This window comes from Oncorhynchus kisutch, linkage group LG29 (assembly GCF_002021735.2).
Source record: "Oncorhynchus kisutch isolate 150728-3 linkage group LG29, Okis_V2, whole genome shotgun sequence".
NCBI classification, from domain to species: domain Eukaryota; kingdom Metazoa; phylum Chordata; class Actinopteri; order Salmoniformes; family Salmonidae; genus Oncorhynchus; species Oncorhynchus kisutch.
Genome location: NC_034202.2, coordinates 40011501 through 40155679, shown reverse-complemented (window position 1 = coordinate 40155679; position 144179 = coordinate 40011501). Strand labels below are relative to the sequence as shown.

General features: G+C 43.2%; 2 protein-coding genes across 4 annotated transcripts; one reads left to right on the top strand and one right to left on the bottom strand.

The window, feature by feature from the left end:
- Nucleotides 1–50433: 50433 nt before the first annotated feature.
- LOC109882897 (uncharacterized) lies at nt 50434–85288 on the top strand. 3 transcript variants are annotated; one of them, XM_031809592.1, is made up of 11 exons: nt 50837–51010; nt 52822–52878; nt 60128–60180; nt 60933–60998; nt 63918–63983; nt 67042–67107; nt 69179–69232; nt 71731–71796; nt 77282–77354; nt 77551–77623; nt 84249–85288. In XM_031809592.1, exons 1-11 carry the CDS (start codon nt 50988–50990, stop codon nt 84333–84335), a joined length of 684 nt encoding a protein of 227 aa, XP_031665452.1. In that variant the 5' UTR covers nt 50837–50987; the 3' UTR covers nt 84336–85288. The 3 variants fall into 3 exon arrangements, with proteins under 3 accessions (XP_031665454.1, XP_031665453.1, XP_031665452.1); XM_031809594.1 differs by lacking the exon at nt 52822–52878 and having other exon boundaries at nt 50434–51010; XM_031809593.1 differs by lacking the exon at nt 69179–69232 and having other exon boundaries at nt 50831–51010.
- Nucleotides 85289–97430: 12142 nt separating this feature from the next.
- Nucleotides 97431–131564, bottom strand: ufm1 (ubiquitin-fold modifier 1). The gene is made up of 6 exons (XM_031809136.1): nt 131436–131564; nt 131277–131333; nt 130522–130579; nt 124622–124661; nt 122942–122974; nt 97431–98409 (listed from the first exon to the last, which is right to left on the bottom strand). Coding segments are annotated over exons 1-6 (306 nt in total). The 5' UTR covers nt 131438–131564; the 3' UTR covers nt 97431–98293.
- Nucleotides 131565–144179: the final 12615 nt, after the last annotated feature.

Below are 144179 nucleotides of genomic sequence, written 5' to 3'. Positions count from 1 at the left end.
ACCCCCACCTCTCTGTTATGGTTTAAACCAACACCCTCCACCTCTCTGTTATGGTTTACCAACACCCACTAACTCATTCAAGTGTATTTCTCGACACACACTACATTCAGAGAGTGCACTGTTATGAACTTGAAAAGCAATTTAAGAAACCAATCAGGCACATTTGGGCAGTCTTGATACAACATTTTGAACATAAATGTAATGGATCATTGGATCAGTCTAAAACTTTGCACATATACTGCTCCCATCTAGTGGCCAAAATCTAAATTGCAGCTGGGCTGGAATATTACATTATGGCCTTTCTCTTTGCATTTCAAAGATGATGGTAAGAAAAAAAAGAAAAAGAAAACTGCATGTTTTTTTCTTTGCGTTATCTTTTACCAGATCTAATGTGTTATATTCTCCACAAACTTCAAAGTGTTTCCTTTCAAATGGTATCAAGAATATGCATATCTTTGCTTCAGGTCCTGAGCTACAGTAAGTTAGATTTGGGTATGTAATGTTAGGGGAAAATTTAGAAAAAGACTCCGATCCTTTTAATGGAAGCATTAGTGAGTATTTGTGTTTGAATTGGTTTTGAATCGTGGACCTTGACCATACATATGAGAAATACCTTTAGTGGGATGTGTAGAGAAATATCCCATTCTGCCTTACTGATACTAGGCTGTGTGTGTGCATCTGTTCATTCAGGAATTCCTCATCAGGGACGTTGTTAATGTCTCAGTGAGAGCCAGGGTTGGTTTATGATGTCCTACAGATCTACCGGCGGCAGAATGGTGAGCCACCACCTGCACATGTACCAGGTGCACATGTACCAGGTGCACATGTACCAGGAGTGGCAGGTAGCCTAGTGGTTAGAGCGTTGGGCCAGTAACTGAAAGGTTGCTGGATCAAATCCCCAAACTGACAAAAAAATCTATAATAATCTGCCCCTGAACAAGGCAGTTAACCCACTGTTTGCCTGTAGGCTGTCATTGTAAATAAGAATTGGTTCTTAACTGACTTGCCAAGGTAAAAATAATTATAATAACTATGCATGTAGACAGAGAGAGGAAGTGTTGCAGAGAGAGGATCCCATTTTGCCCATTAATGACTAGGACAACGGATATTCACATTTGCACAGGTGGTATAGGGTTAACGTCTTGTCAGTGGCTGATGCAGCAGAGATGCCTGGGAGTATCAGCATTTTTATTTTATTTTTTATTTTACCTTTATTTAACCAGGTAGGCAAGTTGAGAACACCTTTATTTAACCAGGTAGGCTAGTTGAGAACACCTTTATTTAACCAGGTAGGCAAGTTGAGAACAAGTTCTCATTTACAATTGCGACCTGGCCAATATAAAGCAAAGCAGTTCGACAGATAAAACGACACAGAGTTACACATGGAGTAAAAACAAACATACAGTCAATAATACAGTATAAACAAGTCTATATACAATGTGAGCAAATGAGGTGAGAAGGGAGGTAAAGGCAAAAAAGGCCATGATGGCAAAGTAAATACAATATAGCAAGTAAAATACTGGAATGGTAGTTTTGCAATGGAAGAATGTGCAAAGTAGAAATAAAAATAATGGGGTGCAAAGGAGCAAAATAAATAAATAAATAAAAATGAAATACAGTTGGGAAAGAGGTAGTTGTTTGGGCTAAATTATAGGTGGGCTATGTACAGGTGCAGTAATCTGTGAGCTGCTCTGACAGTTGGTGCTTAAAGCTAGTGAGGGAGATAAGTGTTTCCAGTTTCAGAGATTTTTGTAGTTCGTTCCAGTCATTGGCAGCAGAGAACTGGAAGGAGAGGCGGCCAAAGAAAGAATTGGTTTTGGGGGTGACTAGAGAGATATACCTGCTGGAGCGTGTGCTACAGGTGGGAGATGCTATGGTGACCAGCGAGCTGAGATAAGGGGGGACTTTACCTAGCAGGGTCTTGTAGATGACATGGAGCCAGTGGGTTTGGCGACGAGTATGAAGCGAGGGCCAGCCAACGAGAGCGTACAGGTCGCAATGGTGGGTAGTATATGGGGCTTTGGTGATAAAACGGATTGCACTGTGATAGACTGCATCCAATTTGTTGAGTAGGGTATTGGAGGCTATTTTGTAAATGACATCGCCAAAGTCGAGGATTGGTAGGATGGTCAGTTTTACAAGGGTATGTTTGGCAGCATGAGTGAAGGATGCTTTGTTGCGAAATAGGAAGCCAATTCTAGATTTAACTTTGGATTGGAGATGTTTGATATGGGTCTGGAAGGAGAGTTTACAGTCTAACCAGACACCTAAGTATTTGTAGTTGTCCACGTATTCTAAGTCAGAGCCGTCCAGAGTAGTGATTTTGGACAGGCGGGTAGGTGCAGGTAGCGATCGGTTGAAGAGCATGCATTTAGTTTTACTTGTATTTAAGAGCAATTGGAGGCCACGGAAGAAGAGTTGTATGGCATTGAAGCTTGCCTGGAGGGTTGTTAACACAGTGTCCAAAGAAGGGCCGGAAGTATACAGAATGGTGTCGTCTGCGTAGAGGTGGATCAGGGACTCACCAGCAGCAAGAGCGACCTCATTGATGTATACAGAGAAGAGAGTCGGTCCAAGAATTGAACCCTGTGGCACCCCCATAGAGACTGCCAGAGGTCCGGACAGCAGACCCTCCGATTTGACACACTGAACTCTATCAGAGAAGTAGTTGGTGAACCAGGCGAGGCAATCATTTGAGAAACCAAGGCTGTCGAGTCTGCCGATGAGGATATGGTGATTGACAGAGTCGAAAGCCTTGGCCAGATCAATGAATACGGCTGCACAGTAATGTTTCTTATCGATGGCGGTTAAGATATCGTTTAGGACCTTGAGCGTGGCTGAGGTGCACCCATGACCAGCTCTGAAACCAGATTGCATAGCAGAGAAGGTATGGTGAGATTCGAAATGGTCGGTAATCTGTTTGTTGACTTGGCTTTCGAAGACCTTAGAAAGGCACGGTAGGATAGATATAGGTCTGTAGCAGTTTGGGTCAAGAGTGTCCCCCCCTTTGAAGAGGGGGATGACCGCAGCTGCTTTCCAATCTTTGGGAATCTCAGACGACACGAAAGAGAGGTTGAACAGGCTAGTAATAGGGGTGGCAACAATTTCGGCAGATAATTTTAGAAAGAAAGGGTCCAGATTGTCTAGCCCGGCTGATTTGTAGGGGTCCAGATTTTGCAGCTCTTTCAGAACATCAGCTGAATGGATTTGGGAGAAGGAGAAATGGGGAAGGCTTGGGCGAGTTGCTGTTGGGGGTGCAGTGCTGTTGTCCGGGGTAGGAGTAGCCAGGTGGAAAGCATGGCCAGCCGTAGAAAAATGCTTATTGAAATTCTCAATTATGGTGGATTTATCAGTGGTGACAGTGTTTCCTATCTTCAGTGCAGTGGGCAGCTGGGAGGAGGTGTTCTTATTCTCCATGGACTTTACAGTGTCCCAGAACTTTTTTGAGTTAGTGTTGCAGGAAGCAAATTTCTGCTTGAAAAATCTAGCCTTGGCTTTTCTAACTGCCTGTGTATAATGGTTTCTAGCTTCCCTGAACAGCTGCATATCACGGGGGCTGTTCGATGCTAATGCAGAACGCCACAGGATGTTTTTGTGTTGGTTAAGGGCAGTCAGGTCTGGGGAGAACCAAGGGCCATATCTGTTCCTGGTTCTAAATTTCTTGAATGGGGCATGTTTATTTAAGATGGTTAGGAAGGCATTTAAAAAAAATATCCAGGCATCCTCTACTGACGGGATGAGATCAATATCCTTCCAGGATACCCCGGCCAGGTCGATTAGAAAGGCCTGCTCGCAGAAGTGTTTCAGGGAGCGTTTTACAGTGATGAGTGGAGGTCGTTTGACCGCTGACCCATTACGGATGCAGGCAATGAGGCAGTGATCGCTGAGATCTTGGTTGAAGACAGCAGAGGTGTATTTAGAGGGGAAGTTGGTTAGGATGATATCTATGAGGGTGCCCGTGTTTAAGGCTTTGGGGAGGTACCTGGTAGGTTCATTGATAATTTGTGTGAGATTGAGGGCATCAAGTTTAGATTGTAGGATGGCTGGGGTGTTAAGCATGTTCCAGTTTAGGTCGCCTAGCAGCACGAACTCTGAAGATAGATGGGGGGCAATCAGTTCACATATGGTGTCCAGAGCACAGCTGGGGGCAGAGGGTGGTCTATAGCAGGCGGCAATGGTGAGAGACTTGTTTTTAGAGAGGTGGATTTTTAAAAGTAGAAGTTCAAATTGTTTGGGTACAGACCTGGATAGTAGGACAGAACTCTGCAGGCTATCTTTGCAGTAGATTGCAACACCGCCCCCTTTGGCAGTTCTATCTTGTCTGAAAATGTTGTAGTTTGGAATTAAAATGTCTGAGTTTTTGGTGGTCTTCCTAAGCCAGGATTCAGACACAGCTAGAACATCCGGGTTGGCAGAGTGTGCTAAAGCAGTGAATAGAACAAACTTAGGGAGGAGGCTTCTAATGTTAACATGCATGAAACCAAGGCTATTACGGTTACAGAAGTCGTCAAAAGAGAGCGCCTGGGGAATAGGAGTGGAGCTAGGCACTGCAGGGCCTGGATTCACCTCTACATCGCCAGAGGAACATAGGAGGAGTAGAATAAGGGTACGGCTAAAAGCTATGAGAATTGGTCATCTAGAACGTCTGGAACATAGAGTAAAAGGAGGTTTCTGGGGGCGATAAAATAGCATCAAGGTATAATGTACAGACAAATGTATGGTAGGATGTGAATACAGTGGAGGTAAACCTAGGTATTGAGTGATGAAGAGAGAGATATTGTCTCTAGAAACATCGTTGAAACCAGGAGATGTCATTGCATGTGTGGGTGGTGGAACTAATAGGTTGGATAAGGTATAGTGAGCAGGACTAGAGGCTCTACAGTGAAATAAGCCAATAAACACTAACCAGAACAGCAATGGACAAGACATATTGACATTAAGGAGAGGCATGCTTAGTCGAGTGATCAAAAGGGTCCGGTGAGTGGAGAGGTTGGTTGGTGATTTAGACAGCTAGCCAGGGCATCGGTAGCAAGCTAGCATAGGATGGAGGTCTGTTGTTAGCCACCTCTTGCGTTCCGTCAGTAGATTAGTGGGGTTCCGTGTGGTAGAGGGGATTAATCCAAATCACACAACAACAACAAAAATAAAAACAATAGATATAGTTATAGAGGCCCAAGAAGAAAACATAATAATAATAATAAAAATAATAATTTAAAAAAATTGTCCGATTGTCTATTCAGATAGCAGCCGGTAAGACAGCTAACGGTTAGCAGGCCGCAGATGGGCGTTCAGGTAACGTCGCGACGGAGGAGCCAGCCGAATAACTCCTTCGGGTAGATAACGTCGGCAGTCCAGTTGTGAAGGCCCGGTGGGGCTCCGCGAAGGCAGTAAAACGGGTCCGGATAGGTGACTGCAGCCCAGGTGTGATTGATGGAACTCAGGAGTGATTGATGGAGCTTGCTAGCTCCGGAATAATTGATGTTTGCTCCGGAATCGACGAAGGCCGATAGTCACACGGATAGCAGCTAGCTAGCTGTGAGATCCGGGTATGAATGTCCAGAGAGCAGTCGAAATCCAGGGACATGGAGAGAAAAATTGGTCCGGTATGTTCCGTTCCGAGCCGCGCCGTACAGAACTGGCGATAGATTTCGAGCTAAAGGATAGCTGATGACCACAAACCGTGGTTAGCTGAATACTAACGATTTGCCAGTAAAGGAGCTAACTAGCTTCTGAACTATCTTCTGGATTAGCTTCTGGCTAGTTTCAGGCTAGCTTCTTGGAGTTTCTGGCTAGCTTCTTGGAGGATTACAGATCTGAGGTAAATAATACTTTTTTATAAATATACATTGGTGAGGCGGGTTGCAGGAGAGTGTTTTCAAGATGAGTTGATGGAAAATAAAAATAAAATGTATGTGAAAAAGTTGTAAATATATATATATATACAGGACACGACAAGACGAGGACAAAAGACGTCTGAACTGCTATGCCACCTTGGAAGACAAGGACAAGACAAGCATGCTGTCTACACAGTTTGTGATGTGGCAGCATGGTGCCCTTGGTGCAGGAAACCGAGTTGTCATCCCAAGTTGCTTTGCTTGGAGAATCAGGGACACTGATCCCCGTTCACAGTACACTGGGTACCTCCTGGGCTCATTCTCACACCACGTGGCATGATGTTATACCCCAAAACGTTGTCCGTTTTCAGACACTTATGAGCATTACACTAGTACCGCGTCATGTCACTTCCTGTGAACAGAACACAACCTCTCCCTCAGTTTGTATTCTCCACAAACACCTGGCAGGTGCATCTTCAAAACATCAATATCCTATATACTGGGCACACCATGTCATATCAAAGATTCTAAAGGTTGTTAGTTTATTTCTCACTCAAAACATGTAATCATTGCACTTTCTCCTTTTTGCACAACAAAACTAAAATGGCGAAAATGTCAGATTTTATTTCTACATCCGAAAGTTAAACTTAAATAAATAATGGTACATTAGTTTGTTTTCATATTTGTTTTCTTTTTGGATATAAAGTTACAAAAAGGTACAATTTTACACATTTTAGACAACGTTTATCTATATTGAAAATGGGTTACCATAATCATACGATTAAAATGTCACCCTCAAAACAACAGTTAAAGAGGGAGCACTGCATGAGGGTGAGTGAGAGAGCTAGAATGTAAACAGCAGAGTAGTCAACTGATAGCTAGTTGGAGATAATCAGTTGTGGTAGCAGGGACAAAGTGTTTCACAAGTGTTCTACTGAACAACCATCATCATCATCTACATCATCATCATTGGTATTGGATCTATATCAACCCCAAAAGAGAAGTGAGAAAAAGAAGTAAGCGTTTGGTTGTATTGTATTTGTCACATGTGTAGACCTTGAAATGCTTACTTTACAAGCCCTTAACCAACAATGCATTTCAATTAAAAAAATATATATATAACAAATAATTAAGGAGCAACAATGAATAAACAGTAGCGAGGCTGTATACAAGGGGGTTCTGGCACAGAGTCAATGTGCAGTTAGTTGAGATAATTGAGGTAATATGTAGGTAGAGGTAAAGTGACAATGCATGGTTAGTGAACAAAGGGTAAGAGCCTCATAAAAATTGGGAGGGGGGGATGCAAATAGTTCAGGAGTCTTATGGCTTGGGGGTAGCAGCTGTTAAGAAGAATTTTGGACCTAGACTTGGTGTTCCAGTACCGCTTGCCGTGCAGTAGCAGAGAGAACAGTCTATGACTGGGGTGGCTGGAGTCTTTGACAATTTTTTGGGCCTTCCTCTGACACCGCCTGGTATAGAGGTCCTGGATGGCAGGAAGCTTGGCCCCGGTGATGTACTGGGCAGTACTCTGTAGCGCCTTGTGGTCAGAGGCTGAGCAGTTGCCATACCAGGCGTAGTCAGGATGCTCTCAATGGTGCAGCTGTATAACCTTTTGAGTCATGCCCTCTTCACGACTGTCTTGGTGTGTTTGGACCATGAGTTTGTTGGTGATGTGGACACCAAGTAACTTGAAGCTCTCACCCTGCTCCACTTCAGCCCTGTCGATGAGAATGAGACCAGCCTTTCAAAGCATGGCTACAGATGTGAGTGCTACGGGTCGGTAGTTATTTAGACAGGTTACCTTGGTGTTCTAGGGCACAGGGACTATGGTGGTCTGCTTGAAAGATGTTGGTATTACAGACTCGGTTAGGGACAGGTTGAAAATGGTAGTTGGTCAGCGCATGCTCGGAGTACATGTCCTGGTAATCAGTCTGGCCCTGTGTCCTTGTGAATGTTGTCCTGTTTAAAGGTCTTACTCACATCGGCTACAGAGAGCGTGATCACACAGTAGTCTGGAACAGCTGATGCTCTCATGCATGTTTTAGTGTTGCTTGCCTCAAAGCGAGCATGAGGAAGGATGAGGAATGTGGAGGTTTAGCGTACCGATACCCTGAAATTATAAAAAGACAACTATTCATTGACTGCATAGGAATCATCTCCTACAGGCTTTGTTATAACTCATTCTGAGATCTGATGCATGCCTTCAGCTTTCACTAAATGATTATGACTCTCAAAAACATACATGCTTACGTCAATATCCTGACTGGTTTTAGATCGTAAATACCATTGTACACACCGTAGTTATTTATCAAGACAGCCATATAATTTTGAAAGCATAAAGCCAACCCGGATTCTCCATTCACAAACATCACAGCTTTTATTAACTAGCTAGCTACTGTACCTTGGGCAACAACTTGATAACGTTACCTGTCAAGCAGAAAACAGGCCATCTCTGCATCTGACTTCCCTTTTAGGGTCATAACTTCTCTCCAGTAATTCAAATGGTTACCTATATTTCAATCTCTTTTTTCCTCTTCCAGAAAGCCTTATCATCCAGGGTGTATCACGTCCGACCGTGATTGGGAGTCCCATAGGGCGGCGCACAATTGGCCCAGCGTTGTCCGTCTATGGCCGGGAAACTGTACATAAAAATGTGTTCTTTAACTGACTTGCCTAGTTAAATAAAAAATAAATAAAAAAATGTCTTTTTTTTTGGGCACCTGTATCCGCAACCAGTGGGGAGGGGTGGTTGCTTAAGAAATCCATCAATGTTGATTGGGCTCGGAAGAAGATGACCACGGCTCAGAGTGACTCTGCTCACAGGAAACCGGCTTTTCTTGACCAATAGGAAAACAGAAATTCTGAAGGCTCTTTTGTAAGGGCCCAAAGCATTCAAATAAATAAATGGTGAAACACTATCATCATAATGGGGTGGGGGGAATCCCTAACAAATACAAATAACACTGTTACTACAGATATATTATGTACTTTTTATGACATTATAATGCAAAAATTCTACACAATTCTCCGTTAATGAGTGCTGAGGTCACAGAGAAAAACAACCAGTCCACCATCATCTCCAAACTGTCCAGGAGATGGAGACAAAAGCTCCCTATTTATTTATTTAACCAGGCAAGTCAGTTAAGAACAAATTCTTATTTTCAATGACAGCCTAGGAACAGTGGGTTAACTGCCTGTTCAGGGGCAGAACGACAGATTTGTACCTTGTCAACTCGTGAATTTGAACTTGCAACCTTCCGGTTACTAGTCCAACGCTCTAACCACTAGGCTACCCTGCCGCCCCTATGTGACCATGCCTTTCTCTAATACTTCTCATTCAGACCCATGGGATCAATTGTACTACATTTGTTAACCTAAAAATGCTCCTTGGTCACCTAGTGACCACCCTCGATTAGAACCCAACCCTGCTGGTTTTTTTTCTGCCTCTGTGCTAGTAAACACCCTCGTTTAGATTCCAACGCTTCTATGCTTAGTCTGTCTCTGTGCTAGTGTCTACCCTCAGTTAGATTCCCACCCTGCTATTCTTAGTCTGTCTCTGTGCTAGCAACCAGTCTAGGTTAGATACCAACCCTGCTATTCTTAGTCTGTGCTATTGTGTGAGTTCTAAAATGTGTGTAGTGTTCTAGACTCTTTCCCTATATGATGCAGGTTTTGGGTTGTTCTAGTCTCTTTCCCTATATGATACAGGTGTTGGGTTGTTCTAGACTCTTTCCCTATATGATGCAGGTTTTGGGTTGTTCTAGTCTCTTTCCCTATATGATACAGGTGTTGGGTTGTTCTAGACTCTTTCCCTACATGATACAGGTGTTGGGTTGTTCTAGTCTCTTTCCCTATATGATACAGGTGTTGGGTTGTTCTAGAGTCTTTCCCTATATGATGCAGGTGGTGGTATAGAGTTACACTTTATAGAACCAGGAAATGACCCGTCACTGTAGAGTTTGAAAATAGGAAATTACCTTTAACTACAGGGTTCAACGTTATAAATGACTGGGTAATGGTGACAAATAGGATGAAATGTACATAATTAGTGGTCCCCTCATGCACAGGTTCCGTTCCTAACATAGTGTCTCCCTCTGCTCTTATGGTGCGGAGGCCTCTGGGCCTAACAGCCTTACAAATCATTCCTGTAGTCTCCTTCATATGTTTTTTCCTGTGTACAAATCTTGTGGAATATGATCAACTGTGATTATCCTCTGCGTTTGTGTTTTGGATGAAAGCTAGATTTGAGAGGGCATGACGAGTGTTGGTAGTTTTATGGATTTTTAGGTAGTAAATAAAGTTGTCTAGGGCATGGGGTGTCTGGTACACATAAGTAAAACATTTGTTTCTCAGTATTGTAGTTGTTCTCATGACGTTTCGTGTGATCTGTCTTTGGGTTTCCTGCTGCAGTAAGTCAGTGTTCTACAATGTTTTGAATTACTCAATTGTCTTTGATGTTTGATCCTCGATCTCCTGGTTTTTAGAACTATGTTGAATTCTTACTTCATTACTTTAAAAGCTGTACGCTCCGTGTTTTCTTACATTATCTGTCCACATGAAACCTACATGCAGTAAAGGAAACAGAGTCCTTCGGAGTTTAGTTCTGCATCATATGAGACGCTGACTACAGCTTGGGTTCCCATTGGGATGGACTAATGCATGGTAGTCTTTGATTATCAGTATTGCAGTTCAAATTATGAAGTCGTTTTAAATTCTTGTGATTTGTATGCTGCAGACTATTGGACTTGAGCCCGTTTCAGTTGCATAATGAGTCAGTTTATAACTGCATATTCCCGCGTATTAGTAGTAATAACTTGTTATTGGTTAGGATGTTGGCACTGGAGAGATATTGCAACAACAAAAGGAAGCCCAGAAAGTGTCTACGTCCAGATATGTTATTGTTATCTATTAACATGTCTAAGGAAGTAGGTGAAGAGACACAGTCAAGTCTCAGTTCCTGGTAAGGCCAGGCTAGTTTCTGTGGAACTACACAAGGGGAGAGACATGGAGTTCAACATTGAGGCGAGGACACCAATGGAAGAGAGAAGAAACCTCAGGAAAAGGCGGTTAAAGGGTTGTATCCCAACAACAATCTAACTGTTGTCTTATCTCTCACACACACACACACACACACACACACACACACACACACACACACACACACACACACACACACATACACACACACACACACACACACACACACACACACACACACACACACACACACACACACACACACACACACACACACACACACACACGTCCCTGCCCAACAAGGTTCTGGACTCAGGCTGGGCCACGATAACACAAAGAGGAGGAAAAGACTCAGTTCCTGCATAGCAACAGAGACGGATTGTTTATCCTTGACACAGAAGGAGGTGACTTAGTCGGAAGACATAAATCTATTCTGTGTGACCTGTATGTGTGTTATGGAGCTGTAGCATCCAGTTTGGGTGTAATACATTTAGTCCCTGCTTCCTTTGGTGTCCAACTGGATTTGTACCAGAACATAGAACCTAAAAAGTAGGAAGATCCCTCCTGAGCTCCAGAACATAGAACCTTACAAGTAGGAAGAACCCTCCTGAGCTCCATGTGATCTATCTTAATGGGTGTATGGATGAACACAAGGCCATTCTCCAGAAGTTGCTATGCTGCAAGCCTAAAAGTAACTGATACTGATAGGTTAAAGGACATTGGAGTGTTGGGGAGCAAAACTAGTACACTCTTAATAGTTTAATTGGTCTAGCCAGCAGTTAAAAATCTTTACAGCTGTATCTGGTCTCCATTACACTGAACCGTAATGTGCTGTGTGAATCATCCTACGCTGTGTGAATCGTAATGTGCTGTGTGAATCATCCTACGCTGTGTGAATCGTAATGTGCTGTGTGGATCATCCTACTTGGTGTGAATCGTAATGTGCTGTGTGAATCATCCTACGCTGTGTGAATCGTAATGTGCTGTGTGGATCATCCTACGCTGTGTGAATCGTAACGTGCTGTGTGGATCATCCTACGCTGTGTGAATCGTAATGTGCTGTGTGGATCATCCTATACTGTGTGAATCGTAACGTGCTGTGTGGATCATCCTAGGCTGTGTGAATCGTAACGTGCTGTGTGGATCATCCTACGCTGTGTGAATCATAATGTGCTGTGTGGATCATCCTACGCTGTGTGAAACGTAATGTGCTGTGTGGATCATCCTACGCTGTGTGAATCGTAATGTGCTGTGTGAATCATCCTACGCTGTGTGAATCGTAATGTGCTGTGTGAATCATCCTACGCTGTGTGAATCGTAATGTGCTGTGTGGATCATCTTACGCTGTGTGAATCGTAATGTGCTGTATGGATCATCCTACTCTTTATTTAACCCTTATTTTACCAGGTCAGTTGACTGAGAACACATTCTCATTTATAGTAACAACCTGGCGAATAGCTACAGGGGAGTGGAGGGGGAACAATGAGTGAATTGGAAGATGGGGATGATTAGGTGACCATGAAGATCAGATTGGGAATTTAACCAGGACAATGGGATAAACACCCCTACTCTTACGATAAGTGCCATGGGATCTATAGTGACCACAGAGAGTCAGGACACCCATTTAACTTCCCATCTGAAAGACGGCAACCTACACAGCAATGTCCCCAATCACTGCCCTGGGGTATTGGTATATTTTCTTTTGACCAGAGGAAAGAGTGCCACCTACTGGCCCTCCAACACCACTTCCAGCAGCATCTGGTCTCTCGTCCAGGGACCAACCAGGACCAACCCTGCTTAGCTTCAGAAGCAAGCCAGCAGTGGGATGCAGGGTGGTTTGCTGCTGGCTAAAGTGCTTGCCAAATGACAAGATATCCCATACTGGGAGTTGAACATCTGGGTGAAAACCAGGAATCCTAAAATCCTGACCATATGGAAAGATCCAGGCTGTGTAGATGGTAATGCGCTGTGTAGATGGTAATGCGCTGTGTAGATCGTAATGTGCTGTGTGGATCGTCCTGCGTTGTGTGGATCGTCCTGCGCTGTGTGGATCGTAATGCGCTGTGTGGATCGTCCTGCGTTGTGTGGATCGTCCTGCGCTGTGTGGATCGTAATGCGCTGTGTGGATTGTAATGCGCTGTGTGGATCGTCCTGCGCTGTGTGGATCATAATGCTCTGTGTGGATCATCCTGCGCTGTGTGGATCGTCCTGCGCTGTGTGGATCATAATGCTCTGTGTGGATCGTAATGCGCTGTGTGGATCGTCCTGCGCTGTGTGGATCGTAATGCGCTGTGTGGATCGTCCTGCGCTGTGTGGATCGTAATGCGCTGTGTGGATCAGATTGTAGGATTTTTTATGAATTTATTTGCAAATTATGGTGGAAAATAAGTATTTGGTCAATAACAAAAGTTTATCTCAAAACTTTGCCTTTGTTGGCAATGACAGAGGTCAAACGTTTTCTGTAAGTCTTCACAAGGTTTTCACACACTGTTGCTGGTATTTTGGCCCATTCCTCCATGCAGGTCTCCTCTAGAGCAGTGATGTTTTGGGGCTGTTGCTGGGCAACACGGACTTTCAACTCCCTTCAAAATGTTCTATGGGGTTGAGATCTGGAGACTGGCTAGGCCACTCCAGGACCTTGAAATGCTTCTTACGAAGCCACTCCTTCGTTGCTCAGGCGGTGTGTTTGGGATCATTGTCATGCTGAAACACCCAGCCATGTTTCATCTTCAATGCCCTTGCTGATGGAAGGAGGTTTTCACTCAAAATCTCACGACATACAAGGCCCCATTCATTCTTTCCTTCACACGGATCAGTCGTCCTAGTCCCTTTGCAGAAAAACAGCCCCAAAGCATGATGTTTCCACCGCCATGCTTCACAGTAGGTATGGTGTTCTTTGGATGCAACTCAGCATTCTTTGTCCTCCAAACACAAGGAGTTGAGTTTTTAACCAAAAAGTTATATTTTGGTTTCATCTGACCATTTGACTTTCTCCCAATCTTCTTCTGGATCATCCAAATGCTCTCTAGCAAACTTCTGACGGGCCTGGACATGTACTATCTTAAGCAGGGGGACACGTCTGGCACTGCAGGATTTGAGTCCCTGGCCGCGCAGTGTGTTACTGATGGTAGGCTTTGTTACTTTGGTGTCAGCTCTTGCAGGTCATTCACTAGGTCCCCCGTGTGGTTCTGGGATTTTTGCTCACCATTCTTGTGATCATTTTGACCCCACGGGCTGAGATCTTGCGTGGAGCCCCAGATCGAGGGAGATTATCAGTGGTCTTGTATGTCTTCCATTTCCTAATAATTGCTCCCACAGTTGATTTCTTCAAACCAAGCTGCTTACCTATTGCAGATCCAGTCTTCCCAGCCTGGTGCAGGTCTACAATTTTGTTTCTGGTGTCCTTTGACAGCTCTTTGGTCTTGGCCATAGTGGAGTTTGGAGTGTGACTGTTTGAGGTTGTGGACAGGTGTCTTTTATACTGATAACAAGTTCAAACAGGTGCCATTAATACAGATAACGAGTGGAGGACAGAGGAGCCTCTTAAAGAAGAAGTTACAGGTCTGTAAGAGCCAGAAATCTTGCTTGTTTGTAGGTGACCAAATACTTATTTTCCACCATAATTTGCAAATAAATTCATTAAAAATCCTACAATGTGATTTTCTGGATTTTTTTCTTAATTTTGTCTGTCATAGTTGAAGTGTACCTATGATGAAAATTACAGGCCTCTCTCATCTTTTTAAGTCAGAGAACTTGCACAATTGGTGGCTGACTAAATACCTTTTTGCCCCGCTGTATGGTGGAAACTCCTCCTAGCCAACGCCTCTACCAATCCAACGCTTTTTAGGCTTGTGGGAAGTAGTGAACGAGTGCACACTTACTTTAGGAGAATGGAGATATTATTGGGATATTCCCATAGCTTACTGTAGCTGTGGTGCTCCTGAGTGGCGCAGCGGTCTAAGGCACTGTATCTCAGTGCTAGAGGTGTCACTACAGACCCTGGTTCGATACCAGGCTGTATCACAACCGGCAGTGATTGGTAGCACACAATTGGCCCAGCTTTGTTAGGGTTTGGGCGGGGTAGGCCGTCATTGTAAAATGAGAATTTGTTCTTCCCTAGTTAAAAAAATAACAAATACTGTGCTTGCGAAAGTATTCACCCCCCTCTGCATTTTTCCTATTTTGTTGCCTTAAAACCTGGAATTCTATTTTTATTTTTTTAGGTTTGTATCATTTGATTTACACTTTAAAGATTGTGAAACAAACAAGAAATAAGACACACAAAAAAACAGAAAACTTGAGCGTGCATAATTATTCACCCCCCCCCCCCTCCAAAGCCAATACTTTGTAGAGCCACCTTTTTCAGCAATTAGAGCTGCAAGTCTCTTGGGGTATGTCTCTATAAGCTTGGAACATCTAGCCACTGGGATGTTTGCCCATTCTTCAAAGCAAAACTGCTCCAGCTCCTTCAAGTTGGATGGGTTCCACTGGTTTAGAGCAATCTTTAAGTCATACCACAGATTCTCAATTGGATTGAGGTCTGGGCTTTAAATGTTTCCTGTTAAACCACTCAAGTGTTGCTTTAGCAGTATGCTTAGGGTCATTGTCCTCCTGGAAGGTGATCCTCCGTCCCAGTCTTAAATCTCCGGAATCCTGAAACAGGTTTCTCTCAATAATTTCACTGTATTTAGCGCCATCAGTTATTCCTTCAATTCTGACCAGTTTCCCAGTCCCTGCCAATGAAAAACATCCCCACAGCATGATGCTGCCACCACCATGCTTCACTGTGGGGATGGTATTATCAGGGTGATGAGAGGTGTTGGGTTTGCGCCTGATATAGTGTTTTCCTTGCTGGCCAAAAAGCTAAATTTTAGTCTCATTTGACCAGAGTACCTTCTTCCTTATGTTGGGGGCGTCTCCCACATGCCTTTTTCTTTAAACAATGGCTTTTTTTCTGGACACTCTTCCATAAAGACCAGCTCTGTGGAGTGTACGGCTTAAAGTGGTCCTATGGACAGATACTCCAATCTCCGCTGTGGAGCTTTGCAGCTGCTTCAGGGTTATCTTTGCTCTCTTTGTTGCCTCTCTGATTAATGCCCTCCTTGCCTGGTCTGTGAGTTTTGGTGGGCGGCCCTCTCTTCGCTGGTTTGTTGTGGTGCCATATTCTTTCCATTTTTTAGTAATGGATTTAATGGTGCTCTGTGGGATGTTCAAAGTTCTGTTTTTATAACCCAACCCTGATCTCCACAACTTTGTCCCTGACCTGATTGGAGCTCCTTGGTCTTCATGGTGCCCCTTGCTTGGTGGTGCCACTTGCTTGGTGGTGCCCCTTGCTTAGTGGTGTTGCAGAGTCTGGTGCATTACCAGAACTGTCCTATATGCACTGAGATCATGTAACAGATCATGTGACAGATTGCACACAGGTGGACTTCATTTAACTAATTATGTGACTTCTGAAGGTAATTGGTTGCACCAGATCTTATTGAGGGGCTTCATAGCAAAGGGGGTGAATACATATACACGCACCACTTTTCAGTTTTTTTTATGTATATTTGTTTTTAAACAAGTTCTTTTTTTCATTTCACTTCACCAATTTGGACTATTTTGTGTCTGTCCATTACATGAAATCCAAATTAAAATCCATTTAAATTACAGGTTGTAATGCAACAAAATAGGAAAAACACCAAGGGGGTGAATACTTTAGCAAGGCACTATATGAGATGAGTAATGCAAAATATGTAAGCATTATTAAAGTGGCATTATTGTTGTTGTCCTTCATTATCTTTTTGGCCTTATTTTGAGTGCTGTAGGTGTCCTGGAGTGCAGGTAGTTTGCCCCCGGTGATGCGTTAGGCAGACCACTCTGGAGAGCCCTTCGGTTGTGTACCATGCGGTGATACAGCCTGACAGGATGCTCTCTCTTGGGCCTCTATAAAAGTTTGCACTGTTGCGCCTTCTTCGCCATATTGTCTGTGTTGGTGGACCATTTCAGTTTGTCAGTGTACTCCAAGGAACTTGAAGCTTTCCACCTTCTCCAATGAGGTCCCATCGATGTGGATAAGGGGGGGGGGGTGTTCCCTTTGCTGTTTCCTGAAGTCCACGATTATGTCCTTTGTTTTCTTGACGTTGAGTGAGAGGTTATTTTCCTGGCACCACACTCCCAGAGCCCTCACCTCCTCCCTGTAGGCCGTCTCCTCTGCTCGTCATTGTTGGTAATCAAGCCTACGATTAACTCCTTTGTTTTGTTGACGTTGATTAGAGGTTAATTTCCTGGCACCACACTCCCAGAGCCCTCACCTCTTCTTGTCATTGTTGGTAATCAAGCATAATACTGTTGTGTCATCTGCAAATTTGATGATTGAGTTGGAGGCGTGCTTGGCCACGCAGTCATGGGTGAACAGGGAGTACAGGAGGGGGCTGAGCGTGCACCCTTGTGGGGCCCCAGTGTTGAGGATCAGCAAAGTGGAGGTGTTGTTTCCTACCTTCACCACCTGGGGGTGGCCCGTCCTCCCTCCTCTCTCCCTCTCGTCCAGGCAGGATCAGAGAAACCCCACCCACTGGGGAGTCAAACCCGTCCAGTCAGATTGAGACCAAAAATATATATATATTGTTTATTTTAATGCTTGTCAGTGTTCCAAACAGGACAAATGTTGTCTTTTTACACTGTAAAACATTTCCTGTAACATGTACAGTACCTTACTGGCAAAAATTGGCAAGTAATTACATGGAATTGCAATGCCAAGCGTTGGTTGGAGTGGTGTAAAGCTCGCAGCCAATGGACTCTGGAGCAGTGTAAACGCGTTCCTCAAGGCAGTTTGGCGGATGTCAGGAAAACGCTACCTGCCCGAATGCATAGTGCCAACTGTAAAGTTTGGTGGAAGAGGAATAATGGTCTGGGGCTGTTTTTCATGGTTCGGGCCAGGCTCCTTAGTTCCAGTGGAAATCTTAATGCTACAGCATACAATGCAATTCTAGACAATTCTGTGCTTCCAACTTTGTGGCTATAGTTTGTTTTAGCATGCCAATGGCACAGTGAACAAAGCTAGGTCCATAAAGATATGGTTTGTCAAGATCTGGGTGGAAGAACTTGACTGGCCTCCACAGAGCCCTGACTTCAACCCCTATCGAACACCTTTGGAATGAATTGGTACGCCGACTGCAAGCCAGGTCTCACTAATGCTGAATGGAAGCAAGTCCACACTGTAATATTTCAACATCTAGAAGAGTGGAGGCTGTTATAGCAGCAATGTTCCAACATCTAGTGGAAAGCCTTCCCAGAAGAGTGGAGGCTGTTATAGCAGCAATGTTCCAACATCTAGTGGAAAGCCTTCCCAGAAGAGTGGAGGCTGTTATAGCAGCAATGTTCCAACATCTAGTGGAAAGCCTTCCCAGAAGAGTGGAGGCTGTTGGAACAGCAATGTTCCATCATCTAGTGGAAAGCCTTCCCAGAAGAGTGGAGGCTGTTTTAACAGCAATGTTCCATCATCTAGTGGAAAGCCTTCCCAGAAGAGTGGAGGCTGTTATAGCAGCAATGTTCCATCATTTAGTGGAAAGCCTTCCCAGAAGAGTGGAGGCTGTTATAGCAGCAATGTTCCATCATCTAGTGCAAAGCCTTCCCAGAAGCGTGGAGGCTGTTATAGCAGCAATGTTCCATCATCTAGTGGAAAGCCTTCCCAGAAGAGTGGAGGCTGTTATAGCAGCAATGTTCCATCATCTAGTGGAAAGCCTTCCCAGAAGAGTGGAGGCTGTTATAACAGCAATGTTCCATCATCTAGTGGAAAGCCTTCCCAGAAGAGTGGAGGCTGTTATAACAGCAATGTTCCATCATCTAGTGGAAAGCCTTCCCAGAAGAGTGGAGGCTGTTATAGCAGCAATGTTCCAACATCTAGTGGAAAGCCTTCCCAGAAGAGTGGAGGCTGTTATAGCAGCAATGTTCCATCATCTAGTGCAAAGCCTTCCCAGAAGAGTGGAGGCTGTTATAGCAGCAATGTTCCATCATCTAGTGCAAAGCCTTCCCAGAAGAGTGGAGGCTGTTATAACAGCAATGTTCCATCATCTAGTGGAAAGCCTTCCCAGAAGAGTGGAGGCTGTTATAACAGCAATGTTCCAACATCTAGTGGAAAGCCTTCCCAGAAGAGTGGAGGCTGTTATAGCAGCAATGTTCCAACATCTAGTGGAAAGCCTTCCCAGAAGAGTGGAGGCTGTTATAGCAGCAATGTTCCATCATCTAGTGCAAAGCCTTCCCAGAAGAGTGGTGTCACGTTCTGACCTTAGTTCCTTTTTTATGTCTCTATTTTGGTTTGGTCAGGGCGTGAGTTGGGGTGGGCATTCTATGTTTTTGTTCCATGTTTTGTATTTCTATGTCTTGGCTTTGGTATGGAACCCAATCAGAGGCAGCTGTCTATCGTTGTCTCTGATGGAGAACCATACTTAGGTAGCCTGTTCCCACCTGTGTTTGTGGGTAGTTGTTTCCTGTTTTGTGTTGTTCACCTGATAGGACTGTTTCGTTTGTTATTTTGATTTCATTATTCAGTTTAATAAATTTAACGTGGACACGTACTACGCTGCATTTTGGTGCCTATTCCTCATCCGACAAAGAAAGAAGACAATCGTTACAAGTGGAGGCTGTTATAGCAGCAAAGTGGGACCAACTCCGTGTGTGTGTGTGTGTGTGGAGGCTGTTATAGCAGCAAAGAGTGGGACCAACTCCGTGTGTGTGTGTGTGTGTGTGTGTGTGTGTGTGTGTGTGTGTGTGTGTGTGTGTGTGTGTGTGTGTGTGTGTGTGTGTGTGTGTGTGTGTGTGTGTGTGTGTGTGTGTGTGTTATAGCAGGCTGTTATAGCAGCAAAGTGGGACCAACTCCGTGTGTGTGTGTGTGTGTGTGTGGAGGCTGTTATAGCAGCAAAGAGTGGGACCAACTCCGTGTGTGTGTGTGTGTGTGTGTGTGTGTGTGTGTGTGTGTGTGTGTGTGTGTGTGTGTGTGTGTGTGTGTGTATGTGTGTGTGTGTGTGTGTGTGTGTGTGTGTGTGTGGAGGCTGTTATAGCAGCAAAGTGGGACCAACTCCGTGTGTGTGTGTGTGTGTGTGTGTGTGTGTGTGTGTGTGTGTGTGTGTGTGTGTGTGTGTGTGTGTGCGTGTGTGTGTGTGGAGGCTGTTATAGCAGCAAAGTGGGACCAACTCCGTGTGTGTGTGTGTGTGTGTGTGTGTGTGTGGAGGCTGTTATAGCAGCAAAGTGGGACCAACTCCGTGTGTGTGTGTGTGTGTGTGTGTGTGTGTGTGTGTGTGTTATAGCAGGCTGTTATAGCAGCAAAGTGGGACCAACTCCGTGTGTGTGTGTGTGTGTGTGTGTGTGTGTGTGTGTGTGTGTGTGTGTGTGTGTGTGTGTGTGTGTGTGTGTGTGTGTGTGTGTGTGTGTGTGTGTGTGTGTGGAGGCTGTTATAGCAGCAAAGAGTGGGACCAACTCCGTGTGTGTGTGTGTGTGTGTGTGTGTGTGTGTGTGTGTGTGTGTGTGTGTGTGTGTGTGTGTGTGTGTGTGTGTGTGTGTGTGTTATAGCAGGCTGTTATAGCAGCAAAGTGGGACCAACTCCGTGTGTGTGTGTGTGTGTGTGTGGAGGCTGTTATAGCAGCAAAGAGTGGGACCAACTCCGTGTGTGTGTGTGTGTGTGTGTGTGTGTGTGTGTGTGTGTGTGTGTGTGTGTGTGTGTGTGTGTGTGTGTGTGTGTGTGTGTGTGTGTATGTGTGTGTGTGTGTGTGTGTGTGTGTGTGTGTGTGGAGGCTGTTATAGCAGCAAAGTGGGACCAACTCCGTGTGTGTGTGTGTGTGTGTGTGTGTGTGTGTGTGTGTGTGTGTGTGTGTGTGTGTGTGTGTGTGTGCGTGTGTGTGTGTGGAGGCTGTTATAGCAGCAAAGTGGGACCAACTCCGTGTGTGTGTGTGTGTGTGTGTGTGTGTGTGTGGAGGCTGTTATAGCAGCAAAGTGGGACCAACTCCGTGTGTGTGTGTGTGTGTGTGTGTGTGTGTGTGTGTGTGTGTGTGTGTGTGTGTGTGTTATAGCAGGCTGTTATAGCAGCAAAGTGGGACCAACTCCGTGTGTGTGTGTGTGTGTGTGTGTGTGTGTGTGTGTGTGTGTGTGTGTGTGTGTGTGTGTGTGTGTGTGTGTGTGTGTGTGTGTGTGTGGAGGCTGTTATAGCAGCAAAGTGGGACCAACTCCGTGTGTGTGTGTGTGTGTGTGTGTGTGTGTGTGTGTGTGTTATAGCAGGCTGTTATAGCAGCAAAGTGGGACCAACTCCGTGTGTGTGTGTGTGTGTGTGTGTGTGTGTGTGTGTGTGTGTGTGTGTGGAGGCTGTTATAGCAGCAAAGTGGGACCAACTCCGTGTGTGTGTGTGTGTGTGTGTGTGTGTGTGTGTGTGTGTGTGTGTGTGTGTGTGTGTGTGTGGAGGCTGTTATAGCAGCAAAGTGGGACCAACTCCGTGTGTGTGTGTGTGTGTGTGTGTGTGTGTGTGTGTGTGTGTGTGTGTGTGTGTGTGGAGGCTGTTATAGCAGCAAAGTGGGACCAACTCCGTGTGTGTGTGTGTGTGTGTGTGTGTGTGTGTGTTATAGCAGGCTGTTATAGCAGCAAAGTGGGACCAACTCCGTGTGTGTGTGTGTGTGTGTGTGGAGGCTGTTATAGCAGCAAAGTGGGACCAACTCCGTGTGTGTGTGTGTGTGTGTGTGTGTGTGTGTGTGTGTGTGTGTGTGTGTGTGTGTGTGTGTGTGTGTGTGTGTGTGTGTGTGTGTGGAGGCTGTTATAGCAGCAAAGTGGGACCAACTCCGTGTGTGTGTGTGTGTGTGTGTGTGTGTGTGTGTGTGTGTGTGTGTGTGTGTGTGTGTGTGTGGAGGCTGTTATAGCAGCAAAGTGGGACCAACTCCGTGTGTGTGTGTGTGTGTGTGTGTGTGGAGGCTGTTATAGCAGCAAAGTGGGACCAACTCCGTGTGTGTGTGTGTGTGTGTGTGTGTGTGTGTGTGTGTGTGTGTGTGTGTGTGTGTGTGTGTGTGTGTGTGTGTGTGTGTGTGTGTGGAGGCTGTTATAGCAGCAAAGTGGGACCAACTCCGTGTGTGTGTGTGTGTGTGTGTGTGTGTGTGTGTGTGTGTGTGTGTGTGTGTGTGTGTGTGTGTGTGTGTGTGTGTGTGTGTGTGTGTGTGTGTGTGTGTGGAGGCTGCCAGCAAAGTGGGACCAACTCCGTGTGTGTGTGTGTGTGTGTGTGTGTGTGTGTGTGTGTGTGTGTGTGTGGAGGCTGTTATAGCAGCAAAGTGGGACCAACTCCGTGTGTGTGTGTGTGTGTGTGTGTGTGTGTGTGTGTGTGTGTGTGTGTGTGTGTGTGTGTGTGTGTGTGTGTGTGTGTGTGTGTGTGTGTGTGTGTGTGGAGGCTGTTATAGCAGCAAAGTGGGACCAACTCCGTGTGTGTGTGTGTGTGTGTGTGTGTGTGTGTGTGTGTGTGTGTGTGTGTGTGTGTGTGTGTGTGTGTGTGTGTGTGTGTGTGTGTGTGTGGAGGCTGTTATAGCAGCAAAGTGGGACCAACTCCGTGTGTGTGTGTGTGTGTGTGTGTGTGTGTGTGTGTGTGTGGAGGCTGTTATAGCAGCAAAGTGGGACCAACTCCGTGTGTGTGTGTGTGTGTGTGTGTGTGTGTGTGTGTGTGGAGGCTGTTATAGCAGCAAAGTGGGACCAACTCCGTGTGTGTGTGTGTGTGTGTGTGTGTGTGTGTGTGTGTGTGTGTGTGTGTGGAGGTTGTTATAGCAGCAAAGTGGGACCAACTCCGTGTGTGTGTGTGTGTGTGTGTGTGTGTGTGTGTGTGTGTGTGTGTGTGTGGAGGTTGTTATAGCAGAAAAGAGAGGGACCAACTCCATATTAATGCCCATGATTTTGGAATGAGATGTTCGACGAGCAGATGCAAATTGGGAAAATATACGACGACATTCTTATTCAGAGCAATAAGACAGGTAATATTAAAACAATATTATAACAAGATGATTTCATTTATTTAGTGAGAAGAGTGAAAATATATTTATTTTCATCTTTGGATTGTAAAATAATTAGAAATAGGCATCAGCAGCAGCGTCGTCTGGGTTTAGATCATCATTGTAAAACAGAAATGTGACGTACCTAGTTAAATATATATATATATTTTTTTTTAACATCTCAAATAATTAGATGTAGTCATCTATTTCCTACTATTTATTTCATTTCCATGACAATTTTAAGAATGCATTCCTCACTTTTTCTGACTGATGATTTCATACTCGCGAAATCGCCTACGACAAGTTAGGATGGGCTACGTTCCATCTCATTTCATTGGACCTACTGTACTTCACAGTAGTAAGTGTATAAACTCAAGTATTTTCCTCTATGCTCTGAAGTAGAATGGTAGAACAGACCATTGAAGTTTGTAGGTTGACAGAAATGTCACATTTCTCAAGTAGACAATATTTCATTTATCAGCATAATACATATCACAACTAATTTAGAATACATTCCTTTTCTGGCCTTGATGAGTTTTATTCCCGAGGTAGCCATACAACAAATTAACATGCGCATCTCAATTAATTGGGCCTATTAGATAGGCTATTATATTTGATAGTTTTCGCTCTAGCCTAGCATAGCCTAGCCTACAGTATATGCATCCAACAGGGAGCGCAGTTTACAACACACAGTACAATTCTTTATGACCGTTGATCTTTTGCATTGAAATGTGTAGGTTACCACTGTAAGTAGACCTACTGTAGTTTTTGTTTCTTTCCTCAACAATTCAGAAATGGTCAGGTGTCAAAAGTCACCGGAAAAGAAAACGTTCTGCCAAAGACAATTGACCAAGTTCACCATTGCTATTTCCTGTAGATACTCTCTGTAGATACTGTCTGTAGATACTGTCTGTAGATACTGTCTGTAGATTCTGTCTGTAGATTCTGTCTGTAGATTCTGTCTGTAGATACTGTCTGTAGATACTGTCTATAGATACTGTCTGTAGATACTGTCTGTAGATTCTGTCTGTAGATACTGTCTGTAGATTCTGTCTGTATATTCTGTCTGTAGATACTGTCTGTAGATACTGTCTGTAGATACTGTCTATAGATACTGTCTGTAGATACTGTCTGTAGATTCTGTCTGTAGATACTCTCTGTAGATACTGTCTGTAGATACTGTCTGTAGATACTGCCTATAGATACTGTCTGTAGATACTGTCTGTAGATACTGTCTGTAGATTCTGTCTGTAGATTCTGTCTGTAGATTCTGTCTGTAGATACTGTCTGTAGATACTGTCTATAGATACTGTCTGTAGATACTGTCTGTAGATTCTGTCTGTAGATACTGTCTGTAGATTCTGTCTGTATATTCTGTCTGTAGATACTGTCTGTAGATACTGTCTGTAGATACTGTCTATAGATACTGTCTGTAGATACTGTCTGTAGATTCTGTCTGTAGATACTGTCTGTAGATTCTGTCTGTATATTCTGTCTGTAGATACTGTCTGTAGATACTGTCTGTAGATACTGTCTATAGATACTGTCTGTAGATACTGTCTGTAGATTCTGTCTGTAGATACTCTCTGTAGATACTCTCTGTAGATACTGTCTGTAGATACTGCCTATAGATACTGTCTGTAGATACTGTCTGTAGATACTGTCTGTAGATTCTGTCTGTAGATTCTGTCTGTAGATTCTGTCTGTAGATACTGTCTGTAGATACTGTCTATAGATACTGTCTGTAGATACTGTCTGTAGATTCTGTCTGTAGATACTGTCTGTAGATTCTGTCTGTATATTCTGTCTGTAGATACTGTCTGTAGATACTGTCTGTAGATACTGTCTATAGATACTGTCTGTAGATACTGTCTGTAGATTCTGTCTGTAGATACTGTCAGTAGATTCTGTCTGTAGATACTGTCTATAGATACTGTCTGTAGATACTGTCTGTAGATTCTGTCTGTAGATACTGTCTGTAGATACTGTCTGTAGATACTGTCTGTAGATACTGTCTGTAGATAATGTCTGTAGATTCTGTCTGTAGATACTGTCTGTAGATTCTGTCTGTAGATACTGTCTGTAGATACTGTCTATAGATACTGTCTGTAGATACTGTCTGTAGATTCTGTCTGTAGATACTGTCAGTAGATACTGTCAGTAGATTCTGTCTGTAGATACTGTCTATAGATACTGTCTGTAGATACTGTCTGTAGATACTGTCTATAGATACTGTCTGTAGATTCTGTCTGTAGATACTGTCTGTAGATACTGTCTGTAGATTCTGTCTGTAGATTCTGTCTGTAGATTCTGTCTGTAGATACTGTCTGTAGATTCTGTCTGTAGATACTGTCAGTAGATTCTGTCTGTAGATACTGTCTATAGATACTGTCTATAGATACTGTCTGTAGATTCTGTCTGTAGATACTGTCTGTAGATACTGTCTATAGATACTGTCTGTAGATTCTGTCTGTAGAAACTGTCTGTAGATACTGTCTGTAGATACTGTCTGTAGATACTGTCTGTAGATACTGTCTATAGATACTGTCTGTAGATACTGTCTGTAGATACTGTCTGTAGATTCTGTCTATAGATACTGTTAGTAGATTCTGTCTGTAGATTCTGTATGTAGATTCTGTCAGTAGATTCTGTCTGTAGATTCTGTCTGTAGATTCTGTCTGTAGATACTGTCTGTAGATTCTGTCTGTAGATACTGTCAGTAGATTCTGTCTGTAGATACTGTCTATAGATACTGTCTATAGATACTGTCTGTAGATTCTGTCTGTAGATACTGTCTGTAGATACTGTCTATAGATACTGTCTGTAGATTCTGTCTGTAGAAACTGTCTGTAGATACTGTCTATAGATACTGTCTGTAGATACTGTCTGTAGATACTGTCTGTAGATACTGTCTGTAGATACTGTCTATAGATACTGTCTGTAGATACTGTCTGTAGATACTGTCTGTAGATACTGTCTGTAGATTCTGTCTGTAGATTCTGTCTGTAGATACTGTCTGTAGATTCTGTCTGTAGATTCTGTCAGTAGATTCTGTCAGTAGATTCTGTCTGCAGATTCTGTCAGTAGATTCTGTCTGTCAATACTGTCAGTAGATACTGTCAGTAGATTCTGTCTGTAGATACTGTCAGTAGATTCTGTCTGTAGATACTGTCTGTAGATACTGTCTGTAGATACTGTCTATAGATACTGTCTGTAGATACTGTCTGTAGATACTGTCTGTAGATACTGTCTGTAGATTCTGTCTATAGATACTGTCTGTAGATACTGTCTATAGATACTGTCTGTAGATACTGTCTGTAGATTCTGTCTGTAGATAGTATCTACAGACAGTATCTATAGACAGTGTCTTTTTTCTCTATTTCCAGTAGATACTGTCTGTAGATTCTGTCTGTAGATTCTGTCTGTAGATACTGTCTGTAGATACTGTCTGTAGATACTGTCTATAGATACTGTCAGTAGATACTGTCTGTAGATTCTGTCTGTAGATTCTGTCAGTAGATACTGTCAGTAGATTCTGTCTGTAGATACTGTCAGTAGATTCTGTCTGTAGATACTGTCTGTAGATACTGTCTGTAGATTCTGTCTGTAGATACTGTCTGTAGATACTGTCTGTAGATACTGTCTGTAGATTCTGTCTATAGATTATGTCTGTAGATACTGTCTGTAGATTCTGTCTGTAGATACTGTCTGTAGATTCTGTCTGTAGATACTGTCTGTAGATACTGTCTGTAGATACTGTCTGTAGATACTGTCTATAGATACTGTCTATAGATACTGTCTATAGATACTGTCTGTAGATACTGTCTGTAGATTATGTCTGTAGATACTGTCTGTAGATACTGTCTGTAGATACTGTCTGTAGATACTGTCTGTAGATTATGTCTGTAGATTCTGTCAGTAGATTCTGTCTGTAGATACTGTCTGTAGATACTGTCTGTAGATACTGTCTATAGATACTGTCTTGGCCTAATTCCAATATTTCCAAAGTACAGTATACAGCAAATAAGGTGTCACCATAAAAGGTTGAATGATGTGTGTTTTTCAGGCGGATTAAAATGCTCGTTCAAGCGGCAACACTTTTTTTGACCTGATTTATAACGGGAAACGTGTGTGTATGACGTGCGCCAAGTTTATAAATCTCAATATTTTTTGGTATGCGCTTATAAACTCAGCAAAAAAAAAAACGTCCTCTCACTGTCAATTGTGTTAACTTTCAACAAACTTAACATGTGTAAATAAAGATTCAACAACTGAGACATAAACTGAATAAGTTCCACAGACATTTGGCTAACAGAAATTGAATAATGTGTCCCTGAACATAGGGGGGTCAAAATCTAAAGTAACAGTCAGTATCTGGTGTGGCCACCAGCTGCATTAAGTACTGTCCTAAGTTCTCATCTCCTCTTCATGGACTGCACCAGATTTGCCAGTTCTTGCTGTGGGATGTTACCTCACTCTTCCACCAAGGCACCTGCAAGTTCCCGGACATTTCTGGGGGTAATGGCCCTAGCCCTTACCCTCCGATCCAACAGGTCCTAGATGTGCTCAATGGGATTGAGATCCGGGCTCTTCACTGGCCATTTGCAGAACACTGACATTCCTGTCTTGCAGGAAATCACACACAGAACGAGCAGAATGGCTGGTGGCATCGTCATGCTGGAGGGTCATGTCAGGAAGGGCCTGCAGGAAGGGTACCACATGAGGGAGGAGGATGTCTTCCCTGTAACGCACAGCGTTGAGATTGCCTGCAATGACAACAACCTCAGTCCGATGATGCTGTGACACAATGCCCCAGACCATGACGGACCCTCCACCTCCAAATCGATTCAGAGTGTGTGTACCTAACAGAGTGTGTGTACCTAACAGAGTGTGTGTACCTAACAAAGTGTGTGTACCTAACAGAGTGTGCGTACCTGAGGGTGCGTACCTGAGGGTGCGTACCTGAGGGTGTATATCTGAGGGTGTCAGATATCCAAACTGCTGGATTTCGATGGGGATTCCTTTAGTGCGTGCGTCAATCGACTCTATAAGTATCGCCTTGTAATAAACATTGGAGAAGGCATGCTACCAGAGAGGCTTATATAGCTAGATAGCTCCTCTACTGGTGCCAAAATTGAGGGTGTCAGCAAATATACTTAAAAGTTTACCCTGTTCAGCTATGGCAATGATACTTATAGGTGTCCCCTTTCATCTGTGTCTGGTGTTCGCTAGTTACTGGCTAGCCAGGTCTTCACCTGTGTCTGGTGTTAGCTATTTACTGGCTAGCCAAGTCTTCACCTGTGTCTGGTGTTAGCTATTTACTGGCTAGCCAGGTCTTCACCTGTGTCTGGTGTTAGCTATTTACTGGCTAGCCAAGTCTTCATCTGTGTCTGGTGTTCGCTAGTTACTGGCTAGCCAGGTCTTCATCTGTGTCTGGTGTTCGCTAGTTACTGGCTAGCCAGGTCTTCACCTGTGTCTGGTGTTAGCTATTTACTGGCTAGCCAGGTCTTCACCTGTGTCTGGTGTTAGCTATTTACTGGCTAGCCAGGTCTTCACCTGTGTCTGGTGTTAGCTATTTACTGGCTAGCCAGGTCTTCAACTAGCATGGAACAAAACAAGGGGAAGGTTGTTCAAAACTGACGCAGTTGTCAAGTTTTCTACCAAACCAAACAGGTGGTTGATCGGCGAAATGAAACTTTGGACGTTATTGATCACGTGCTTCTGATAAAGTGATACAGGCATCGGCACACTGCTTAGTGATTTGGACGCTCCGGTATCAAACACAACATCACTACAACTCAATGCATCCAAATTGGCGTTTCAAAGAGCTGTTAGTCAAGTCGAGCTCATGAATATAAGCTCCCTCACACACTCAGCCTCTCTTTTCAAACTTCCTGGTAGTTAACCATGACAGAAAAAGTACTTTTCAGAATGACTGTTCAGGACCTTCCAATTGTTCAGTATTTAGCAATCATAACAAGAGTCTGGTAGCATCAGTTGTGATGTGTGTATAGTATGAATTTACACTATATATACAAAAGTATGTGGACAGCCCTTCAAATTAGTCGATTCGGTTATTTCAGCAACACCCGTTACTGACGGGGGTATAAAATTGATCATCTCCATAGACAGACTGGCATTAGAATGGCCTTACTGATGTTGAGAACATCAGGATAGGTCTGTAGGTGTTGTAGTTAGAGAGAACTGATGTTGACACCATCAGGATAGGTCTGTAGGTGTTGTAGTTAGAGAGAACTGATGTTGACACCATCAGGATAGGTCTGTAGGTGTTGTAGTTAGAAATAACTGATGTTTATCAGGATAGGTCTGTAGATGTTGTAGTTAGAGAGAACTGATGTTGACACCATCAGGATAGGTCTGTAGGTGTTGTAGTTAGAGAGAACTGATGTTGACACCATCAGGATATGTCTGTAGGTGTTGTAGTTAGAGAGAACCGACGTTGACACCATCAGGATAGGTCTGTAGGTGTTGTAGTTAGAGAGAACTGACGTTGACACCATCAGGATAGGTCTGTAGGTGTTGTAGTTAGAGAGAACTGATGTTGACACCATCAGGATAGGTATGTAGGTGTTGTAGTTAGAGAGAACCGACGTCGACACCATCAGGATAGGTCTGTAAGTGTTGTAGTTAGAGAGAACTGACGTTGACACCATCAGGATAGGTCTGTAGGTGTTGTATTTAGAGAGAACTGATGTTGACACCATCAGGATAGGTCTGTAGATGTTGTAGTTAGAGAGAACTGATGTTGACACCATCAGGATAAGTCTGTAGGTGTTGTAGTTAGAGAGAACCGACGTTGACACCATCAGGATAGGTCTGTAGGTGTTGTAGTTAGAGAGAACCGATGTTGACACCATCAGGATAGGTCTGTAGGTGTTGTAGTTAGAGACAACTGATGTTGACACCATCAGGATAGGTCTGTAGGTGTTGTAGTTAGAGAGAACTGACGTTGACACCATCAGGATAGGTCTGTAGGTGTTGTAGTTAGAGAGAACCGACGTTGACACCATCAGGATAGGTCTGTAGGTGTTGTAGTTAGAGAGAACCGACGTTGATACCATCAGGATAGGTCTGTAGGTGTTGTAGTTAGAGAGAACTGATGTTGACACCATCAGGATAGGTCTGTAGGTGTTGTAGTTAGAGAGAACTGATGTTGACACCATCAGGATAGGTCTGTAGGTGTTGTAGTTAGAGAGAACTGATGTTGACACCATCAGGATAGGTCTGTAGGTGTTGTAGTTAGAGAGAACCGATGTTGACACCATCAGGATAGGTCTGTAGGTGTTGTAGTTAGAGACAACTGATGCTGACACCATCAGGATAGGTCTGTAGGTGTTGTAGTTAGAGAGAACCGACGTTGACACCATCAGGATAGGTCTGTAGGTGTTGTAGTTAGAGACAACTGATGTTGACACCATCAGGATAGGTCTGTAGGTGTTGTAGTTAGAGAGAACTGATGTTGACACCATCAGGATAGGTCTGTAGGTGTTGTAGTTAGAGAGAACTGATGTTGACACCATCAGGATAGGTCTGTAGGTGTTGTAGTTAGAGAGAACTGATGTTGACACCATCAGGATAGGTCTGTAGGTGTTGTAGTTAGAGACAACTGATGTTGACACCATCAGGATAGGTCTGTAGGTGTTGTAGTTAGAGACAACTGATGTTGACACCATCAGGATAGGTCTGTGGGTGTTGTAGTTAGAGAGAACCGACGTTGACACCATCAGGATAGGTCTGTAGGTGTTGTAGTTAGAGAGAACTGATGTTGACACCATCAGGATATGTCTGTAGGTGTTGTAGTTAGAGAGAACCGACGTTGACACCATCAGGATAGGTCTGTAGGTGTTGTAGTTAGAGAGAACTGACGTTGACACCATCAGGATAGGTCTGTAGGTGTTGTAGTTAGAGAGAACTGATGTTGACACCATCAGGATAGGTATGTAGGTGTTGTAGTTAGAGAGAACCGACGTCGACACCATCAGGATAGGTCTGTAAGTGTTGTAGTTAGAGAGAACTGACGTTGACACCATCAGGATAGGTCTGTAGGTGTTGTATTTAGAGAGAACCGACGTTGACACCATCAGGATAGGTCTGTAGGTGTTGTAGTTAGAGAGAACCGACGTTGACACCATCAGGATAGGTCTGTAGGTGTTGTAGTTAGAGAGAACCGACGTTGACACCATCAGGATAGGTCTGTAGGTGTTTGTAGTTAGAGAGAACCGACGTTGACACCATCAGGATAGGTCTGTAGGAGTTGTAGTTAGAGAGAACTGATGTTGACACCATCAGGATAGGTCTGTAGGTGTTGTAGTTAGAGAGAACTGATGTTGACACCATCAGGATAGGTCTGTAGGTGTAGTAGTTAGAGAGAACCGGCGTTGACACCATCAGGATAGGTCTGTAGGTGTTGTAGTTAGAGAGAAATGATGTTGACACCATCAGGATAGGTCTGTAGATGTTGTAGTTAGAGAGAACTGATGTTGACACCATCAGGATAAGTCTGTAGGTGTTGTAGTTAGAGAGAACCGACGTTGACACCATCAGGATAGGTCTGTAGGTGTTGTAGTTAGAGAGAACCGATGTTGACACCATCAGGATAGGTCTGTAGGTGTTGTAGTTAGAGACAACTGATGTTGACACCATCAGGATAGGTCTGTAGGTGTTGTAGTTAGAGAGAACTGACGTTGACACCATCAGGATAGGTCTGTAGGTGTTGTAGTTAGAGAGAACCGACGTTGACACCATCAGGATAGGTCTGTAGGTGTTGTAGTTAGAGAGAACCGACGTTGACACCATCAGGATAGGTCTGTAGGTGTTGTAGTTAGAGAGAACTGATGTTGACACCATCAGGATAGGTCTGTAGGTGTTGTAGTTAGAGAGAACTGATGTTGACACCATCAGGATAGGTCTGTAGGTGTTGTAGTTAGAGAGAACTGATGTTGACACCATCAGGATAGGTCTGTAGGTGTTGTAGTTAGAGAGAACCGATGTTGACACCATCAGGATAGGTCTGTAGGTGTTGTAGTTAGAGACAACTGATGCTGACACCATCAGGATAGGTCTGTAGGTGTTGTAGTTAGAGAGAACCGACGTTGACACCATCAGGATAGGTCTGTAGGTGTTGTAGTTAGAGAGAACTGATGTTGACACCATCAGGATAGGTCTGTAGGTGTTGTAGTTAGAGAGAACTGATGTTGACACCATCAGGATAGGTCTGTAGGTGTTGTAGTTAGAGAGAACTGATGTTGACACCATCAGGATAGGTCTGTAGGTGTTGTAGTTAGAGAGAACTGATGTTGACACCATCAGGATAGGTCTGTAGGTGTTGTAGTTAGAGACAACTGATGTTGACACCATCAGGATAGGTCTGTAGGTGTTGTAGTTAGAGACAACTGATGTTGACACCATCAGGATAGGTCTGTGGGTGTTGTAGTTAGAGAGAACCGACGTTGACACCATCAGGATAGGTCTGTAGGTGTTGTAGTTAGAGAGAACTGATGTTGACACCATCAGGATATGTCTGTAGGTGTTGTAGTTAGAGAGAACCGACGTTGACACCATCAGGATAGGTCTGTAGGTGTTGTAGTTAGAGAGAACTGACGTTGACACCATCAGGATAGGTCTGTAGGTGTTGTAGTTAGAGAGAACTGATGTTGACACCATCAGGATAGGTATGTAGGTGTTGTAGTTAGAGAGAACCGACGTCGACACCATCAGGATAGGTCTGTAAGTGTTGTAGTTAGAGAGAACTGACGTTGACACCATCAGGATAGGTCTGTAGGTGTTGTATTTAGAGAGAACCGACGTTGACACCATCAGGATAGGTCTGTAGGTGTTGTAGTTAGAGAGAACCGACGTTGACACCATCAGGATAGGTCTGTAGGTGTTGTAGTTAGAGAGAACCGACGTTGACACCATCAGGATAGGTCTGTAGGTGTTGTAGTTAGAGAGAACCGACGTTGACACCATCAGGATAGGTCTGTAGGAGTTGTAGTTAGAGAGAACTGATGTTGACACCATCAGGATAGGTCTGTAGGTGTTGTAGTTAGAGAGAACTGATGTTGACACCATCAGGATAGGTCTGTAGGTGTAGTAGTTAGAGAGAACCGGCGTTGACACCATCAGGATAGGTCTGTAGGTGTTGTAGTTAGAGAGAACTGATGTTGACACCATCAGGATAGGTCTGTAGGTGTTGTAGTTAGAGAGAACTGACGTTGACACCATCAGGATAGGTCTGTAGGTGTTGTAGTTAGAGAGAACTGATGTTTATCAGGATAGGTCTGTAGGTGTAGTAGTTAGAGAGAACCGGCGTTGACACCATCAGGATAGGTCTGTAGGTGTTGTAGTTAGAGAGAACTGATGTTGACACCATCAGGATAGGTCTGTAGGTGTTGTAGTTAGAGAGAACTGACGTTGACACCATCAGGATAGGTCTGTAGGTGTTGTAGTTAGAGAGAACTGATGTTTATCAGGATAGGTCTGTAGGTGTTGTAGTTAGAGAGAACTGATGTTGACACCAACAGGATAGGTCTGTAGGTGTTGTAGTTAGAGAGACCTGATGTTGACACCATCAGGATAGGTCTGTAGGTGTTGTAGTTAGAGAGAACTGACATTGACACCATCAGGATAGGTCTGTAGGTGTTGTAGTTAGAGAGAACCGACGTTGACACCATCAGGATAGGTCTGTAGGTGTTGTAGTTAGAGAGAACCGACGTTGACACCATCAGGATAGGTCTGTAGGTGTTGTAGTTAGAGAGAACCGACGTTGACACCATCAGGATAGGTCTGTAGGTGTTGTAGTTAGAGACAACTGATGTTGACACCATCAGGATAGGTCTGTAGATGTTGTAGTTAGAGAGAACTGATGTTGACACCATCAGGATAGGTCTGTAGGTGGTGTAGTTAGAGAGAACTGATGTTGACACCATCAGGATAGGTCTGTAGGTGTTGTAGTTAGAGAGAACTGATGTTGACACCATGAGGATAGGTCTGTAGGTGTTGTATTTAGAGAGAACCGACGTTGACACCATCAGGATAGGTCTGTAGGTGTTGTAGATAGAGAGAACCGACGTTGACACCATCAGGATAGGTCTGTAGGTGTTGTAGTTAGAGAGAACCGACGTTGACACCATCAGGATAGGTCTGTAGGTGTTGTAGTTAGAGAGAACCGACATTGACACCATCAGGATAGGTCTGTAGGTGTTGTAGTTAGAGAGAACCGACGTTGACACCATCAGGATAGGTCTGTAGGTGTTGTAGTTAGAGAGAACTGATGTTGACACCATCAGGATAGGTCTGTAGGTGTTGTAGTTAGAGAGAACTGATGTTGACACCATCAGGATAGGTCTGTAGGTGTTGTAGTTAGAGAGAACTGATGTTGACACCATCAGGATAGGTCTGTAGGTGTTGTAGTTAGAGAGAACTGATGTTGACACCATCAGGATAGGTATGTAGGTGTTGTAGTTAGAGAGAACTGATGTTGACACCATCAGGATAGGTCTGTAGGTGTTGTAGTTAGAGAGAACTGATGTTGACACCATCAGGATAGGTCTGTAGGTGTTGTAGTTAGAGACAACTGATGTTGACACCATCAGGATAGGTCTGTAGGTGTTGTAGTTAGAGAGAACTGATGATGACACCATCAGGATAGGTCTGTAGGTGTTGTAGTTAGAGAGAACCGACGTTGCCACCATCAGGATAGGTCTGTAGGTGTTGTAGTTAGAGAGAACTGATGTTGACACCATCAGGATAGGTCTGTAGGTGTTGTAGTTAGAGAGAACCGACGTTGCCACCATCAGGATAGGTCTGTAGGTGTTGTAGTTAGAGACAACTGATGTTGACACCATCAGGATAGGTCTGTAGGTGTTGTAGTTAGAGAGAACCGACGTTGACACCATCAGGATAGGTCTGTAGGTGTTGTAGTTAGAGAGAACTGATGTTGACACCATCAGGATAGGTCTGTAGGTGTTGTAGTTAGAGAGAACCGACGTTGACACCACCAGGATAGGTCTGTAGGTGTTGTAGTTAGAGAGAACTGACGTTGACACCATCAGGATAGGTATGTAGGTGTTGTAGTTAGAGAGAACCGACGTCGACACCATCAGGATAGGTCTGTAAGTGTTGTAGTTAGAGAGAACTGACGTTGACACCATCAGGATAGGTCTGTAGGTGTTGTAGTTAGAGAGAACCGACGTTGACACCATCAGGATAGGTCTGTAAGTGTTGTAGTTAGAGAGAACTGACGTTGACACCATCAGGATAGGTCTGTAGGTGTTGTAGTTAGAGAGAACTGATGTTGACACCATCATGATAGGTCTGTAGGTGTTGTAGTTAGAGAGAACTGACGTTGACACCATCAGGATAGGTCTGTAGGTGTTGTCGTTAGAGAGAACCGACGTTGACACCATCAGGATAGGTATGTAGGTGTTGTAGTTAGAGAGAACCGACGTCGACACCATCAGGATAGGTCTGTATGTGTTGTAGTTAGAGAGAACTGAAGTTGACACCATCAGGATAGGTCTGTAGGTTTTGTAGTTAGAGAGAACCAACGTTGACACCATCAGGATAGGTCTGTAGGTGTTGTAGTTAGAGAGAACCGACGTTGACACCATCAGGATAGGTCTGTAGGTGTTGTAGTTAGAGAGAACCGACGTTGACACCATCAGGATAGGTCTGTAGGTGTTGTAGTTAGAGAGAACCGACGTTGACACCATCAGGATAGGTCTGTAGGTGTTGTAGTTAGAGAGAACTGATGTTGACACCATCAGGATAGGTCTGTAGGTGTTGTAGTTAGAGAGAACTGATGTTGACACCATCAGGATAGGTCTGTAGGTGTTGTAGTTAGAGAGAACCGACGTTGACACCATCAGGATAGGTCTGTAGGTGTTGTAGTTAGAGAGAACTGATGTTGACACCATCAGGATAGGTCTGTAGGTGTTGTAGTTAGAGAGAACCGACGTTGACACCATCAGGATAGGTCTGTAGGTGTTGTAGTTAGAGAGAACCGACGTTGACACCATCAGGATAGGTCTGTAGGTGTTGTAGTTAGAGAGAACTGATGTTGACACCATCAGGATAGGTATGTAGGTGTTGTAGTTAGAGAGAACTGATGTTGACACCATCAGGATAGGTCTGTAGGTGTTGTAGTTAGAGAGAACTGATGTTGACACCATCAGGATAGGTATGTAGGTGTTGTAGTTAGAGAGAACCGACGTCGACACCATCAGGATAGGTCTGTAAGTGTTGTAGTTAGAGACAACTGATGTTGACACCATCAGGATAGGTCTGTAGGTGTTGTAGTTAGAGAGAACTGATGTTGACACCATCAGGATAGGTCTGTAGGTGTTGTAGTTAGAGAGAACTGATGTTGACACCATGAGGATAGGTCTGTAGGTGTTGTATTTAGAGAGAACCGACGTTGACACCATCAGGATAGGTCTGTAGGTGTTGTAGTTAGAGAGAACCGACGTTGACACAGTCAGGATAGGTCTGTAGGTGTTGTAGTTAGAGAGAACCGACGTTGACACCATCAGGATAGGTCTGTAGGTGTTGTAGTTAGAGAGAACCGACGTTGACACCATCAGGATAGGTCTGTAGGTGTTGTAGTTAGAGAGAACTGATGTTGACACCATCAGGATAGGTCTGTAGGTGTTGTAGTTAGAGAGAACTGATGTTGACACCATCAGGATAGGTCTGTAGGTGTTGTAGTTAGAGAGAACTGATGTTGACACCATGAGGATAGGTCTGTAGGTGTTGTATTTAGAGAGAACCGACGTTGACACCATCAGGATAGGTCTGTAGGTGTTGTAGTTAGAGAGAACCGACGTTGACACAGTCAGGATAGGTCTGTAGGTGTTGTAGTTAGAGAGAACCGACGTTGACACCATCAGGATAGGTCTGTAGGTGTTGTAGTTAGAGAGAACCGACGTTGACACCATCAGGATAGGTCTGTAGGTGTTGTAGTTAGAGAGAACTGATGTTGACACCATCAGGATAGGTCTGTAGGTGTTGTAGTTAGAGAGAACTGATGTTGACACCATCAGGATAGGTCTGTAGGTGTTGTAGTTAGAGAGAACCGACGTTGACACCATCAGGAGAGGTCTGTAGGTGTTGTAGTTAGAGAGAACTGATGTTGACACCATCAGGATAGGTCTGTAGGTGTTGTAGTTAGAGAGAACTGATGTTGACACCATCAGGATAGGTATGTAGGTGTTGTAGTTAGAGAGAACCGACGTCGACACCATCAGGATAGGTCTGTAAGTGTTGTAGTTAGAGACAACTGATGTTGACACCATCAGGATAGGTCTGTAGGTGTTGTAGTTAGAGAGAACCGATGTTGACACCATCAGGATAGGTCTGTAGGTGTTGTAGTTAGAGACAACTGATGTTGACACCATCAGGATAGGTCTGTAGGTGTTGTAGTTAGAGAGAACTGATGTTGACACCATCAGGATAGGTCTGTAGGTGTTGTAGTTAGAGAGAACTGATGTTGACACCATCAGGATAGGTCTGTAGGTGTTGTAGTTAGAGAGAACTGATGTTGACACCATCAGGATAGGTATGTAGGTGTTGTAGTTAGAGAGAACCGACGTCGACACCATCAGGATAGGTCTGTAAGTGTTGTAGTTAGAGACAACTGATGTTGACACCATCAGGATAGGTCTGTAGGTGTTGTAGTTAGAGAGAACCGATGTTGACACCATCAGGATAGGTCTGTAGGTGTTGTAGTTAGAGACAACTGATGTTGACACCATCAGGATAGGTCTGTAGGTGTTGTAGTTAGAGAGAACTGATGTTGACACCATCAGGATAGGTCTGTAGGTGTTGTAGTTAGAGAGAACTGATGTTGACACCATCAGGATAGGTCTGTAGGTGTTGTAGTTAGAGACAACTGATGTTCACACCATCAGGATAGGTCTGTAGGTGTTGTAGTTAGAGAGAACCGATGTTGACACCATCAGGATAGGTTTGTAGGTGTTGTAGTTAGAGAGAACTGATGTTGACACCATCAGGATAGGTCTGTAGGTGTTGTAGTTAGAGAGAACTGATGTTGACACCATCAGGATAGGTCTGTAGGTGTTGTAGTTAGAGAGAACTGATGTTGACACCATCAGGATAGGTCTGTAGGTGTTGTAGTTAGAGAGAACTGATGTTGACACCATGAGGATAGGTCTGTAGGTGTTGTATTTAGAGAGAACCGACGTTGACGCCATCAGGATAGGTCTGTAGGTGTTGTAGTTAGAGAGAACCGACGTTGACACAGTCAGGATAGGTCTGTAGGTGTTGTAGTTAGAGAGAACCGACGTTGACACCATCAGGATAGGTCTGTAGGTGTTGTAGTTAGAGAGAACCGACGTTGACACCATCAGGATAGGTCTGTAGGTGTTGTAGTTAGAGAGGACCGACGTTGACACCATCAGGATAGGTCTGTAGGTGTTGTAGTTAGAGAGAACTGATGTTGACACCATCAGGATAGGTCTGTAGGTGTTGTAGTTAGAGAGAACTGATGTTGACACCATCAGGATAGGTCTGTAGGTGTTGTAGTTAGAGAGAACCGACGTTGACACCATCAGGAGAGGTCTGTAGGTGTTGTAGTTAGAGAGAACTGATGTTGACACCATCAGGATAGGTCTGTAGGTGTTGTAGTTAGAGAGAACTGACGTTGACACCATCAGGATAGGTCTGTAGGTGTTGTAGTTAGAGAGAACTGATGTTGACACCATCAGGATAGGTCTGTAGGTGTTGTAGTTAGAGAGAACTGATGTTGACACCATCAGGATAGGTCTGTAGGTGTTGTAGTTAGAGAGAACTGATGTTGACACCATCAGGATAGGTCTGTAGGTGTTGTAGTTAGAGAGAACCGATGTTGACACCATCAGGATAGGTCTGTAGGTGTTGTAGTTAGAGACAACTGATGTTGACACCATCAGGATAGGTCTGTAGGTGTTGTAGTTAGAGAGAACCGATGTTGACACCATCAGGATAGGTCTGTAGGTGTTGTAGTTAGAGACAACTGATGTTGACACCATCAGGATAGGTCTGTAGGTGTTGTAGTTAGAGAGAACTGATGTTGACACCATCAGGATAGGTCTGTAGGTGTTGTAGTTAGAGAGAACTGATGTTGACACCATCAGGATAGGTCTGTAGGTGTTGTAGTTAGAGAGAACTGATGTTGACACCATCAGGATAGGTCTGTAGGTGTTGTAGTTAGAGACAACTGATGTTGACACCATCAGGATAGGGCTGTAGGTGTTGTAGTTAGAGACAACTGATGTTGACACCATCAGGATAGGTCTGTAGGTGTTGTAGTTAGAGAGAACCGACATTGACACCATCAGGATAGGTCTGTAGGTGTTGTAGTTAGAGAGAACTGATGTTGACACCATCAGGATAGGTCTGTAGATGTTGTAATTAGAGAGAACTGATGTTGACACCATCAGGATACGTCTGTAGGTGTTGTAGTTAGAGAGAACTGATGTTGACACCATCAGGATAGGTCTGTAGGTGTTGTAGTTAGAGAGAACTGATGTTGACACCATCAGGATAGGTCTGTAGGTGTTGTAGTTAGAGAGAACTGATGTTGACACCATCAGGATAGGTCTGTAGGTGTTGTAGTTAGAGAGAACTGATGTTGACACCATCAGGATAGGTCTGTAGGTGTTGTAGTTAGAGAGAACTGATGTTGACACCATCAGGATAGGTATGTAGGTGTTGTAGTTAGAGAGAACTGACGTCGACACCATCAGGATAGGTCTGTAAGTGTTGTAGTTAGAGAGAACTGACGTTGACACCATCAGGATAGGTCTGTAGGTGTTGTAGTTAGAGAGAACCGACGTTGACACCATCAGGATAGGTCTGTAGGTGTTGTAGTTAGAGAGCAACCGACGTTGACACCATCAGGATAGGTCTGTAGGTGTTGTAGTTAGAGAGAACCGACGTTGACACCATCAGGATAGGTCTGTAGGTGTTGTAGTTAGAGAGAACCGACGTTGACACCATCAGGATAGGTCTGTAAGGTGTTGTAGTTAGAGAGAACTGATGTTGACACCATCAGGATAGGTCTGTAGGTGTTGTAGTTAGAGAGAACTGATGTTGACACCATCAGGATAGGTCTGTAGGTGTTGTAAGTTAGAGAGAACCGACGTTGACACCATCAGGATAGGTCTGTAGGTGTTGTAGTTAGAAGGAACTGATGTTGACACCATCAGGAAGGTCTGTAGGTGTTGTAGTTAGAGAGACACCGACGTTGAACACCATCAGGATAGGTCTGTAGGTGTTGTAGTTAGAGAGAACCGACGTTGACACCATCAGGATAGGTCTGTAGGTGTTGTAGTTAGAGAGAACCGATGTTGACACCATCAGGATAGGTATGTAGGTGTTGTAGTTAGAGAGAACTGATGTTGACACCATCAGGATAGGTCTGTAGGTGTTGTAGTTAGAGAGAACTGATGTTGACACCATCAGGATAGGTCTGTAGGTGTTGTAGTTAGAGAGAACTGATGTTGACACCATCAGGATAGGTCTGTAGGTGTTGTAGTTAGAGAGAACCGACGTTGACACAGTCAGGATAGGTCTGTAGGTGTTGTAGTTAGAGAGAACCGATGTTGACACCATCAGGATAGGTCTGTAGGTGTTGTAGTTAGAGAGAACCGATGTTGACACCATCAGGATAGGTCTGTAGGTGTTGTAGTTAGAGAGAACCTGATGTGGACAACCATCAGGATAGGTCTGTAGGTGTTGTAGTTAGAGAGAACTGATGTTGACACCATCAGGATAGGTCTGTAGGTGTTGTAGTTAGAGAGAACCGACGTTGACACAGTCAGGATAGGTCTGTAGGTGTTGTAGTTAGAGAGAACCGACGTTGACACCATCAGGATAGGTCTGTAGGTGTTGTAGTTAGAGAGAACCGACGTTGACACCATCAGGATAGGTCTGTAGGTGTTGTAGTTAGAGAGAACCGACGTTGACACCATCAGGATAGGTCTGTAGGTGTTGTAGTTAGAGAGAACTGATGTTGACACCATCAGGATAGGTCTGTAGGTGTTGTAGTTAGAGAGAACTGATGTTGACACCATCAGGATAGGTCTGTAGTGTTGTAGTTAGAGAGAACCGACGTTGACACCATCAGGAGAGGTCTGTAGGTGTTGTAGTTAGAGAGAACTGATGTTGACACCATCAGGATAGGTCTGTAGGTGTTGTAGTTAGAGAGAACTGACATTTACACCATCAGGATAGGTCTGTAGGTGTTGTAGTTAGAGAGAACTGATGTTGACACCATCAGGATAGGTCTGTAGGTGTTGTAGTTAGAGAGAACTGATGTTGACACCATCAGGATAGGTCTGTAGGTGTTGTAGTTAGAGAGAACTGATGTTGACACCATCAGGATAGGTCTGTAGGTGTTGTAGTTAGAGAGAACTGATGTTGACACCATCAGGATAGGTCTGTAGGTGTTGTAGTTAGAGACAACTGATGTTGACACCATCAGGATAGGTCTGTAGGTGTTGTAGTTAGAGACAACTGATGTTGACACCATCAGGATAGGTCTGTAGGTGTTGTAGTTAGAGAGAACCGACTGTTGACACCATCAGGATAGGTCTGTAGGTGTTGTAGTTAGAGAGAACTGATGTTGACACCATCAGGATAGGTCTGTAGGTGTTGTAATTAGAGAGAACTGATGTTGACACCATCAGGATAGGTCTGTAGGTGTTGTAGTTAGAGAGAACTGATGTTGACACCATCAGGATAGGTCTGTAGGTGTTGTAGTTAGAGAGAACTGATGTTGACACCATCAGGATAGGTCTGTAGGTGTTGTAGTTAGAGAGAACTGATGTTGACACCATCAGGATAGGTCTGTAGGTGTTGTAGTTAGAGAGAACCGACGTTGACACCATCAGGATAGGTCTGTAGGTGTTGTAGTTAGAGAGAACTGACGTTGACACCATCAGGATAGGTCTGTAGGTGTTGTAGTTAGAGAGAACTGATGTTGACACCATCAGGATAGGTATGTAGGTGTTGTAGTTAGAGAGAACTGACGTTGACACCATCAGGATAGGTCTGTAGGTGTTGTAGTTAGAGAGAAACTGACGTTGACACCATCAGGATAGGTCTGTAGGTGTTGTAGTTAGAGAGAACCGACGTTGACACCATCAGGATAGGTCTGTAGGTGTTGTAGTTAGAGAGAACCGACGTTGACACCATCAGGATAGGTCTGTAGGTGTTGTAGTTAGAGAGAACCGACGTTGACACCATCAGGATAGGTCTGTAGGTGTTGTAGTTAGAGAGAACCGACGTTGACACCATCAGGATAGGTCTGTAGGTGTTGTAGTTAGAGAGAACTGATGTTGACACCATCAGGATAGGTCTGTAGGGTGTTGTAGTTAGAGAGAACTGATGTTGACACCATCAGGATAGGTCTGTAGGTGTTGTAGTTAGAGAGAACCGACGTTGACACCATCAGGATAGGTCTGTAGGTGTTTGTAGTTAGAGAGAACCTGATGTTGACACCATCAGGATAGGTCTGTAGGTGTTGTAGTTAGAGAGAACTGACGTTGACACCATCAGGATAGGTCTGTAGGTGTTGTAGTTAGAGAGAACTGATGTTGACACCATCAGGATAGGTCTGTAGGTGTTGTAGTTAGAGAGAACTGATGTTGACACCATCAGGATAGGTCTGTAGGTGTTGTAGTTAGAGAGAACTGATGTTGACACCATCAGGATAGGTCTGTAGGTGTTGTAGTTAGAGAGAACTGATGTTGACACCATCAGGATAGGTCTGTAGGTGTTGTAGTTAGAGAGAACTGACGTTGACACCATCAGGATAGGTCTGTAGGTGTTGTAGTTAGAGAGAACCGACATTGACACCATCAGGATAGGTCTGTAGGTGTTGTAGTTAGAGAGAACCGACGTTGACACCATCAGGATAGGTCTGTAGGTGTTGTAGTTAGAGAGAACCGACGTTGACACCATCAGGATAGGTCTGTAGGTGTTGTAGTTAGAGACAACTGATGTTGACACCATCAGGATAGGTCTGTAGGTGTTGTAGTTAGAGAGAACTGATGTTGACACCATCAGGATAGGTCTGTAGGTGTTGTAGTTAGAGAGAACTGATGTTGACACCATCAGGATAGGTCTGTAGGTGTTGTAGTTAGAGAGAACCGACGTTGACACCATCAGGATAGGTCTGTAGGTGTTGTAGTTAGAGAGAACTGATGTTGACACCATCAGGATAGGTCTGTAGGTGTTGTAGTTAGAGAGAACCGACGTTGACACCATCAAGATAGGTCTGTAGGTGTTGTAGTTAGAGAGAACCGACGTTGACACCATCAGGATAGGTCTGTAGGTGTTGTAGTTAGAGAGAACTGATGTTGACACCATCAGGATAGGTCTGTAGGTGTTGTAGTTAGAGAGAACTGATGTTGACACCATCAGGATAGGTCTGTAGATGTTGTAATTAGAGAGAACTGATGTTGACACCATCAGGATAGGTCTGTAGGTGTTGTAGTTAGAGAGAACTGATGTTGACACCATCAGGATAGGTCTGTAGGTGTTGTAGTTAGAGAGAACTGATGTTGACACCATCAGGATAGGTCTGTAGGTGTTGTAGTTAGAGAGAACTGATGTTGACACCATCAGGATAGGTCTGTAGGTGTTGTAGTTAGAGAGAACTGATGTTGACACCATCAGGATAGGTCTGTAGGTGTTGTAGTTAGAGAGAACTGATGTTGACACCATCAGGATAGGTCTGTAGGTGTTGTAGTTAGAGAGAACTGACGTTGACACCATCAGGATAGGTCTGTAGGTGTTGTAGTTAGAGAGAACTGATGTTGACACCATCAGGATAGGTCTGTAGGTGTTGTAGTTAGAGAGAACCGACGTTGACACCATCAGGATAGGTCTGTAGGTGTTGTAGTTAGAGAGAACTGACGTTGACACCATCAGGATAGGTCTGTAGGTGTTGTAGTTAGAGAGAACTGATGTTGACACCATCAGGATAGGTATGTAGGTGTTGTAGTTAGAGAGAACCGACGTCGACACCATCAGGATAGGTCTGTAGGTGTTGTAGTTAGAGAGAACTGATGTTGACACCATCAGGATAGGTCTGTAGGTGTTGTAGTTAGAGAGAACTGATGTTGACACCATCAGGATAGGTCTGTAGGTGTTGTAGTTAGAGAGAACCGATGTTGACACCATCAGGATAGGTCTGTAGGTGTTGTAGTTAGAGACAACTGATGTTGACACCATCAGGATAGGTCTGTAGGTGTTGTAGTTAGAGAGAACCGATGTTGACACCATCAGGATAGGTCTGTAGGTGTTGTAGTTAGAGACAACCGATGTTGACACCATCAGGATAGGTCTGTAGGTGTTGTAGTTAGAGAGAACTGATGTTGACACCATCAGGATAGGTCTGTAGGTGTTGTAGTTAGAGAGAACTGATGTTGACACCATCAGGATAGGTCTGTAGGTGTTGTAGTTAGAGAGAACTGATGTTGACACCATCAGGATAGGTCTGTAGGTGTTGTAGTTAGAGACAACTGATGTTGACACCATCAGGATAGGTCTGTAGGTGTTGTAGTTAGAGACAACTGATGTTGACACCATCAGGATAGGTCTGTAGGTGTTGTAGTTAGAGAGAACCGACGTTGACACCATCAGGATAGGTCTGTAGGTGTTGTAGTTAGAGAGAACTGATGTTGACACCATCAGGATAGGTCTGTAGATGTTGTAATTAGAGAGAACTGATGTTGACACCATCAGGATAGGTCTGTAGGTGTTGTAGTTAGAGAGAACTGATGTTGACACCATCAGGATAGGTCTGTAGGTGTTGTAGTTAGAGAGAACTGACGTTGACACCATCAGGATAGGTCTGCAGGTGTTGTAGTTAGAGAGAACTGATGTTGACACCATCAGGATAGGTCTGTAGGTGTTGTAGTTAGAGAGAACCGACGTTGACACCATCAGGATAGGTCTGTAGGTGTTGTAGTTAGAGAGAACTGACGTTGACACCATCAGGATAGGTCTGTAGGTGTTGTAGTTAGAGAGAACTGATGTTGACACCATCAGGATAGGTATGTAGGTGTTGTAGTTAGAGAGAACCGACGTCGACACCATCAGGATAGGTCTGTAAGTGTTGTAGTTAGAGAGAACTGACGTTGACACCATCAGGATAGGTCTGTAGGTGTTGTAGTTAGAGAGAACCGACGTTGACACCATCAGGATAGGTCTGTAGGTGTTGTAGTTAGAGAGAACCGACGTTGACACCATCAGGATAGGTCTGTAGGTGTTGTAGTTAGAGAGAACCGACGTTGACACCATCAGGATAGGTCTGTAGGTGTTGTAGTTAGAGAGAACCGACGTTGACACCATCAGGATAGGTCTGTAGGAGTTGTAGTTAGAGAGAACTGATGTTGACACCATCAGGATAGGTCTGTAGGTGTTGTAGTTAGAGAGAACTGATGTTGACACCATCAGGATAGGTCTGTAGGTGTTGTAGTTAGAGAGAACCGACGTTGACACCATCAGGATAGGTCTGTAGGTGTTGTAGTTAGAGAGAACTGATGTTGACACCATCAGGATAGGTCTGTAGGTGTTGTAGTTAGAGCGAACTGACGTTGACACCATCAGGATAGGTCTGTAGGTGTTGTAGTTAGAGAGAACTGATGTTTATCAGGATAGGTCTGTAGGTGTTGTAGTTAGAGAGAACTGATGTTGACACCAACAGGATAGGTCTGTAGGTGTTGTAGTTAGAGAGAACTGATGTTGACACCATCAGGATAGGTCTGTAGGTGTTGTAGTTAGAGAGAACTGACGTTGACACCATCAGGATAGGTCTGTAGGTGTTGTAGTTAGAGAGAACCGACATTGACACCATCAGGATAGGTCTGTAGGTGTTGTAGTTAGAGAGAACCGACGTTGACACCATCAGGATAGGTCTGTAGGTGTTGTAGTTAGAGAGAACCGACGTTGACACCATCAGGATAGGTCTGTAGGTGTTGTAGTTAGAGACAACTGATGTTGACACCATCAGGATAGGTCTGTAGGTGTTGTAGTTAGAGAGAACCGATGTTGACACCATCGGGATAGGTTTGTAGGTGTTGTAGTTAGAGAGAACTGATGTTGACACCATCAGGATAGGTCTGTAGGTGTTGTAGTTAGAGAGAACTGATGTTGACACCATCAGGATAGGTCTGTAGGTGTTGTAGTTAGAGAGAACTGATGTTGACACCATGAGGGTAGGTCTGTAGGTGTTGTATTTAGAGAGAACCGACGTTGACACCATCAGGATAGGTCTGTAGGTGTTGTAGTTAGAGAGAACCGACGTTGACACCATCAGGATAGGTCTGTAGGTGTTGTAGTTAGAGAGAACCGACGTTGACACCATCAGGATAGGTCTGTAGGTGTTGTAGTTAGAGAGAACCGACGTTGACACCATCAGGATAGGTCTGTAGGTGTTGTAGTTAGAGAGAACCGACGTTGACACCATCAGGATAGGTCTGTAGGTGTTGTAGTTAGAGAGAACTGATGTTGACACCATCAGGATAGGTCTGTAGGTGTTGTAGTTAGAGAGAACTGATGTTGACACCATCAGGATAGGTCTGTAGGTGTTGTAGTTAGAGAGAACCGACGTTGACACCATCAGGATAGGTCTGTAGGTGTTGTAGTTAGAGAGAACTGATGTTGACACCATCAGGATAGGTCTGTAGGTGTTGTAGTTAGAGAGAACCGACGTTGACACCATCAAGATAGGTCTGTAGGTGTTGTAGTTAGAGAGAACCGACGTTGACACCATCAGGATAGGTCTGTAGGTGTTGTAGTTAGAGAGAACTGATGTTGACACCATCAGGATAGGTCTGTAGGTGTTGTAGTTAGAGAGAACTGATGTTGACACCATCAGGATAGGTCTGTAGATGTTGTAATTAGAGAGAACTGATGTTGACACCATCAGGATAGGTCTGTAGGTGTTGTAGTTAGAGAGAACTGATGTTGACACCATCAGGATAGGTCTGTAGGTGTTGTAGTTAGAGAGAACTGATGTTGACACCATCAGGATAGGTCTGTAGGTGTTGTAGTTAGAGAGAACTGATGTTGACACCATCAGGATAGGTCTGTAGGTGTTGTAGTTAGAGAGAACTGATGTTGACACCATCAGGATAGGTCTGTAGGTGTTGTAGTTAGAGAGAACTGATGTTGACACCATCAGGATAGGTCTGTAGGTGTTGTAGTTAGAGAGAACTGACGTTGACACCATCAGGATAGGTCTGTAGGTGTTGTAGTTAGAGAGAACTGATGTTGACACCATCAGGATAGGTCTGTAGGTGTTGTAGTTAGAGAGAACCGACGTTGACACCATCAGGATAGGTCTGTAGGTGTTGTAGTTAGAGAGAACTGACGTTGACACCATCAGGATAGGTCTGTAGGTGTTGTAGTTAGAGAGAACTGATGTTGACACCATCAGGATAGGTATGTAGGTGTTGTAGTTAGAGAGAACCGACGTCGACACCATCAGGATAGGTCTGTAAGTGTTGTAGTTAGAGAGAACTGACGTTGACACCATCAGGATAGGTCTGTAGGTGTTGTAGTTAGAGAGAACCGACGTTGACACCATCAGGATAGGTCTGTAGGTGTTGTAGTTAGAGAGAACCGACGTTGACACCATCAGGATAGGTCTGTAGGTGTTGTAGTTAGAGAGAACCGACGTTGACACCATCAGGATAGGTCTGTAGGTGTTGTAGTTAGAGAGAACCGACGTTGACACCATCAGGATAGGTCTGTAGGAGTTGTAGTTAGAGAGAACTGATGTTGACACCATCAGGATAGGTCTGTAGGTGTTGTAGTTAGAGAGAACTGATGTTGACACCATCAGGATAGGTCTGTAGGTGTTGTAGTTAGAGAGAACCGACGTTGACACCATCAGGATAGGTCTGTAGGTGTTGTAGTTAGAGAGAACTGATGTTGACACCATCAGGATAGGTCTGTAGGTGTTGTAGTTAGAGCGAACTGACGTTGACACCATCAGGATAGGTCTGTAGGTGTTGTAGTTAGAGAGAACTGATGTTTATCAGGATAGGTCTGTAGGTGTTGTAGTTAGAGAGAACTGATGTTGACACCAACAGGATAGGTCTGTAGGTGTTGTAGTTCGAGAGAACTGATGTTGACACCATCAGGATAGGTCTGTAGGTGTTGTAGTTAGAGAGAACTGACGTTGACACCATCAGGATAGGTCTGTAGGTGTTGTAGTTAGAGAGAACCGACATTGACACCATCAGGATAGGTCTGTAGGTGTTGTAGTTAGAGAGAACCGACGTTGACACCATCAGGATAGGTCTGTAGGTGTTGTAGTTAGAGAGAACCGACGTTGACACCATCAGGATAGGTCTGTAGGTGTTGTAGTTAGAGACAACTGATGTTGACACCATCAGGATAGGTCTGTAGGTGTTGTAGTTAGAGAGAACCGATGTTGACACCATCGGGATAGGTTTGTAGGTGTTGTAGTTAGAGAGAACTGATGTTGACACCATCAGGATAGGTCTGTAGGTGTTGTAGTTAGAGAGAACTGATGTTGACACCATCAGGATAGGTCTGTAGGTGTTGTAGTTAGAGAGAACTGATGTTGACACCATGAGGGTAGGTCTGTAGGTGTTGTATTTAGAGAGAACCGACGTTGACACCATCAGGATAGGTCTGTAGGTGTTGTAGTTAGAGAGAACCGACGTTGACACCATCAGGATAGGTCTGTAGGTGTTGTAGTTAGAGAGAACCGACTTTGACACCATCAGGATAGGTCTGTAGGTGTTGTAGTTAGAGAGAACCGACGTTGACACCATCAGGATAGGTCTGTAGGTGTTGTAGTTAGAGAGAACCGACGTTGACACCATCAGGATAGGTCTGTAGGTGTTGTAGTTAGAGAGAACTGATGTTGACACCATCAGGATAGGTCTGTAGGTGTTGTAGTTAGAGAGAACTGATGTTGACACCATCAGGATAGGTCTGTAGGTGTTGTAGTTAGAGAGAACCGACGTTGACACCATCAGGATAGGTCTGTAGGTGTTGTAGTTAGAGAGAACCGATGTTGACACCATCAGGATAGGTCTGTAGGTGTTGTAGTTAGAGAGAACCGACGTTGACACCATCAGGATAGGTCTGTAGGTGTTGTAGTTAGAGAGAACTGATGTTGACACCATCAGGATAGGTCTGTAGGTGTTGTAGTTAGAGAGAACTGATGTTGACACCATCAGGATAGGTCTGTAGATGTTGTAATTAGAGAGAACTGATGTTGACACCATCAGGATAGGTCTGTAGGTGTTGTAGTTAGAGAGAACTGATGTTGACACCATCAGGATAGGTCTGTAGGTGTTGTAGTTAGAGAGAACTGATGTTGACACCATCAGGATAGGTCTGTAGGTGTTGTAGTTAGAGAGAACTGATGTTGACACCATCAGGATAGGTCTGTAGGTGTTGTAGTTAGAGAGAACTGATGTTGACACCATCAGGATAGGTCTGTAGGTGTTGTAGTTAGAGACAACTGATGTTGACACCATCAGGATAGGTCTGTAGGTGTTGTAGTTAGAGAGAACTGATGTTGACACCATCAGGATAGGTCTGTAGGTGTTGTAGTTAGAGAGAACTGATATTGACACCATCAGGATAGGTCTGTAGGTGTTGTAGTTAGAGAGAACTGATGTTGACACCATCAGGATAGGTCTGTAGGTGTTGTAGTTAGAGAGAACTGATGTTGACACCATCAGGATAGGTCTGTAGGTGTTGTAGTTAGAGAGAACTGATGTTGACACCATCAGGATAGGTCTGTAGGTGTTGTAGTTAGAGAGAACTGATGTTGACACCATCAGGATAGGTCTGTAGGTGTTGTAGTTAGAGAGAACTGATGTTGACACCATCGGGATAGGTCTGTAGGTGTTGTAGTTAGAGAGAACTGATGTTGACACCATCAGGATAGGTCTGTAGGTGTTGTAGTTAGAGAGAACGGATTAAAGATGTTTGTTATACATGTCTTTTATCCTGAAAACAACATGATTAACTGTGTTTGTAGTGCCTGTTCCTGCATGTGCTCTGGTATTACATCCTCTTGCTAGGACCCTCTCCCAAAAGAGATTTCTGACCTCAAGGGTGTTTTCCTGCTTTTTACAACATCCATTATTTATATCTCATTGAAGATAGGTCTATTTATTTAGAGGTTATCTTTTGGGGCGTTCAGATTCTGTCAGAGTTATCGGCAGTTTGGCATTTCCGACTGTGAAGCTTCACTTTAACGTCCCTCCAAGTTATAATTACGAAACTTTTTTACTGAGTTGCAGAATTGTCACATTTCAATCTTTCACCTTCTCAACCCAAAAAATACAACCAATCTTAAATTCGAGTATCCCATCAGTTCTCATGTTTGGTTGTGCCGGTTACCTCCTTCCACTTACCAGACATACTGTGAAGTATCAACATTTTTTTTTTTTTTTTTTTTTTTAACCTTTATTTAACTAGGCAAGTCAGTTAAGAACAAATTCTTATTTACAACGACAGCCTACCGGGGAACAGTGGGTTAACTGCCTTGTTCAGGGGTAGAAAGACAGATTTTTACCTTGTCAGCTCAGGGATTCGATCTAACCACTAGGCTACCTGCCGCCTCTACGCTCTAACCACTAGGCTACCTGCCGCCTCTACAGTCTAACCACTAGGCTACCTGCCGCCTCTACGCTCTAACCACTAGGCTACCTGCCGCCTCTACGCTCTAACCACTAGGCTACCTGCCGCCTCTACGCTCTAACCACTAGGCTACCTGCCGCCTCTACGCTCTAACCACTAGGCTACCTGCCGCCTCTACGCTCTAACCACTAGGCTATTTGCCGCCTCTACGCTCTAACCACTAGGCGACCTGCCGCCTCTACGCTCTAACCACTAGGCTACCTGCCGCCTCTACGCTCTAACCACTAGGCTACCTGCCGCCTCTACGCTCTAACCACTAGGCTATTTGCCGCCTCCACGATCTAACCACTAGGCTACCTGCCGCCTCTACGCTCTAACCACTAGGCTACCTGCCGCCCCATTTACTTTATAAATGGCCCTGGATACCAGAACCAAAACCAGCCCAGGGTACCAGAATCGACAGCTTCTCCATTATAATTGAGGGTGAAATATTTTGGACTGAAACATTCCTTTCGTGGGGATGTTGAGGTATTGGACACCGCGGTAGGTTCTACCATTAACTTGGACTTTAATTGCTTATAAATATTGTGTATCTTATGTATGCATTGTTTCATATATTCAGATAGTTAAGCATCCTTATATTGTATAATTGTAAACATAATACTTTAATACTGAATTAGTATAATTGTATGGTAAAGTATTCATACTGAATTAGTATAATTTCTTTGTAAACTCTTTAATACTGAATTAGCATAACTGTATGGTAAAGTATTTCATACTGAATTAGTATAATTTCTTTGTAAACTCTTTAATACTGAATTAGCATAACTGTATGGCAAAGTATTTCATACTGAATTAGTATAATCGTATGGTAAAGTATTCATACTGAATTAGTATAATTTCTTTGTAAACTCTTTAATACTGAATTAGCATAACTGTATGGTAAAGTATTTCATACTGAATTAGTATAATTTCTTTGTAAACTCTTTAATACTGAATTAGCATAACTGTATGGTAAAGTATTTCATACTGAATTAGTATAATTGTATGGTAAAGTATTCATACTGAATTAGTCTAATTTCTTTGTAAACTCTTTAATACTGAATTAGCATAACTGTATGGTAAAGTATTTCATACTGAATTAGTCTAATTTCTTTGTAAACTCTTTAATACTGAATTAGCATAACTGTATGGTAAAGTATTTCATACTGAATTAGTCTAATTTCTTTGTAAACTCTTTAATACTGAATTAGTTGCACTCTACTGTCTACTTAGTGATTTTTATCGCTTTGGTGCAATTTTCACAAGTATGAGGAACATTTTTACAACTCTTATAGCAGACAATCTAAAAGGCAGTTGTTTTAAAACTCCAAAGCACATTTTTACAACTCTTATAGCAGACAATCTAAAAGGCCGTTGTTTTAAAACTCCAAAGCACATTTTTACAACTCTTATAGCAGACAATCTAAAAGGCCGTTGTTTTAAAACTCCAAAGCACATTTTTACAACTCTTATAGCAGACAATCTAAAAGGCCGTTGTTTTAAAACTCCAAAGCACATTTTCAATTGACTAAAGTACAACACACATAATAATTTGTCACTTTATCACCAAACTTAATCAGGGTTTCATCTAGAAATATACGTTTCACATTGTAAGACATGTAATGCTCACATTACTTTTAATATGATTCTCTTCTCTTTTCTTGGCTCTGACTGCTTTTAAACAGTTGGTAAACTTATAGATTTTACATGTCGACTCGTTTGTCTTATACATATTTTGACAACTACATAATGAAAATGTAAAGTCTGCAATGTAGAAACATTACAATTATGATATACGGTGCATTCGGAAAGTATTCAGACCCCACATTTTGTTACGTTACATTACAGCCGTATTCTAAAATGTATAAAAATAAATCCCTCATCAATCTACACACAATACCCCATAATGACATCACAATACCCCATAATGACATCACAATACCCCATAATGACATCACAATACCCCATAATGATGAAGCAAAAACAGGTTTTTATACATTTTTTGCAAATGTGTTCGTGAGTATTCAGACCCTTTACTCGGTACTTTGTTGAAGCACCTTTGGTAGCGATTACAGCCTAGAGTCTTGTACTGTATTGCATATGTATTGTATATGTACTGTATGTAACAAATCAAAGTGTGGTTGTGTAGAAAGATTAGCAGAAGTTACAGCAGGTGCAGTGCAGGGGTGCAACTTTGGTTTTAGAAGTGGGGGGGGACATAACTTAGTGGTGGGTCTGGAGGGGGTCTCCCATATTTTGGACACATTTCCTGCATTTCTACACAGTCTAATATGACCCATGGCACCTTCTAGCCGTCTCTATGTAGAACAACATGAAGTAAGCGAAAATGCCCACAGTCATCGAGCTAGGTAAGAGATCATTATTACATATGTTTAAGTGATTGATAAGACTGAACTAGATCCATGATTAATTCAATAATCAATACTGCTTTGCAACTTAAACCAATAGCCTAACAAATGAACAACAAATAAAATAACATTTGTCTTTATTTAGACATCCTCAAATGTCAGCCTGCGCCGCCTGCACGCCCAACCCGCACTAGTCTAGTCAATAACTCAACTCCCCAACACAACAACCCGCACTAGTCTAGTCAATAACTCAACTCCCCAACACAACAACCCGCACTAGTCTAGTCAATAACTCAACTCCCCAACACAACAACCCGCACTAGTCTAGTCAATAACTCAACTCCCCAACACAACAACCCGCACTAGTCTAGTCAATAACTCAACTCCCCAACACAACAACCCGCACTAGTCTAGTCAATAACTCAACTCCCCAACACAACAACCCGCACTAGTCTAGTCAATAACTCAACTCCCCAACACAACAACCCGCACTAGTCTAGTCAATAACTCAACTCCCCAACACAACAACCCGCACTAGTCTAGTCAATAACTCAACTCCCCAACACAACAACCCGCACTAGTCTAGTCAATAACTCAACTCCCCAACACAACAACCCGCACTAGTCTAGTCAATAACTCAACTCCCCAACACAACAACCCGCACTAGTCTAGTCAATAACTCAACTCCCCAACACAACAACCCGCACTAGTCTAGTCAATAACTCAACTCCCCAACACAACAACCCGCACTAGTCTAGTCAATAACTCAACTCCCCAACACAACAACCCGCACTAGTCTAGTCAATAACTCAACTCCCCAACACAACAACCCGCACTAGTCTAGTCAATAACTCAACTCCCCAACACAACAACCCGCACTAGTCTAGTCAATAACTCAACTCCCCAACACAACAACCCGCACTAGTCTAGTCAATAACTCAACTCCCCAACACGCCCAACCCGCACTAGTCTAGTCAATAACTCAACTCCCCAACACAACAACCCGCACTAGTCTAGTCAATAACTCAACTCCCCAACACAACAACCCGCACTAGTCTAGTCAATAACTCAACTCCCCAACACAACAACCCGCACTAGTCTAGTCAATAACTCAACTCCCCAACACGCCCAACCCGCACTAGTCTAGTCAATAACTCAACTCCCCAACACAACAACCCGCACTAGTCTAGTCAATAACTCAACTCCCCAACACAACAACCCGCACTAGTCTAGTCAATAACTCAACTCCCCAACACAACAACCCGCACTAGTCTAGTCAATAACTCAACTCCCCAACACAACAACCCGCACTAGTCTAGTCAATAACTCCCCAACACAACAACCCGCACTAGTCTAGTCAATAACTCAACTCCCCAACACAACAACCCGCACTAGTCTAGTCAATAACTCCCCAACACAACAACCCGCACTAGTCTAGTCAATAACTCAACTCCCCAACACAACAACCCGCACTAGTCTAGTCAATAACTCAACTCCCCAACACAACAACCCGCACTAGTCTAGTCAATAACTCAACTCCCCAACACAACAACCCGCACTAGTCTAGTCAATAACTCAACTCCCCAACACAACAACCCGCACTAGTCTAGTCAATAACTCAACTCCCCAACACAACAACCCGCACTAGTCTAGTCAATAACTCAACTCCCCAACACAACAACCCGCACTAGTCTAGTCAATAACTCAACTCCCCAACACAACAACCCGCACTAGTCTAGTCAATAACTCAACTCCCCAACACAACAACCCGCACTAGTCTAGTCAATAACTCAACTCCCCAACACAACAACCCGCACTAGTCTAGTCAATAACTCAACTCCCCAACACAACAACCCGCACTAGTCTAGTCAATAACTCAACTCCCCAACACAACAACCCGCACTAGTCTAGTCAATAACTCAACTCCCCAACACAACAACCCGCACTAGTCTAGTCAATAACTCAACTCCCCAACACAACAACCCGCACTAGTCTAGTCAATAACTCAACTCCCCAACACAACAACCCGCACTAGTCTAGTCAATAACTCAACTCCCCAACACAACAACCCGCACTAGTCTAGTCAATAACTCAACTCCCCAACACAACAACCCGCACTAGTCTAGTCAATAACTCAACTCCCCAACACAACAACCCGCACTAGTCTAGTCAATAACTCAACTCCCCAACACGCCCAACCCGCACTAGTCTAGTCAATAACTCAACTCCCCAACACAACAACCCGCACTAGTCTAGTCAATAACTCAACTCCCCAACACAACAACCCGCACTAGTCTAGTCAATAACTCAACTCCCCAACACAACAACCCGCACTAGTCTAGTCAATAACTCAACTCCCCAACACGCCCAACCCGCACTAGTCTAGTCAATAACTCAACTCCCCAACACAACAACCCGCACTAGTCTAGTCAATAACTCAACTCCCCAACACAACAACCCGCACTAGTCTAGTCAATAACTCAACTCCCCAACACAACAACCCGCACTAGTCTAGTCAATAACTCAACTCCCCAACACAACAACCCGCACTAGTCTAGTCAATAACTCCCCAACACAACAACCCGCACTAGTCTAGTCAATAACTCAACTCCCCAACACAACAACCCGCACTAGTCTAGTCAATAACTCAACTCCCCAACACAACAACCCGCACTAGTCTAGTCAATAACTAATACAACAGGTGTAGTAGACCTTACAGTGAAATGCTGAATACAACAGGTGTAGTAGACCTTACAGTGAAATGCCGAATACAACAGGTGTAGTAGACCTCACAGTGAAATGCTGAATACAACAGGTGTAGATAGACCTTACAGTGAAATGCTGAATACAACAGGTGTAGGTAGACAGAGTGAAATGCTGAACACAACAGGTCTAGATAGACCTTACAGTGAAATGCTGAATACAACAGGTGTAGGTAGACAGAGTGAAATGCTGAACACAACAGGTCTAGATAGACCTTACAGTGAAATGCTGAATACAACAGGTGTAGGTAGACAGAGTGAAATGCTGAACACAACAGGTCTAGATAGACCTTACAGTGAAATGCTGAATACAACAGGTGTAGTAGACCTTACAGTGAAATGCTGAATACAACAGGTGTAGTAGACCTTACAGTGAAATGCTTAAAACAACAGGTGTAGGTAGACGTTACAGTGAAATGCTGAATACAACAGGTGTAGGTAGACCTTTACAGTGAAATGCTGACTTCCAAGCACTTATCCAACAATGCAGTTTTAAGAAAAATAAGTGTTAAGTAAAAAATGGATAAAGTAAAGAATGTAAAAGAAAAGTAAAAGTAATTAAAGAGCAGCAGTGAAATAACAGTAGCAAGGCTATATACAGGGTATTACGGTACAGAGTCAATGTGGAGGCTATATACAGGGTATTACGGTACAGAGTCAATGTGGAGGCTATATACAGGGTGTTACGGTACAGAGTCAATGTGGAGGCTATATACAGGATGTTACGGTACAGAGTCAATGTGGAGGCTATATACAGGGTGTTACGGTACAGAGTCAATGTGGAGGCTATATACAGGGTGTTACGGTACAGAGTCAATGTGGAGGCTATATACAGGGTGTTACGGTACAGAGCCAATGTGGAGGCTATATACAGGGTATTACGGTACAGAGTCAATGTGGAGGCTATATACAGGGTGTTACGGTACAGAGTCAATGTGGAGGCTATATACAGGGTGTTACGGTACAGAGTCAATGTGGAGGCTATATACAGGGTGTTACGGTACAGAGTCAATGTGGAGGCTATATACAGGGTGTTACGGTACAGAGTCAATGTGGAGGCTATATACAGGGTGTTACGGTACAGAGTCAATGTGGAGGCTATATACAGGGTGTTACGGTACAGAGTCAATGTGGAGGCTATATACAGGGTGTTACGGTACAGAGTCAATGTGGAGGCTATATACAGGGTGTTACGGTACAGAGTCAATGTGGAGGCTATATACAGGATGTTACGGTACAGAGCCAATGTGGAGGCTATATACAGGGTGTTACGGTACAGAGTCAATGTGGAGGCTATATACAGGGTGTTACGGTACAGAGTCAATGTGGAGGCTATATACAGGGTGTTACGGTACAGAGTCAATGTGGAGGCTATATACAGGGTGTTACGGTACAGAGTCAATGTGGAGGCTATATACAGGATGTTACGGTACAGAGTCAATGTGGAGGCTATATACAGGATGTTACGGTACAGAGCCAATGTGGAGGCTATATACAGGATGTTACGGTACAGAGTCAATGTGGAGGCTATATACAGGATGTTACAGTACAGAGCCAATGTGGAGGCTATATACAGGATGTTACGGTACAGAGCCAATGTGGAGGCTATATACAGGATGTTACGGTACAGAGCCAATGTGGAGGCTATATACAGGGTGTTACGGTACAGAGTCAATGTGGAGGCTATATACAGGATGTTACAGTACAGAGCCAATGTGGAGGCTATATACAGGATGTTACGGTACAGAGTCAATGTGGAGGCTATATACAGGGTGTTACGGTACAGAGTCAATGTGGAGGCTATATACAGGGGGTACCGGTACAGAGTCAATGTGGAGGCTATATACAGGGTATTACGGTACTGAGTCAATGTGGAGGCTATATACAGGGGGTATCGGTACAGAGTCAATGTGGAGGCTATATACAGGGTATTACGGTACTGAGTCAATGTGGAGGCTATATACAGGGTATTACGGTACTGAGTCAATGTGGAGGCTATATACAGGGTATTACGGTACAGAGTCAATGTGGAGGCTATATACAGGGTATTACGGTACTGAGTCAATGTGGAGGCTATATACAGGGTATTACGGTACAGAGTCAATGTGGAGGCTATATACAGGGTGTTACGGTACAGAGTCAATGTGGAGGCTATATACAGGGTATTACGGTACTGAGTCAATGTGGAGGCTATATACAGGGGGTATCGGTACAGAGTCAATGTGGAGGCTATATACAGGGTATTACGGTACTGAGTCAATGTGGAGGCTATATACAGGGTATTACGGTACTGAGTCAATGTGGAGGCTATATACAGGGTATTACGGTACAGAGTCAATGTGGAGGCTATATACAGGGTATTACGGTACTGAGTCAATGTGGAGGCTATATACAGGGTATTACGGTACAGAGTCAATGTGGAGGCTATATACAGGGTGTTACGGTACAGAGTCAATGTGGAGGCTATATACAGGGGGTACCGGTACAGAGTCAATGTGGAGGCTATATACAGGGTATTACGGTACAGAGTCAATGTGGAGGCTATATACAGGGGTACCGGTACAGAGTCAATGTGGAGGCTATATACAGGGGTACCGGTACAGAGTCAATGTTCGTGGGAGGGTTTGATTAGCAGTCCAGGAGTCTTATGACTTGGAGGTAGCAGCTGTTAAGAAGCCTTTTGGACCCAGACTTGGAGCTCCGGTATCGCTTGCCGTGCGGTAGCAGAGAGAGAACAGTCTATGACTCGGGTGGCTGGAGTCTTTGACAATTTTTAGCTATTACTTTTTTGCCTCAATCACACTAGACCTGAATGAAACAATGAAACCATTGTGGACCAATATTCTGACATTTTTAAGAGCCATCTGAGATTTTAATAGTCACCTTATCAATGTAACGTTATTGATCTGTCAGTTTCCTTGGCCATTCCCTACTTTTCACACTGAGATGGTATAAACGGCTCTACAAGCTTCATTGTCGTGGTGCACAGTCAGTACATCGCACTATGCTTCTGGTGGCCGTTCACATGCCGTTTTCCTCACACAGCCCACCAGCCCTTCTCCCGACTGGCGACACTAAAGCTGCCAGTCGAAAGCAAGACGCTTTTCATAACTATTCATTAGTAAATTCCCAAAATGCCCAATTAAAACGGTCATTAAGCTGGAAGTGTGTAGTAATGTAAATATAAATTATCTGTTCACCATTAGGCATGTCCCCAAACTCTGTTCATCACTAGTCAAATTACAGCATCACTAACTAACTTAAGTTACTTTTCATGTGTCATCAGAACTAACTTAAGTTATTGTTCATGTGTCATCAGTAGTGACTTAAGTTACTATTCATGTGTCATCAGTAGTGACTTAAGTTACTGTTCATGTGTCATCAGTAGTGACTTAAGTTACTATTCATGTGTCATCAGTAGTGACTTAAGTTACTATTCATGTGTCATCAGTAGTGACTTAAGTTACTATTCATGTGTCATCAGTAGTGACTTAAGTTACTATTCATGTGTCATCAGTAGTGACTTAAGTTACTGTTCATGTGTCATCAGTAGTGACTTAAGTTACTTTTCATGTGTCATCAGTACTAACTTAAGTTACTATTCATGTGTCATCAGTAGTGACTTAAGCTACTGTTCATGTGTCATCAGTACTAACTTAAGTTACTATTCATGTGTCATCAGTAGTGACTTAAGCTACTGTTCATGTGTCATCAGTAGTGACTTCAGTTACTATTCATGTGTCATCAGTAGTGACTTAAGTTACTGTTCATGTGTCATCAGTGCTAACTTAAGTTACTATTCATGTGTCATCAGTAGTGACTTAAGTTACTGTTCATATGTCATCAGTAGTGACTTAAGTTACTATTCATGTGTCATCAGTAGTGACTTAAGTTACTGTTCATGTAAATGTAGTAAATATCTAGGGAAACAAGTTATTATTGAGAAGAACTTGTAAGGTAGTGATGAATACTGTTGTTTTTCTTCATGAGGTTGTGGCGATATACTGCCATCTGGTGGCAATTAGAAATAATTGCATAACTACTAACTACTACAAATTGATGGTCCTTGAAAATACATATCAGTGCTTGAAAAAGTACTTGAAAGTCCTTGAATTTGACTTGCCACTGTCTGTACGAGCCCGGTTTATTTACTCTGTGGAGCAAACACTGGATAAGCAAGAAGCTTCAAAGATGTAAACTATTTTAAGGCAGTCTGACAAACTTCTAAAGTTGATTTCCAAATTGTATCAAGGGTTGATAGAGGCTTTTCCCGATGGCACAAAACATGTCAAACTAAAATGTGAGGACAAACAATGAAAAATGAAAGGTGTTGAATGTCAGACTGCCTGCATTAGAAGTGATACCAGTTTGGAGTTTTGTGCTGAGAGTTTTGAAAATTCACCACATAGTACCAAAGAAATGAAAAGAAACAGTAAAATTGTGAGATTTTGTATTCATGTGTGTGTTTGTGTGTTTTTCTCCCCTAGTACACAGATGAGAGGAATAGAGAGACTCATCTTCCTGTTTTGGCTGCTGCAAGGTATAGCCTGTGCTTGGTCCTCTCTTTAATATACTGTGCTTCTTGTTTTCACACTTAAACATGCAAGGCAAACATACTTTTTGAGTGACTACCTCATCTCTGTACCCCAATTATCTTTAAGGTCCCTCAGTCGAGCAGTGCATTTCAAACATAGATTCAACCACAAACACCAGGGAGGTTTTCCAATGCCTCACATAGAAGGGCACCTTTTGGCAGACGGGTGAAAATAAATAATATATTATATTTTTTTGTCCTCAATGCAAAGTGTTATGTTTGGGGCAAATGTAAATACAAAAAATGACAATGGTGACATCATTTAGAACCTTTAAGGTTGCAGTGACACATCCATAACCTGACTGCATACCAGAGAGAATACTATAGGCATCAAGAAAGCCAGTCAATTGATTATTGACAAGATTTTCCAACACTTTTGATAAACAGGGCAAAATAGAAATGGGCCTTTTAATAGTTAAGATCAGCTTGATCGATTCATGATTCCTTTAAATAAAGGACTAACCGAACAGAAGTAGCAATGGAGAAAATACTAGCCTTGTATACCACCGAGATGAACAAGTTTTCATTCAATGTAAAAGCAGGTAAAACATTCCTGACCATATAATTGTACACACAGGGATGCAATTCTGTTGATTGATTTGACACCAGTTAAGTTACCTCATTTCAGATACGATGGTGGTTTTCTTCACTACAACTAACCCTCTCCCCAGTCCTAATAGTGATTATCTTTGTTCTAGGTGTCCTCTTCATTGATGGGGTGGAAGAGGTAGACAATGAGATAGACCATAGTGCAGACTCGGATGGTGAGTACAAAGCAGAGATGTCCAAGAGTACCAGAGCAAAATTACAAATGAATGACAGTAGCAAATTATATGAGACATACAGTACCCACAGTCAATGTTAAATTGGGTTAACTGTTATACAACCGTGTTTGATACCTTAACGATTCAGTTGTTTTAGCCACGTTTGATACCTTAACATGGTTAAGTTGTCTTAGCCACATTTGATACCTTAACATGGTATACTTGTCTTAGCCTCGTTCGATCCCTTGACATTATTTTTTTTATTTCAAGTTCTCATTTACAACTGCGACCTGGTCAAGAAAAGCAGTGTGACAAAAACAACAACACAGAGACACACATGTTATAAACAAACATGCAGTCAATAATACAATAGAAAAAGTCTATATACAGTGTGTGCAAATGAGGTAGGATAAGGGAGGTAAAGGCAATAAATAGGCCATGGTGGCGAAATATTTACAATATAGCAATTAAACACTGGAGAGGAAGATGTGCAAGTAGAGATACTGGGGTGCAAAGGAGCAAAATAAAAAAATATAAATTAAGTATGGGGGGTGAGTTAGTTGGATGGAGTATTTGCAGATGGGCTATGTACAGGTGCAGTGATCTGTGAGCTGCTCTAACAGCTGGTGCTTAAAGTTAGTGAGGGAGATACGAGTCTCCAGCTTCAGTGATTTTTGCAGTTCGTTCCAGTGATTGGCAGCAGAGAACTGGAAGGAAAGGCGGCCAAAGTAGGAACTGAGTTTTGTTGTGACCAGTGAGATATACCTCTGGAGCGCGTGCTACGGGTGGGTGCTGCTATGGTGACCAGTGAGCTGAGATAAGGTGGGGATTTACCTAGCAAAGACTTATAGATGACCTGGAGCCAGTGGGTTTGGCGACATATGAAGCGAGGGCCAGCCAACGAGAGCATACAGGTCGCAGCGGTGGGTAGTATATGGGGCTTTGGTGACAAAACGGATGGCACTGTGATAGACTGCATCCAATTTGTTGAGTAGAGTATTGGAGGCAATTTTGTAAATGACATCACCGAAGTCAAGGATCGGTAGGATAGTCAGTTTTATGAGGGTATGTTTGGCAGCATAAGTGAAGGAGGCTTTGTTGCGAAATAGGAAGCCGATAGTTTAGTTGACTTTGCCTCGTTTGATCCCTTAACAAGGTTACAGTTGTCTTAACCCTATTATCTAATTTATTTATATAACCCCATTCTATATTTCTTCTTTATTTTATCAACTTTTATTTATTATATTGTTGCTTTACTCTCTCATGTCCGCTGTTATTGTACCATTGTTTTGCTATTTACATTTTATTCTTGTCTATCTTCATTTTGTATTTGTGTAGAAACATAATGTGCTGTGTAAATACAGTTTGATTCATACAAAGGGGAAGTGTGGCTAGCTCAGTGTAGGGATTGGAATGGATCGTCCTGACCTAAACAAATAGAGAATAAACAAGGCTCCCTAAGGTCAGGGCATGACATCACAGGAATGGATCGTCCTGACCTAACCAATAGAGAATAAACAAGGCTCTCTAAGGTCAGGGCGTGACATCACAGGAATGGATCGTCCTGACCTAACCAATAGAGAATAAACAAGGCTCTCTAAGGTCAGGGCCTGACATCACAGGAATGGATCGTCCTGACCTAACCAAATAGAGAATAAACAAGGCTCTCTAAGGTCAGGGCGTGACATCACAGGAATGGATCGTCCTGACCTAAACAAATAGAGAATAAACAAGGCTCACTAAGGTCAGGGCATGACATCACAGGAATGGATCGTCCTGACCTAACCAATAGAGAATAAACAAGGCTCTCTAAGGTCAGGGCATGACATCACGGGAAAGGATCGTCTGAGATAGAAGTTACTGTTTGTCAGACAGCACTGACCGGTGAAATGGTGTAACTTTGAATGACATTTTTTTATGGTGTCGGATCAATGAGATCCAGGGTCAACACCCTTCCAGCGGGGGTCAATGGGCACGCCCACCCTATGGAGACTAAAACATGATTTTGCTGTGAAATACAATTATCTGAGGTCCCTTAGTCAAACACAGATTCAACAACATACACCAGGAGGTTTTCCCAATTCCTTGCAAAGAAGGATACCTATTGAATATCCTATGAAGAATGGTGAAGTTTCTATTACACATGGTGTATCAAAACACAGAGGCACTACAATGATACCGGTGTCCTTCCTAACTAAGTTGCCGGAGAGAAAGGAAACCGCTCAAGGATTTCACCATGACACCAACAGTTTAAAACATGACACTAAACTATTATTGCAAAACATGTGGCCAAGCACTTAACTTCAGAATAAAAATAAGAAACAGAATGGAACTAAGCAAAGGCAAAATCCTAGAGAAACACCTGTTTCAGTCTGCTTTCCACCAGACACTGGTAAATGAATACACCTTTCAGCAGGGCGATAACCAAAAACAGAAGACCAAATCTACACTTGAGTGGGCATACCAAGACGACTGTGAATGTTCCTGAGTGGCAGAGTTACTTGAAAGTCTATGGCAAGACCTGAAGAAGGATGTCTGGCAAGGATCAACAACCAATTTGACAGAGCTTAAAGAGTTAAAGAGTTTTGAAAAGAGTAATAAGTAAATGCTCTACAATCAAGGTGTGGAAAGAGACTTCCTCAGTAAGACTCACAGCTGTAATCACTGCCGAAGGTGCTTCTACAGGGGGTAGGAATACTTATGTAAAACTTCCTGTCAATTGAATTGTGAGTTTCTACATAGAGTTGCAATTGCGTTGATGATTTCACACCATTTAAATTAAGTTACATATTTTCAGAAATGATGGTGGTTTTCTTAATTTCACATAGATTTCTACTAACCCTCTCCCACGTCTCAAAATAATTAACTATCTCTGACTAACCCTTTTCCCAGTCCTAATAGTGAGGATCTTTGTTCTAGGTGTCCTCTTCATTGATGGGTTGGAAGAGGCAGACAATGAGATAGACCAAAGTGCAGACTCGGATGGTGAGTACAAAGCACAGAGATGTCCAAGAATACCAGAGCAAAATTACAAATGAATGATAGTAGCAAATTATATGAGACATACAGTACCCACAGTCAATGCTAGATTGGGTTAACTATCATACAAACGTGTTTAATTCCTTAACGATTCAGTTGTCTTAGCCACGTTTGATACCTTAACATTATTTTTTTATTTTTTTTATTTGAAGTTCTCATTTACAACTGCGACCTGGTCAAGGAAAGCAGTGTGACAAAAACAACAACACAGAGATACACATGTTATAAACAAACATGCAGTCAATAATACAATAGAAAAAGTCTATATACAGTGTGTGCAAATGAGGTAGGATAAGGGAGGTAAAGGCAATAAATAGGCCATAGTGGCAAAATATTTACAATATAGCCATTAAACACTGGAGAGGTAGATGTGCAAGTAGAGATACTGGGGTGCAAAGGATCAAAATAAATAAAATAATTAAAAGTATGGGGGGTGAGGCAGTTGGATGGACTATTTGCAGATGGGCTATATACAGGTGCAGTGATCTGTGAGCTGCTCTGACAGCTGGTGCTTAAAGTTAGTGAGGGAGATACGAGTCTCCAGCTTCAGTGATTTTTGCAGTTCGTTCCAGTGATTGGCAGCAGAGAACTGGAAGGAGAGGCGGCCAAAGGGAGAACTGAGTTGTGTTGTGACCAGTGAGTTATACCTCTGGAGCACGTCCTACGGGTGGGTGCTGCTATGGTGACCAGTGAGCTGAGATAAGGTGGAGATTTACCTAGCAAAGACTTATAGATGACCTGGAGCCAGTGGGTTTGGCGACATATGAAGCGAGGGCCAGCCAACGAGAGCATACAGGTCGCAGCGGTGGGTAGTATATAGGGCTTTGGTGACAAAACGGATGGCACTGTAATAGACTGCATCCAATTTGTTGAGTAGAGCATTGGAGGAAATGTTGTAAATGACATCGCCGAAGTCAAGGATCGGTAGGATAGTCAGTTTTACGAGGGTGTATGTTTGGCAGCATAAGTGAAGGAGGCTTTGTTGCGAAATAGGAAGCCGATAGTTTAGTTGACTTTGCCTCGTTTGATCCCTTAACAAGTTTACAGTTGTCTTAACCCTATTATCTAATTTATTTATATAACCCCATTCTATATTTCTTCTTTATTTTATCAACTTTTATTTATTATATTGTTGCTTTACTCTCTCATGTCCGCTGTTATTGTACATTGTTTTGCTATTTACATTTTATTCTTGTCTATCTTCATTTTGTATTTGTGTAGAAACATAATGTGCTGTGTAAATACAGTTTGATTCATACAAAGGGGAAGTGTGGCTAGCTCAGTGTAGGGATTGGAATGGATCGTCCTGACCTAACCAAATAGAGAATAAACAAGGCTCTCTAAGGTCAGGGCATGACATCACGGGAATGGATCGTCTACATTTTTTTATGGTGTCGGATCAATGAGTTCCAGGGTCAACACCCTTCTAGCGGGGGTCAATGGGCACGCCCACCCTATGGAGACTAAAACATGATTTTGCTGTGAAATACAATTATCTGAGGTCCCTTAGTCAAACACAGATTCAACAACATACACCAGGAGGTTTTCCCAATTCCTTGCAAAGAAGGATACCTATTGAATATCCTATGAAGAATGGTGAAGTTTCTATTACACATGGTGTATCAAAACACAGAGGCACTACAATGATACCGGTGTCCTTCCTAACTAAGTTGCCGGAGAGAAAGGAAACCGCCCAAGGATTTCACCATGAGACCAACAGTTTAAAACATGACACTAAACTATTATTGCAAAACATGTGGCCAAGCACTTAACTTCAGAATAAAACATAAGAAACAGAATGGAACTAAGCAAAATCCTAGAGAAACACCTGTTTCAGTCTGCTTTCCACCAGACACTGGGATATTAATTCACCTTTCAGCAGGGCGATAACCAAAAACAGAAGACCAAATCTACACTTGAGTAGGCTTACCAAGACGACCGAGAATGTTCCTGAGTGGCAGAGTTACTTGAAAGTCTATGGCAAGACCTGAAGAAGGATGTCTGGCAAGGATCCACGACCAATTTGACAGAGCTGAAAGAGTTTGGAAAATAATAATAAGTAAATGTTGCTCAATTGAGGTGTGGAAAGCGACTTCCCCAGTAAGACTCACAGCTGTAATCACTACCAAAGGTACTTCTACAGGGGGTAGGAATACTTATGTAAATGACATATTTCTGTATTTAATTTAATGTTCTAACATTCATAAAAACATGTTGTTACTTTGCAATCATGCGGTATTGTGTGTAGACCGGTGAGGGTTGTATTTTTTTACAATTTTGAATTTAGGCCGTAACACAACAACATGTGGAGTAAGTTAAAGGCTATGAATACGTTTTGATGTTTTGTATGTAGGAAAAGAGCTGTAAGTTTCTAAACGGCTCACCTGGTATGGATAAAAATACCATCAAATCATAGCTGACAGTCTTGCACTTTAACCTCATAGTCATTGTATCATTTCAAATTCAAAGTGCTGAAGTACAGAGACAAAACAACATATGTCACTGTCCCAAAACTTTTGGAGCTCACTGTACTTGAAATGTGCTATTTTTATCAAATCATTCAGCCTTCGCTGTAATGCTTCCAAATACGTGTGGAAAAATATTGAATTCAAAATGTTCTACTATTTAGTTTCATATTCCATTTTTACACAAAATTCTGCAAGCAAGGTTTGGTCCCTTTGCCTATTGTTTTCAGAAATAAAAAAGCAAGACAAATACATTGATGAAGTTACAGTGTACCCTTGTACAGTTTACTACTTAGATTGACCAGTTTTAGTTCAATGTAAAAGCAGGTAAAAATTCCTGTCAATTTAAAGATGAGTTTCTACATGGGGATGCAATTCTGTTGATGATTTGACACCTGTTAAGTTACATAATTTCAGATATGGTGGTTTTCTTTATTTCACATACATTTTAACTAACCCTCTTCCCCCATCTCAAAATAACTAACCCTATATCTGACTAACCCTCTCCCCAGTCCTAATAGTGATGATCTTTGTTCCAGGTGTCCTCTTCATTGATGGGGTGGAAGTGGCAGACAATGAGATAGACCAAAGTGCAGACTCGGATGGTGAGTACAAAGCTTAGAGATGTCCAAGAGAACCAGAGCAAAATTACAAATGAACGATAGTAGCAAATTATATGAGATATACAGTACCCACAGTCAATGTTAGATTGGGTAGCCTAGTGGTTAGAGTGTTGGACTAGTAACCGGAAGGTTGCAAGTTCAAATCCCCGAGCTGACAAGGTACACATCTGTCGTTCTGCCCCTGAACAGGCAGTTAACCCACTGTTCCTAGGCCGTCATTGAAAATAAGAATTTGTTCTTAACTGACTTGCCTAGTTAAATAAAGGTAAAATAAATAAAACACAACCGTGTTTGATACCTTAACGATTCAGTTGTCTTAGCCACGTTTGATAGGTTAACAAGTTGTCTTAGCCACATTTGATACATTAACATGGTATACTTGTCTTAACCTCGTTTGATACCTTAACATGGTTCAAATATGAGTCTCCAGCTTCAGTGATTTTTGCAGTTCGTTCCAGTCATTGGCAGCAGAGAACTGGAAGGAGAGGCGGGCAAAGGAGGAACTGAGTTTTGTTGTGACCAGTGAGAAATACCTCGCGTATTGGAGGCAATTTTGTAAATGACATCACCGAAGTCAAGGATCGGTAGGATAGTCAGTTTTACGAGGGTATGTTTGGCAGCATAAGTGAAGGAGGCTTTGTTGCGAAATAGGAAGCCGATGGTTTAGTTGTCTTTGCCTCGTTTGATCCCTTAACAAGTTTACAGTTGTCTTAACCCTATTATCTACTTTTTTTATATAACCCCTTTCTATATTTCTTCTTTATTTTATCAACTTTTATTTATTATATTGTTGCTTTACTCTCTCATGTCCGCTGTTATTGTACCATTGTATTGCTATTTACATTTTATTCTTGTCTATCTTCATTTTATATTTGTGTAGAAACATAATGTGCTGTGTAAATACAGTTTGATTCATACAAAGGGGAAGTGTGGCTAGCTCAGTGTAGGGATTGGAATGGATCGTCCGAGATAGAAGTTACTGTTTGTCAGACAACACTGACAGATGAATGGGTGTAACTTTCAATTACATTTTTTATGGTGTCGGATCAATGAGTTCCAGGGTCAACACCCTTCTAGGGGGGGTTCAATGGGCACGCCCACCCTATGGAGACTAAAACATGATTTTGCTGTGAAATACAATGATCTGAGGTCCCTTAGTCAAGCAGTGAATTTCAAAGACAGATTCAACAACATACACCAGGAAGTTTTCCTTGCAAAGAAGGGCACGTATTGGTAGATGGTTTTAAAAAAACGGAATATGCTATGAAGAATGGTGAAGTTATTAATTACACTTTGGATGGTGTATCAATTCAAACGACAATGATACCGGTGTCCTTTCTAACTCAGTTGCCGGAGAGGAAGGAAACCGCTCAAGGATTTCACCATGAGACAAACAGTTTAAAACAAGACACTAAACTATTATTGCAAAACATGTGGCCAAGCACTTAACTTCAGGTTAAAAATAAGAAACAGAATGGAACTAAGCACAGGAAAAATCCTAGAGAAACACCTGTTTCAGTCTGCTTTCCACCAGACACTGGGATATTAATTCACCTTTTAGCAGGACAATAACCTTAAACACAAGACCAATTCTACACTTGAGTGGGTTTACCAAGACGACCGTGAATGTTCTTGAGTGGCAGAGTTACTTGAAAGTCTATGGCAAGCCCTGAAGAAGGTTGTCTGGCAAGGATCAACAACCAATTTGACAGAGCTTAAAGAGTTAAATAGTTTTGAAAACAATCCACAATCAAGGTGTGGAAAGAGACTTCCTCAGTAAGACTCACAGCTGTAATCACTGCCGAAGGTGCTTCTACAGGGGGTAGGAATACTTATGTAAAACTTCCTGTCAATTGAATTGTGAGTTTCTACATAGAGTTGCAATTGCGTTGATGATTTCACACCATTTAAATTAAGTTACATATTTTCAGAAATGATGGTGGTTTTCTTAATTTCACGTACATTTCTACTAACCCTCTCCCACATCTCAAAATAATTAACTATCTCTGACTAACCCTCATCCCAGTCCTAATAGTGATGATCTTTGTTCTAGGTATCCTCTTCATTGATGGGGTGGATGAGATAGACCAAAGTGCAGACTCGGATGGTGAGTACAAAGCACAGAGATGTCCAAGAGTACCAGAGCAAAATTACAAATGAATGATAGTAGTAAATTATATGAGACATACGGTAACCACAGTCAATGTTAGATTGAGTTAACTATTAGACAAACGTGTTTAATTCCTTAACGATTCAGTTGTCTTAGCCTCGTTAGATCCCTTGACATTATTATTTTTTAAATTTATTTCAAGTTCTCATTTACAACTGCGACCTGGTCAAGAAAAGCAGTGTGACAAAAACAACAACACAGAGACACACATGTTATAAACAAACATGCAGTCAATAATACAATAGAAAAAGTCTATATACAGTGTGTGCAAATGAGGTAGGATAAGGGAGGTAAAGGCAATAAATAGGCCATGGTGGCGAAATATTTACAATATAGCAATTAAACACTGGAGAGGTAGATGTGCAAGTAGAGATACTGGGGTGCAAAGGATCAAAATAAATAAAATAATTAAAAGTATGGGGGGTGAGGCAGTTGGATGGACTATTTGCAGATGGGCTATATACAGGTGCAGTGATCTGTGAGCTGCTCTGACAGCTGGTGCTTAAAGTTAGTGAGGGAGATACGAGTCTCCAGCTTCAGTGATTTTTGCAGTTCGTTCCAGTGATTGGCAGCAGAGAACTGGAAGGAGAGGCGGCCAAAGGAGGAACTGAGTTTTGTTGTGACCAGTGAGTTATACCTCTGGAGCACGTGCTATGGGTGGGTGCTGCTATGGTGACCAGTGAGCTGAGATAAGGTGGGGATTTACCTAGCAAAGACTTATAGATGACCTGGAGCCAGTGGGTTTGGCGACATATGAAGCGAGGGCCAGCCAACGAGAGCATACAGGTCGCAGTGGTGGGTAGGATATGGGGCTTTGGTGACAAAACGGATGGCACTGTAATAGACTGTATCCAATTTGTTGAGTAGAGTATTGGAGGCAATTTTGTAAATGACATCGCCGAAGTCAAGGATTGGTAGGATAGTCAGTTTTACGAGGGTATGTTTGGCAGCATAAGTGAAGGAGGCTTTGTTGCGAAATAGGAAGCCGATAGTTTAGTTGTCTTTGCCTCATTTGATCCCTTAACAAGTTTACAGTTGTCTTAACCCTATTATCTAATTTATTTATATAACCCCTTTCTATATTTCTTCTTTATTTTATCAACTTTTATTTATTATATTGTTGCTTTACTCTCTCATGTCCGCTGTTATTGTACCATTGTTTTGCTATTTACATTTTATTCTTGTCTATCTTAATTTTATATTTGTGTAGAAACATCATGTGTCTTTATTTTTCTACCTGCTATTAGATTAGATTTTTTTTAAATGCAAGAAATGTGCTGTGTAAATACAGTTTGATTCATACAAAGGGGAAGTGTGGCTAGCTCAGTGTAGGGATTGGAATGGATGGTCCTGACCTAACCAAATAGAGAATAAACAAGGCTCTCTAAGGTCAGGGCATGACATCACGGGAATGGATCGTCTACATTTTTTTATGGTGTCGGATCAATGAGTTCCAGGGTCAACACCCTTCTAGCGGGGGTCAATGGGCACGCCCACCCTATGGAGACTAAAACATGATTTTGCTGTGAAATACAATTATCTGAGGTCCCTTATTCAAACACAGATTCAACAACATACACCAGGAGGTTTTCCCAATTCCTTGCAAAGAAGGATACCTATTGAATATCCTACGAAGAATGGTGAAGTTTCTATTACACATGGTGTATCAAAACACAGAGGCACTACAATGATACCGGTGTCCTTCCTAACTAAGTTGCCGGAGAGGAAGGAAACCGCTCAAGGATTTCACCATGAGACCAACAGTTTAAAACATGACACTAAACTATTATTGCAAAACATGTGGCCAAGCACTTAACTTTAGAATAAAACATAAGAAACAGAATGGAACTAAGCACTGGCAAAATCCTAGAGAAACACCTGTTTCAGTCTGCTATCCACCAGACACTGGTAAATGAATACACCTTTCAGCAGGGCGATAACCAAAAACAGAAGACCAAATCTACACTTGAGTAGGCTTACCAAGACGACCGTGAATGTTCCTGAGTGGCAGAGTTACTTGAAAGTCTATGGCAAGACCTGAAGAAGGATGTCTGGCAAGGATCAACAACCAATTTGACAGAGCTTAAAGAGTTAAAGAGTTTTGAAAAGAGTAATAAGTAAATGTTCTACAATCGAGGTGTAGAAAGAGACTTCCTCAGTAAGACTCACAGCTGTAATCACTGCCGAAGGTGCTTCTACAGGGGGTAGGAATACTTATGTAAAACTTCCTGTCAATTGAATTGTGAGTTTCTACATAGAGTTGCAATTCCGTTGATGATTTCACACCATTTAAAATAAGTTACATATTTTCAGAAATGATGGTGGTTTTCTTAATTTCACATACATTTCTACTAACCCTCTCCCACATCTCAAAATGATTAACTATCTCTGACTAACCCTCTTCCCAGTCCTAATAGTGAGGATCTTTGTTCTAGGTGTCCTCTTCATTGATGGGTTGGAAGAGGCAGACAATGAGATAGACCAAAGTGCAGACTCGGATGGTGAGTACAAAGCATAGAGATGTCCAAGAATACCAGAGCAAAATTACAAATGAATGACAATAGCAAATTATATGAGACATACAGTAGCCACAGTCAATGCTAGATTGGGTTATCTATTATACAAACGTGTTTGATACCTTAACATTGTTTAGGTTTCTTAGCCTCGTTTGATACCTTAACATGGTACACTTGTCTTAGCCACATTTGATACCTTAACATTGTTTACTTGTCTTAGCCACATTTGATACCTTAACATGGTATAATTGTCTTAGCCTCGTTTGATACCTTAACATGGTATAATTGTCTTAGCCTCGTTTGATACCTTAACATGGTATAATTGTCTTAGCCTCGTTTGATACCTTAACATGGTATAATTGTCTTAGCCTCGTTTGATACCTTAACATGGTTAAGTTGTCTTAGCCTCGTTAGATCCCTTAACATGGTATACTTGTCTTAGCCTCGTTTGATACCTTAACATTGTTTAGGTTTCTTAGCCACATTTGATACCTGAACATGGTATAATTGTCTTAGCCTCATTTGATACCTTAACATTGTTTAGGTTTCTTAGCCACATTTGATACCTTAACATTGTTTAGGTTTCTTAGCCGTGTTAGATCCTTTAACACAGTTCAGTTGTCGTAGTCGTGTTTGATCCTGTTAGTACAAACTCAACGGACACTATGAACGCTTTAAACCAAGTTTATTCTGCCCATAAAACATGGCTTCACCCGTGGTAGTATACATACATACATACATACATACATACGTACGTACGTACGCACGCACGCACGCACGCACGCACGCACGCAAGCACACACACACACACACACACACACACACACACACATACATACATACATACATACATACATACATACATACATACATACATACATACATCTCCTCCTTATCACTGAGCAGGGAGCTGAGTGATATGAGCCTTCAACAGTTCCTCCCTTTATCAGTACTGCTAAATGTGATCGTTTCCCCTGCACTCAGCCCCTCCCGAGCTTCATTATGGCACCCCTCATGTTTCTATTATAACTAATGATTACTAATAGTTCAAGTTCAGAAAATAAATATTAAGTGTATGTAAACTAAATTATAATAAATATAAATATTCAATTATTATTATGAAGTAAATTATAAATAATTATAAGAGAATCACCGAAATGTAGTCTTCCTTTATCAAAGGCCTTTTCAAAATCTGCTTTAAATACCAACAAGTATCCACAACAACAGCCAGGCCTGGCTTCTTATATGTTTCATGGTGTTCTATTATTTCTAGTAGTTGTCATATATTATCTCCAATGTATCGTCCATGTAAAAAACCTGTCTGATCAGGATGAACAATACCTGGAAAAGTGCTATGCATTTCGCTAGTATTTTTGCATCAGAACATTGAAGTGTAAGGGGCATCTAGTTTTTTAGATAGACTGGGTCTTTAAATTTGCCATCTGGATCTTGTTTGAATAATAGTGAAATCAGACCTTCCTGCTGAGTACCTGACAGACTACCATTTCTATATACCTCTACCGGTATTCCATCAAGCCCTGGGTTTTTTCCAGACTGAAAGGATTTAATAGCCTCAAAAGGTTATTCCGCTGTAATTTGGCCTTCACACTTATCTTCTGTACATTTGTTAATTTTCATTTATTTTTTATTTTTTATTAGAATTCCTTATGGTAATCTTCATTCAGTGGGAGAGGATGAGATGGAAAAGAGAACATCTGCCTAAATAACTAGCGTCCTCTTTTAAAATATAATTCGGAGAATCATAGATGACTCCATCTTCAGTAACGAGTTTCTGCAAATTATTTTTGTTAGCGTTCCTATATTGGACATTCAGGAAGAAGTTTGTGCATTTTTCTCCATATTTCATACAGTTTACTTTATAGTTTTGTATTAGATGACATTATGTTGTATCTCTGTAGTATCGTTTTATTGTCTACCTGTACTATTAGGTCATGTATTTCCCTTGTTAGTCTTGTCTCTTTAGACAGAAACTGCTTTTTCATTATTGATGAATAATGAATTGAATGTCCTCTGAAGGTACATTTAAAGGTCTCCCAAACAATAAGGGGATTTGCTGAACCTATATTATACTATATTATTATTATTTATTATTATAGGTTCAGTTATAAATGATTTTGTCTTAGTCAAAAATAGGTTGTCCTCCAGTAAAACTTAAAAGACACCTCTAGAAACGGCTTCACTACAGTACAAATGTATTCCATACAATATGTTATTATTCCCCCAATGCCCCTATTCTGATATCTTCCCCTTGCTTGTTGTAAACATATATAACCTTGTAGACAAATACATCAACAAGATAAACAAACAAGATACTCATTAAATGATAAAAAAAGTTCTCAACAATAGAGAGAGTGAGAGAAGGTGTGTGTGTGTGTGTGTGTGTGTGTGTGTGTGTGTGTGTGTGTGTGTGTGTGTGTGTGTGTGTATGTGTAAGTGAGCATGTATTTGAGTACTTGTGTTCATATCCACTTCATAGTGTTCAGATATTTTTACAGTTGCCATACTTTCTTTTTTTGGTAACCTAAAGTCCCTGTACAATTTAGGACAGCCATGGTGTTATAGAGCTGTTTCGGAATAGCTGTCCATCTATCAAGAGTTTGTCCACAGTGAGAAAGTAGCCACCCTTTGCCTTGATGACAGCTTTGCACGCTCTCGGCATTCTCTAAACCAGCTTTACCTGGAATGCTTTTCCAACAGTCTTGAAGGAGTTCCCACATGTGCTGAGCACTTGTTGGTTGCTTTTCCTTCACTAGGCAGTCCAACCCATCCCAAAACCATCTCAAATAGGTTGAGGTCAGGTGATTGTGGAGGCCAGGTCATCTGATGCAGCACTCCATCACTCTCCTTCTTAGTTAAATAGCCCTTCACAGCCTGGAGGTGTGTTGGGTCATTGTCCTGTTGAAAACTAATTATAGTCCCACTAAGCGCAAAGCAGATGCGACGTCTTCACTATTCACTGCTTATTTTAAATGTATTTTTTATGGTTTTATATTTAATACATTTTCATTTTATTCATCTGTTTTTGCTTTGTCATGATGGGGGTATTGTGTGTAAATTGATGAGGAACATGTTTAATTTAATCCATTTTAGATAAAGGCTGTAACGTAAAAGGAAAAATTACAGGGCTCTGAATACTTTCCGAATGCACTGTATACAGGACATTCACCAGATAGTTTAGGTACACCACCCCGTTCATGAAAATGGATTGTTCCTACAGACAGGGAGTCACGTGACCAAAAATGGATGTCGCAAAATCCCTACAGACAGTGAGTCACGTGACCAAAAATGGATGTAGCAAAATCCCTACAGACAGTGAGTCACATGACCAAAAATGGATGTAGCAAAATCCCTACAGACAGTGAGTCACGTGACCAAAAATGGATGTAGCAAAATCCCTACAGACAGTGAGTCACGTGACCAAAAATGGATGTAGCAAAATCCCTACAGACAGTGAGTCACGTGACCAAAAATGGATGTAGCAAAATCCCTACAGACAGTGAGTCACATGACCAAAAATGGATGTAGCAAAATCCCTACAGACAGTGAGTCACATGACCAAAAATGGATGTAGCAAAATCCCTACAGACGGATTTTGATGGGGATGTTTTATTATTATGCTAATTAGGTTCAAGTGTGGGACTGTCAATCAACTCTAGACGGTTAAATGCAACAACGAAACATCATTTCTAAAAAAGCAATGTATTTATATTGTTTTTGAAAAGTCTAGTTAGTTTACACGCTGTATTTTTAGCTCAAGGAAAAAACGTTTCTCAGCTGTTCAAAACAAATAACGGTACTGACTGAAGTCACAGTATGCATTGGCGAAACGGCCACGAAATGAGCAGACCCAACTCCACAAGTCAGAAGACACACCTCCACAGGTAGGAGGCAGCTATGGACAGGTAAGACCCAACTCCACAAGTCAGAAGACACACCTCCACAGGTAGGAGGCAGCTAGGGACAGGTAAGACCCAACTCCACAAGTCAGAAGACACACCTCCACAGGTAGGAGGCAGCTAGGGACAGGTAAGACCCAACTCCACAAGTCAGAAGACACACCTCCACAGGTAGGAGGCAGCTAGGGACAGGTAAGACCCAACTCCACAAGTCAGAAGACACACCTCCACAGGCAGGAGGCAGCTAGGGACAGGTAAGACCCAACTCCACAAGTCAGAAGACACACCTCCACAGGTAGGAGGCAGCTAGGGACAGGTAAGACCCAACTCCACAAGTCAGAAGACACACCTCCACAGGTAGAAGGCAGCTAGGGACAGGTAAGACCCAACTCCACAAGTCAGAAGACACACCTCCACAGGTAGGAGGCAGCTAGGGACAGGTAAGACCCAACTCCACAAGTCAGAAGACACACCTCCACAGGTAGGAGGCAGCTAGGGACAGGTAAGACCCAACTCCACAAGTCAGAAGACACACCTCCACAGGTAGGAGGCAGCTAGGGACAGGTAAGACCCAACTCCACAAGTCAGAAGTCACACCTCCACAGGTAGGAGGCAGCTATGGACAGGTAAGACCCAACTCCACAAGTCAGAAGACACACCTCCACAGGTAGGAGGCAGCTAGGGACAGGTAAGACATACCTCCACAGGCAAGACACCTCCACAGGTAGGAAGAAGCTAGGGACAGGTAGGACACACCTCCCACAGGTAGGAAGAAGCTAGGGACAGGTAAGACACACCTCCACAGGTAGGAGGAGGCTAGGGACAGGTGGGACACACCTCTTCGGGTAGAAGGAGGCTAAGAACAGGTAAGACACATCTCCACAGGTAGGAGGAGGCTAGGGACAGGTAAGACACACCTCCACAGGTAGGAGGAGGCTAGGGACAGGTAAGACACACCTCCACAGCTAGGACAAGGCTAGGGACTGGTAAGACACATCAGCACATGTAGGAGGAGGCTAGGGACAGGTAAGACACATCAGCATAGGTAGGAGGAGGCTAGGGAGAGGGAAGACACAACAGCACAGCTAGGAGGAGGCTAGGGACAGGTAAGACACACCTCCACAGTTAGGAGGAGGCTAGGGACAGGTAAGACACACCTCCACAGTTAGGAGGAGGCTAGGGACAGGTAAGACACAACTCCACAGTTAGGAGGAGGCTAGGGACAGGTAAGACACAACTCCACAGTTAGGAGGAGGCTAGGGACAGGTAAGACACAACTCCACAGTTAGGAGGAGGCTAGGGACAGGTAATACACAACTCCACAGTTAGGAGGAGGCTAGGGACAGGTAAGACACAACTCCACAGTTAGGAGGAGGCTAGGGACAGGTAAGACACAACTCCACAGTTAGAAGGAGGCTAGGGACAGGTAAGACACAACTCCACAGTTAGGAGGAGGCTAGGGACAGGTAATACACAACTCCACAGTTAGGAGTAGGCTAGGGAAAGGTAAAACACACTTGTTTCACTTTATGTTTCACTTCATGTGACTTCAGGTGACCTGTCTGTGTTGCTCGGGGTTGGTGCTGCTGGAATGGGTCTCCTAGCGGTCCTAGCGCTAAGCTACAGGTCAGACACATAGATGAAACATCAGTCTTTATTTTTTAAAGTTGCTTTGTAACTTACCCCCTGGCTACATATAGTAAATATGGCTTTATCCCTGTTTATTTGGCTGTTTGAAAGTTTGACGTGGGCAATCGTATTTCAGGAGGTTGGGTTGATACAACTGCCTGTAAGGTTTTGTTATGTGTTGTTATGCATCCAGGAGAATGCAGCATGTCAAGTGGCCATGGAATTTAAATCCGGAGGACACACCAGAAGTCATAGTAACATACTGGGTGAGTTTCAACACAAAAAGGTTACTAGTTTTTCATTTTTCCCCCATTGTTCCCTGTAGGAGAAGCCTTTCCTGGGCTGTGAAGAACCTTTTTATAGCGGTTTCTTTGAATAACTATTTGTATCACCATTTGTTGAATTCAGGACGGTTCTACCAGGAACAAGAGGGTTCTTCATTACAAATCAAATCAAATCAAATGTATTTATATAGCCCTTCGTACATCAGCTGATATCTCAAAGTGCTGTACAGAAACCCAGCCTAAAACCCCCAAACAGCAAGCAATGCAGGTGTAGAAGCACCACGGTGGCTAGGAAAAACTCCATAGAAAGGCCAAAACCTAGGAAGAAACCTAGAGAGGAACCAGGCTATGTGGGGTGGCCAGTCCTCTTCTGGCTGTGCCGGGTGGAGATTTTGAACCTAGAGAGGAACCAGGCTATGTGGGGTGGCCAGTCCTCTTCTGGCTGTGCCGGGTGGAGATTATGAACCTAGAGAGGAACCAGGCTATGTGGGGTGGCCAATCCTCTTCTAGCTGTGCCGGGTGGAGATTATAACAGAACATGGCCAAGATGTTCAAATGTTCATAAATGACCAGCAGGGTCAAATAATACATTGTTAAACATTTCCTGCCAACTGGTTACAGTGAACATTCAGTTAATATACAAAGTTAATGCATTTTATTGTTATAGTATTAAAGCTGGAAAGAACAGTATGCTGCTGTATACACACGTGGGTTTGTGGTTCCATCCCTGTAGGGCGGAGCCCTTCTGGGGTCTACGCAGAACCCTGTCATGAAAAACCGTCTGGTTCCAGGTAGAACCAATTACAGGTTCTACAGTTATAGGATACTTCAGATGTGCTTATGGCACACACTGTAAAAATTGATCTGTAATTTGTTACCAACTAGAGTTGCAGTAAATATTCAGTAACAATTTATATGGTATTTTTTTTAAAGGACTGTATTTGTATAGTTGAATTACGGTGTTGTTGTTGTAACATTATGCTGCTGATTTCTCATTGTTTAAAAAAGATTTTATGTATTTTTGCTGCAACTCAGTAGCCAGGAATATATTGTAATTTTGCAGGATTTTTTAAACCTTTATTTAACTAGGCAAGTCAGTTAAGAAAAAAATGCTTATTTACAATGACAGCCTAGGAACAGTGGGTTAACTGCTTTGTTCAAGGGCAGAATGACTGATTTTTACCTTGTCAGCTCAGAGATTTCAAATAAATCAAATCAAATTTATTTGTCACATACACATGGTTAGCAGATGTTAATGCGAGTGTAGCGAAATGCTTCTAGTTCCGACAATGCAGTAATAACGAACAAGTAATCTAACTAACAATTCCAAAAAAAACTACTGTCTTATACACAATGTAAGGGGATAAAGAATATGTACATAAGGATATATGAATGAGTGATGGTACAGAGCAGCATAGGCAAGATACAGTAGATGATATCGAGTACAGTATATACATATGAGATGAGTATGTAAACCAAGTGGCATAGTTAAAGTGGCTAGTGATACATGTATTACATAAGGATGCAGTCGATGATATAGAGTACAGTATCTACGTATGCATATGAGATGAATAATGTAGGGTAAGTAACATTATATAAGGTAGCATTGTTTAAAGTGGCTAGTGATATATTTACATCATTTCCCATCAATTCCCATGATTAAAGTGGCTGGAGTAGAGTCAGTGGCATTGACAGTGTGTTGGCAGTAGCCACTCAATGTTAGTGGTGGCTGTTTAACAGTCTGATGACCTTGAGATAGAAGCTGTTTTTCAGTCTCTCGGTCCCAGCTTTGATGCACCTGTACTGACCTCGCCTTCTGGATGACAGCGGGGTGAACAGGCAGTGGCTCGGGTGGTTGATGTCCTTGATGATCTTTATGGCCTTCCTGTAGCATCGGGTGGTGTAGGTGTCCTGGAGGGCAGGTAGTTTGCCCCCGGTGATGCGTTGTGCAGACCTCACTACCCTCTGGAGAGCCTTACGGTTGAGGGCGGTGCAGTTGCCATACCAGGCGGTGATACAGCCCGCCAGGATGCTCTCGATTGTGCATCTGTAGAAGTTTGTGAGTGCTTTTGGTGACAAGCCGAAATGAGGTTGAAGAGGCGCTGCTGCGCCTTCCTCACGATGCTGTCTGTGTGAGTGGACCAATTCAGTTTGTCTGTGATGTGTATGCCAAGGAACTTAAAACTTGCTACCCTCTCCACTACTGTTCCATCGATGTGGATGGGGGGGTGTTCCCTCTGCTGTTTCCTGAAGTCCACAATCATCAGCCTTGGTTTTGTTGACGTTGAGTGTGAGGTTATTTTCCTGACACCACACTCCGAGGGCCCTCACCTCCTCCCTGTAGGCCGTCTCGTCGTTGTTGGTAATCAAGCCTACCACTGTTGTGTCGTCCGCAAACTTGATGATTGAGTTGGAGGCGTGCGTGGCCACGCAGTCGTGGGTGAACAGGGAGTACAGGAGAGGGCTCAGAACGCACCCTTGTGGGGCCCCAGTGTTGAGGATCAGCGGGGAGGAGATGTTGTTGCCTACCCTCACCACCTGGGGGCGGCCCGTCAGGAAGTCCAGTACCCAGTTGCACAGGGCGGGGTCGAGACCCAGGGTCTCGAGCTTGATGACGAGCTTGGAGGGTACTATGGTGTTGAATGCCGAGCTGTAGTCGATGAACAGCATTCTCACATAGGTATTCCTCTTGTCCAGATGGGTTAGGGCAGTGTGCAGTGTGGTTGAGATTGCATCGTCTGTGGACCTATTTGGGCGGTAAGCAAATTGGAGTGGGTCAAGGGTGTCAGGTAGGGTGGAGGTGATATGGTCCTTGACTAGTCTCTCAAAGCACTTCATGATGACGGATGTGAGTGCTACGGGGCGGTAGTCGTTTAGCTCAGTTACCTTAGCTTTCTTGGGAACAGGAACAATGGTGGCCCTCTTGAAGCATGTGGGAACAGCAGACTGGTATATGGATTGGTTGAATATGTCCGTAAACACACCGGCCAGCTGGTCTGCGCATGCTCTGAGGGCGCGGCTGGGGATGCCGTCTGGTCCTGCAGCCTTGCGAGGGTTAACACGTTTAAATGTCTTACTCACTTCGGCTGCAGTGAAGGAGAGACCGCATGTTTTCGTTGCAGGCCGTGTCAGTGGCACTGTATTGTCCTCAAAGCGGGCAAAAAAGTTGTTTAGTCTGCCTGGGAGCAAGACATCCTGGTCCGTGACAGGGCTGGGTTTCTTCCTGTAGTCCGTGATTGACTGTAGACCCTGCCACATGCCTCTTGTGTCTGAGCCGTTGAATTGAGATTCTACTTTGTCTCTGTACTGGCGCTTAGCTTGTTTGATAGCCTTGCGGAGGGAATAGCTGCACTGTTTGTATTCAGTCATGTTACCAGACACCTTGCCCTGATTAAAAGCAGTGGTTCGCGCCTTCAGTTCCACACGAATGCTGCCATCAATCCACGGTTTCTGGTTGGGGAATGTTTTAATCGTTGCTATGGGAACGACATCTTCAACGCACGTTCTAATGAACTCGCACACCGAATCAGCGTATTCGTCAATGTTGTTGGCTGACGCAATACGAAACATCTCCCAGTCCATGTGATGGAAGCAGTCTTGGAGTGTGGAGTCAGCTTGGTCGGACCAACGTTGGACAGACCTCAGCGTGGGAGCTTCTTGTTTTAGTTTCTGTCTGTAGGCAGGGATCAACAAAATGGAGTCGTGGTCAGCTTTTCCGAAAGAGGGGCGGGGCAGGGCCTTATATGCGTCGCGGAAGTTAGAGTAACAATGATCCAGGGTCTTTCCACCCCTGGTTGCGCAATCGATATGCTGATAAAATTTAGGGAGTCTTGTTTTCAGATTAGCCTTGTTAAAATCCCCAGCTACAATGAATGCAGCCTCCGGATAAATCGTTTCCAGTTTGCAGAGAGTTAAATAAAGTTCGTTCAGAGCCATCGATGTGTCTGCTTGGGGGGGGATATATACGGCTGTGATTATAATCGAAGAGAATTCTCTTGGTAGATAATGCGGTCTACATTTGATTGTGAGGAATTCTAAATCAGGTGAACAGAAGGATTTGAGTTCCTGTATGTTTCTTTCATCACACCATGTCACGTTGGCCATAATGCATACGCCCCCGCCCCTCTTCTTACCAGAAAGATGTTCGTTTCTGTCCGCGCGATGCGTGGAGAAACCCGCTGGCTGCACCGCTTCGGATTGCGTCTCTCCAGTGAGCCACGTTTCCGTGAAGCAGAGAACGTTACAGTCTCTGATGTCCCTCTGGAATGCTACCCTTGCTCGGATTTCATCAACCTTGTTGTCAAGAGACTGGACATTGGCAAGAAGAATGCTAGGGAGTGGTGCACAATGTGCCCGTCTCCGGAGTCTGACCAGAAGACCGCTTCGTTTCCCTCTTTTTCTGAGTCGTTTTTTTGGGTCGCTGCATGGGAACCATCCCGTGGCACTGGTTGTAAGGCAGAACACAGGATCCGCATCGCGAAAAACATATTCTTGGTCGTACTGGTGGTGAGTTGACGCTGATCTTATATTCAGTAGTTCTTCTCGGCTGTATGTGATGAAACCTAAGATGACCTGGGGTACTAGTGTAAGAAATAACACGTAAAAAAACAAAAAACTGCATAGTTTCCTAGGAACGCGAAGCGAGGCGGCCATCTCTGTCGGCGCCGGAATGTTTGATCTAGCAACCTTGCAGTTACTAGTCCAATGCTCTAACCACTAGGCTACTTGTATAACCTTGTAAAATGATGTATTCTGAGCACAATTGGGACTAAATCTCTATTGGGATTTGAACTTGGTTAACAGTGACCCGAATTCCCTGCTGCACCATCAGGTCTGTGGCATTGAGAAAGATTGGCCACAGATTTAATGGCAAGAATACATTTCTGCAATTTGCTAAAAGTTGTCCAAAATCCAATCAATAATTGTGCGAAGATCTGACAAACTAAAGTAAAAGGGGCAGTGCTCAGGGAGCCTTGGCATCAAGTATGGATATACGCTATGGAGATTTGGATTTGAAACGTTTTGGTCAGGATTGCGTTAATGTTTCTGCAATGACATCAGATACATATTTATATCAAGAGCATGTATTTACACTCACAAGAATATGGGTACAGCTAGGGTATAGTGTACATGTATCCTAAAAGGTACTGACTACAAAGAATGCTTACTATCTGTCAAATAATGTTATATGTTATCTTATATTCAGAAAAGTTAATTAAAGGTACAGTAAGTTACTGGCAGTTAATTTAATACATTTTACAATAATTTACTGACATCTGGTTGCCAGTAAGTTGCTGGCAGTTAGTTGCCAGTGTAGTATTAGCAGTTACTGGCCATAACTCACTGAAAGACGGTTGCCAGTTAAGTAATGCAAAATTCACATCAACTTCCAGAAAATTAACTTCCATTAATTTTCTATGAAATGCACAATGCGGCTCTTTATTGTAACATGGTCTTAGAAAGATTGCAAAACTAACAGTGTCAAAAGAGGTGCTCTACCTGAACAACATAACCATCCAACCACTTAAACTGGTACAACACTTCCACTGACGGTGGGCACCATTATGCATCTTACTAGATCACTCCACCAAAGATCCTAATGAGCCCAACTGGTACATTGACCCCACCTACATTTCAAAGTGCAGTGATGATTGTACCTTATATTCAAAATATTGGGTAGAAAAATGTTACATTTTACTAGATTATCTACAGAGTACCTTTGTGTACCTCTGAATGTACAGTACCATATGTGTACAGTACCTTTGAGTTTTTTGTACCCCAGGGAACAACACTAACTGTAGCCATATTTTTGGAGAGTGTGTGGATATACAATGCCTTCAGAAAGTATTCACACCTCTTGACTTTTTTCACTTTTTTTTTGTGTTACAAAGTGGGATTAAAATCGATGTATTTGTCTTTTTTTGTGTCAACGATCTATACCAAATTTGCCCCAAACACAATCCTTTGTATTCAGGACCAAAAGTTATTTGCTTTGCCACATTTTTTGCAGTATTACTTTAGTACCTTGTGGCAAATAGGATGCATGTTTTGGAATATTTTTTATTCAGTACAAGCTTCTCTATTTTTTACTCTCTCAATTAGGTTAGTATTGTGTAGTAACTACAAGTCTTAGAGATTTACCCCCCCCCCCCAAAAAACGAACAGCTGTAATCGCTGCCAAAGGTGCATCTCCATTATTGACTCGGGGGTGTGAATACTGTAAATGAGATTGTTATGTATTTAATGTAATACATTTGCTAAAAAAAAAAAAAATGCGCTTTGTCATTATGGGGTATTGTGTGTAGATTATTATTTATTTAACCTTTATTTAACTAGGCAAGTCAGTTAAGAGCAAATTCTTATTTATAATGACGGTGAGAAAAGAGATTTGAATACTTTGTTGAGAAAATAGATTTGAGACTTACCTTTACATCAAGTGCCAACTTTTAGCAAAGTGCAGAAATGTATTATTGTCATTAAATCTGGTCTTTGTCACAATGTTTCTGGTGTAACAAGAACATATCAGTTTCCATTGGTTACACTTCTCAACTTTTTCTCAGCGCACACACAAACACACAGCCCTTCCCTATCTGTCTTTGTGTACCAGAACAATTGTGTGGCCAACGAGGCAACAACAGAAGAAACCACAGCAGAACATGGAGGGAAGGTGGAACCAATCACTGTAGAACCCTAGAGGAACAGAAATACAGAACACAGGATGGGCTGGAGATGTCTATTTTCAATTGTCTTTTTGTTTTAAACCAGGGTTATCTTCATGTCATAAATAATACGTCATGTCATAATCTTCATAAAAATGTCACATGACTTAGGCACTAGCTATGTCACTCCCTGCTACCAACACACAACCCCTAGCACAATGTCCTAGTGGACCAAACTGATTAGAACCTAGTAGTCAATTGAATTTTCAAAGCCAAGTGGTTTGATTTTATTTCTGTGAATGTGAAAAATTGAAAAAAAAAATGCTGCTCAGCTCAGGATGGGTTTGTCCAACTACAGGACAAACAAAATAATTACATTGGCTTTCTCATTGAGAAATGAACACCTAAACAAACATGTAGCGGGCAAGTAAAAAATAAGCAAGGGGCCTGCAGATAGGACCCCAACACCCATGGTGGTGATGAGTACATCCTCGAATTGAAGGCCCAATCCTACATTTCCATGCATGGCATTTAATTCAAAACTTCACACATATTCCTTAAACACACTGCAACACTGCATAATAAGATACACTGTACATATAAGCTATATTTAGTTATAAAATGTTAACATCATTGGATTGTTTAGATAATTATTATTATTATTATTATTAATAAAGAACAAAAATGGCATCTATAAAATATGTAAACTTTTTGTGAATTACAGGTTTGTTTAAATACTAATATAAACATATTATTATTATTATCATTATTATTAGTAATATTATGTATTATTTTGTATTATTATCATTACTATTGTTATTATTATCATTATTATTATTATTATTAAGATCTGTCTGGCCTACCTTATATCCATCTCTGGCAACTGATTCTAATTTGTATCTATTAAATATATTCCTATTGAATGCTCTCTAAGAAATGTACCATTGCTCATCAGATCTTAATTTGTAAAATAAAAAAATATCTGCAACCTGTTGTTTCTATCCCTTAATTTGTGTTGGACTCCCCTAGAACCCTCAAATTAATCTCTGAACCTGCTGTTTAATTTGTGTTGGACTCCCCTAGAACCCTCAAAATCATCTCTAGACCTGCTATGTTTTCATTCTCCCGCTCTAATCAGGAATTTATCTAAACCTGGGCCACCAGGTGGGAGTTAATGATCAGGTATAACAGAAAATCATCCGGCTCCAGACCTCGTACGGTAGGATTTGAATATCCCATGCCCTAGCACAGGGGTAGGCAACCAACCCCGTTCCTGGAGAGCCGTAGGTACTGTACTACAGCATTTTGTCCCAACTAGGCACCTCGTCTAACCAACTGAGATAATGAATCAGTCCAGTGAGCCTAAATTCAATACACCTGGTGTTCTTCCAGGTCAGCTAAAGGAACAACACGAAGTGCCTGCAGCCCTCTAGGGTTGCCTAGCCCTGCCTCTAGCCCTGCCTCTAGGGTTGCCTAGCCCTGCCTCTAGCCCTGCCTCTAGGGTTGCCTAGCCCTGCCTCTAGCCCTGCCTCTAGGGTTGCCTAGCCCTGCCTCTAGCCCTGCCTCTAGGGTTGCCTAGCCCTGCCTCTAGCCCTGCCTCTAGGGTTGCCTAGCCCTGCCTCTAGCCCTGCCTCTAGGGTTGCCTAGCCCTGCCTCTAGCCCTGCCTCTAGCCCTGCCTCTAGGGTTAGCTAGCCCTGCCTCTAGGGTTGCCTAGCCCTGCCTCTAGGGTTGCCTAGCCCTGCCTCTAGGGTTGCCTAGCCCTGCCTCTAGGGTTGCCTAGCCCTGCCTCTAGCCCTGCCTCTAGGGTTAGCTAGCCCTGCCTCTAGGGTTGCCTAGCCCTGCCTCTAGCCCTGCCTCTAGGGTTGCCTAGCCCTGCCTCTAGCCCTGCCTCTAGGGTTGCCTAGCCCTGCCTCTAGCCCTGCCTCTAGGGTTAGCTAGCCCTGCCTCTAGGGTTAGCTAGCCCTGCCTCTAGGGTTGCCTAGCCCTGCCTCTAGCCCTGCCTCTAGGGTTGCCTAGCCCTGCCTCTAGGGTTGCCTAGCCCTGCCTCTAGGGTTGCCTAGCCCTGCCTCTAGCCCTGCCTCTAGGGTTGCCTAGCCCTGCCTCTAGGGTTGCCTAGCCCTGCCTCTAGCCCTGCCTCTAGGGTTGCCTAGCCCTGCCTCTAGGGTTGCCTAGCCCTGCCTCTAGGGTTGCCTAGCCCTGCCTCTAGCCCTGCCTCTAGGGTTGCCTAGCCCTGCCTCTAGGGTTGCCTAGCCCTGTCTCTAGGGTTGCCTAGCCCTGCCTCTAGGGTTAGCTAGCCCTGCCTCTAGGGTTGCCTAGCCCTGCCTCTAGGGTTGCCTAGCCCTGCCTCTAGGGTTGCCTAGCCCTGCCTCTAGGGTTGCCTAGCCCTGCCTCTAGGGTTGCCTAGCCCTGCCTCTAGCCCTGCCTCTAGGGTTGCCTAGCCCTGCCTCTAGGGTTGCCTAGCCCTGCCTCTAGCCCTGCCTCTAGGGTTGCCTAGCCCTGCCTCTAGGGTTGCCTAGCCCTGCCTCTAGGGTTGCCTAGCCCTGCCTCTAGGGTTGCCTAGCCCTGCCTCTAGGGTTGCCTAGCCCTGCCTCTAGCCCTGCCTCTAGGGTTGCCTAGCCCTGCCTCTAGGGTTGCCTAGCCCTGCCTCTAGGGTTGCCTAGCTCTGCCTCTAGGGTTGCCTAGCCCTGCCTCTAGGGTTGCCTAGCCCTGCCTCTAGGGTTGCCTAGCCCTGCCTCTAGGGTTGCCTAGCCCTGCCTCTAGGGTTGCCTAGCCTGCCTCTAGGGTTGCCTAGCCCTGCCTCTAGGGTTGCCTAGTCTGCCTCTAGGGTTGCCTAGCCCTGCCTCTAGGGTTGCCTAGCCCTGCCTCTAGGGTTGCCTAGCCCTGCCTTTAGGGTTGCCTAGCCCTGCCTCTAGGGTTGCCTAGCCCTGCCTCTAGGGTTGCCTAGCCCTGCCTCTAGGGTTGCCTAGCCCTGCCTCTAGGGTTGCCTAGCCTGCCTCTAGGGTTGCCTAGCCCTGCCTCTAGGGTTGCCTAGCCTGCCTCTAGGGTTGCCTAGCCCTGTCTCTAGGGTTGCCTAGCCCTGCCTCTAGGGTTGCCTAGCCCTGCCTCTAGGGTTGCCTAGTCTGCCTCTAGGGTTGCCTAGCCCTGCCTCTAGGGTTGCCTAGCCCTGCCTCTAGGGTTGCCTAGCCCTGCCTCTAGGGTTGCCTAGCCCTGCCTCTAGGGTTGCCTAGCCCTGCCTCTAGGGTTGCCTAGCCCTGCCTCTAGGGTTGCCTAGCCCTGCCTCTAGGGTTGCCTAGCCCTGCCTCTAGGGTTGCCTAGCCCTGCCTCTAGGGTTGCCTAGCCCTGCCTCTAGGGTTGCCTAGCCCTGCCTCTAGGGTTGCCTAGCCTGCCTCTAGGGTTGCCTAGCCCTGCCTCTAGGGTTGCCTAGCCTGCCTCTAGGGTTGCCTAGCCCTGCCTCTAGGGTTGCCTAGCCCTGCCTCTAGGGTTGCCTAGCCCTGCCTCTAGGGTTGCCTAGCCCTGCCTCTAGCCTCTCTGTGCTCCCCTTTTCTCCTGTAACAACTATATTATTGCCACAGTAGTCTATAAAATAACACCTATACTGTAGAAAAGCGTTTATTCCCCTAACATTCCTCTCGGGGAGAAGTCTATCTTGTGTACGAAATTGTTTGGTCTATTTTTCTACTTGTATGTTTAATACCTAAACATGGCAAATAAAAATATATATTTAATCAGAATATAAATGAGTAATTACCACCACCTACTGGCCATTATCTTTGTCTGTCTGTCTGTCTTTCTTTCTTTCGTATCTATTGAATTTCACCAGAGAGGTTGGCGGAGACTAATTATACATCTACCAAAATCAGTTTACTTTCAACGTGATCAAAGCAACAACTCTGGTTTCTATGGTTACCACCCCAGATAGACTGACAGTACAAACATATATTGAACTAAAATATAAACGCAACATGCAACAATTTCAAACATCTTATTGCTTTACAGTTTATAGAGAAAAGAAATCTGTCATTTGAAAAGAAATCTATGGATTTCACATGACTGGGCAGGGGTGCTGCCATGGGTGGATCAGAAAGAGCCCCCCCACAGGTATCTGTGACCGGGGCAGCGGCATTGAGGCTATCTCCATTTTAAAGTAGTCCATTTTATTATTATTTGGGGTTTGAAAATAGTGTTAAGCTAATTTTGGGGATCGCTCCCAACTCATGGGAATCCCCACCCAGTTGACTACTTTAAAATGATGGAAGCTCACAATTACAGTGTCCATGCTAAAATGGATTATATCCAATTTGAGTCCTCTAACTATCTCGTTGGCTATGTGCAATACATTTCATTTGAATAGTTTGTAACGTGTGCCCTCCTGAATAGGCCGCATGCACACCTACTGAATCAGGTTGCCAAATTACAGTCAATCAGAATGGTGGTGGGTGTGGCCCAGTGTGATGAAGTTTAAAGGGACAGTTCACCCTAATGACAAATATACTTCATCTTATGGACAGAAACAGCATACCAACAACAGTGAGTGTGGACAGATAGATCCCTATTGGAAAATAATAGAATGTCAAAATATAGCAACACATACCCCCCCTTTATTCAAGTACACAGTAAAACACTATGACACATCAGATTAGTCTTTATTCAAGTACACAGTAAAACACTATGACACATCAGATTAGTCTTCATTCAAATAGACAGTAAAACACTATGACACATCAGATTGGTCTTAATTCAAGAATATTGATTTTGTATCATTATAACATTATTCTGTTCAATATTTATGAACTTAATTTAACTTCTTATGGGCAGGTGGGACGGTAGCATCCCACCTGGCCAACGTCCGGTGAAATTGCAGAGCACGAAATTCAAACTACAGAATTATAAATATTTAACTTTCATAAAATCACAAGTGTAATACATCAAAATAAAGATCAACTTCTTGTTAATCCAGCCGCTGTGTCAGATTTCAAAAAGGCTTTACGGTGAAAGCACACCATGCGATTATCTGAGGACAGTACCCCGCTTCACAAAAGCATGAAAAACATATTTCAACCAGGCAGGTGCGCCACGAATGTCAGAAATAGCGATATAAAAAATGCCTTACCTTTGATGACCTTCTTCTGTTGGCACTCCAAAAGGTCCCAGTTACATCACAAATGGTCCTTTTGTTCGATAATGTCCTTCTTTATATCCATAAAAACTCAGTTTAGCTGGCGCGCTTCAGTCAATAATCCACCCAGTTTCCCTCCATCAAAATGCATACAAAATGAATCCCAAACGTTACTAATAAACTTTTCCAAACAAGTCAAACAACATTTATAATCAAACCGTAGGTACCCTAATACGTAAATAAACTAGCAAATTTGAGACGGAGAATCGTTATTGTCTTTACCGGAGAAAAATACCAAAGAACGCGCTCTCTTCCACGCGCTTGGAAACACTACAACCAAAATGGGAGCCACCTAGAAAAACCACCATTTCTGGGTCATTTTTCCAAAAACGAGCATGAAACTCTTTCTAAAGACTGTTGACATCTATTGGAAGCCCTAGGAACTGCAATCTGGGAGGACTTGGCCTTATAATAAAAGTGATAGCCATTGAAAATAGTGGAAGGCTGAATTTTTTGGGGGGGGATGGTTTGTCCTCGGGGTTTCGCCTGCCATATCAGTTCTGTTATACTCACAGACATTATTTTTAACAGTTCTAGAAACTTTAGAGTGTTTAATATCCAATATCTACCAATTATATGCATATCCTAGCCTCTGGGCCTGAGTAGCAGGCAGTTTACTTTGGGCACGCTTTTCATCCGGACGTGAAAATACTGCCCCCTACCCAAGAGAGGTTAACCTCAAGCTTCCTATATTCTATATTCTCAAATCATAATTTAAATTGCCTGGCACATTTAGAGAAATCTTAATGTGCACGGGTCCATGTTAAATAAATAAAAGAAAACAAATTCACTGTGTAACACTTTAATTTAAACAACCTGGTCTCATAGTCTAGACATAACATAGTAAATGTAAATCTAGGACACTCCAATTAGTATGATATGTGTCGTGGAAAATTACAAGATTATAAAATAAGGCTTGTATTACATTATAATAGTTGTTACATTTGACAGAATAGAGTATTGTGTGTGTGTGTGTTCCCCTGAGGATGGGCCTCTATGAGAGAGCACTGACGATGCCTTTGGGTAATAAAGCCTACAGAGCATTCCAGATAACATGAGCTAATGGTTCTGTGCTATGCCGTACCAGGGAGAGATGGTTCCCCTTTGGAGTCAGGTGGCCAGACACGGGTCTTTACAATGAGAACTGTTGACACCTCAGTAACTGTCTGCTATGTTCTATAGATATCTTTCATACAAATCGTAACCTTTTGTGAACTGTTCCTAAGATCTGTGGTTCGTCAGTGTAAGTTGAGAGGGGTGTATCTTGGATATAAAAGATCTTTGTACTTTTCTGTTGGTACTTTTCAATGGTTCGTTAGAGATAGCGCATCATTGAAAGTCAAAAAAGGCAAAGCTATTATTAAAAATATGTACTTTAAGTATAACTCTGACTGGTGTGTGAAGTTTGTAATTCTCTCCTCATTTGGTAAAGCAGAAATATGCCACCACATTTGGCGATGGGGACGGGACGTGAATCTTCACTCGGTGACCGCTCCTGAAGATCTGGGCAAATCGTACACGAGGGATCCCTCAAACTTGGGATCTCAGGGAAACCATCTCAGGGAAACCACACTTCGGGAACGAAGCAGATGAACACACCTTTGATCTGAGAGGCAGCGAGCCGAGTGGATACCACATCTCGAATTTAGTTTTTTTGAAGAAAGAGGTGAACAAACCACACTTGAAGTCGAGTTTTAAAATAAGCCTCTGTTAGGTATGCTCTGAGTGTGTATTCCTTGTGAGGAGGAAACCTTGGAGGCGTAAGCAGGGCCGAGTCAGAGGAGAGTAATCTGAGAGTTTGCCGGCTCAAAGATACTCTGCTATTTGTCGGTTGCGGGCGACCTAGAACCGTCCTGACACTGAATTGATCACAGTGGGGATTGGTGCTGTGTGTGGGGGTGAGGGGCCAGGGTGACTGTGCGTTCTGTATGAAACACGGTACTTGGTAAAGCCCTATTGGAAGAAGGACCTCATTCTGAAAGTGTCTGTGTGACTGTCTAAGTGACCCTGTGTGAGCGCGGTAGGTTGACTCTGTGTGGGTAACCTTTTAATTATGTCCTGATTTTCTGTGTGGACATCTGACCAGTTCTGTGTGAACATCTGACCAATCCTGTGTGAACATCTGACCAATCCTATGTGGGTGATCCTTAAAGTTCTGTGTGAACATCTGACCAATCCTGTGTGGGTGATCCTTAAAGTTCTGTGTGAACATCTGACCAATCCTATGTGGGTGATCCTTAAAGTTCTGTGTGAACATCTGACCAATCCTGTGTGGGTGATCCTTAAAGTTCTGTGTGAACATCTGACCAATCCTGTGTGGGTGATCCTTAAAGTTCTGTGTGAACATCTGACCAATCCTGTGTGGGTGATCCTTAAAGTTCTGTGTGAACATCTGACCAATCCTGTGTGGGTGATCCTTAAAGTTCTGTGTGAACATCTGACCAATCCTGTGTGGGTGATCCTTAAAGTTCTGTGTGAACATCTGACCAATCCTATGTGGGTGATCCTTAAAGTTCTGTGTGAACATCTGACCAATCCTGTGTGGGTGATCCTTAAAGTTCTGTGTGAACATCTGACCAATCCTGTGTGGGTGATCCTTAAAGTTCTGTGTGAACATCTGACCAATCCTGTGTGGGTGATCCTTAAAGTTCTGTGTGAACATCTGACCAATCCTGTGTGGGTGATCCTTAAAGTTCTGTGTGAACATCTGACCAATCCTGTGTGGGTGATCCTTAAAGTTCTGTGTGAACATCTGACCAATCCTGTGTGGGTGATCCTTAAAGTTCTGTGTGAACATCTGACCAATCCTGTGTGGGTGATCCTTAAAGTTCTGTGTGAACATCTGACCAATCCTATGTGGGTGATCCTTAAAGTTCTGTGTGAACATCTGACCAATCCTGTGTGGGTGATCCTTAAAGTTCTGTGTGAACATCTGACCAATCCTGTGTGGGTGATCCTTAAAGTTCTGTGTGAACATCTGACCAATCCTGTGTGGGTGATCCTTAAAGTTCTGTGTGAACATCTGACCAATCCTGTGTGGGTGATCCTTAAAGTTCTGTGTGAACATCTGACCAATCCTGTGTGGGTGATCCTTAAAGTTCTGTGTGAACATCTGACCAATCCTGTGTGGGTGATCCTTAAAGTTCTGTCTGAGTACCTAAGATTTTCTTACGTTGTATATGGATTCTGTGAATATATGAAAACATTATCAATTGTATGTGTGTATAATCGATTACTAGTGATAACGATAAAAGTAATGCTGAGAATATAATTAGATACTAGTTAAACCACCCATTCGTAGACGTACGTAGGTTTTGAGTTGGTTTCTTTAATGGATAATTTGATGAAGATGAGGTTTTAAGCACTATTAAACTGTCTACAAAGTCTGGGAAATTGTGCTCTAGAAACTGATTAGAGTGTGTCTACTTTCGGTCAAGAAACTGCCCTTAAAGTCAGAAACTGTTATATTTTTTATTCCCAGTATGAGTGGAGTTGGGGATTTATTGATGGTCAGATTCGTGTTTATTGTCGAAGGAATGAGCGTTACACCGAGGCCTGTACTCTGGAGCGGGATCAATTTGGAGGTGGAGGGTCCTTCATGGTCTGGGGCGGTGTGTCACAGCATCATCGGACTGAGCTTGTTGTTATTGCAGGCAATCTCAACGCTCTGCGTTACAGGGAATACATCATCTTCCCTCATGTGGTACCCTTCCTGCAGGCCCATCCTGACATGACCCTCCAGTGCCACCAGCCATACTGCTCGCTCTGTGCGTGATTTCCTGGGAACTTGGAACTTGCAGGTGCCTTATTGGAAGAGTGGGGTAACATCTCACAGCAAGAACTGGCAAATCTGATGCAATCCATGAGGAGGAGATGTACTGCAGTACTTAATGCAGCTGGTATCCTCACCAGATACTGACGGTTACTTTTGATTTGAACCCCCCCTCCTTTTTTTTCAGGGACACATTATTCTATTTCTGTTAGTCACATGTCTGTGGAACTTGTTCAGTTTATGTCTCAGTTGTTGAATCTTATGTTCATACAAATATTTATACGTGTTAAGTTTGCTGAAAATAAACGCAGTTGACAGCGAAAGGAGGATTCATTTTTTTTGCTGAGTTTATTTCCCAACATGCTCTATTGCAGTTAGATATTTTGAATTATTTGTTGCAATATCTGTGTTTTTGATTGATAAATAAATCAATAAATGTATCTTATGCTACTCAAAGATAAATAGCATACATTTTCCTAAACTAATTCAATCTATGAGTCGGATTTATCGCACCCATTACTGAAATGGTTGTTCCAGTAGATAGTATAATTTATTCATATTTCTATCTGCGGCAGTCACTCTGAATGCAGTCACTCTGAATGCAGTTATTCTGAATGCAGTCACTCTGAATGCAGTCATTCTGAATGCAGTCACTCTGAATGCAGTCACTCTGAATGCAGTCACTCTGAATGCAGTCATTCTGAATGCAGTCACTCTGAATGCAGTCATTCTGAATGCAGTCACTCTGAATGCAGTCACTCTGAATGCAGTCACTCTGAATGCAGTCATTCTGAATGCAGTCACTCTGAATGCAGTCACTCTGAATGCAGTCACTCTGAATGCAGTCACTCTGAATGCAGTCACTCTGAATGCAGTCATTCTGAATGCAGTCACTCTGAATGCAGTCACTCTGAATGCAGTCACTCTGAATGCAGTCTCTCTGAATGCAGTCACTCTGAATGCAGTCTCTCTGAATGCAGTCACTCTGAATGCAGTCACTTTGAATGCAGTCACTCTGACTGCAGATAGTGGGAATCCACTCGGTCTGGATTCCATTAGGAATTCAACATCTCTCTGCAAACCAGCATAACGTGACTTGATGCCGGTGTTGCTGTATCTTTGGCTGGTCACCAAGCACCGTTAACATTCGGAACACATCCCTAATATGGGACAGCTTAACTATGTAGAGTCCATGCCCAGACGCATTGACAAGCAACAAATCAATTCTAATGAACAAGGCTTTGAAGTTTTGTTTTCCTCTATCCTCTAACTCAAAAAAAAGAAAAAGAGACCAATGTTATACATAATAGCCCCTCCCCCCTCCGGTTTTGTGAGATGACCTCTTCCAAATATGGACGTCCATGAAACAGAGTTCAGACGACTGCTGTACAGCTTGCCGATGTCGTCGAGCTAAACAACCACCGTTGTCGTGTTCGTGAGTCTTGTTAGTTTGTAGCTCACATAGTTTGGGTTGGTTTCCACTAGTTACCCCAATCACAAAGTCATAATTGACTATATTGTAAAAATAGCGTTTTGGTCATTATTTAAGGTTAGGAATAAGGTTAGCAGTGTTTTTAAGGTAAGGGTTAAGGTGACGTTTGAAACGTCATTTAAGAAATAGTTTGGGGTTATGACGTTGTGTCTGTGGTAACTACTGAGGACAGTACGGGTTTTACAGACGATTTTGTGACGATTTTCTTGTCCGGATCCTCGCAATGTGTAGAAAAAGGCCACTTTCACAAGCCCAATGTAATGAAATAGGCGCAAACGTTATGTCGGCGGAAAGAGGAGATTGAGCTGCAGCCACTACAATAAACAGTACATCTCTAGCATTAACACACAGGGAGATATTCAATATTCAAAATGACGTCACCATGTGACGCACGGGTGCGTCAATCGACTCTAGGTGGGGTTTTTCATAAGCAAACTCTGCTTTTCTGTCGTTTAAAACAAATGAACAATCAACTCCAGCAGAGTACATGTATCTATCGATTGACTTCCGTTTGATCTAAAAGTCCGTGCTGCTTTGCACACTGCAAAGTGGGGAAATGATGTCCATGTAAGAAATCCGATCAGCGCTTTCATACGGCAACCTGACGCCAACCTTCGGTTTGGTACGGAATATTATCTTCTTTCATTTCTTGCCAAAAACCTAATTGAAAGGCTTCAGGGTTCAGGAAGACGGACACGGACGAACGCAACAGAGGATGTCAGGCAGAAACAGTCACTCAGCCACATTATTATGCTACATCCCAAATGGGCTCTGGACAAAAGTAGTGTACTACATAGGGAATAGGGTGCTATATGGGTACTTCATAGGGAATAGGGAGCCATATGGGTACTACATAGGGAATAGGGTGCCATATGGGTACTTCATAGGGAATAGGGTGCCTTATGGGTACTACATAGGGAATAGGGAGCCATATGGGTACTACATAGGGAATAGGGTGCCATATGGGTACTACATAGGGAATAGGGTGCCATATGGGTACTACATAGGGAATAGGGAGCCATATGGGTACTACATAGGGAATAGAGAGCCATATGGGTACTACATAGGGAATAGGGTGCCATATGGGTACTATATAGAGAATAGGGTGCTATATGGGTACTACATAGGGAATAGAGAGCCATATGGGTACTACATAGGGAATAGGGTGCTATATGGGTACTACATAGGGAATAGGGCGCCATATGGGTACTACATAGGGAATAGGGTGCCCTATGGGTACGACATAGGGAATAGGGTGCCATATGGGTACTACATAGGGAATAGGGAGCCATATGGGTACTACACAGGGAATAGGGCGCCCTATGGGTACTACATAGGGAATAGGGTGCCATATGGGTACTTCGTAGGGAATAGGGTGCCATAGGGGACACAGTCTGCCACACTTTGTCCCTAATGGCCCTTTTCCTCTCAGATATGACTGGTTGGTAAATGACTGGCGAACACATTGATTAACACAAATCCCGAGAGCCATTAGTGATGCAACACACTGGATTCCTCCTCCTCGGCTGCGTTCTCTGGCTAATGGAGAGTGAAAAACAAATGAGCTCTCTTTGTTTACCCACCGCTGTGTGTTCTCGCCGTCTCCTTCCGTCTCTCTTTATTGGGCCCTCTCTCTTTCGCTCCCATCTTCCCACCACCGAGATGGCACATTTCATTTCTGTGAGAGGAACCTCAGAGAAACTAATGACCTAGGTCTGACACTGAGGAGTTATGAATAAACCTGACGTTATCAAGATAGGGAAAACATGTGGTCTGTTTCTCTCTCTCTCTCTGTGTGTGTGTGTGTGGTCTATTGTTTATGTGGCTCTGTTCAAATACATGTACCTTTCATCCTTCTGATGTGTTCTGACCTAAAGCCTGAATGAACATACTAGGCGGTTGGGGGAAAGTCAACATGGTGGTCACTTCACATAGTAAGCTAAAGACCGACTGATATAGTGAGAGGCCTTGTCCCGAGCCAGAACGGCCCATGGGACAGGAGCCTATCTCCTGTTTCTGTAGTGTGAGGCAGCTTGATGTACAAGTACACTACCTGGACAGGACGCTAGTCTATTGCAGGGCCCATGATACAGTAGCTCTTTCGAACACCTTGGCACTAGTCTGATGCGGAATCTTCATTTTCACCATCAGTACCTACTGTGTATCAGTTGCAGGTTAATCTCGTCCACGAGCACCCTCCCGCTCTCTGGCAGTAATTGGTCCTGAGGATGTTAGTTGCCGGTTGACGTGATGCACTAGTTCAGTTTTTGGTTGATGGGACACAATGCATTACATCACAGTGTGTAGTGTATTTGGATAATGTTAGGTTTGCAAAAATTCCATTAACTTTCATATCCTGCTTATTCCCTGATGATTCTGTGAATCTTCAAAACGGGAATCTTCCAACCAGGGAATTTTGAGACCTTAGTTGATTTTCATGAATGTTATATTTTTCTCCCCTGTTCGAGTCATTTTATCTGATGCTCTTATCCAGAGCCAATATACAGTAGCAATTAGGGTTAGGTGTCTTTCTCCGGGGATTCGAACCAGCGACCGTTCAGTTACTGGCCTAATGATATTTTAACTGTTAGGCTCTGCTATACAACATGCCAGTGTTGCCTACTGTACTGAATTACATGGACATTCAGCAGTACTGTTGGAATCAGACAGACGGCAGCAGAGCTCCATGTTCAGTTTATCACAATACCATTTTTATTTTTTTTATTTAACTTGGCAAGTCAATTCTGGAGGGTACAAGATAGAAAAACCCATGTCCAGAGAATATTGAAAAACCATCATGGTTTTGCTTAACCGCCCCAAACCAGACTTGAAATAATGGCATTACAAAATGATCTCGGCTAAAATGGGGAAATGCAATACATGAATATATTCCAGAAAAATCTGCATTGTAAAAGTTATGGATGCTCGCTTGGACAGTATTCGTCTCTGGAAAAGGATGCTAGACGAGACCACCTAAAAACAGACAGCTTCCTTGAACAAGCATCATTTATTAAATGAGTGATATAACAATGCTCTCTGAAAGCATGCTGAACAAGCTAAATCATTTGAATGTGTAGTACAAACCCACATTAATGCAGTCCTCTTCAAAAAGTAAGTACATACATCCCTAAATATGCCCACAGATTTCGTTCGGCAAAAAAAAGAGGCAGATATATTAGCCATTTACCAATACAACTAAAATAGGTACACAAAACTACAACTGTTCACAAGCACATTGTCTGCTAAGCTTCCGCCAAGTCCTTCTCTTGAAGCCGCCAGAGTGTGTGTGTGTGTGTGTGTCTGTGTGTCATCAATTACTTCAGTGTGAGAGTATCTATGGGTAGCATGGGGTGACGCTGCATTTGGAGAGTGCAGACAGGATAGACAGAATTAATCTTGCTGCTGCAGTGTCTCTTTGTGTAGGTGTGTAGGTGTGTGTGTGTGTGTGTGTGTGTAATAATTTCAGGTCTAGAAAATATATACACAAACACACTGAGTGTTCCGCAGGTCAGAAGTGAAACATGATTCAGCCGGTGTGTGTGTGTGTTTGAGTCATTGGGTCTTCAAGGAGGAGGATGAGGAAGATCGGTCTGTTCCTACTCCCCTTCCTCCCACTCTGTCTCTGGGAATGATGCGCAACTCTGAACCGTGCTTCAGGAACACATTCCCTGGAAAAAAAACAACAGCAGCATCATAAATCGTCTAACGTCAGAGAATAGAAGAAAACAAAACGTTCTCGATAAAGAGACCCCCCCCCCCCCTCCCCTCCCACCTGTAAACAGTTGATAGTATCGCTACTGCAGTATTTACCTTGTCAGTGTCTTTCCTAGGCATTTCTCTAGCGCTATAAAAACTCACATCACCAATCCACAGACACCTCCAGGAGATAAATAAGACTAACTGATAGATTGAGCTACTAAACACAGCAAATGTTGTAAAATATATCAAGTAGTAACATCCCAGAGACTAGTGTTCAAGTACTGACAGATAGTAGTATAGGTTAACGTTAACCTATACTACTAACAACTAGCCAGAGGCAAAACATTAGCATAACAATATGGAAGACTTAAAGGGAACGCACGGTGATTACAGCAGATGGTGGGTACAGGGCACGGTGCTTACAGGGCACGATGACTACAGGGCACGGTGACTACAGGGCACGATGACTACAGCAGATGGTGATTACAGGGCACGGTGACTACAGGGCACGATGACTACAGGGCACGATGACTACAGGGCACGATGATTACAGCAGATGGTGAGTACAGGGCACGGTGATTACAGCAGATGGTGACTACAGGGCACGGTGATTACAGCAGACAGTGACTACAGGGCACGATGACTACAGGGCACGGTGATTACAGGGCACGGTGATTACAGCAGAGAGTGGGTACAGGGCACGGTGGGTACAGGGCACGGTGACTACAGGGCGCGGTGTTTACAGCAGATGGTGAATACAGGGCACGGTGATTACAGGGCACAGTGATTACAGGGCACGGTGACTACAGGACATGGGGATTACAGCAGATGGTGGGTACAGGGCACGGTGATTACAGGGCACAGTGATTACAGGGCCCGGTGATTACAGCAGATGGTGATTACAGGGCACAGTGTTTACAGGGCACGGTGACTACAGGACATGGGGATTACAGCAGATGGTGAGTACAGGGCACGGTGATTACAGGGCACGGTGCTTACAGAGAACGATGACTACAGGGCACGATGACTACAGGGCACGGTGATTACAGCAGATGGTGTTTACAGGGCACGGTGACTACAGGGCACGATGACTACAGGGCACGGTGATTACAACAGATGGTGTTTACAGGGCACGGTGACTACAGGGCACGGTGTTTACAGGGCACGATGACTACAGGGCACGATGACTACAGGGCACAGTGATTACAGCAGATAGTGACTACAGGACATGGTGATTACAGGGCATGGTGATTACAGCAGATGGTGACTACAGGGCACGGTGATTACAGGGAACGATGACTACAGGGAACGATGATTACAGCAGATAGTGGGTACAGGGCAAGGTGATTACAGCAGATTGTGGGTACAGGGCACGGTGACTACAGGGCACGGTGTTTACAGCAGATGGTGATAAACAGGGCACGGTGATTACATCAGATGGTGGTTACAGGGCACGGTGATTACAGCAGATGGTGATTACTTGGCACGGTGATTACAGCAGATGGTGATTACTTGGCACGGTGATTACAGCAGATGGTGTGTACAGGGCACGGTGTTTACAGGGCACGGTGACTACAGGGCACGGTGATTACAGCAGATGGTGAGTACAGGGCACGGTGATTACAGGGCACAGTGCTTACAGTGCACGGTGCTTACAGGGCACGGTGATTACAGCAGATAGTGGGTACAGGGCAAGGTGATTACAGCAGATTGTGGGTACAGGGCACGGTGACTACAGGGCACGGTGTTTACAGCAGATGGTGATAAACAGGGCACGGTGATTACATCAGATGGTGGTTACAGGGCACGGTGATTACAGCAGATGGTGATTACTTGGCACGGTGATTACAGCAGATGGTGATTACTTGGCACGGTGATTACAGCAGATGGTGTGTACAGGGCACGGTGTTTACAGGGCACGATGACTACAGGGCACGGTGATTACAGCAGATGGTGAGTACAGGGCACGGTGATTACAGGGCACAGTGCTTACAGTGCACAGAGCTTACAGGGCACGGTGCTTACAGGGCACGGTGCTTACAGCAGATGGTGGTTACAGCAGATGGTGAGTACAGGGCACGGTGATTACAGTGCACGGTGCTTACAGGGCACGGTGATTACAGCAGATGGTGAGTACAGGGCACGGTGACTACAGGACATGGTGATTACAGCAGATGGTGGGTACAGGGCACGGTGATTACAGCAGCTGGTGAGTACAGGGCACGAAGACTACAGGGCACGGTGACTACAGGGCACGGTGACTACAGGGCACGGGGACTACAGGGCACGGGGACTACAGGGCACGGGGACTACAGGGCACGGTGTTTACAGCAGATGGTAATTACAGGGCACGGTGATTACAGGGCACGGTGTTTACAGGGCACGGTGATTACAGCAGATGGTGAGTACAGGGCACGGTGACTACAGGACATGGTGATTACAGCAGATGGTGATTACAGGGCACGGTGATTACAGCAGATGGTGAGTACAGGGCACGGTGACTACAGGACATGGTGATTACAGCAGATGGTGGGTACAGGGCACGGTGATTACAGCAGCTGGTGAGTACAGGGCACGAAGACTACAGGGCACGGTGACTACAGGGCACGGGGACTACAGGGCACGGGGACTACAGGGCACGGGGACTACAGGGCACGGTGTTTACAGCAGATGGTAATTACAGGGCACGGTGATTACAGGGCACGGTGTTTACAGGGCACGGTGATTACAGCAGATGGTGAGTACAGGGCACGGTGACTACAGGACATGGTGATTACAGCAAATGGTGATTACAGGGCACGGTGATTACAGCAGCTGGTGAGTACAGGGCATGAAGACTACAGGGCACGGTGACTACAGGGCACGGTGACTACAGGGCACGGTGACTACAGGGCACGGTGACTACAGGGCACGGTGACTACAGGGCACGGTAACTACAGGGCACGGTATTTACAGGGCACGGTGACTACAGGGCACGGTGACTACAGGGCACGGTGACTACAGGGCACGGTATTTACAGGGCACGGTGACTACAGGGCACGGTGACTACAGGGCACGGTGACTACAGGGCACGGTGACTACAGGGCACGGTGACTACAGGGCACGGTGACTACAGGGCACGGTGACTACAGGGCACGGTGACTACAGGGCACGGTGATTACAGGGCACGGTGATTACAGGGCACGGTGATTACAGGGCACAGTGACTACAGGGCACGGTGACTACAGGGCACAGTGACTACAGGGCACGGTGACTACAGGGCACGGTGACTACAGGGCATACTAATCGGCCGATGTCACAAAGTGATATACAGAAACCCAAACTATGCAGAAACATGGTGGCTAGGAAAAACTCCCTAGAAAAGGCAGGAAAGTAGGAAGAAACCTAGAGAGGAACCAGGCTGACGGTGTTCAAAAGTTCATTGATGATCAACAGGGTTAAATAATAATAATCAGAGTGTTTGTAGAGGGTGTAACAGGTCAGCACCTCAGGAGTAAATGTCAGTTGGCTTTTCAATGCCGAGCAGGGCTCTGTGTGTAACATGAGGCACAAATTAGCACTCTGTCATACCCCTTCACATGGACTCAGTACTGGTACTCCCGTGTATATAGCCAAGTTAGAGTTCCTCATTGTGCATTTATTATTACATGTTATTATTTCTCATTTGTTCTTTATCTCTGAATTGTTGAGGAGAGTTGCAAAGAAAAAGCCATATCTCGGACTGGCCAGTAAAAAATACAATATTAAGATGGGCAAAACACAGACACTGAACAGAGATACTCTGCCTAGAAGGCCAGCATCCCGGAGTCGCCTCTTCACTGTTGACGTTAAGTCTTGTGTTTTGTGGGTACTATTTAATGAAGCTGCCTGTTGAGGATTTGTGAGGCATCTGTTTCTCAAACTAGACACTAATATACTTATCCTCTTGCTCAGTTGTGCACTGGGGCCTACCACTCCTCTTTCTATTCTGGTTAGGGCCAGTTTGCGCTGTTCTGTGAAGGGAGTAGTACACAGCGTTGTATGTGATCTTGAGTTTCTTGGCAATTTCTCGCATGGAATAACCTTTATTTCTCAGGAGAAGAATAGGCTGACAAGTTTCAAAAGAAAGGTCTTTGTTTCTGGCCATTTTGAGCCTGTAATCAAACCCACAAATGCTCCAGATACTCAACTAGTCTAAAGAAGGCAAGTTTTATTGCTTCTTTAATCAGAACAGTTTTGAGCTGTGTTAACATAATCGCAAATGGGTTTTCTAATGATCAATTAGTCTTTTAAAATTATAATCTTGGATTAGCTAACACAACACAGGAGTGATGGTTGCTGATAATGGGCCTCTGTACGCCCATGTAGATATTCCATTAAAAAAAAATCTGGCATTTCCAGCTACAATAGTAATTTACAACATTAACATTGTCTACACTGTATTTCTGATCAATTTGATGTTATTTTAATGGACAAAAAAAATGAGCTTTTCTTTAAAAAACAAAGAAGTTTCTAAGTGACCCCAAACTCTTGAATGTTAGTGTGTATATATATATTGTGGCAGATGGCAGGGAGAGGTGAGGGGAGATATCTTGCAGCCCACTGGCTCCACCCCTAAGCCTTATATGGACTTCCTGCCCCAACGAGGCAAGGCTGTGCCTTGTTAAGCCAGAGAGTGCTTGGGGATACTGGAGGAAGCAGCCTGCACAAGGGGGCAGAGTAATTAGAGAGCAACGTGCGTTATGAAGAGCGGGAAAGAAAATCCCTATGAGCGGGAAAAAAATCCCTAATAAACTTTCCATGTGCATTCTATTTGTGCTACATGTGCATGTTTTGTTATTGAACTTGGTGAGGCGGAAACCCCACACCCTTGAGCCTGCTACATAACATGTTTTATTGTGAACATGTTTTTAGAAATTGTTGCAATGGTATTAAAAATAAAAAAACAAATACCTTATTTTACATAAGTATTTCAGACCCTTTGCTATGAGACTTGAAATTGAGCTCAGATGCATCCTGCTTCCATTAATCATCCATGAGACATTTCAACCACTTGATTGGAGTCCACCTGTGGCAAAGTCAATTGCTTGGACATGATTTGGAAAGGCACAGACCGGTCTATATAAAGTCCCACAGTTGACAGTGCATGGCATAGTAAAAAAAAAGAGATTGAAGGAATTGTCCATAGAGCTCCCAGACAGGATTGTGTCGAGGCACAGATCTTGGGAAGGGTGCAAAAACATGTCTTCAGCATTAACCTGTTTGGGCTAGGGGGCAGCATTTTCACTTTTGGATGAATAGCGTGCCCATAGTGAACTGCCTCCTACTCGGCCCCAGATGCTAATATATGCATATTATTATTAGTATTGAACAGAAATCACTCTGAAGTTTCTAAAACTGTTTGAATGATGTCTGAGTACAACAGAACTCACATGGCAGGCAAAAACCTGAGAAAACAATCCAAACAGGAAGTGGGAAATCTGAGGTTTGTAGTTTTAAAAACTCAGCCCCTATTGAAGTTACAGTGGGATATTGGTTGTTGCACTTCCTAAGGCTTCCACTAGATGTCAACCATCTTTAGAAACTTGCTTGATGATTCTACTATGAAGGAGGGCTGAATGAGAGGGGAATGAGTCAGAGGTCTGCCAGTAGCCTCGAGCCCAGTCACACGCATTCACGAGGTAGCTCTCGTTCCATTGCTTTTCTACAGACAATGGAATTCTCCGGTTGGAACATTATTGAAAATGTATGATAAAAACATCCTAAAGTTTGATTCTATACTTCGTTTGACATGTTTCTACGAACAGTAATATAACTTTTTGAAATTTTCGTCCGAACTTTCCGCTGGAAGTTGCGCGTTTCGATTTGTTTACCATACGCCCTAACAAAAGGAGGTATATGGACTTAAATGATGAACTTTATCAAACAAATCAAACATTTGTGGAACTGGGATTCCTGTGAGTGCATTCTGATGAAGATCATCAAAGGTAAATTAATATCCGCAACATGGCGGAGATTTATTTTGGATGGTTTGGGCTCTGAGCTCCGTACTCAGATTATTGCATGATATGCTTTTTCCGTTTTTTTTTCTCGAAATCTGACACAGCAGTTGCATTAAGGTGAAGTTTATCTAAAGTTCCATGTATAACACTTGAATTTTCATCAACATTTAAAATGAGTATTTCTGTGAATTGATGTGGCTCTCTGCAAAATCACTGCATGTTTTGGAAGCAAAACATTACTGAACGTAACATGCCGATGTAAAATGAGATTTTTGGATATAAATATGCACTTTATCGAACAAAACATACATGTATTGTGTAACATTAAGTCCTATGAGTGTCATCTGATGAAGATCATCAAAGGTTAGTGATTAATTTAATCTCTATTTGTGCTTTTTGTGACTCCTCTCTTTGGCTGGAAAATGGTTGGGTTTTTCTGTGACTTGGTGGTGACCTAACATAATCGTTTGTGGAGCTTTCGCTGTAAAGCATTTTACGAGAATGTTATCTTTAAAATAGTGCCTAATACTTGTATTTTTGAGAAATTTGATTGATGAGATTTGTTGATTTATATTTGGCGCGCTGCAATTACATTGGCTGACAGATTTCATTTAAGCTGACAGACAGCTTAAAGGGCCATAGTCAGGGAGGTGACCAAGAACCCAATGGTCACTCTGACATTCCTCTGTGGAAATGAGAGAACCTTCCAGAAGGACAACCATCTCTGCAACACTCCACCAAATCAGGCCTTTATGGTAGATTGGTCAGACAGAAGTTACTCCTCAGTAAAAGGCACATGACAGCTTGCTTGGAGTTTACCAAAATACACCTAAAGACTCTCAGACCACGAGAAACAATATTCTCTGGTCTGATGAAACTAAGAGACCACTTTGGCCGGAATTCCAAGCGTCATGTCTGGAGGAAACCTGGCACCATCCCTATGGTGAAGCATGGTGGTGTTAGCATCATGCTGTGGGATGTTTTTCAGCAGCAGGGACTGGGAGACTAGTCAGGATCGAGGGAAAGATGAAAGGAGCAAAGTAGATCCTTGATGAAAACCTGCTCAGGACCTCAGACTGGGGCGAAGGTTTACCTTCCAATAGGACAACGACCCTAAGTTCACAGCCAAGACAATGCAGCAGTGGCTTCGGGACAAGTCTCTGAATGTCCTTGAGTGTCCCAGCCAGAGCCCGGACTTGAACCTGATCGAACATCTCTGGAGAGACTTGAAAATATCTGTGCAGCGACGCTCCCCATCCAACCTGACAGAGCTTGAGAGGATCTGCAGAGAAGAATGAGAGAAACTCCCCGAATACAGGTGTGCCAAGCTTGTAGTGTCATACCTAAGAAAACGCGATGCTGTAATCGATGCCGAAGGTGCTTAATAAACAAAGTACTGAGTCTGAAGGGTCTGAATACTTATGTAAATATGATTTCATTTTTTTCTTTGTAATAACTTAGTAAAAGTTTATAAAAAACAGTTTTTTGCTTTGTCATTATGGGGTATTGTGTGTAGATTGAGGGAACAATACAATTTAATACATTTTAGAATGAGGTTGTCTGAAGTTACTGATTTCTATTTATTTATATATGATTATTTTTTAAATAGTTGATTTCAATGCCATATTTTACAAATTTGCTGTTTCACAAAAGTTCTGAACGCATATCCTTTTTACAGACACTTCACATTTTTATCTTGTTTTAAATGCCACCCTTCAGCTACATTCAACCTCTGAACACCAGTTTTCTATTTGCAAATATTTTTTCAATTGTGCTGTGATGTTTCACAACCATTCTAAACTTTTCTATTCTCAGTTTCTACAGACTCCAAGTGAAAAAGTAACACATTTAGAGTATCAATTGATTGATTATGACGTTTTCAAAATCACCCAGCAGTGCTATTTGCAGAGTTACCTCCAGATAAATGTTTCTTCAGATAATTCCTGAACCTGCAATCAAAGCCAAGCCACATCTGGACAGTACCAAAACATATGATCTAATGATTCTGCAAAATCTGCAGAGCTGGGATGGTTGTATCCCCCATATACATATTATATTGGTAGCAATAATTTTGTATAATAATTTAAATAGAAAAACTAGTCGTTTTGTGCTATGGAATCGGTACATTGAAAAGCTCTTTCCAACTATTTTGCGATCTATTGGGCATGGCTGTATATTTTTTTGTCCTTAAATGAAAATAGTATACTTTGTTTAGGTCTTTATTGCCGACAGACTTGTTCCTTACTTTCTCCCCCTTCCACTTGCCTCTCTTCAATTATCTCGATCATCTATGAGGCTGTGGAGGGATCCACATTGTGGATTTAAAAGAAAACACGAATCATCAGCATGCACATATAGATTTCTAGCCCTTTGAAAATTTTGGGATCTGATTTTAATAGAGAACATTTCGATGGCGATTATAAATAGATATGCCGATAGTGGACAACCTTGTTTTACTCCACTTGAGGGTTTAATACTTTGAGATGTAGCCATTCTTTAATATTTTACAAGAGACTCTCCAAAATTGAAATATTCCAGGCATTTTTATATCAATTCCACTCGTACTGTATTAACCCTTGTGTGGTGTTCGGGTCTGTGGGACCCATTTCAAATGTTCGCAAAGACTAATTGGCCTTGGCTCATTTTCTGTGAGGAACATGTAAAATAACACATTTTCATTGTGCACCCCCTACACATTTACATGACATATGTGGTGTTCGGGTCCACTCAACCCTGTTAATAAAATAGTGGAAAAGTGTGTGTGTACGTGAAAACAAGTAAAAATTAAACCAACATTTTTTGCTGTGTGCCTTCACTCTGTCTTCCTCCTCCCTGGGCCTGCTGTTTCAACATAGCACCAAGAACCGGTCTGTCTCCAACTTTTCTCGCACTCTTTACCCTTTGTAATTGTGTGGAACTACACAATGTCTTGCGGGAACCTGCACAATGTGATTACAATACGTTGTGGCAAAATACATTTATTTTATTTTTATTTTTTTTACACTCTACTACCGAAGCCAAATTGCAAATAAAAAGCTTTGCATGTGTGGTTCCTTACCACATTCAATCAGGCAAAAATAATCTCAGAGGGCCTTAGAAAATGTTTGGTTTTTTTTGCAGAGAGAGCTGGTTTGCGTCTTCCACTATGGAAGATGAAGAATTTTCTGAATATGAGGATCATGTCTGTCAATTCGGAGTCTGACAGTGAGTTGGAAGAATGTAAGATTGACCCTCAGCCAGATCTAGGACCAGCCAGTCAGCAACCAGCAGCCTGCAGGAAGAGAAATATGGATGTCAAAAAATTGTGAAATTGAATGGTCTTCTTGCCCAAGGAATGAGCCCCCCAACATGGCTGCCAATGTGATAAGGATGCAACCAGGGACAACGCAGATGGTGGTTACTCATGTGCAGGACATAGTCTTCTTTTCAACTGTTCATCCCAGACGCCATCCAGAAAACCATTCTGTACTGCACTAATTTGGAGGGAAGAAGTGTTTTTGGAGAGATGGAAGGAGATCGACCTGACTCATTTACATGCATACTTTGGGGTTCTTATCCTTGCTGGTGTTCAGGTCCAATGGGGGAATCCACAGAATCCCTGTGGGATGCAGAAACTGGTAGAACACCTTTCAGTGCAACAATGTCTCTGGATAACTTCTACATTATTTCCAGGATCATCAGCTTGGATAATTGAGACACCAGACCAGCTCGGTAGCAGAGACAAGCTAGCTGCAATCAGGTCAGTGCAGAGAGACAAGCTAGCTGCAATCAGGTCAGTGCAGAGAGACAAGCTAGCTGCAATCAGGTCAGTGCAGAGAGACAAGCTAGCTGCAATCAGGTCAGTGTGGGACAAGTGGGTGGACCGCCTTACTCTGTTTTACAACCCTGGGCCCAACGCTACTGTTGATGAGCAGCTTATGCCATATATGGGCTGCTGCCCATTCAGACAGTCTAAACCTGCAAAATATGGAAACAAGAACTGGGCTGCCTGTGATGCTGCTTCATCATATGTGTGGAACTTGCAAGTGTATGGAGGAGCTCCTGAGCAGAATCAAGGGATGCGGTTTGTACTCAACGTGACACAGGGACTCTGTGGCCACAACATCACATGATAACTTTTTTATTTTGCACAAGCTGGGACAGGAGCTCCTCAAGAGGAAGCTGGGACAGGAGCTCCTCAAGAGGAAGCTGGGACAGGAGCTCCTCAAGAGGAAGCTGGGACAGGAGCTCCTCAAGAGGAAGCTGGGACAGGAGCTCCTCAAGAGGAAGTTGGGACAGGAGCTCCTCAAGAGGAAGCTGACAGTGGTTCCTCAAGAGGAAGCTGACAGTGGTAGGAACAGTAAGAAGAAAACTAGCCAGAGCAACAAACCCTCCTCAGCTGTTCAATACACGGAACAGGCCTTTCAATTCCTCTAAGTTTGTGTTCACGGCCGACACGTCCCCAGTGTCCTACGTGCCAAAGAAAGGCACAAATGGGGTACTCGAGTACGCTGTATAGGGATGGGAGAATCTGTGGCCAGGAACATTAAAACAAATGAAATCACAATGGATTACAACGCCACAAAAGGAGGGGTGGACAATTTAGACAAGCTGGTGACTGGCTACAACTGCCAAAGAAGGACCCTACGCTGGCCACTTGATATCTCTGCGTTCAACATGTTAGTCATCTGGATGGCGTTGAACCCAGATTGGAACAGAGGGAAGCTCCAGAGGAGATGGATCTTTCTCGAGGTGATGGGCAAAACATTGGTAAGACCTCAAATCCAGAGGAGGTGTCATATCCCAAAGACCCCAGCTTCTGCAGCCATCGTGAGGAGGGTTCAGGAGGATGCTGGACTCCCATGCACAGAACCAACAACTCCAATACCGAAAGTGTGATGTTGTTGCATGTGTGTGTGTGTGTGTGTCTGAATCTCCTACCTTGGCCTGCTGTAACTATATATGTGAGTGAGATGCTAGTCAAATTCCTGAACAAAGTGTTTTCATCATTCCAGATTGCAGCCGGTAGCGACAAGAAGAGGTGCAACGATGTGTGTGGACCAAAGAAATACATGCAAATACATTGCGACACAGACAGTAAAACTCTGTCCCTCATGTGGTGTGTACACCGACCTTAATTTGTGTTAATTTGCATTAAATGCTGTATGTAAAATGTGTTCAGTTCAAAGCAAAAAACATAAAAGTGATGAAAACCTTGTTTCATTGATATTTGGTCAAGATAAACATGATTTAAATCCATCCATGTCTTGACTACAATTGATTTGTTTACAAAAAAAATCACATTTTATAAAAAGCAAAAATAATCTAGCAGAGGTAAAGGACAGATATTAACCATGAATACTGTATATTAACCATGTGTGCTGTCTATATTAACCACGTACAGTTGAAGTCAGAAGTTTACATACACCTTAGCCAACTACATTTCAACTCAGTTTCTGACCATTCCTGACATTTAATCATAGTAAAAATTCCCTGTTGTCGGTCAGTTAGGATCACCACTTTATTTTAAGAACGTGAAATGTCAGAATAATAGTAGAGAATGATTTATTTCAGCTTTTATTTCTTTCATCACATTCCCAGTGGGTCAGAAGTTTACATACCTTCAATTACTATTTGTTAGCATTGCCTTTAAATACTTTAACTTGGGCCAAACGTCTCGGGTAGCCTTCCACAAGCTTACCACAATAAGTTGGGTGAATTTTGGCCCATCCTCCTGACAGAGCTGGTGTAACTGAGTCAGGTTTGTAGGCCTCCTTGCTCGCACACGCTTTTTCAGTTCTGCCCACAAATGTTCTATAGAATTGAGGTCAGGGGTTTGTGATGGCCACTCCAATACCTTGACTTTTTGCCACAACTTTGGAAGTACGCTTGGGGTCATTGTCCATTTGGAAGACCCATTTGCAACCAAGCTTTAACTTCCTGACTGATGTCTTGAGATGTTGCTTCAATATATCCACATAACTTTCCTTCTCATGATTCCATCTATTTTGTGAAGTACACCAGTCCCTCTTGCAGCAAATCACCCCAGCCATCCTACAATCTAAGCTTGATGCCCTCAATCTCACACAAATTATCAAACGACACTACCAGGTACCACCCCAAAGCCGTAAACACGGGCACCCTCATAGATATCATCCTAACCAACTTGCCCTCTAAATACACCTCTGCTGTTTTCAACCAGGATCTCAGCGATCACTGCCTCATTGCCTGCATCCGTAATGGGTCATAGGTCAAACGATCTAAAACGCTCCCTGAATAACTTCAGCGAGCAGGCCTTTCTAATCGACCTGGCCGAGGTATCCTGGAAGGATATTGACCTCATCCCATCGGTAGAGGATGCCTGTTTTTTGTATGCCTTCCTCACCATCTTAAATAAGCATGACCCATTCAAGAAATTTAGAACCAGGAACAGATATCGCCCTTGGTTCTCTCCAGACCTGACTGCCCTTAACCAACACAAAAACACGCTATGGCGTTCTGCATTAGCATCGAACAGCCCCCGTGATATGCAACTTTTCAGGGAAGCTAGAAACCAATATACACAGGCAGTTAGAAAAGCCAAGGCTAGCTTTTTTCAAGCAGAATTTTGCTTCCTGCAACACAAACTCTAAAAAGTTCTGGGACACAGTAAAGTCCATGGAGAATAAGAACACCTCCTCCCAGCTGCCCACTGCACTGAGGATAGGAAACACTGTCATCACCAATAAATCCACTATAATTGAGAATTTCAATAAGCATTTTTCTACAGCTGGCCATGCTTTCCACCTGGCTACCCCTACCCCGGTCAACAGCACTGCACCCCCCCCAAAGAAACTCACTCAAGCCTTCCCCATTTCTCCTTCTCCCAAATCCAGTCAGCTGATGTTCTGAAAGAGCTGCAAAATCTGGACCATTACAAATCAGCCGGGCTAGACAATCTGGACGCTTTCTTTCTAAAATTATCTGCCAAAATTGTTGCCACCCCTATTTACTAGCCTTTTCAACCTCTCTTTCGTGTCGTCTGAGATTCCCAAAGATTGGAAAGCAGCTGCGGTCATCCCCCTCTTCAAAGGGGGGACACTCTTGACTCAAACTGCTACAGACCTATATCTGTCCTACCCTGCCTTTCCAAGGTCTTCGAAAGCCAAGTCAACAAACAGATTACCGACCATTTCGAATCCCACCGCATGCAATCTGGTTTCAGAGCTGGTCATGGGTGCACCTCAGCCACGCTCAAGGTCCTAAACGATATCTTAACCACCTTTCGATAAGAAACAATACTGTGCAGCCGTATTCATTGATCTGGCCAAGGCTTTTGACTCTGTCAATCATCACATCCTCATCGACACATTTGATAGCCTTAGTTTCTCAAATGATTGCCTCGCCTGGTTCACCAACTACTTCTCTCTTCTCAGTGTGTCAAATCAAAAACAGACCTGTACGCTCTCGTTGGCTGGCCCTCGCTTCATACTCGTCGCCAAACCCACTGGCTCCAGGTCATCTACAAGACCCTGCTAGGTAAAGTCCCCCCTTATCTCAGCTCACTGGTCACCATAGCAGCACCCACCTGTAGCACGCGCTTCAGCAGGTATATCTCTCTGGTCACACCCAAAACCAATTCTTCCTTTGGCCGCCTCTCCTTCTAGTTCTCTGCTGCCAATGACTGGAACAAACTACAAAAATCTCTGAAACTGGAAACACTTATCTCCCTCACTAGCTTTAAGCACCAGCTGTCAGAGCAGGTCACCGATTACTGCACCTGTATATAGCCCATCTATAATTTATCCCAAACAGCTACCTCTTCCCCTACTGTATTTATTTATTTTGCACCCCATTATTTCTATCTCTACATTGCACATTCTTCCACTGCAAATCTACCATTCCAGTGTTTTACTTGCTATATTGTATTTACTTCGCCACCATGGCCTTTTTTTTGCCTTTACCTCCCTTCTCACCTCATTTGCTCACATTGTATATAGACTTATTTTTCTACTGTATTATTGACTGTGTTTGTTTTACTCCATGTGTCACTCTGTGTTGTTGTTTGTGTCGAACTGCTTTGCTTTATCTTGGCCAGGTCGCAATTGTAAATGAGAACTAACAAAAAAATTAACCACGTATACCGTCTATATTAACCACATATACCGTCTATATTAACCACATATACCGTCTATATTAACCACGTATACCGTCTATATTAACCACATACTGTTTATATTAACCATGTATACTGTATACCGTCTATATTAACCACATACTGTTTATATTAACCACGTATACCGTCTATATTAACCACGTATACCGTCTATATTAACCACATTAGATCGTTAATACAGATTATTACCTAAGGCCACGATTCGGCAGTCTCATCCAGATCATTTGTAGTTCTTTATGATACTAAGTAGCTGCTAAATGTGGCTATCATAAAGAACTACAAATACCATCTGTATTTACCCCCTCCCCAAACATGTAATACTAACTAGCTGCTAATGTGCCTATTACATGTTTGGGGAGGGGGTAAATACAGATGGTATTTGTAGTTCTTTATGATAGCCAGATTAGCAGCTAGTTAGTATTACATGTTTGGGGAGGGGGTAAATACAGATGGTATTTGTAGTTCTTTATGATAGCCACATTAGCAGCTAGTTAGTATTACATGTTTGGGGAGGGGGTAAATACAGATGGTATTTGTAGTTCTTTATGATAGCCAGATTAGCAGCTAGTTAGTATTACATGTTTGGGGAGGGGGTAAATACAGATGGTATTTGTAGTTCTTTATGATAGCCACATTAGCAGCTAGTTAGTATTACATGTTTGGGGAGGGGGTAAATACAGGTGAATATATAGATAAAAGTCACCTAGTCCTAGAGAGATTTACACGTTTAAAACATCACGTTAGGGTAAAGCCTAGACGAATCACAGCCCTTCTTTTAAGTGTTTCTAAAAATCCCATATGCGAAAAACATTTATGGTGAGAAAAAAAAAATCCTTGTTTGACCGCTAGGTTTTATGGGTATTATGACTCATACTGTGGTACTCTATAAAAACAAAGCAGAGACGAATGAGATTAGAAAAATATTAGCATAGATCGAGAATAATACAACCAGGAATAGGTTGTAACTAAAATAACACTATTCATTATTATGACAACACTGTGTCCCAAAATAGCACCCTATTCACTATATAGTGCACTACACTACTGATCACTGCTCATAGGGCTCTGATCGAAAATAGTGCACCATATAGGGAATAGTGTGTCATCATTTGCGATGCAGAAGTATCTGGTTAGGGTAAGACTGGACTTCATACTCACATAATAACGTGTTAGTATGCCTCCTTGGAGCATCACATCAATATCCATGAAGAAATATAATAAACCACATTTACATACAAGCTTACTACGTTGGGTCTATTCTGTTATTATCAATATTTACATAATGACCCTGGTATCAACAGATGGCATCAACCACAGTCCTCTATTTACATAATGATCTGGTATCAACAGAAGGTTATCAACCACAGTCCGGACTATTTGCATTGACCCCCCACCACCACGACCGTTGTTTTTACACTGCTGCTACTTGCTGTTTCTTATCTATGTAGTCACTGTACCCCTACCTTCATCTACATATTACCCAGACTGCCCTGTACCCCCATTAGTCACTGTTTTTATTTTATTTAACCTTTATTTAACCAGGTAGGCTAGTTGAGAACAAGTTCTCATTTGCAACTGCAACCTGGCCAAGACAAAGCATAGCAGTGTGAACAGACAACACAGAGTTACACATGGAGTAAACAATTAACAAGTCAATAACGATCTGGTACCTACCACAGTCCTCTATTAAAATAACGATCTGGTACCTACCACAGTCCTCTATTAAAATAACGATCTGGTATCCACCACAGCCCTCTATTAAAATAACGATCTGGTATCCACCACAGCCCTCTATTAAAATAACGATCTGGTATCCACCACAGCCCTCTATTAAAATAACGATCTGGTATCCACCACAGCCCTCTATTAAAATAACGATCTGGTATCCACCACAGCCCTCTATTAAAATAACGATCTGGTACCTACCACAGCCCTCTATTAAAATAACGATCTGGTATCCACCACAGCCCTCTATTAAAAAAACGATCTGGTATCCACCACAGCCCTCTATTAAAATAACGATCTGGTATCTACCACAGTCCTCTATTAAAATAACGATCTGGTATCTACCACAGTCCTCTATTAAAATAACGATCTGGTATCTACCACAGTCCTCTATTAAAATAACGATCTGGTATCTACCAGTCCTCTATTAAAATAACGATCTGGTATCCACCACAGCCCTCTATTAAAATAACGATCTGGTATCTACCACAGTCCTCTATTAAAATAACAATCTGGTATCTACCAGTCCTCTATTAAAATAACGATCTGGTATCCACCACAGTCCTCTATTAAAATAACGATCTGGTATCCACCACAGTCCTCTATTAAAATAACGATCTGGTATCCACCACAGTCCTCTATTAAAATAACGATCTGGTATCCACCACAGTCCTCTACTGCCATAAAGCCCTGTTACCAACAGAAGAATGTATCCACGGTAGTTGTTGTTATCTGGGTATGTGCATTAGTATCATACAGTGGCTTCAAGGTATTCACACCCGTTGACTTTCTGCACATTTTGTTGTGTTATTTAGATTGTTTTATCCCTGGTCTACACCCCATTATGTCAAAGTAGAATTACTTTTTCTAAACATTGGGAATTCATTTAAAAAACATTTTTTTACCTGAAATGTATTGAGAAAAGTATTCAACCCCTTTCATGGCCATAAGTTTCAGGAGTAAAAATGTGTTTAACATGATTTTTGAATGACTACCTCATCTCTGTACACCGCACACACAGATAATTGTAAGGTCCCTCAGTCGAACAGTGAATTTCAAAGACAGATTCAACCAAGAAGGTTTTCCAATGCCTCACAAAGAAGGGCTCCTATTGGTAGATGGGGTAAAAATAAAATAAAAAGCAGGCATTGAATATCCCTTTGAACACGGTGAAGTTATTCATTACACTTTGGATGGTGAATCAATACATACAGTCACTACATAGATACAGGAGTCCTGCCTAACTCAGTTTGCCGGAGAGAAAGGAAACCGCTCAGGGATTTCAACACGAGGACAATGGTGACTTCAAAACAGTTACAGAGTTTAATGGCTGCGATAGGAGAAAACTGAGGATGGATCAACAACATTGTAGTTACTCCACAATACTAATCTAAATTACAGAGTGAAAAGAAAGAAGCCTGTACAGCATGAAAATAATACAAAAAATGCTTCCTGTTTGCAATAAAGCACTAAAGTAAAACTGCAAAAAAAAATTGAAGATATATCAAAAATGTAGTCTATTTCAGAAGAACATAATAACACACTCTGAGTTGTCCTTATCTTAGGTCCTGATCTGACTATGCCAAATGGCTGTGGGCTACACTAGTTAATTTAACAGACAGGATATACTTAGAATTCCGTGGTATTATTTTGTATTATTTTATAGTATGAATAATACAATATGAATATAGCTGAATAAAATAGAAAGGATATTTCTTCCAAACGATTTCCAAGGAAGTGCAAACATGCAACTATTCTATGTTGAGCAGTTAAAAAACAAAAAACAGGTCATCCTATAAGCTTAATTTAGAGTTATGAATCTTTGTTATACAAATGTTGGGCTATATGTTTTGATTTTTAATACATTCTAAGTCTCTAGTGATGATTTGAAAAAAAGTCTCATGAAAGGCATGAGCTCTGCTCTGTTTCTTGTGCAGGCTGCACACACTTCATCAGTCTCTCATTCACTATTTGACAAGCACTTCATTATATTCTCACCATTTCCTGGTGGCAACACCCATAATGCCCCCTAAAAAAGGACATGTCTTTTGAGGACAAAGTAGCCGTTGTACCCTTCGGCTGAATATAATATTCATAATTCCCTTCTACCGGCTGCCACGCTCTGAAGCACCTCTTACTCACATGGCTCTCTCAGATACCTTCATTCTTAATGGCCAATGCCCGTCACATGATCGGGTTCTCCTCACAATCATCTCCGCTAAGTAATAGGCTAAAAGTGAAGACAGACACATCGCGTCCCTGTTACGGAACTGTTGAAGTTAGAGGAACTGGCCACATTGACTTTGTCATCCAACAAGATGCCTAACGAAATGAAAAAGCACTATCCCCCCATAATACAAAATCAAGAAATATATAAAACATGTTTATTTTTATTTTACCTTTATTTAACCAGGCAAGTCAGTTAAGAACTAATTCTTATTTTCAATGATGGCCTAGGAACAGTGGGTTAACTGCCTTGTTCAGGGGCAGAACGACAGATTTGTACCTTGTCAGCTTGGGGATTTGAACTTGCAACCTTCCGGTTACTAGTCCAACACGCTAACCACTAGGCTACCCTGCCGCCTCTACACGCTAACCACTAGGCTACCCTGCCGCCTCTACACGCTAACCACTAGGCTACCCTGCCGCCTCTACACGCTAACCACTAGGCTACCCTGCCGCCTCTACACGCTAACCACTAGGCTACCCTGCCGCCTCTACACGCTAACCACTAGGCTACCCTGCCGCCTCTACACGCTAACCACTAGGCTACCCTGCCGCCTCTACACGCTAACCACTAGGCTACCCTGCCGCCTCTACACTCTAACCACTAGGCTACCCTGCCGCCTCTACACTCTAACCACTAGGCTACCCTGCCGCCTCTACACTCTAACCACTAGGCTACCCTGCCGCCTCTACACTCTAACCACTAGGCTACCCTGCCGCCTCTACACTCTAACCACTAGGCTACCCTGCCGCCTCTACACTCTAACCACTAGGCTACCCTGCCACCTCTACACTCTAACCACTAGGCTACCCTGCCACCTCTACACTCTAACCACTAGGCTACCCTGCCACCTCTACACTCTAACCACTAGGCTACCCTGCCACCTCTACACTCTAACCACTAGGCTACCCTGCCACCTCTACACTCTAACCACTAGGCTACCCTGCCACCTCTACACTCTAACCACTAGGCTACCCTGCCACCTCTACACTCTAACCACTAGGCTACCCTGCCACCTCTACACTCTAACCACTAGGCTACCCTGCCACCTCTACACTCTAACCACTAGGCTACCCTGCCACCTCTACACTCTAACCACTAGGCTACCCTGCCACCTCTACACTCTAACCACTAGGCTACCCTGCCACCTCTACACTCTAACCACTAGGCTACCCTGCCACCTCTACACTCTAACCACTAGGCTACCCTGCCACCTCTACACTCTAACCACTAGGCTACCCTGCCACCTCTACACTCTAACCACTAGGCTACCCTGCCGCCTCTACACTCTAACCACTAGGCTACCCTGCCGCCTCTACACTCTAACCACTAGGCTACCCTGCCGCCTCTACACTCTAACCACTAGGCTACCCTGCCGCCTCTACACTCTAACCACTAGGCTACCCTGCCGCCTCTACACTCTAACCACTAGGCTACCCTATCTGGGACAGATATGGGATGCGATAGAGCACAAACTAATAAAAATACAAAAGAAAAAAACTTGTTATAATGTGGCTGATGCAACAGATCAAACGCTTAGCTTCAAAATGTTGATAAACAATTTTTCCCAAATAAACAGCGACACTGCAGATTAATGTTTCAAAATGCAATCAATTAGCGAGAAAACACTCTTCCCAAAAGTGTACCACAAATGCGATTATACATGTAACGCTTTCTTATAAAAGTGTATTTTGATGGTGAAAATTATCATCCCCAAACTTGAAACTCACGTGCCGCCTATGTGCGCCAGTTAGGCTCTACACCGATTGTAGAGTTACTTGGCCAATTTAGTTGATACAAACCTTAGCAAAACATATAGGTGTATGGGCTATGCATACTGTAAGCTATAGACAACAAACACAGTTGCATTTTATCAATGGCATTTTGAATGCGCAGAGATACCGTGACGAGATCCTGAGGCCCATTGTCATGCCATTCATCCAGCGACATCATTTCAGCATGATAATGCACGGCTGATGTCGCAAGGATTTGTAAAAATTTCCTTGAAGCTGAAAATGTCCCAGTTCTTCCATGGCCTGCATACTCACCAAACATGTCACCCATTGAGCATGTTTGGGATGCTCTGGATCAACGTGTACGACAGGGTGTTCCAGTTCCCGCCAATATCCTCCAACTTCAAAAAGGAATGGGACAACATTCCACAGGCCACAATCAACACCCCGATCATCTCTATGCAAAGGAGATGTCTCACGCTGCATGAGGCAAATTCTGGTCACACCAGATATGGACCCAACTATTTTATTTTTTTAAATTATTAAATTAAATTATTTAAATTTATCTGTGATCAACAGATTTACATCTGTATAGCCAGTAATGTAAAAATCGATAGATTAATTAATTCATTTCAATTGACTGGATTTCCTTATATGAACTGTAACTCAGTTAAACCTTAGAATTTGTTGTTGTTGTTCAGTATAATTTAAATTAATTTATATAATTTAAATGTATTTTCCTTCCTCTATTACCAAATGGGGCAGTTCTATGCTATCTTATAGCCCTACCAACGCTATCAATATCAACCATCAGACAGGGCCTGCAACTGCCTATTGAACATTGTTTGAGTTGGAGACTCCATGTTACTTTAAAAAAGGACGTTGTTGACGCATTTGAACATTTGGAGCTTACTTCGTCAAAGCCAACTGATTGATCTTATTTTAACGAACACACTATTGAAACGTGTTTCTACTGGTGTCTTCGCCCAATATATTATTGACCATTGCCCAGCTGTTTGTGTTAGAGATGTGAGAATAGAACATTCTAAGCCTTGTGTCATCACAGAGGGGCAGCAGGGTAGCCTAGTGGTTGGAACATTGTACTAGTAACCGAAAGGTTGCAAGATCGAATCACAGGGCTGACAAGGTAAAAATATGTCATTCTGCCCCTGAACAAGGCAGTTAACCCACTGTTCCCCGGTAGGCCGTCGTTGAAAATAAGAATTTGTTCATAACTGACTTGCCTAGTTAAATTAAGGTAAAACCATATATTTTTATAAACAAATTTTAAAAAGTGGGAGTTTAAACACATCAGTGAAGAGGCTTTTTTTTCCTTCATGATCTTTACTTTAGTGACCTTGATTGTATCTCAGCTATCCCTGAACATGATTTAGCTTTTAGCCATTTTGGAGATGTCTTTGATGCTATTGTGGATCCATTGAATGCCTGGTACACTCCGGAATTATCAGAAGTCATTCATAAAAAGAGATGATGCTTGGGTCAAGGCCAGGAACACAGGCTTAGTCCCAGACTGGCAAGCTTTGAAGCAACTGAGGAATTATTGTGTGAAACCAAAATCAGAAAGGCTAAATCAGATTATTACATAAACTCTCTTTCGGATTGTAATGAGAACCCGGCTAAATTCTAGAAGAAAAATATAAATAATGTGTTCTACTTCTTCCTCTCTGATACAACAAATTAATTCCGACACAAGCCTCATTACACAAAAAAAATATGCCATCAATGATGCATTTAATTACCATTACATTTTTTCTTATCATTATTTATTATTATTTCAGCAGGCTCTCTTTCAAATAAATTCTAAGTTTATTCACAATGGATATTGGGCTGGATGCGGATAGGGAAAACTTGCTGAATGGTAAGAGAAATTATAGTCAAGGCTTTGATTTTAGGCTATTCACAGAAGAAGAAAAAATAAGCCCTTGACGCTTTGCTAACAATAGACAACGAGAAATCCAGAAGGGCCGACCAATTGGATCCTATATGGTTGGCTCAATAACACACTTTTTCATTATTTTTTTTTAAATATTGTTATCAGGAAATATTCAAAAAATATGGAAATGAGCTGTTGTGCTGCCACTCCACAAGGACAGGGATAGTAGTGATCTTAAATCACCATCAACCTATTTCAAGGCTTCCTTGTCCAGCAAAGATTCTAGAATCCTGGTAAAAATGTACAACTTTGTTATTTTTTTAAATCTGAGAAATGAATGCAAACCAAATCAGGGTTTAGGCCTGGACATCCAATCAGGGTCTAGTCCTGGGCATAGCACTATTACAGCAACCACTTTAGTTGTTAATGATCTAGGTCTGAGCGCTGACACCTGTTCATGGTCATCTTAGTGACAGAACTCAGGCCATCGTGATTGATTGGGTTAAGTCCACATGTCTTGAAGTACATAAAAGGTGTCCCGCAGGGGACGATACTCGGACATGTTCATTTCACTATTTATATTCATGCTATTCGTCAATCTGTAAAAAAAAAAATTATAATACTATTATGTACGCAATTTCCCCAACTGCTGACCTGGCGGTCACAAGGAAACAGTCCGATTTTGCAGTTGTGCAGTAAGTCCTTACTGATTTAAAACGTGTCTCAGATGGATGACATCTTCACTCATCGGATAGTTCTAGAAATCGAACGATTCCCTGAATACTTACACCTTGGTATTTGGATTGACAATGATTTATCGTAAAAAATTAATTTAAAAAACAACATACGACTAAGCGTGTTAAGAAACTAAGATTTAAAAAGTGGGCTTTTTTTTTTTTTACAGAAACAGATCGTCTCTGTCGTCAGCAGGAAGCAGATTGCGCCGTTAACCTTTCTACCGGTTCTCAATTATGGTGATACTAAACGCCAAAGTGCAGCTGCTTCTACTCTTAAACCCCTGAATGCCATTTTTCATAGCACCCTTTGCTTTATCAAAGGAAATCAATCAAATCAAATGTATTTATAAAGCCCTTCTTACATCAGCTGATGTCACAAAGTGCTGTACAGAAACCCAGCCTAAAACCCCCAAACAGCAAGCAATGCAGGTGTTGTTAAACTTTAATTACTCATCACTGTGTTCTTTACCAAAAGGTTGGCTGGACCTCTGAAGTCACATTATTACACTCTTGTTTGTTTGTTTACAAAGCCCTGCTCCACAAGCTTCCGACTCACAGGGTTGGTTAACTCTGGAGACGCCTTTGGTGTCTAGAACGTTAGGTAGATATAAGCCTTTCGTTTCTTTGCGCAATGCACTTTAAAAGCGGAGGAATTGGTGACTCTAGGGCATTTCAGATGGTTGTCAGGGAAACTTTTTACTGAAGAATGTGTCTGTTTTATGTCTGTGTTTTGCTTTCCGTGTATTGTGTATAATAACATGTATTTAAATGTGTGTATGAATGTGTTAATGGTATTTTGATGTGTATTGTGGAGCTTCATAGGGGTAATCTGGAAAAGACACCTTGGTCTCAGCGTCGACTCCCTGTCTAAATAAAGACACCTTGGTCTCAGCGTCGACTCCCTGTCTAAATAAAGACACCTTGGTCTCAGCGTCGACTCCCTGTCTAAATAAAGACACCTTGGTCTCAGCGTCGACTCCCTGTCTAAATAAAGACACCTTGGTCTCAGCGTCGACTCCCTGTCTAAATAAAGACACCTTGGTCTCAGCGTCGACTCCCTGTCTAAATAAAGACACCTTGGTCTCAGCGTCGACTCCCTGTCTAAATAAAGACACCTTGGTCTCAGCGTCGACTCCCTGTCTAAATAAAGACACCTTGGTCTCAGCGTCGACTCCCTGTCTAAATAAAGACACCTTGGTCTCAGCGTCGACTCCCTGTCTAAATAAAGACAACTTGGTCTCAGCGTCGACTCCCTGTCTAAATAAAGACAACTTGGTCTCAGCGTCGACTCCCTGTCTAAATAAAGACACCTTGGTCTCAGCGTCGACTCCCTGTCTAAATAAAGACAACTTGGTCTCAGCGTCGACTCCCTGTCTAAATAAAGACACCTTGGTCTCAGCGTCGACTCCCTGTCTAAATAGAAGTTAAATAAAACATTTAAAACAACCAACTTGACAGAGCTTGAAGAATTAGGAAAATAATATTGTACAATCCAAGTGTGCAAAGCTCTTAGAGACTTACCCAGAAAGACTCTCAGCTGTAATCACTCTTAAGAGACTTACCCAGAAAGACTCTCAGCTGTAATCACTCTTAGAGACTTACCCAGAAAGACTCTCAGCTGTAATCACTCTTAGAGACTTACCCAGAAAGACTCTCAGCTGTAATCACTCTTAGAGACTTACCCAGAAAGACTCTCAGCTGTAATCACTCTTAGAGACTTACCCAGAAAGACTCTCAGCTGTAATCACTCTTAGAGACTTACCCAGAAAGACTCTCAGCTGTAATCACTGCCTAAGGTGATTGTAACATGTATTGACTTGGGGTATTGACTTGGGGTTGAATACTTATGTAATTAAAATATATATTAGTGTTTCATTTTTCATAAATCTTTTATAATAAAAAGTTAGGATTTTTCTTCCACTTTGACATTCAAAGTATTATGTAGATTGTTAATTACAATTAAAACCATTTTAATCATTTTTATTTCATTTTAATCGCACCTTGTAACAAACAGTTTTATAAATGAAGTTATTGTTGTCATCAGTATGGACGAGAAGACGGAAGACTCACCTGCTGTCTGAGCTGGGTTGATGCCGATACCGTCTGTCATGAGCACAGAGAGAACAGGGATTAGCATAAATAGCAATACATGAATGAATAAAACACCAAAACATGAATAAATAAAACTAAGAATTAAACATGCAAAAAAAGAGTGGTTGAGAGAGAGGGTCTGATGAGTAAGACTGACACACAAGTTCACATGGTAACGCTGCTGCACTAGACACAACAAAAACAAACACTTTTAACAGTATGTGTTACATAGACAGACATCTTTTACAAGGACCTATTATAGATATTATAGATACAGAAAAGGCACAGCCCCCCCTTTTCTGATTTTCTCTACTTTTACATATTATTGATACTGAATGTTATCAGATCTTCAACCAAAACCACATCTTAGATTAAAAGGTAACCCAAGTTTACAAACACCCAAATCCCCTGTGTGAACAAAATGATTGCCCCTTTACACTCAATAACTGGTTGTGCCACCTTTAGCTGCAATGACTCCAACCAACCACTTCCTGTAGTTGTTGATCAGTCTACCTTTAGCTGCAATGACTCCAACCAACCACTTCCTGTAGTTGTTGATCTGTCTACCTTTAGCTGCAATGACTCCAACCAACCACTTCCTGTAGTTGTTGATCAGTCTACCTTTAGCTGCAATGACTCCAACCAACCACTTCTTGTAGTTGTTGATCAGTCTACCTTTAGCTGCAATGACTCCAACCAACCACTTCCTGTAGTTGTTGATCAGTCTACCTTTAGCTGCAATGACTCCAACCAACCACTTCCTGTAGTTGTTGATCAGTCTACCTTTAGCTGCAATGACTCCAACCAACCACTTCCTGTAGTTGTCGATCAGTCTCTCACTTCGCTGTGGAGGAATTTTGGCCCCCTCTTCCATGCAGAACTGCTTTAACTCAGCGACAATTGTGGGTTTTCAAGCCTGAACTGCTCGTTTCAAGTCCTGCCACAACATCTCAATTGGGATTAGGTCTGGACTTTGATTAGGCCAATCCAGAACTTCAAATTTGTGTATTTTTAACCATTTTCATGTAGACTTAGGCCAAGCCAGAACTTCAAATTTGTGTATTTTTAACCATTTTCATGTAGACTTGATTGTGTGTTTTAGATCATTGTCTTGCTGCATGACCCAGCTGTGTTTCAGCTTCAGCTCATAGATGGATAGGGAGTTAGGGCCTTTAGGCCTGACATTCTCCTTTAGAATGACCTAATAGAGCAGAATTCCATGGTTCGTTCTATTAAGGCAAGTCGTCCAGGTCCTGAGGCAGCAAAGCATCCCCAAACCATCACACTACGACCACCATGCTTGACCGTTGGTATGAGGTTCTTAATGTGGAAGGCAGTGTTTGGTTTTCGCCAGGCATTATGGGACCCACTGACACAATGCAACAGAATCACCTGTTTCTAATAAGACCGACACAATGCAACAGAATCACCTGTTTCTAATAAGACCGACACAATGCAACAGAATCACCTGTTTCTAATAAGACCGACACAATGCAACAGAATCACCTGTTTCTAATAAGACCGACACAATGCAACAGAATCACCTGTTTCTAATAAGACCGACACAATGCAACAGAATCACCTGTTTCTAATAAGACCGACATAATGTAACAGAATCACCTGTTGTTTCTAATTATACTGACAATGTAACAGACTCACCGTTAGTAATGATGGCACTGGTGGCTGCTGGTACTTTGAACTGTGAGAGGAAACAGACAGAATGATCATGCTATACACCTGCCCCACAGTAGTCCAGGGGTGTTCAGACCTCTCCTCTGTGACCCCCAACCGTTCCATGCATTTGATCTATTCCAGACCGAGCCCACCTGATTCAACTTGTCAACTCATCCTCAACCCCATGACTAAGGTGAATCAGTTGAACTATTTCAGGGCTACAACAAATGTGTGAAATGTATACGGGTCCCTGTGAAGAGGTATGAAAACCCTGGAAGGACAGCGAGGTGAGAGGGGACTTGGGTTTACAGGCTCACAGGGAGAGACGGGAGTTGGGCCCACAGGGGGAGAGGGGAGTTGGGCCCACAGGGGGAGAGGGGAGTTGGGCCCACAGGGGGAGAGGGGAGTTGGGCCCACAGGGGGAGAGGGGAGTTGGGCCCACAGGGGGAGAGGGGAGTTGGGCCCACAGGGGGAGAGGGGAGTTGGGCCCACAGGGAGAGAGAGACATGCACTGCCACAACTCTGTATGTGTATGTGTGATGAGATGGTGTAAAGATTTCCTTTTTAGATTGTCTGATGCTTCTGCTTATAATGTCCCACATTTTGGTAGGCTATTTGTTAGTCAGCTTGTCTATAATTAGATACATTCAGCTTCTCTTCCTGTCATTATATGTTACCCCAGAAGACTAAACAAATCCTTGCTCACCAGAATAATGACATAAATCTATAGAATTAACACTTCAATCTAGTTGACATTGGTAAAAATGTGTTCTCATTCATCTCTGCTTCTCTCACACAGCAAAGATGTTTAGGGACCGGGGGGAATAAAATGCAATAACTAAAAAGAAAGGGAAAGATTTTCTGTGTGAGATCAGTTTGAAAGGTTTTTAAAGGAAATTAAAAGCTGTTCAAAAGACTCAACATATTTTTTTTAATATGATTTCAGTTCGGCTTGGATGCATATTTTGTGTGGTTGAAGTACTAATCAGCTTTTATGTGGCTGGTAAAGACAGCACCTTTACAGACGGTCCCTAACCACGCAGTCATTCTCACAAGATGCTGAAAGAAATCAGTTCTATTCCTGAGTTAAAATGTACATTCGGTGTATCATTTTACTGCAAGAAATGCTTAATAATATATAGCAGGAGTTAATAGTATATTGGCTATGTAAGAGGTTATAGATCTACAATCAGTGTCCAGACAGGCTACTATTACATTTAATGCATCTGAACAGTATAGTTCCCTTGACGGGCCATTTTGAAGTCCCCCGTCATGTGACTGTGGAATTTGTATAGCGCCTCACATATCATTATACATAATAGAGCCGGCACACTGCGATCAACCAGTTTCACTACTTTCACCAAATCTTTCCCAAACATTAGACTACTGTTCTGGCCCTCCTTTGTCTTTATTTTCAACTCTACATTTCACATGTTTTTTCTTTTCTTACCGAATTAAAAAACTCTGAAATTGTCCCTTTTTGCCTCAGTGGATTGATGTAAAATGTTCCCAAAACTTCCCAAAAGGATTTGCTGTGTATGTGTTGCCTACAGTTAGGCCTAAAACTAAAGCAACAACAGATACAAATTATGAAAGAAAAACCTCAAATGTAGCCTATAGATATGAATTGCACGTATTTGTTATGCATTATTTTCCCATTATTCAACCCTAAACCTGCCCGTCCTGCGGATATAACCACAGGGCCTGCTGGTCATGAGTCAACTAGTTATCAGGGAGGCTGCTGAGCTTCGATACAGAGAGAAAGGGACGGAGGATCATCTTCACGCTCTGTAACTGCAGTAGAGATTAAAGGATTTGTCCTAATAAAATGTAAAAACTGAAAAACGCTGAATGTTCCAGAGGAATGTCTAATCTGTTCTATTGAGTTCCCCTAACTGGGCACTTCGGGTTTTGTTTTGGTAAATGAAACAAACGCACCAAGGTCCATTGCAAAAAAAATAATGCTTAAAAAATGATTTATTATTATTATTATGTATTGATGAAAATACCAGTCGATGTAAATACATTCGACCAGTCGGTCATGCATATCGGTCTACGGGTTAATTTACATCATTTGGTGGAAATAAAGTGGTGTGTGTATTTTTCGTTAGTTGTTATGATTCTTCTTTATAAAAAGTGTAAAGCATACCGATACAGAGTTTAAGATGAAAATATGTCAGACTGTGTGAGAGCTGCTGCTGCAGTTCCTGTTGCTGCTGGCGTGAAACATGCTTTTAGAAGCCCGAATAATTGTGCAACAATTCTAAATTAAATTGCGTGTTAAAAACAGTTCTGATGGCCATGTTTGAAAACCCCCCCACTATTTTTACTTATAAACTGGTAAATGAAGTGGGCTTTCCGTTCAAGTGCAATGGTGTGTCACACCGTACAACGTGAGCTTGCAGCAGTATGCATTTTGAAAACCGTGTGAAACCTGAACATTTCATTTCGTATTATAAGGCAAGTCTTAACTTGCTTCAAAAGTAGCCTAGACAAAATCTGTTTCTATAAACGTGAAGTCAATTATTTTATAAAGACCTCCATATGCCATTGAAACTAGTAGCCTTTCTCTCATGTTCTATTATCTATTGTTCTACTGGGTTTCAAAACCCTTGTCATATTAGCATCTCATGCTAGTTGTTGATAACCCTAGTCATATTAGCATCCCATGCTAGTTGGTGATACCCCTAGTCATATTAGCATCCCATGCTAGTTGGTGATACCCCTAGTCATATTAGCATCCCATGCTAGTTGATGATAACCCTAGGCATATTAGCATCTCATGCTAGTTGTTGATAATCCTAGTCATATTAGCATCTCATGCTAGTTGTTGATACCCCTAGTCATATTAGCATCCCATGCTAGTTGGTGATACCCCTAGTCATATTAGCATCCCATGCTAGTTGGTGATACCCCTAGTCATATTAGCATCCCATGCTAGTTGATGATAATCCTAGGCATATTAGCATCCCATGCTAGTTGATGATTATCCTAGGCATATTAGCATCTCATGCTAGTTGGTGATAACCCTAGTCATATTAGCATCCCATGCTAGTTGATGATAATCCTAGTCATATTAGCATCCCATGCTAGTTGGTGATAACCCTAGTCATATTAGCATCCCATGCTAGTTGTTGATAATCCAAGTAATGTTAGCATCCCATGCTAGTTGTTGATAACCCTTGTCATATTAGCATCCCATGCTAGTTGTTGATAATCCTAGTCATATTAGCATCCCATGCTAGTTGTTGATAACCCTTGTCATATTAGCATCCCATGCTAGTTGATGATAACCCTTGTCATATTAGCATCCCATGCTAGTTGATGCATCTTTACATCTCTCCTCTTTCTAAATTTGGAATGGATACGTTCATCTCTGTCACATGAAACAGCTCTCATTTGCAATGTACTTGTAACAACTCTGTTTTCCGGCTAATTGCATTATGGAACAAACATTTGTGCGTACCCCAATGCCATGTGCACATTGCAGTGCTTATAATGTGAAATAATAATAATAGTTTATACAATTTTTAAGCTAAAAGTAAAAAAATTGATGTCCTGGTTGAATGAATTTGGGATCTTTCATCCTGCAACTGTCCCAGAGTCAGTTTGGAATAGGCAATTGATTTTTCCGCACAGAATGACAAGCTGACAAAACAGAATAGGGCAAATTTCTAGTATGGAGGAATAGTAGACTGACCTTTTTTTTTTTTTTTTTTTTACCTTTATTTAACTAGGCAAGTTAGTTAAGAACAAATTCTTATTTTCAATGACGGCCTAGGAACAGTGGGTTAACTGCCTGTTCAGGGGCAGAACGACAGATTTTGTACCTTGTCAGCTCGGGGATTTGAACTTGCAACCTTTCGGTTACTAGTCCAATGCTCTAACCACTAGGCTTCACTGCCTAGTTGAGTGGTTTTACTGTTCGTTATACTCATCTTGTTGGCTGTGGAAAAGTAAATGTTGATAGTTTTTCTAAAACATCTTCAAAGTGCATTTCATCGGAATTCGTTAAGGACCACACGCCATTGCATCCTCGACTTGAATGTTCTGTTCAGACGAATTACCTTCATCTAGATGTAATATCTATCATTCTGATCACAGTGGGTGGACACCCTAATCAGGTTACACACCTAATGCATATGGGTACAGTACATTTCTCAAATGTCTGATCAATTAAAAATGTTTCCGGTCAAACTCCTAAAAGGAAACTGTGGTCACACACACACACACACACACACACACACACACACACACACACACACACACACACGTCATCAAGGGAGAAGGGAGGGGAAGCTAATCATTAATGAAAGATTCCGCTATCTATGAGAAACAGCCTGAAGGCAAAAATACTAATAATTGAGATTTCATTCGCAGGAGAGCAAAGAAAACTCCTCTACTGTCAACCATCAAAATCAGCCTCAGCATTCTAAGAACATAATTGTCTCTGTGAGGATTCTACTTTTGCATAAAGAGGACAAAGCATATAGTAGCAGAAACAGCCATCACCCATGTCTGCTTGAATCATGATGAGCCTCATGAGTTTTCTATGGGGTTATAGAGGACCACATCTCAAGAGAATGCCCCTGTTATTGTCACACAGAGAGACAGAGGAGATGCCACTAGTCTGAAGTCAGGGAGATAAGGATGGCTAAGCGAGCACAGAGCAGCACGGGCATTCTAAATCAATCACAGATGAGCAGGAGAATGAGGAGAGAAAGAGAAACGCATTATGTAGCTGGGAATGGACAATGGACAATGGGTTGAAGAGGGAGGGTAGGAAAGATACAAACTAATTACTGCTACTCTCAAAACATTACCCTTCTGCCTCATTTCATCTCTAATTCACTCTGTCCATTATTTGGATGATGATTATTGTAATAGGTTGCATTCATAAATCTAAATATTAAAAGAAAAGGGATCCATTGATTCAACGAGGTCTGATCGGTATTCGGCAAGACATAAACGATGGTCCTCTCCCAGCATACTATCAACTAGAAATAGGTTATTGACTTAATATCATGTGGAATGACAGTTCCAACTACGGAAGCAGGCAGGGTGGGACCAGGCTAAACAGAGAGGAAATGCTCAAGCCTGCTATCTATATGGTATATCGTGTATTGTTGCCATGTCATACATGTAAGAGAGGAGACTGAGGAGAGACTCTAGCCTTACCTTTACTAGAGGTGCTGTATCTAATCTTTGATAGTCGCCATGCAACAGAGGAGGACTCCATACTGTAGGCAAAGCCTACAGCAAAGCCTATGTGCTGTAGCCAACTCTAGTATTATATCATTGCTATGCCATACATGTATGAGAGACTGAGGAGACTCAACCCTCACATCCATACATGTATGAGAGACTGAAGAGACTCAACCCTCACATCCATACATGTATGAGAGACTGAAGAGACTCAACCCTCACATCCACACATGTATGAGAGACTGAAGAGACTCAACCCTCACATCCATACATGTATGAGAGACTGAGGAGACTCAACCCTCACATCCATACATGTATGAGAGACTGAAGAGACTCAACCCTCACATCCATACATGTATGAGAGACTGAAGAGACTCAACCCTCACATCCACACATGTATGAGAGACTGAGGAGACTCAACCCTCACATCCATACATGTATGAGAGACTGAAGAGACTCAACCCTCACATCCATACATGTATGAGAGACTGAGGAGACTCAACCCTCACATCCATACTCTGTGCTTTTGTTCCTCTTTTTTTTGGGGGGGGGGGGGGGGGGGGGATACATCTTGTAAAGTGGGTTGTGACCCCTTAAAAATGCTTTCACTTGACTTGTTGTATTATAGCCAACTACTAGTATTTTTTGTTGTTGCAATACCCAGTATGAGATGAACTAACCTCCTCCGCTGCAAACTTCAACACGGCTGTAAACGGCGTGCTCTCTGGGACGCTGAGTCTGAAACAAGAAATACACATCTATTTTATACATCACTCCAACTCTCTGCTCTCCATGGAACGACCCCCCCCTTTCAATATTTCCTTTCCTCTCCCTTCCCTTTATCTTCCTCGTGTAATCAGTAAGGAAAGGCTTCATAGGCCAATTTGCTGTGGCGCTGCAGAGTCCCTATTCTGTGTTGATTGTTCAACTACGACGTCCCCTTTCATAAAGTGCAAAAACAGCCAGTCATCGAGGTAAGTGGTGACGTGTGGTAAACTGGCTGAAAGCCTGGAACACATAGGCTAGCTAGTTAGCAATGTTGTGATTAAACGTTATTTGGAAATGTCTGCAAAGACATTGCAAGAGGTTTATGTTATGCCAAGATCCTAAGCAAATGACAGTGCTAATGGCAACAACGAACGCATCGGCAAAACTGACTACCGTCATAGTGAATTGGCACGCTAGCTAACTTTCTGGCCAGTGACAGCTGTGTTATGGTTCAAGGGAACAACATGCTTCCAAGAGTTAGCAGCTAGCCAGCTAGCATCTTGCAATTAGCTTCTACTAGTAGCTAGATAACTTCAATACTTAGCTAACTGCAGACGAATATAATGAAGATCACAGCTAGCTGAACAAGCTACATGCATGGGTGTGACGCTAAGCATCAGTATTCATTGATGTTTTTAGCTAACGTTAATGCTGATCTGTCACTTACACTTTGTAGGGTAGCCGGGGATCCGACGTCAGAGTGATTTTAAACGTGACTTTAGACCTGAAGAAGGAAACAAACACAGTTATCATCACACTGCTTTTTTGCTAAATAATAGTAATTTATTAAATGTGTATTATAGGACAGAATGAGAGGTAAACTTACATTTTCTTGGTGACTGTGGTCTCTACTCCACACCGTTAACGTAGACCCGGAAGTCAGAAGGACTCCGTGGACACGTCATCGGTTTTAGCAGCCTCGCCGAATGAGTTAAATGTTTTTCTTAATAGAAATACTTAAAAAATTGTGTTCCATTAATTTATTGAATAGTACAGTATTGAAACAAGTAACAAAACAGAAAAAGTTGTGCTATTAAAAGATAGGCGGCTTTGACAGAGTGCTTGTCAATTTACCGTAACATACGACCACATGCGCACACCTATTTGTACATTTGCAAAGCCCAAGTGACTGATGATGTATTTTTTTGAAGAATCAACTATTAATATACCATCACTATATACAGAAAATGTAGGGTAGCGATAACTTTTTTTCCATGACATTACACTAGAAGTAAAGTGTGCAGTGATTTGCAGAAAGTATGTTGCCTTGCTCTCATGCATGTATAAAGTAATCTCATGCATTTGTAAGGTCAGAATGTACAGTGCATTCATAAAGTATTCACACCCCCTTAACCTTTTCCACATTTTGTTGTTACAGCCTGAATTTAAAATAGATTAGATTGAGATGTTGTGTCACTGGCCAGAAGGTGCTGTACATTCCCTTGCTCTCATTCATTTTTGAGGTTATTGATTAATTGATCAAAAAAATCCCCAATATCCTTTTCTTCTACAATGTGGAATCTGGAGCAGATAGGTCAGTGCAGATAGGTCAGTGCAGATAGTGAAGATAGGTGAGTGCAGATAGGTCAGTGCAGATAGGTGAGTGCAGATAGGTGAGTGCAGATAGGTGAGTGCAGATAGGTGAGTGCAGATAGGTGAGTGCAGATAGGTGAGTGCAGATAGGTCAGTGCAGATAGGTGGGTGCAGATAGGTCAGTGCAGATAGGTCAGTGCAGATAGGCCAGTGCAGATAGGTCAGTGCAGATAGTGCAGATAGGTCAGTGCAGATAGGTGAGTGCAGATAGGTGAGTGCAGATAGGTAGGTGCAATAGGCAGTAATGCATCCTTCTTCAGCTAAACATGTCAAAGTATGATGGTGCCTAATGGTATAGACGTTTGTAGTGCACTACGTTTGACCAGGGCCCATAACAAGTAGTGCACTATGTAGGGCAGGGGTCTCTAACCAATGATGTATGTAGACCCTGGATAGCTGATGCTGTGTATTGGCAATTGAGAGGCATTGAAGCCACCGGGCGGCCATGTTGTCTCTCCCCACTAGGAGCAGTCTATAGGAATGAATGGAATTCTACACTATTTCATTTAAATGTTTGAAGGACAAAATGACATGTATTTAAAATAAGTTTTTGTTGTTGTAGAGGGGACAGTAACATCAGTACTCTTAATAAATAAAATAAAAAGACTTTGAGGAAAATGTTTTTGTCAGTCGTTAAGGGTTTATACCAGTTAGGGGAAGTATATATATATATCCAAGATGGCGTAGCAGTAAGTCGTCCTGTCGTGTCGTGTCCCTGTATATTTTGTTTATATTTTGTTTATTTTTCGTTTTTTTTACATATTTTTCGTTTTTTACATAGCTATCCCTTTAAAAACATTTTGCTAAACCTAAGCTTCCAAATACGCTGGATCTTCACAACTAGCTATCTAGCTAAACCGCAACCCTGGACGATTACCCCTGGCTAGCGTTTCCACCCACTTAGCTTGAAGCTAGCCCGGCCTGCGCTACCACCGTAGCATACTCCTGAGCTACAATACCCGGGCCCACGACCGGTCTATCGATGTCACCGCATGAAGAGGAATAAACAGACTCACCCCATCGCGACGTCCCCCAAAGGCTAACTCTCTAGCCCTCGCTATCTCCCTGCTTGCTAATTCGGCCTGCTAACTGCTAGCTTGTCCAGCTCCGGTCCGCTAACTGCTACCTTGTCTAGCCCGGGCCTACAAACTGTTAGCTTGTTAGCACAGGCCTGCTAACCGCCTGAATCGCCGCGTCCCAAACGCCCACCGGACCCATATTTACTTTCTATCTTTTTTTGACTTTTAATTTGTTTATACCTTCCGGAAACCTGCCTCACCCAATGTGATACGGAATCGCTATTATTTTTTATTTATTTTTAGAACACACTCAAGAACCTCCAGAAGCTAACCAGCTAACTAGCTACAAGCTATTTAGTCATTGTTCGTTTTTTTAACCTGGATAACACTCGCCAGTCCAGCTTCCCTTCCCCATCCACCGCTGCCCCCTGGACACTGATCTCTTGGCTACATAGCTGATGCACGCTGGACTGTCCATAAATCACGGTACTCCATTCTGCTTGTTTGTTTTATCTGTTGGCCCCGTTGCCTAGTCTACGCCATTTTACCTGCTGTTGTTGTGCTAGCTGATTAGCTGTTGTCTCACCTACTGTTTTAGCTAGCTTTCCCAATTCAACACCTGTGATTACTGTATGCCTCGCTGTATGTCTCTCTCAAATGTCAATATGCCTTGTATACTGTTGTTCAGGTTAGTTATCATTGTTTTAGTTCACAATGGAGCCCCTAGTTCCACTCTTCATACCCCTGATAACTCCTTTGTCCCACCTCCCACACATGCGGTGACCTCACCCATTACTACCAGCATGTCCAGAGATACAACCTCTCTCATCATCACCCAGTGCCTGGGCTTACCTCCGCTGTACCCGCACCCCACCATACCCCTGTCTGCGCATTATGCCCTGAATATATTCTACCATGCCCAGAAACCTGCTCCTCTTATTCTCTGTCCCCAACGCTCTAGGCGACCAGTTTTGATAGCCTTTAGCCGCACCCTCATACTACTCCTTCTCTGTTCCGCGGGTGATGTGGAGGTAAACCCAGGCCCTGCATGTCCCCAGGCACCCTCATTTGTTGACTTCTGTGTTCGAAAAAGCCTTGGTTTCATGCATGTCAACATCAGAAGCCTCCTCCCTAAGTTTGTCTTACTCACTGCTTTAGCACACTCTGCTAACCCTGATGTCCTTGCTGTGTCTGAATCCTGGCTCAGGAAGGCCACCAAAAATTCAGAGATTTCCATACCCAACTATAACATCTTCCGTCAAGATAGAACTGCCAAAGGGGGAGGAGTTGCAGTTTACTGCAGAGATGGCCTGCAAAGTAATGTCATACTTTCCAGGTCCATACCCAAACAGTTCGAACTACTAATTTTGAAAATTACTCTCTCCAGAAATAAGTCTCTCACGGTTGCCGCCTGCTACCGACCCCCCTCAGCTCCCAGCTGTGCCCTGGACACCATTTGTGAATTGATCGCCCCCCATCTAGCTTCAGAGTTTGTTCTGTTAGGTGACCTAAACTGGGATATGCTTAACACCCCGCCAGTCCTACAATCTAAGCTAGATGCCCTCAATCTCACACAAATCATCAAGGAACCCACCAGGTACAACCCTAACTCTGTAAACAAGGGCACCCTCATAGACGTCATCCTGACCAACTGGCCCTCCAAATACACCTCCGCTGTCTTCAACCAGGATCTCAGCGATCACTGCCTCATTGCCTGTATCCGCTACGGAGCCGCAGTCAAACGACCACCCCTCATCACTGTCAAGCGCTCCCTAAAACACTTCTGTGAGCAGGCCTTTCTAATCGACCTGGCCCGGGTATCCTGGAAGGACATTGACCTCATCCCGTCAGTTGAGGATGCCTGGTCATTCTTTAAAAGTAACTTCCTCACCATTTTAGATAAGCATGCTCCGTTCAAAAAATGCAGAACTAAGAACAGATACAGCCCTTGGTTCACCCCAGACCTGACTGCCCTCGACCAGCACAAAAACATCCTGTGGCGGACTGCAATAGCATCGAATAGTCCCCGTGATATGCAACTGTTCAGGGAAGTCCGGAACCAATACACGCAGTCAGTCAGGAAAGCTAAGGCCAGCTTCTTCAGGCAGAAGTTTGCATCCTGTAGCTCCAACTCCAAAAAGTTCTGGGACACTGTGAAGTCCATGGAGAACAAGAGCACCTCCTCCCAGCTGCCCACTGCACTGAGGCTAGGTAACACGGTCACCACTGATAAATCCATGATTATCGAAAACTTCAATAAGCATTTCTCAACGGCTGGCCATGCCTTCCGCCTGGCTACTTCAACCTCGGCCAACAGCTCCGCCCCCCCCGCAGCTCCTCGCCCAAGCCTCTCCAGGTTCTCCTTTACCCAAATCCAGATAGCAGATGTTCTGAAAGAGCTGCAAAACCTGGACCCGTACAAATCAGCTGGGCTTGACCACCAGGACCCTCTATTTCTGAAACTATCTGCCACCATTGTCGCAACCCCTATTACCAGCCTGTTCAACCTCTCTTTCATCTCGTCTGAGATCCCCAAGGATTGGAAAGCTGCCGCAGTCATCCCCCTCTTCAAAGGGGGAGACACCCTGGACCCAAACTGTTACAGACCTATATCCATCCTGCCCTGCCTATCTAAGGTCTTCGAAAGCCAAGTCAACAAACAGGTCACTGACCATCTCGAATCCCACCGTACCTTCTCCGCTGTGCAATCTGGTTTCCGAGCCGGTCATGGGTGCACCTCAGCCACACTCAAGGTACTAAACGACATCATAACCGCCATCGATAAAAGACAGTACTGTGCAGCCGTCTTCATCGACCTCGCCAAGGCTTTCGACTCTGTCAATCACCATATTCTTATCGGCAGACTCAGTAGCCTCGGTTTTTCGGATGACTGCCTTGCCTGGTTCACCAATTACTTTGCAGACAGAGTTCAGTGTGTCAAATCGGAGGGCATGCTGTCCGGTCCTCTGGCAGTCTCTATGGGGGTGCCACAGGGTTCAATTCTCGGGCCGACTCTTTTCTCTGTGTATATCAATGATGTTGCTCTTGCTGCGGGCGATTCCCTGATCCACCTCTACGCAGACGACACCATTCTATATACTTTCGGCCCGTCTTTGGACACTGTGCTATCTAACCTCCAAACAAGCTTCAATGCCATACAACACTCCTTCCGTGGCCTAAAACTGCTCTTAAACGCTAGTAAGACCAAATGCATGCTTTTCAACCGGTCGCTGCCTGCACCTGCATGCCCGACTAGCATCACCACCCTGGATGGTTCCGACCTAGAATATGTGGACGTCTATAAGTACCTAGGTGTCTGGCTAGACTGCAAACTCTCCTTCCAGACTCATATCAAACATCTCCAATCGAAAATCAAATCAAGAGTCGGCTTTCTATTCCGCAACAAAGCCTCCTTCACTCAAGCCGCCAAGCTTACCCTAGTAAAACTGACTATCCTACCGATCCTCGACTTCGGCGATGTCATCTACAAAATGGCTTCCAACACTCTACTCAGCAAACTGGATGCAGTCTATCACAGTGCCATCCGTTTTGTCACTAAAGCACCTTATACTACCCACCACTGCGACTTGTATGCTCTAGTCGGCTGGCCCTCGCTACATATTCGTCGCCAGACCCACTGGCTCCAGGTCATCTACAAGTCTATGCTAGGTAAAGCTCCGCCTTATCTCAGCTCACTGGTCACGATGGCAACACCCATCCGTAGCACGCGCTCCAGCAGGTGTATCTCACTGATCATCCCTAAAGCCAACACCTCATTTGGCCGCCTTTCGTTCCAGTACTCTGCTGCCTGTGACTGGAACGAATTGCAAAAATCGCTGAAGTTGGAGACTTTTATCTCCCTCACCAACTTCAAACATCAGCTATCTGAGCAGCTAACCGATCGCTGCAGCTGTACATAGTCTATTGGTAAATAGCCCACCCTTTTCACCTACCTCATCCCCGTACTGTTTCTATTTATTTACTTTTCTGCTCTTCTGCACACCAATATCTCTACCTGTACATGACCATCTGATCTTTTATCACTCCAGTGTTAATCTGCAAAATTGTAATTATTTGCCTACCTCCTCATGCCTTTTGCACACATTGTATATAGACCCCCCCTTCGTTTTCTACTGTGTTATTGACTTGTTAATTGTTTACTCCATGTGTAACTCTTTGTTGTATGCTCACACTGCTATGCTTTATCTTGGCCAGGTCGCAGTTGCAAATGAGAACTTGTTCTCAACTAGCCTACCTGGTTAAATAAAGGTGAAATAAAAAAAATAAAAAAATAAAAAAAAGTGATGAGTGATGAGGTCTACAGCAGAGTCTCACATCTCAATCGCTGGTTGAAAACTGTTTTCTGACACTCCCAAACGATAGAATTTGTAGATAATTGGCCCTCTTTCTGGGACACCCACAAACAGGACCATTCCTGGCCTGTTGAGGAGTGACGAACTCCATCCTAGCATGAGGGGTGCTCTCATCTCATCTACGAACATAGGCTGGGCTCTAACTCCTCTAGCTACACAATGAGATAGGGTGCAGGCCAGGCAGCAGGCTGTTAGCCAGCCTGACAGCTTAGTGGAGTTCACTAGCACAGTGTGCCACTAGCACAGTCAGTGTAGTCAGCTCAGCTATCCCCATCTGTGCCTCGACCTAGGTTGGGCAAAACTAAACATGGCGGTGTTCACCTTAGCAATCTCACTGGAATGAAGACCTCCTCCATTCCTGCCATTATTGAAAGAGATCGTGATACCTCACATCTAAAAATAGGGCTACTTAATGTTAGAACCCTCACTTCCAAGGCAGTTATAGTCAATTAACCAATCACTGATCATCAAATCAAATCAAATCAAATCAAATCAAATTTATTTATATAGCCCTTCGTACATCAGCTGATATCTCAAAGTGCTGTACAGAAACCCAGCCTAAAACCCCAAACAGCAAGCAATGCAGGTGTAGAAGCACGGTGGCTAGGAAAAACTCCCTAGAAAGGCCAATACCTAGGAAGAAACCTAGAGAGGAACCAGGCTATGTGGGGTGGCCAGTCCTCTTCTGGCTGTGCCGGGTGGAGATTATAACAGAACATGGCCAAGATGTTCAAATGTTCATAAATGACCAGCATGGTCGAATAATAATAAGGCAGAACAGTTGAAACTGGAGCAGCAGCACAGTCAGGTGGAAGTTGAAACTGGAGCAGCAGCATGGCCAGGTGGACTGGGGACAGCAAGGAGTCATCATGTCAGGTAGTCCTGGGGCATGGTCCTAGGGCTCAGGTCAGTTGAAACTGGAACAGCAGCATGGCCAGGTGGACTGGGGACAGCAAGGAGTCATCATGTCAGGTAGTCCTGGGGCATGGTCCCAGGGCTCAGGTCCTCCGAGAGAGAGAAAGAAAGAGAGAAGGAGAGAATTAGAGAACGCACACTTAGATTCACACAGGACACCGAATAGGACAGGAGAAGTACTCCAGATATAACAAACTGACCCCAGCCCCCCGACACATAAACTACTGCAGCATAAATACTGGAGGCTGAGACAGGAGGGGTCAGGAGACACTGTGGCCCCATCCGAGGACACCCCCGGACAGGGCCAAACAGGAAGGATATAACCCCACCCACTTTGCCAAAGCACAGCCCCCACACCACTAGAGGGATATCTTCAACCACCAACTTACCATCCTGAGACAAGGCTGAGTATAGCCCACAAAGATCTCCGCCACGGCACAACCCAAGGGGGGGGCGCCAACCCAGACAGGATGACCACAACAGTGAATCAACCCACTCAGGTGACGCACCCCCTCCAGGGACGGCATGAGAGAGCCCCAGCAAGCCAGTGACTCAGCCCCTGTAATAGGGTTAGAGGCAGAGAATCCCAGTGGAAAGATGGGGAACCGGCCAGGCAGAGACAGCAAGGGCAGTTCGTTGCTCCAGAGCCTTTCCGTTCACCTTCCCACTCCTGGGCCAGACTACACTCAATCATATGGCCCACTGAAGAGATGAGTCTTCAGTAAAGACTTAAAGGTTGAGACCGAGTTTGCGTCTCTGACATGGGTAGGCAGACCGTTCCATAAAAATGGAGCTCTATAGGAGAAAGCCCTGCCTCCAGCTGTTTGCTTAGAAATTCTAGGGACAATTAGGAGGCCTGCGTCTTGTGACCGTAGCGTACGTGTAGGTATGTACGGCAGGACCAAATCAGAGAGATAGGTAGGAGCAAGCCCATGTAATGCTTTGTAGGTTAGCAGTAAAACCTTGAAATCAGCCCTTGCTTTGACAGGAAGCCAGTGTAGAGAGGCTAGCACTGGAGTAATATGATCAAATTTTTTGGTTCTAGTCAGGATTCTAGCAGCCGTATTTAGCACTAACTGAAGTTTATTTAGTGCTTTATCCGGGTAGCCGGAAAATAGAGCATTGCAGTAGTCTAACCTAGAAGTGACAAAAGCATGGATTAATTTTTCTGCATCATTTTTGGACAGAAAGTTTCTGATTTTTGCAATGTTACGTAGATGGAAAAAAGCTGTCCTTGAAATGGTCTTGATATGTTCTTCAAAAGAGAGATCAGGGTCCAGAGTAACGCCGAGGTCCTTCACAGTTTTATTTGAGACGACTGTACAACCGTTAAGATTAATTGTCAGATTCAACAGAAGATCTCTTTGTTTCTTGGGACCTAGAACAAGCATCTCTGTTTTGTCTGAGTTTAATAGTAGAAAGTTTGCAGCCATCCACTTCCTTATGTCTGAAACACATGCTTCTAGCGAGGGCAATTTTGGGGCTTCACCATGTTTCATTGAAATGTACAGCTGTGTGTCATCCGCATAGCAGTGAAAGTTTACATTATGTTTTCGAATAACATCCCCAAGAGGTAAAATATATAGTGAAAACAATAGTGGTCCTAAAACGGAACCTTGAGGAACACCGAAATTTACAGTTGATTTGTCAGAGGACAAACCATTCACAGAGACAAACTGATATCTTTCCGACAGATAAGATCTAAACCAGGCCAGAACATGTCCGTGTAGACCAATTTGGGTTTCCAATCTCTCCAAAAGAATGTGGTGATCGATGGTATCAAAAGCAGCACTAAGGTCTAGGAGCACGAGGACAGATGCAGAGCCTCGGTCCGATGCCATTAAAATGTCATTTACCACCTTCACAAGTGCCGTCTCAGTGCTATGATGGGGTCTAAAACCAGACTGAAGCATTTCGTATACATTGTTTGTCTTCAGGAAGGCAGTGAGTTGCTGCGCAACAGCCTTCTCTAAAATTTTTGAGAGGAATGGAAGATTCGATATAGGCCGATAGTTTTTTATATTTTCTGGGTCAAGGTTTGGCTTTTTCAAGAGAGGCTTTATTACTGCCACTTTTAGTGAGTTTGGTACACATCCAGTGGATAGAGAGCCGTTTATTATGTTCAACATAGGAGGGCCAAGCACAGGAAGCAGCTCTTTCAGTAGTTTAGTTGGAATAGGGTCCAGTATGCAGCTTGAAGGTTTAGAGGCCATGATTATTTTCATCATTGTGTCAAGAGATATAGTACTAAAACACTTGAGCGTCTCTCTTGATCCTAGGTCCTGGCAGAGTTGTGCAGACTCAGGACAACTGAGGTTTGGAGGAATACGCAGGTTTAAAGAGGAGTCCGTAATTTGCTTTCTAATAATCATAATCTTTTCCTCAAAGAAGTTCATGAATTTATCACTGCTAAAGTGAAAGTCATCCTCTCTTGGGGAATGCTGCTTTTTAGTTAGCTTTGCGACAGTATTAAAAAGGAATTTCGGGATTGTTCTTATTTTCCTCAATTAAGTTAGAAAAATAGGATGATCGAGCAGCAATAAGTGCTCTACGGTACTGCACGGTACCGTCCTTCCAAGCTAGTCGGAAGACTTCCAGTTTGGTGTGGCGCCATTTCCGTTCCAATTTTCTGGAAGCTTGCTTCAGAGCTCGGGTATTTTCTGTGTACCAGGGAGCTAGTTTCTTATGAGACATTTTTTTTGTTTTTAGGGGTGCAACTGCATCTAGGGTATTGCGCAAGGTTAAATTGAGATCCTCAGTTAGGTGGTTAACTGATTTTTGTCCTCTGGCGTCCTTGGGTAGGCAGAGGGAGTCTGGAAGGGCATCAAGGAATCTTTGTGTTGTCTGTGAATTTATAGCACGACTTTTGATGTTCCTTGGTTGGGGTCTAAGCAGATTATTTGTTGCAATTGCAAACGTAATAAAATGGTGGTCCGATAGTCCAGGATTATGAGGAAAAACATTAAGATCCACCACATTTATTCCATGGGACAAAACTAGGTCCAGCGTATGACTGTGACAGTGAGTGGGTCCAGAGACATGTTGGACAAAACCCACTGAGTCGATGATGGCTCCGAAAGCCTTTTGGAGTGGGTCTGTGGACTTTTCCATGTGAATATTAAAGTCACCAAAGATTAGAATATTATCTGCTATGACTACAAGGTCCGATAGGAATTCAGGGAACTCAGTGAGAAACGCTGTATATGGCCCAGGAGGCCTGTAAACAGTAGCTATAAAAAGTGATTGAGTAGGCTGCATAGATTTCATGACTAGAAGCTCAAAAGACGAAAATGTCATTTTTTTTTTTGTAAATTGAAATTTGCTATCGTAAATGTTAGCAACACCTCCACCTTTGCGGGATGCACGGGGGATATGGTCACTAGTGTAGCCAGGAGGTGAGGCCTCATTTAAAACAGTAAATTCATCAGGCTTAAGCCATGTTTCAGTCAGGCCATTCACATTAAGATTATGATCAGTGATTAGTTCATTGACTATAATTGCCTTTGAAGTAAGGGATCTAACATTAAGTAGCCCTATTTTGAGATGTGAGGTATCATAATCTCTTTCAGTACTGACAGGAATGGAGGTGGTCTTTATCCTAGTGAGATTGCTAAGGCGAACACCGCCATGTTTAGTTTTGCCCAACCTAGGTCGAGGCACAGACACGGTCTCAATGGTAATAGCTGAGCTGACTACACTGACTGTGCTAATGGCAGACTCCACTATGCTGGCAGGCTGGCTAACAGCCTGCTGCCTGGCCTGCACCCTATTTCATTGTGGAGCTAGAGGGGTTAGAGCCCTGTCTATGTTGGTAGATAAGATGAGAGCACCCCTCCAGCTAGGATGGAGTCCGTCACTCCTCAGCAGGTCAGGCTTGGTCCTGTTTGTGGGTGAGTCCCAGAAAGAGGGCCAATTATCTACAAATTCTAACTTTTGGGAGGGGCAGAAAACAGTTTTCAACCAGCGATTGAGTTGTGAGACTCTGCTGTTGAGCTCATCACTCCCCCTAACTGGGAGGGGGCCAGAGACAATTACTCGATGCCGACACATCTTTCTAGCTGATATGCACGCAGAAGCTATGTTGCGCTTGGTGATTTCTGACTGTTTCATCCTAACATCGTTGGTGCCGACGTGGATAACAATATCTCTATACTCTCTACACTCGCCAGTTTTAGCTTTAGCCAGCACCATCTTCAGATTAGCCTTAACGTCGGTAGCCCTGCCCCCGGGTTAACAGTGTATGATCGCTGGATGATTCGCTTTAAGTCTAATACTGCGGGTAATGGAGTCGCCAATGACTAGAGTTTTCAATTTGTCAGAGCTAATGGTGGGAAGCTTCGGCGTCTCAGACCCCGTAACGGGAGGAGTAGAGACCAGAGAAGAATCGGCCTCTGACTCCGACCCACAGCATTTCCTTCCAGAAACCGTGAGAAAGTTGTCCGGCTGCGGGGACTGTGCCAGGGGATTTACACTACTATCTGTACTTACTGGTGCCACAGACGCTGTTTCATCCTTTCCTACACTGAAATTACCCTTGCCTAACGATTGCGTCTGAAGCTGGGCTTGCAGCACAGCTATCCTCGCCGTATGGCGAGTACAGCGGCTGCATTTAGAAGGCATCATGTTAATGTTACTACTTAGCTTCGGCTGTTGGAGGTCCTGACGAATCGTGTCCAGATAAAGCGTCCGGAGTGAAAAAGTTGAGGAAAAAATTAATAAATATATGAACGGTAATTAAAAAGTGAAAACCGTAAAGTTGTCAGGTAGCAAAACAGGTTGGCAACAAAACGCACAGCAACAACACATCATAATCTTGATGTGATTGGCCTGACTGAAACATAGCTTAAGCCTGATGAATTTACTGTGTTAAATGAGGCCTTACTTCTTGGTTACACTAGCGACCATATCTCCCGAGCGTCCCGAGGAGGTGTTGCTATTTTCGTCTTTTGAACTTCTAGTCATGAAATCTATGCAGCCTACTCAATCTCTTTTTATAGCTACTGTTTACAGGCCTCCTGGGCCATATACAGCGTTTCTCACTGAGTTCCCTGAATTCCCATTGGACCTTGTAGTCATGGCAGATTATATTCTAATTGTTGGTGACTTTAATATCCACATGGGGAAGTCCACAGACCCACTCCAAAAGGCTCTTAGAACCATCATGGACTCAGTGGGTTTGTCCAACATGTCTCTGGACCTAGTTTTGTCCCGTGGAACAAATGTTGTGGATCAGACCACCATTTTATTATGTTTGCAATCGCAACAAATAATCTGCACAGACCCAAACCAAGGATCATCAAATGTCGTGCTATAAATTCTCAGACAACCCAAAGATTCCTAGATTCCCTTCACCTACCCAAGGATGTCAGAGTACAAAAATCAGTTAACAACCTTACTGAGGAACTCAATTTAAACCTTGCGCAATACCCTAGATGCAGTTGCACCCCTAAAAACAAAAAACATTTGTCATAAGAAACTAGCTCCCTGGTACACAGAAAATACCCGAGCTCTGAAGCAAGCTTCCAGAAAATTGGAATGGAAATGGCGCCATACCAAACTGGAAGTCTTCCGACTAGCTTGGAAAGACAGTACCGTGCCGTATCGAAGAGCCCTCACTGCTGCTCGATCATCCTATTGTTCTACTTAATTGTAGGAAAATAAGAACAATCC

Excerpts from the sequence above, each read along its gene's own strand:
- ufm1 (XM_031809136.1), bottom strand. Across the intron at positions 124,662-130,521 it reads TGAAGTTTGCAGCGGAGGAG|TTCAAAGTACCAGCAGCCAC; the intron begins GTTAGTTCATCT and ends TTCCTCTCACAG. Across the intron at positions 122,975-124,621 it reads CAGTGCCATCATTACTAACG|ACGGTATCGGCATCAACCCA; the intron begins GTGAGTCTGTTA and ends TGCTCATGACAG.
- LOC109882897 (XM_031809592.1), top strand. The coding sequence starts at position 50,988 with ATGTTGAGGTATTGGACACCGCG. Across the intron at positions 63,984-67,041 it reads CCAAAGTGCAGACTCGGATG|GTGTCCTCTTCATTGATGGG; the intron begins GTGAGTACAAAG and ends TCTTTGTTCCAG. Across the intron at positions 69,233-71,730 it reads CCAAAGTGCAGACTCGGATG|GTGTCCTCTTCATTGATGGG; the intron begins GTGAGTACAAAG and ends TCTTTGTTCTAG.